This window comes from Balaenoptera borealis (assembly GCF_965194805.1).
Source record: "Balaenoptera borealis genome assembly, chromosome: 15".
Lineage (NCBI taxonomy): Eukaryota > Metazoa > Chordata > Mammalia > Artiodactyla > Balaenopteridae > Balaenoptera > Balaenoptera borealis.
Window position 1 is genome coordinate 10,096,890 of NC_138871.1, and position 136,438 is coordinate 10,233,327.

At 43.1% G+C, this 136,438-nt stretch overlaps 2 protein-coding genes across 9 annotated transcripts; both read right to left on the reverse strand.

Moving 5' to 3' along the window:
- Positions 1-4,957: 4,957 nt before the first annotated feature.
- On the reverse strand, positions 4,958-108,362 carry NPHP1 (nephrocystin 1). Of its 8 annotated transcripts, none has more exons than XM_082356205.1 (23): positions 104,686-108,362; positions 101,692-101,765; positions 94,046-94,106; positions 92,831-92,955; positions 85,521-85,692; positions 85,106-85,207; positions 81,495-81,595; positions 81,123-81,165; positions 80,065-80,152; positions 78,717-78,811; positions 76,644-76,772; positions 66,432-66,506; positions 63,994-64,104; positions 62,496-62,578; positions 60,573-60,649; positions 59,540-59,639; positions 51,048-51,160; positions 48,946-49,019; positions 46,989-47,033; positions 33,272-33,472; positions 10,939-11,106; positions 8,599-8,721; positions 4,958-6,579 (listed from the first exon to the last, which is right to left on the reverse strand). In XM_082356205.1, exons 1-23 carry the CDS (start codon positions 104,752-104,754, stop codon positions 6,517-6,519), a joined length of 2,292 nt encoding a protein of 763 aa, XP_082212331.1. In that variant the 5' UTR covers positions 104,755-108,362; the 3' UTR covers positions 4,958-6,516. The 8 variants fall into 8 exon arrangements, 7 of the variants coding, with proteins under 7 accessions (XP_082212331.1, XP_082212332.1, XP_082212333.1 ...); XM_082356206.1 differs by having other exon boundaries at positions 85,521-85,677; positions 104,686-104,827; XM_082356207.1 differs by lacking the exons at positions 4,958-6,579; positions 8,599-8,721; positions 10,939-11,106; positions 33,272-33,472 and adding exons at positions 44,188-45,500; positions 47,957-48,021 and having other exon boundaries at positions 48,945-49,019.
- A 125-nt stretch (positions 108,363-108,487) lies between these two features.
- MTLN (mitoregulin) lies at positions 108,488-109,561 on the reverse strand. Its single transcript, XM_082356251.1, has 2 exons — positions 109,201-109,561; positions 108,488-108,582 (listed from the first exon to the last, which is right to left on the reverse strand). Exon 1 carries the CDS (start codon positions 109,506-109,508, stop codon positions 109,338-109,340), a length of 171 nt encoding a protein of 56 aa, XP_082212377.1. The 5' UTR covers positions 109,509-109,561; the 3' UTR covers positions 108,488-108,582; positions 109,201-109,337.
- Between the last annotated feature and the right edge of the window lie 26,877 nt (positions 109,562-136,438).

A 136,438-nucleotide genomic window follows, 5' to 3' on the forward strand; every position in this document is an offset into this window, starting at 1 on the left:
CACAAGGCTGGAAAGAGGCAGAAGCAGCCTCCTCTGCACAGCCTTCCCTGCCCTCCACCATCCCCCCACTCCAGGCCTGGTGGAGTTGACCCCCAGAGAGATGGCCCCTGCATTTGCTTCTTCCTAAAGAGCTGCTCTCCAGGTAAAGAAACAAAGACATGAGGAAGGAGGCGCCCTAAAAAGAGCAGCCGCAGCCCGAAGCCAGGGTCCTCCTAGTGCAGAGAAGAGGACCTGGCTCCCAGTAGCACCTGAAGCTCCCAGTTGCCCCTCCCAGCTCCCAAATCCCCGTGCTTCTCACATCTGGCTCTGATGTTTTTGGAGGCATTGTCTTAACAGTTCCCTCGGAGGAGCCGCCTCATACCCGGGCCCCCGGAGCTCTAGGGCGCACTTAATGCCTTTTTATCCACCCTGCTGTGTGCTGGGCCCGGAACCAGTGTGGACTGGGAAGCAAGCCGGCCAGACGGGTAGCTCCGGCCGACTGCAGCAGGGCCACCAGCGCTGGACTGGGCCCTGGCGGTGACACACTGCGCTCTTCCTCATTGTGGCTGGGATTCTAGGGTGAAAGGAGCTGAACTGTCATGTGAAAGTCCAGGAAGAAAAGGGACAAGGCAGAGAACACCCGTTTGCCCCCGGGATGTCAGACCGTGGGCTGGAGGTGAGACCTGGGAGGGAGGGCTCCGGAGGCAGCTCTGCCATCAGTCCCTGCAGGCCGGCAATGGCCTTCGCAAGGCCGCATCTCTGTCATCAGTGCCGCCAAGCACTCAGAGCTGAGGATGGGGGGCCCTGGCAGGGGACGGTAGGGAAGCGCAAAGACAATAAAAACATCCAAGACCCAAACCCCTGCCCTTGAAACGTCCTGGCTGGGTGGGGGGACAGCACAGCATTTAGAGCAACGCAGTGGGACGGCAGCACACGCCCCAGGTACAGAAGCAGCCTGAGAAGGCAATGATTAACTCCAGGGGACAAGAAATCCGTCTTGCAAGATAAACAAGAGTTTTTTACGCACACAGGAAGGTCAGGGCCTTCGAGTTCCCAGGAAGAGGGAATGGAACGTCCACCACATGCACAGACACAGCGGCAGTGCTGAGCTGGACCATCAGAGCTGGGTGAGCCCGGGGTGGTGATGCAGCTGGACCTGGGACAGGGGTCAGACTTGCATTTAGAGCCTGTGCGGTCACTTTCCAAGGGGTTTGGACTTTATTCTGAGGGCAGTGAAGGATTTGGAGCCAGGGAGGGACAGAATCTTATCCATGACTGGCTCTGGGGACCTAGGTCCTGGGATTCCCAGTGATGAGGACCTGGGAGGTAGTACGGAGAAGACAAATTTCAGATTCATTCAGGACCTAGAGTGTCTGGGGATAGGGCTGAGGGGAGGCCAGGCTTTGGGGGTGGAGGGGAAGGCAGGAAAGAATACAAGTCTCAGGCAGCTGCGCATTCAGCCGCTGTATCGGCCAGCAGACCACGGTGGATTAAACAAACAGGGAGTCATCTTTCTCACATAATGAGACAAAAGTCTGAGGAAAGAGCTGGCTATGTTTGCCCAACAGTCATCCGTGTCTGGGCCGATGTCTTTGCCCTCTCCTTGACAGTAGCCCGGCCATGATGTTCTTGCTCACGGCAGGAAGGGGACATGGCCGAGCAGTGGGCGTGGCGGTGCCTGCCCAGCCCACCTCTTCACACGGGTGGACACGCCCCCCTCCCCTCTGGAAATGACCTGATACCAGTGACTGCCAATGAGGGCTGATGTGGGAGACGGAGGCGCTGCCCTCCGGACTCAGGCAGGGCATCCCTGCAGGGGGGCCAGCTCATCCACCAAGGCCTCGGCTGCAACCTCCCTGCAGGCCACCGCCTCCCTCTGCCCGGCCCTGCGTCCCCCACCTGTCCCAGGTGCATCTCCCAAGAGCCCTCCCCGGTGAAGCGGCACACACGCAGCCTCGGTCTCAGAGCCTGTCCCCGGGGAAACTCAATCTAAGACAACCAGTGATGTCTGACCCTTTTATCCAGAGAGCAAAAGGTTTCCCCAGTCCTGTACCCCACCCTCCCCTGGAGCAGACCTCTGCTTCCCTCTCAGTAGCCAGAATCGAGCCCCAGCTGCAAGGTAGCCCGGGTACGTTGCTGCTGTTAGCAATAGCTGGATCCTGCCGGCAAAGGGGGAGCCAGACGTGGGCGAGGGAACCCTGACTGTCACACGCGCTTAACTTAACAACTCGGCGCTAACGTGAAAGTGAGAAGAAAGTGTGATGCAGGGATGCACGACCTTCCTGGGATGACGTTCTGCATGTTTTGATAAACTGGGCCATATTTTTGTGTTTCCTGTGCTTTGAGGACATCTCCTTACAGCTAAGGGTCAAGACAAGGAAGAAAACTTGGAGAAACACTGGGGCTTTGAGCTATGGCTTGATGGTGCAGCGTTCTGGATGTGAGATCCAGATGTCTTCCTCTTCTGTAAGGTAAGGATGCACCGCCTCTGAGGGGCTGATACAGGGAGGGGGGCTGGTGCAGAGGCCTGGGGGGCGGGGCTGGGAGGGGAAGGATGGGCCAGAGATAACCCTCCTGGCTTGAACCCTGCAGGAGATGCAGCCAAAGGCCCTGGAGCAAGGGTGGAAGCGGGGGACTGGGGCCAACGGGACACTTTAAAGTGGGCAGAAACCAGTGTGCTTCCTGGACGCCCTGGTGGATAAGTTAGAATAAAAGAGGTGTCTAGGTGGGGTCTTGACTCACCCCATGTGCTTAATCACTACCTCTAACATTTCTTCTCTGATAAGACACACACACAGAAGAGATAGAGGGTCTTACATGCCCGTTCCAGATTTGTATGCAGAGATCAATCCCAACGCAGTCAGGCCGAGGTCCACTAGGTCGGTACAAGTTGCTGGGAGTAAAGCCTCTGTGCAGGGGAGGTCCAGCGTCACTATGGAGATGTCACCCAAAGCCTCCACCCCCCAGCCCACGAGTCGCTGAGAGGTGACGGGCCAGCTGCTGTGTAATGACCAGGCTAGGACAGAGGCAGGGACATGCGGCCTTGGAGATGGTTGACCGAGGGACAGCAGTGCTGGGAATAAGATTCGTCATCTTCTGGTGTCCCAGGAAGCACCGGGTCCCACCCGGGAGAATCTAGCAGCAGAACGTGGGGTGTGAGCTCTGCGGATGTCGGGGGACATCGGCACCGCTCCCCCACTGCCCATCATGTTGATCAAGGGCTGCCTGAGGTCCTCCATGGTCAACGTCCAGCTTTCACTGAGAAGTGTTCCCCGGCAAATCCCTAACGGGAAGGTCAGTGACAGATCTGGGGGCAGGAGGGGGCAGGAGGGTGAGGGTAACACCCTGTCAACTAGAGATTTTCCATTCCTGCTGAGGTAGACCCCAGAGCTAAGTATGTTGTTTAGTTTTCAAATTTTAATGGTCTTTTTTTTCTTATCTCATTTAAAGATCACAGCCCAGTTATTGGTCAAAGCAGAACTTCGGCTGTCTGGACAAAGCTGCCAATCAAACCTGCTACCGACTTGTTCAGCCAGGGCCATAGAACGCAGCTGGCAGGACCCTGCATCCCAGTGCCCGTGGCCCCAGTGCCCAGCATGGGCTTGAGGCTCAGGACAAGGTCGTGGGATTGAGGCAGGAGATAGATGGGCCCCAGGCTGAGCTCCAAAATAGCAGGAGTGAGAGAGGAGCTGAGCCCTGCCCAGATAAGAGATAGAGACCGCATATTCCTTGTTCTCGAGGTCAAGGAGACCTTCCCGACTATACGAGGCGTGCTCAGGAGGTCAAAAAGGGAGTGATGTCAACCTAGCTATATTCCTCTTTGCTAGAACCCATCTTGGCTAAGAGATGCATGCGCACACATGGGAGGACCCTGAGATAAACCAAATACGGACTCAGAACCAGGCAAAGCAAGATAATTGGCCAAAGGAAACCTGGAAGAAATGCCCCATGTAAGTGTTTCAAACTACCCTGAGGGCGCGGCTCTCTCTCTGGGTCCACCCCTGTGTCTATCCACACGTACTCTTTTTCTTCCTAATAAACACTTTACTTGTTTTGCTACTTTCTGTCTTTGTGGGAATTCACTTCTGCAAAGCCAAAGGGCCAGGGGCCTTGCCACAGGCCATCGTGGTCTAGAGGCTAGGATTCAGCGTTCTCACTGCCTTGGCCTGACTTCAATCTCTGGCTGGGGAACCGAAACCCTGCTTTAAGCCGCTGCAGGCTGAGGCCACCTGAGATCAGGATGTCTTAGTCTGAGCTCCCCTGAAGCCCACCCTGAGGCGAGGACTTGGGTGCAGGATCCAGGGAGCCCCGTGGGAAAGTGGGGGCTCCCTGGATCCTGCTGGGTGAGGGACACCCAGCAAAGCCCAGCCTCGCTCGGCCCAGGGGGGGCACCCCTCTGCTGGGGGCTCTGAGGAGCCTGGTAGGCTGCCTCGGGTCTTCCCCACAGAAGATGAGAGCTGGGGAGAGTCCTAGAGAGAGAGGACAGCCGTCCTGAAGGCAGGAAGGTGGCTGGGAGCTACAGCAGCTGCAGGTGAACTAGGGGGTGCCGGGGTTCAGGGCTGGGTCCACAGTGTCTGCCCAGTGGATGGGGGGCATTGCAATATGATGGGAGGACAGGACAGCACCCCATGAAGGAGAGCAGGGACATGAGGGCAGAGGGCTGGGTAAAGGTCTTCTCCTGCCCACCCAGGCCTCTGCACCTCCCAGGCCTGGCCAGGGCATCCCTGACTTTGCTTAAGCTGCATGAGTTTGGTTTCTGGAGCTTGCACCCAAACTATTCTTACTGAAGTGGAAATGACACCACAAACCGGAGCCCTGGAGACAGTCTCAGTGCCCCTGTGTAGCTGCCCTAGAAGCAAGGCCGGGTGGGCTGGGCCTTAAAACCCTCCACGATGTGCTTTCTGTGCAATTGCTGTCGGTACCTGTCACATGGTGGCCAGTTCCAGTGCTGACACCACGAAACCGACCAACTCCAGGCTTTTGACTGTACAAATGACTTTTATTTGGATGTGGCTACTCAGTAAATATTTAACAATGACCATCTCAGATAGCCACCAGGCAAGAACGTGAGAGATGAACGGTGGCTTTTCAAGCTATGGGAGCGATTAGAAAGTGAGTTGTCAGGGAATGAAGCCAGAGTTTTCTCTCCGGTGACTTCCCCTCCTGCCTCCCCCTCCCCTTCAGGAGCAGAAAAGAGTCAATACAAAACTGTAAGCCCTAGAATAGGCTAAGACAAGTCCCTTCCACATAATAATTTATTTCATTTCAAAACGGCATCGGGCCCATGCAGTTAAGGGGCTGAGCCCTGACTCAACGTTAGAGATTGAGGCCAAGCAGCTGGAACCCCAGCACAGGGACAGAAACGCCCGACGGCACAGCCTACTTTTGAAAAACATTTACTTGGGAATCCAGCACCTCGATTTTACATTTCTCTGTGCCTTTTCTTTGAGAATGGCCCCAAAGTGCAAATACATTTGCATGTCCTGGCCCCTGGGAGCCCTTCACTGCAGGAGGCTGGCTGGGTGGTTCCAGGCCCCTCCCAGCTGGACCACTCGGGGATGCATGGGAAACAGGAGGAACACTGGGATGGGTCCTTTCCGGCCTCATCGATGTCCCACATGTGACAGGAGCCCAGAGGAGAATCCTGGCGTGTAACATCCTGCCGGCTTCCTTGATGGTCTTTTCTGAGGGATAGGGTGACTCCCAGTCCTTAGGGGGTGGGGTCTGGAGGCCTGACCCAGGCGTCCTGCAGCCCTGCAGTTCTCTGAGCAGAGCGGCCTGACTTACAGTTACAGAGAAGCGGATTACACCCTTCCCTCCCCGACCCCTCCTCCCCTCCCCCAGGTCTTGCTGTGTAAAAATTTTGTAGAGCCAATCGCTTATTATCTACCCTCAAAGCTGATTTTACACAGATTTCCCTTGGCTCCCAAAGCTGGGGAGGAAAGGGGAGGGGATGTAAATGAGGGTCAGGCAGCGTGGGAGGGGGCAGCGGGTTTGGACCACCGCTGAGAAGCAGAGACAGGACCACGGGACAGGAACAAGGTCTGTGGGTCTTCAGATCTGAAGGCGTTGACAGCACCATTTCGATTTTAAGAAAATTGTGAAGGTTCCCATAGACCTGCTGTGGGGAATCTCGTTGCTGAGGCAGAATCCCCAAACAGGCCTGATGATGGTAGACCTGGAATATTCAGGAGTGAGGGCTTACAGATGTTAGTTTTCTAGAAGAGCGAGGTTCATTGTCAGATAATTCCAAGAGACAGTTACTTTCCCAGGCAAAACAAAACAAAACAAAACAAAAAACAACAAAGCCCTCCTCCCAGCTTTTTCATATTCATCACAATGAATTAAAATGTCCAAACAGATCTTGCCAGCATGTGATTTCATCACTCGTTCTGAAAAGATGGTCTGTTGATCCAGTGATGTCATCGCTGAGCTTCTGTTTATCAGCCAGATGGCAAACATTGAAACCCACTTTTGGGAGCTGATACTGCAGGCTTTAAAAGAGTGTTTCCCACGTCGGCCCAGCTCCCTGCTTCTTCAGTGGTAATAGATGCTGAAGGCATGGAGGATGTAGAGCAGGGAGGTGATGAAGGCAAAGAACTGGAAGAGCCGGGGAGTTACCTCCTTAGGGATGCTGGTGATCGCTCCCCGCTCCCAACCCACACAGGCTCTTTGCTGCTGGGAGGCCCTCGTTCTGACCCTGCTTCGTCCCCTCTCTGCCCAAGCCCTGCCTGGCTTAAGGGCGGCAGCCACTGGCCAGCCCCTCCATCCTCCTCGAGACGCTCCATCCCCGTGTTCCACTGTGACTTTGCAGCGTCCCTCTCACCTGCAAGACGTGTGCTCCTCTACCTGGCCATAAAGTGGGTCCATCTCCATCCCTGCCCTGGACCCTCTCCCCCTCTTCTCTCTCTCTCTGTGTCTCTCTCTCTTGCTGTCTGGTTCTGGGCACTCTCCCCCCACTCACCTTCAGCCACTGTCTGTGCTCTGATGACAAGTTTCACTCACTGGTCCAGAACTCAACTCTGCGCACCCATCTCTCGGCTCCTCAGTGCCTCAGAGGCCCCTCGAGCTCTCTATGGTCCAGACTGAACTCCTGAGACTTCCTCACTAGCTCAGTCAGCCCCAGGACCCTCATCTCATCCAGCTACCCAAGCCACAAACCTGTGACCCCTCCCTTCCCAGGGGTCCATCCCCAACCCGCCACGTCCAAAGCCATCCCCAGAGTCGCCCAACTGCGCTGCCTGACGATGTCCTGGCCCAGCAGACGACTCCAGCCTCACTTCAACCCTCTGTCCAATCACACTCTGTTCCATTCATTCATTCATCCAACAAATATCTTGTAAGCACCTGCTGTGCTTCAAGAGCAACTGTGGCTATAATGCTGAACAAAAATTCAAAAATTCCTATCCTCCTAGAGCTTACCTTTTAGTGGCAGAAGCAGAAAATAAGCAAGATAAACCAGTAGAGTAGTATGGAAGGTGGAGCTAAGCGCGCAGGAGAAAATAAAGCAGGAAGGGGACGGGGAGGGGAACGGTCTCACCCAGAAGGAGAAACGAGCAGGAGGGGACGGAGCTGCGGTGCTTGTCCTGGGGCCAAGGCCAAGGCCAAGGCGAGAGCGGCTCCAGGGGCAGCAAGGAGACTGACGTGGCTGGAGCAGGAGGGCAAGGGCGAGCAGCCGGGCTGGGGGGGCAGCGTGGTGCTGGGCCAGGAACGGGAGGGAGCAGACCGGCCGGAAAGGCAGCCAAAGCCCCCTGAGGCCTCCCTAGTGGGTCGCCTCGCTTGACCAGCATCCTTCTTCCAATGGGGTCAGCACCCTGCGCCACACCCCTTCCTCCTGCTGCCTGATCCCTGTGGGAGTGCCCGACTGACACAGGACCTTCCCGGTCACAGCGGCAGGTGGGGGAGGACTGGGACCCAGCCTGGGGATTAGACCTTCCTGGGAAGGTGTAAGGAAGGTTAGGCGGCGCCAGAGGTGAAATTCCCCAGCTGTGAGCCACCTGCCACGTGAGGGCGCCATCCCACCAAGAGAGGAAGGAGGCTGCCTCGCGGGGACTGGAAAGGCCGGGCCCTGCTGGCCTAGAGTCTCCGGTCCCAGTGGACCTAAAGGCCAGGGGTCCTGCGTGTCCCATGACTCGCCTGGACCACCTTGCCTCGGATTCCATCAGCCAATATGTTACCCTGTGCATGTCTGTCATTGAAATAAAAGGACACGGGAACTTGAGCCATGCTGAGGAATTCCAGCTCCATTCCAGCAGCAATGGGAGTCACTGAAGAGTTTTCAATAAGAGATGTGTATTTTGGAAAATTTACGTTTTGGAAAAACATATTCTGAGGGCAGCGTAGTGGGTGTAAGAGGGAGCAAGAAAACCCGAGACGAGAGATGACACCTGAACTTGGACTTGGTACCCTGTGAGCTTGGGCACACCTGATTGCGTGCGCATACGTGCGCGCGCGCGCACACACACACACACACACACACACACACACACACCCCTCCTCCTATCCTGCAAGGCTCCTTCAGCCTGAGGGCTCAGGAACATCTGTTCTGCAGGAGACAGAATTAAGCCTCATGCATTTCCCTCCATGGTGGCAGCTGTCATGTTCTTGCCCAGCACTCACCGAGGCTGCAGTGTTTATGTAGTAGTTTTTCAGGTCCGTCTTCTCAGACACGATCGTGGCATGTACTTGTAAGACGGCGGCACTCATGTACAGGATGCCAGTGGTCCCGTGGTACAGGCTGTCCTGGAAAGATGGAGCAGAGGCCATGGCCACAGTCACGCGGACATGCGAGCAGGTAACACTTTCCTCTTTGACTACGTAGCTGGGAAGAGGGGGCAAAAGAGACAAACCTGCTCCCGAAACTCCTGCTTTTTTCTTTTGCAGTGTTTCTAATGAAATTTCTATGTGGTGAACAATAGTGGATTAATATACGGCAATAATAATACCAATATGAACCAACATTTATTGAGTGCTTCTTCCCAGCCAAGCTCTAGGCTAAGCCTTTTCCCCATTTATCTCATTTAACCTTGTCAACTATGAGGTCGGTACTATTTATTGTTAGTGCCATTCTGAGGAAAGAGAAGTTCAACGTTAAAGTCAGTGAATAAAAGCTGAGCCAGGATTTGAGCCCAGGCCACATTAACACCAAGCCTGTGCTCCTAACCATTAGTGCTATGAAGACCTGCTGTGTGCTGGGTGCTGTCCTAATGGTATACACATGTATCATCTCATCTTCACAGCTAATTTCATAAGGCTGCTACTATTAACATCTCCACTTTACAGATGAGAAAACTGAGGCTTAGCTGACACATGGCAGAGTCAGGCTAATCTGACTCTAGATTTCAATTTTTGAACCTCTATGCTAAACTCTCAGCAGAGTTCTTCAATACCACAAGGATGTCATAGTTATCAATTCTGGGAGGAATATCATAATAGGCAAATCGGCATTTTGCAGCCCCTAAAGAATATTCATCAGTAGATGAAAGAAAGCATTAGAGAAAAAGTTGATGGGGTAAGGTTGTCACAGTGAAAGAGGGACCAACAGTCACTACGTGTGATGTGACTTGAAGCCACTTATGAAGCGTTCTTGCCAGAAAGGTTTAACCCATCTTCAGTTTAACCTTTAGATGCGAACTTCCAGCTTACAGAAAATTCAGGGACTAGACCAGCAAGTCAAATCACACCAGGAAGAAGCAAACAAACCCAAAATGTGGGACCTTCTACAGGACAGCTGACCACCCAGTTTCTTCAGCAAGTCCCCGTCAGGGAGAATCATTCTAGATTAAAGGCACCCAATAACCATCACTACCAAGTGCAAGTGGGCGTGGTGAGGACCCCGATTCAAATAGGCCAACTGCAAAAAGATGTTTCAGTTACAATGGGGGAAACCTGAATGTGACCTGCGTCTTTGATGATACCGGGGAATTATTGTTAACTTTATGTTAAGTGTGATAATGTAAGAAAGTGTGTGTATTTTTTGGAGGTATACTGACGTGTCTGGAATGGAATGACATGATGTTTGGGGTTTGCTTTAAAATTCTTCAGGGGGAAAAATAAAGGCTAGGTGAAGCAAGTGTGATAAAATCTTGAAAATTCTGGAATCTGGGTTATGGTTACATGAGGGTCCATAATATAATCCTCCCTACTTTTTGTATATGTTTTGACTTGTTCAATATAGAAGAATTTTCAGTGGTCATCAAGATGATGTGATGAAAAAAATTTAACGACATAATATTAAACGAAAGACTCTACATCCAAGATTATTGGTTCAGTGCGATTTATACATTTTGCATAAAATTTGCCAGGAATATGGAAGATTGAATGGTGATAGGTGATTGTGGTAGGATCTTGAGATTGGGGTGATTCTTTTTCGACTAGCCTTTCCTTCAATGCTGCTCCAATGATTTTACCATAAATTAAATCTAGAGGGAAAACGCTTCCAGATGCGCTTGCTGCAGGAGTAGCTGGGCCATGGATATTCCCTAATGAGGGAGGCAATAAGGGGGAATACAGTGAAGGATGGACTCTGGCAGAGGAAAGCTTTCATTCCGACCTAATAGTAAACACATTCAAACAAAAAGTCGGGGTTCCCTAGGGCAGGGGTTCCCAACCCCTGTTAGGAACCGGGCCTCACAGCAGGAGGTGAGGGGCAGGGGGGAGTGAGCAAAGATTCATCTGCCACTCCCCATTGCTCCCCATCACTCCCCATCTCTCCCATTACCGCCTGAACCATTGCTCGTATCACCGCCTGAAGCACCCACCCACCCTCACCCCGGTCCATGGAAAAATTGTCTTCCACAAAACCGGTCCCTGGTGCCAAAAATGTTGGGGACCGCTGCCCTAGGGGCCCAGGCCAGGGAAGGTCTCTGGTTCTCCTTCCCGCCCAGGAGGCCTGCTGTCCTCACCACACCCAGGACGTTGGCCTGGGAGGAGCCAAGTGTCGCTCTCACTTGTTCTTACCAGGATTTTCCAGGACTCGAATCTTTTGTAAAATCCGAACCCATAAGACAAGAGGAGCATCAGGGAGATGAGGAACGAGGTGAGCGAGACGTACATCACCCATCCTTGTAGCAGTGGGTTTGCTACCTGGGTGGCAGCCACCAGGATCCAGACCCAGCACCCAAATATCTGTAAGAGAAAACCACAGAAGAAGGGGCTTTATTGGCTGGTCTGGGGCACGTTTCCCTTTGCGGGTCACCTCTCTCCTCCTCTGGCTCTGGTTAAACGCTCTTCAGGTGGAGTTAGGTGGGATTCAAGAGGGAAATGGGGAAGGAAGGCTGGCCCCTGAGCCAGAGTAAATTTTGTTAGGAAATTCACGTGGTTAACACAGAGGTTTCCAATGGAAAGACTTGGCTAAATTCGGCCTGTGGATGTGTCTTCTTGGCCCAAACAGTGTTGGTATATAGAGTTTTTGAAACATTTCTGCATACGTTGCCAACATTTAAAAAGGGATATTTCACACGAAAAATTCAGATTTCAGACATTTTTTTGAGAAATCCGTAGTTCTGGCCACAGTGAACCCATTTCCCCAGCCAGAGTAGCCTGAAAGCAGTTGTGACTGGCTCTTTAAAAAGGACCTGGAGTTCTCAGTGGACCACATCCCCAACCTTCCCAATCCCTATGCCATTGTGTGGCACATTCCCGGTTGCTCACTTTCACTGTGGAATAGTATTCTCCTTCTGGCTCCCTTCATCCACTGACAGTGCCTGCCTAGCCCTGTGGATATTTGGTTTGGAGCCTCCTGGGTATAGTATCTGACGCCCTGGAGTCAGTTACCAGTTGGGCAATACAGTTCCATTTAAATCACCTCTCAACTCTGTCTAGCCACTTATTATCCCTTTGGCGGAAAAGCCAAAACTTATTCCTGTTGCCTCGGGCTCTGCACTTGTTTGCTTTGGGGCTGGGCTTGCAGCCATGTTGGTGAGCCCAGGGAGAAACTAAATGTCCACCGGACAGCACATTCAGTTAGAGGCCTGGAGGACAAGGGTTTACAGGCACATGAGCACCAAGGATTTTTGTTCTTGGTTTGTCTCCTCTCCTTCCCGGCCCTCCTTAGAATGTCCTGGCGAGTCTCCTGGGTTCCCCCTGTCTTCACTCCTGTTACATCTGTGCTTTTAAGCACCACATGGGCTGGTGATCCCAGGAACCCAGTGCAGGTCATTTCTCTCTCTGCAGCCTTCAGCCCTGCATGCCCGCTTGATGTCTCTACTTGGACATCTCTCTGCACTTGTATGACCCCTGAGAGCAAGTGCCTCATTACAATTTGCACCCTAGGCACCCCACTTGCCTCACCCCACTCCTGGCCCTGCCTCTCAAGCTTTTCAAGTCTAACAGGTACAAAACCTGAACTCATTGCCACTTCCCAATTCCTTCAAAACCCTCATCAGCACCTCCTGAGAATGATCCTTCTGAGGAAGAGAGTTATGGGATTGGGAACGAGTGTACAGTGGCCTCCAAAGATAATGATAATGTTCTATTTCTTTCACTTCATAGTAGGTACATGGGAGTGTATCTTTTATTAAGTAATACGATAATTCTGAAAAAGAAGAATTTGTTGGACTATGAGACCACTGGAGATTCGGAGTGATGGGAAACGGGGAGCCAAGGATGTCTCTTGGGTTTGTGGTTTGGAGGATTCACACTACTAGATTAAAAAAATTTTTTCTCTAAAGTTACAGCACTCAAAATAGTTGTCAGTGCAGGTGACTCACATTTCTGCCCATCTCAGGAGAAAGCTCATCCCCTTCCCTAGTTCTATTGCCTTTTCACACAAATTTTATTTTAATTTTTTTTTACTTAAAAAATTTTTTTTATTTTATTTTTTGGCTGTGTTGGGTCTTCTTTGCTGCTCACGGGCTTTCTCTAGTTGTGGCGAGTGGGGGCTACTCTTCGTTGCGGTGCACGGGCTTCTCTTTGCCGTGGCTTCTCTTGTTGCGGAGCATGAGCTCTAGGCGTGTGGGTTTCAGTAGTTGTGGCACACAGGCTCAGTAGTTGTGGCGTGTGGGCTTAGTTGCTCCATGGCATGTGGGATCTTCCTGGACCAGGGATAGAACCTGTGTCCCCTGCGTTGGCAGGTGGATTCTTAACCACTGCACCACCAGGGAAGTCCCTCAGATAAATTTTAGAATCAGGTTATCAATATCTACAATATATATCTGCTGGGATTTTGATTGTGTTAAATCTATAGAACAATTTGGGGAGACTTTACATCTTTACTATGATGAGTCTTCCAATCCATGAACATGGTATGCCTCTCCAATGATTAAGATGTTCTTTGACTTCTTTTATCAATGTTTTGTAGTTTTTAGCATACAGATACTGTACACATTTTCTTATAGATACGCATAAGTATTTTATTTTGGGGGAGCTATTGTAAATAGTATAATTTTTTTAAATTTCCATTTCCCAGTTGTTCCTTGCTAGCAGATAGAAACATGATTGACTTTTTGTTTGTCAATATTGTATCCTGCAACTTGCTAAACTCACGTATTACTTTAAGGAGGGTTTTGGTTTTTGAGGGGGGGGATGTTATTTGGTAGGTTCCTTGGGATTTTCTATGTGTCTCATTAGATTTTAATCTTTATGATTACTAATAAGATTGAGTCTATTTTCATATGTTTCATGTATTTCTTCTTCTGTGCAATTTTTTATTGTTGTTTTTTAATTGGTTACATATTTCTTACAGGTGTGTCTTTTTTTTATTGATTCATAGGAATTCTTCCTAGTAGTGTGGATCTCATTAACTGTTATAAATATGGCAGATATATTCTGCCAGCATATGTCTCTCACATTTTTTTCTGTTTTGTTATACTTGTTCATTTGTTTTATTTTTTAGATTCCACATATAAGTGAAATCATACAGTATTTGTCTTTCTCTGCTTTATTTCACTAAGGATAATACCCTCCAGGTCCACCCATGTTGTCACAAATGACAATATTTTATTCCTTTTTAATGGCTGAGTAATATTCTGTTGTGTGTATATACCACATCTTCTTTATCCATTCATCTGTTGATGGACACTCAGGTTGCTTCCATATCTTGGCTGTTATATAAATAGCACTGCTACGAACACTGAGGTGCATATATCTTCTTGATTAGTGTTTTTGCTTTCTTTGGATAAACACCCAGGAGTGGAATTGCTGGATCATATGGTAGTTCTATTTTTAATTATTTGAAGAACCTCCATATTGTTTTCCATAGTGGCTGCACCAATTTATGTCTCACATTTTATGATGTCTTTTGGTGAACTGAGTTCTTGATTTTAACGTAATTGAATATGTTAATCTTTTCTTTTATAGACTGTGCTTTTTCGGTCAAGTTTAAGATCTCCTTAAGAAATGAAGATTTTCTTGCATCTCAGATATTCTTCTGGGATCACTTTCTTTCTTCCTGCAATACAACTGTTAGTAGTTTCTTTAGGAAAGGTCATTTGGCAGCAGTCAGTTTGTCGGAAAACTGTCCTTATTTCCCCCCTGACAATTATTTCCTTTGAAGGTATTTTCTGTGTTCTACATCTTTCCATAGTATTCCATTTTGCTCCAGCTTCATTGCCGCTGTGGAATCTGTCTTAGGTATCTGGCTGCTTTTAGAGTCTTCCCGCTGTCTCTGGTGTTCTGCAGTTTGTGCAATAGTGGTACAGGGTGTTGAGGTGTTGTGCATCTTTTCATTAATTTTGCTTGGTATTTATTTTATATTCAATAGCTGATGATTCCATTGTCTTTGTCTTGGTAGCCTGATTCTGTAGTTTGTGGCTTCTGTTAACTTTCATTCCTGTTCACTTTTTCCCTCCTATGTTTATTGAAGTTTGATTGTGATCACGACTGTGGGTGTAGCTCAGTTCTGAATGATGCTCTTGGAGACTTCCTGGATAAACAACTCCACTTACTTCTGTCCAGCTCGGCTGAAAGATATGCAGCTTTCGGGTCCTGCTTTTCTGGGACTAGAGTTCTCATCTTACAAATAAACAATAAGGTTCCCACTGCCGTTGTCCTGGAGTGGAAAAGTACGTTTGAATTTATGGAGAATTCTCAGGTTCTTCTGAAGAGAAAGGCACCAGGAGGAGAAGCCAGAATAGACCAGAGAGTTGACAACAAGGCAGAGCTTCCTAGGCTCTTGTACGGCTGGGCAACACCCCCAGAAGCCTGGACGCCTCTGAAAGCACCAGCTCTGGGAGCACATCTCCCCAGACCTCAACAAACAATCTCCAAGTGAATTTTGGAAGTCCTAGGCTGGGCCTGGGACTGCCAGTGAGTGAGCCAGGGCTGCCCTGTCCTGAGGAGGGAGTGTTGCAGGATGACAGCCGCTGTCCCCAGGTTCTTGCCTGTTGATCCCAGTGACGGGGGCACTGATGCTGCAGGGAGGTGCCAGGGCTTGGCTTGTGGGTACCTGCCAAGCACCTTCCCCACCAAGCCATGGGAAGTGCATAAAGATGCTGGCCCACCGCCAGTACCCGAACAATGCTGGCTATTAGTGGGAATGGCATTTGGGAGTTAGTGACTGCACCAGAACCTGTAAAATTTTAGACTCACTTGAGACCTCCGAGGGCAGAGAATGGTCTGTGCCATTCACCATTGTATTCCTAGTTCCCAGCACAGGGCCTGGAACAAAGTAGGTGGGAAGGGTGTCAGAGAGCATTCTTTCAACTGACTCAGTGATAAGCCCACCATCGCCTCACATTCACTAGGGGCTTTACAGTTTATAAAATGCATTTCACTCAGACGGCCTCATTTCTGTACAGCAATTCTAACTCCCTTGGGCTTTCTAAGACCAGAGAGCTGCCACTTGATACCTGCCGCCACTTACTGCCAGCTCACCTGTGCCAGGTCCAGGGGAGCGGGCGAGTGTGCCTCAGCCCCACCCGGCCTGTCAGTGCTGGCAAAGGGGTCCCCGCCCAGCTCCTGCCATCAGAGGCCACACTGGGCAGACACTGCTGCATGCACGCAGTCTATATGTCCCCACTTCATTCTCACCACGGTCTGTGAGGTGCTGCTGACCTGGAGGGGACTGAGGTCTGAGGCCACGCAGGGCACAGGGTAGGGTACCTGTGCATCTCGCCTCACAACCAGATTTCACACCCCAAAGGTAGGACCTCTGAGCATTTGGGAATCTACTCAAATTGCACGGGAATCTTCTTGGCGTAAAGTTTGCATAATCCATAATCAACATTACACAGAGGAATGTTATTTACTTTTTATTTCCACACCCTCTACCTTCTGAACAGTTGAAAGGACCAGGGCCAAGGACAAACTCCAGGTGAACTGAGACCCAGTGGAGTTTGTTATCCTGTTTCTGCCTCAGGCAGCCTAGGTTGGATTCATTACAGGGAAGGCAATTTCGAGTATTTGTCTTGACTTTTTTTTTAAACTTATATTTAGCTTTCCAAATTTTCTTTGGCAACCTAAACTGCTGTCTCCTTTTAATCCTCATTTTGTATTTCTCAAGAGCAGGAGATATTTTTAGATGTTTGGGGCTGGCCTTCAACTTGGAAGAATATTTTATTAGAGGCAGACATTTTGAGCAAGTGTATTTCAAATACAATTTTGGCAATTTCTTAAGTCTGTTCCTTAAGAACAATCACGGATTACTCCTCTATGCATTTTCTAAAGGCTGAACCGAAACTGGAAAGGATCACTTAAGGGAGGACAGAGCTTAACAATAAGTTTATTAATTACTCATTCTTCTCTAGAACATGGAGAATAGCTCCCTCACGTTTAGAGAGCTGGTTAAAGAACTAGAGGATGAGAACTGGGGTAACAGCACCCAGATGGGAGCGATGGCTGATTCCAGGTCTAGGGTGGGAAGTTGGGCCTGATACCTCACCAGAGCAGATAGCAAAGGCTTCTGGGGTTAGGTCAGAAGGATTCAGAAGGCTCCTGCTGGCCAAAGATGGGACAATTTGACCTCTAAATAAATATAATAACTACTATGGGATTGGACTGTATCAACCAAGTCGCAAGTCATGAGTTGAAAATGATACTCTTTAAAAAGCCCTACTTTGGTCACTTTTGGAAGATGCTTATTATTTTGGAAGGCAGCTATGTTCACCACTATACCGCCAATAATTATTATTTTGAAAAATGCTTAATAAAGGAAAAGAATTAAGCCAAAAATATGGCATAAGGGTAAGGAGCTTCTAAAATACATGGATTCCTGAGTCTTAACCCTCAGAGCAGCACCCTGAGTCTTGCTACTCCTAGAACCATCCGGAGACTTTGAGGAAGCCCCAAGGTCTGGATCCTGCCCCAGAGATTCTGATGGAACTGGTGAGGGAGGCTGCGTTGTTAAAAGATCCCCAGGTCATGCAGCCAGGACTGAGAACCCCCAAAGCCCCTCTCTTTGCTTCCAGGCTCATCCACTTCAGTTCATGAGACAAGAAGCATTGATGTTCCCGGATTCAAATCCTACCTCTGCCTATTGGGCAGGTTATTTAACTCATCTATGTGTCCATGTCCTGGTCCATCAAACAGAGGAGGTGGGGATGGCTTCTCTCTCCTGGTTTCCGTGAAAATTAGACGAGTTTCTCTGGAACAGGGTGAGTGTTGAGTAACCATTTTTGGCCATGTTGTTAGCTATAAGGAGATTGGAGGGAATCTTCCCTGAGAAAGACCCAGAAGAGGGAAACTCCAAGGCCAGCCTTCCTGAGGGATGGGAAGTTCACTTCTGGAAGAGCTGGAAGACTAATCAGCGGGGTGAGTGAGAACATTCAGTGGGCACAGACCCCTTTAAGGAGTTGATGAAAGTTTTGGTCACCTAGAAAAATGTACCAATGTATGTGCACGATTTTTGTCTACAAATCTTGGGACTCACAGACCCTCAAAGTCCACCTGCAGCCCCCAGGTTGAAGTCAATTGCCATTGCCATTGCCAGGTTAAATAACGGTGCCGTCAGCCAATCTACTATTTTGACAATATTGATCAAGACATTAAATGCACATATTGTTCGACCCAGTAATTTCACTTTTTGGAATTTGTCCTATAAATAATGCACGTGCACAAAATGATGAATGTATAAGGTTGTTTATTAAATCCTTGCTGCAGAAATAGAGACACAGATGTAGAGAACAAACATATGGACACCAAGGGGGGGAAAGTGATGTCGGGGGTGGTGGTGGTGGGATGAATTGGGAGATTGGGATTGGCATGTATACACTAATATGTGTAAAATAGATAACTAATAAGAACCTGCTGTATAAATAAATAAATAAAATAAAATTTAAAAATTCAAACCCCCCCCCCAAAAAGCCTTGCTGGTTACAGAAAGATAAAGAAACATCCCAAATGTTCATTAAGAGGGGGCTAGTGAAAGCAATTATGTCTGCACAATGGAACACTCAGCAGCCTTCAAAAAGAATGAAAACTCTGTATACCAAAATGAAACAAACTCTAAGAATTGTACAAGGCAGAGACCAGCGTGCCCAGTGTGCTATGATTTATATAGAAAAAGAAGGAAATGTATGTGCGTGTGCTTGTGTATATGTGCATTTGTTTATAGATGCACAGAATGTTTCTGGAATGAGACTCAATAAACCAATCAGTGCCCTGGCCTCCTGGGAGGAAAATTTCTTGGCTCAGGGACAGGGTTGGGAAGGTTTAAACTAATCCAAATCACCAACATATACACTGAAAAAGAAAGAAGAAAGACGCTGTGCTGGATGATGGATGCTCGTTTCAAAAGTCAAAAGATTTTGTAGCAACATGGATGGACCTAGAGATTGTCATACTGAGTGAAGTAAGTCAGAGAAAGACAAATATCATATGATACCGCTTATATGTGGAATCTAAAAGAATGGTACAAATGAACTTAGTTACAAAACAGAAATAGAGTCAAAGATGCAGAAAACAAACGTATGGTTACCAGGGGTGAAAGGGAGGAGAGCGATAAACTGGGAGATTGGGAGTGACATACACACACTATTATATATAAAATAGATAACTAATAAGGACCTATCGTGTAGCACAGGGAACTCTACTCAATACTCTGTAATGACCTATATGGGAAAAGAATCTAAAAAAATTTTTTAAAAAGAGTGGATATAGATATATGTATAACTGATTCACTTTGCTGTACACCTGAAACTAACAATATTGTAAATCAACTATACTCCAATAAAAATTAAAATAAAAAAGATTTTGAATGGGAGAGACAAAAAGAGAATTGCCTTTCCTTTGATCTGTCCACCTGGACAGAGCAGCAGAGAGCTGAGGGGCCTCCGAAGGGCCCATGCAGGGGCTGGGCTGCCACAGGGCAGTGAACTTCACACCCTGAGAGCTTCTGAAGACAGTGCTGTCCTAGCGATGACCCCATGTGAAGGGGGGAGGAGGAGCCAGAAGACACCTGGCTCAGGTCTGCACCTGGGCTCCTGGCTGCACCTAGGAGGTGTGGTCCAGGTGGGGCGGACCAGGTGCTGAGAACCAGGAGGAGATGCTGGCGATACTACAGGTGATACTACAGGTGATACTACAGGTGGCAGGTTTTTCTGCATAGCTGGGCGGCATTTCAGCCTGGCTGGTCCAGTCACCACCAACACTGCATTCCTTTTCTTACCACTTGCCTTAATCTTCATGAAGCGTTCATGGCCCCTCCTTCCCTTTCCTGGTACTCGGGTGAACGCAGACTGTACCACGAAGCCTCAGAAACTGCAGGCTGGGAGGAAAAAGCCTGACTCAAGACGGGGAGGCCCAGGAGGTCAGCAGTGCCAAGTGAACCGGGGGCTCCCACCCCTTCTGATGGCCCGGGAGGAACGGGCTCCGCGAAGGACAAGTTCTGGCCTTGTCCACGGTGGGAACCAGAACTCCCTGAGGACTCCCTCTGATGCTGAGATGTCTCGAGACGAAGACAATGATTGTCCCTCACATTCAGGTGTCCATGGCCCACGTTGTGTAAGTCCAGGGTCTTTTGGCCATTGTTTACACCCCTCCCCTTTAAAAAAACTGTGGTAGGGCTTCCCTGGTGGCGCAGTGGTTGAGAATCTGCCTGCCAATGCAGGGGACACGGGTTCGAGCCCTGGTCTGGGAAGATCCCACATGCCGCGGAGCAACCAGGCCCGTGAGCCACAACTGCTGAGCCTGCGCGTCTGGAGCCTGTGCTCCACAACAAGAGAGGCCACGATGGTGAGAGGCCTGCGCACCGCGATGAAGAGTGGCCCCCGCTTGCCTCAACTAGAGAAAGCCCTCACACAGAAACGAAGACCCAACATAGCAATCAATCAATCAATCAATAAATCTTAAAAAAAAAAAAAAACTGTGGTAAAATACACTGAACAAAATTTACCATTTAAACCATTTTTAAGTGTACAGTTCAGTGGTATTAAGTGCATTCATGTCGTGTAACCATCTCCACCGTCCATCCATCTCCAGAATACTTTTCATCTGGCAAAACTGACACCCTGCACCCATTCAACAATAACTTACTATTTCCCCCCTCCCCCAGCCCCTGGCAACCATCCTTCTTTTGTCCCTATAAATGTGACTACTCTAAGTACCTCATATGTGTGGAATCATAGAGTATTTGTTCTTTTGTGTCTGGCTTATTTCACTCAGCATATTGTCCTCAAGGTTCATCCATGTTGTCAGAATTTCCTTCCTTTTTAAGGCTGAATAATATTCCATTATACCATGTACCTATTTTGTTTATCCATTCATCCGTCGATGGACACGTGGGCTGCTTCCACCTTTTGGCTATTGTGAGCAGTGCTGCTGTGAACATGAACGTACAACTACCTGTTCGATGCACCTCCTTCAAACGGGAAAAATAAGAGGAGATGCATCCAGGGGCTGCACTCTGGACCCCATCGGGCAGTTCTGGTGCAAATGCCCGAGAGACACAGCTCCTTTGAACAGAGCACCCCCTGTTCGTGCCACTGTGGTCAGAGCACCTGTCCCTCGGGAGTTTGGTACCGTCCACTCAAAATGCTTTAACTCTGGGGCGATTTTAATGGCTTAAACGGCATGCCAGGAATTAGATCTGTTATTATTTTTCAACCCTAATATTTTAAATTGATTGTAAAAATAATGTTAACAGCAAAGGAATTTTTTATTATGCTTCTTCCCAGGCCCAGTGCTGGTGTATACATATTCTTCATAAAGTTGTAAATCACAGTGAACATACATTTTGTATTCAACTTTCCATATTTTTCTATTTTGCTATGTGGCTCAATAATACAGTCGATTCTTGTCGTTCAAGGTAGTTCTGTAAAGTTGCCCTCAGCACTGGCAAATTTAGTTGTGAATCGTGAAGCATTGCTCCTGGGAAAATACAGAGCTAGGTTCCTGCGAGCTTGTGGTCACAATATTTTCATCAACTGATCAACACATAACTTTGTTTTATGTGTGTTTCTGTTTAAAGACACCTTATTTTAATATATACTGTTGATCCATTAACACTGAGCTCTCAGCCAACAGCTCTATAACTACAAGCTTATCTAACACGTATTTTCTACATAAGGCAAATCACTGCCTTGTCAAACTTAGGAACACTAGAAATAAGTTCAGCAGAGGACTTGGGGCTATTTTAAATAGCAAAATCACCAACAAAAAGCACAAAAATATGCATGACATGGCACTAAACAGACCTGGGAAAGGACCCTGTTTACAGTATGAGCTGTAAGAAGGCAGCTATCAACCTCAGGTTTACCGTGTGTGTCTCTAATTTGTGACTTAAATGTTTTTCCACTCTGCGCATGTCCTCGAATGACAGTGACAACACTGCAAGTATTGATTTGGGGGTTACACATAAATTTTAGTAAGTGAATTTGCAAATGCAGAATCCGTGAGTAATAAGGCCTGACTATACTTTCAATGCCACCATTACATTCCATCAAGTTGATAAAACTTCATTTACTCAATGAGGCCCCAGGGCAAGGAGGTTGGATGTTTCTAGCTTTTCCTGTTATAGATGATGCCACAGTAAATAACACTGCAGAGATAGTTGTCTTCTTCTAAATTCTTTCTATGGAGTAAATTGCCCAACTGGGCGTACTGGTGGGTGGCGTGGGGAGAGAGGGGATGTAGTGGGTGACTTTCCAACATGCGTTAGGTTCAACGCATCCCTTGGCTGGGACACATATGTGACTGTCCTGGCCAGTGAGATGCAAGCTTTCTGGGGACTCCTGGGAAGGGCTTCTTCCTGCCTCAGTGATGAGACAGTCCCACTCTTGCTCTGGCCATGGCTGTGTCTGGTATTAGGCCTGGAGCTATGATGAGGAAGAGGAGAGAGAGAAGGAAAGATGGATGGCACAACCAGCCCAGGCAGAGCCTGCCTAACTTCGGGCTTCCCGGGACATGAGATTGCCTACTTCCCTTCTGCTGGAGCCAGTCTGAGCCAGCGACAGCCCTTGTCATAGCCCTGCTGAGGATGTGGGATGCGAGTCTTCGCACATCACCCACACCCCTCACCGGCTCCCCGTGACCCCCAGGCCACACTCGGCCACCACCCAGCAGGCCCCGCCTGTGCCAGTCTCCCTGAGGCCTCTGCAGTGACCCCAGCATCGGGCCTTCCAAATGTGGGCTGAGATCTGTTAGTGGGTGTTGAAATCCATCTAGTCACCACCAGCATTAAGAGGTTAAGTAGACCAGCAGCAACATGGATGGACCTAGAGATGATCATACTAAGTGAAGTAAGTCAGACAGAGAAAGACAAATATCTTATGATATCACTTATATGTAGAATCTAAAAAACGATACAAATGAACTTACTACAAAACACAAGCAGACTCACAGACATAGAAAGCAAACCTATGGTTACTAAAGGGGAAGGGGTGGGGAGGGATAAATTAGGAGTTTGGGATTAACAGATACAACCTACTATATGTAAAATAGATAAACAACAAGGAGCTACTGTCTAGCACAGGAAACTATATTCAATACTTGTAATGACCTATAATGGAAAAGAATCTGAAATAAAATATATACATATAACTGAATCACTTCGCTGTATACCCGAGACTAACACAACGTTGTAAATCAACTATACTTCAATAAAAAGTAGCTTGTTTTGAAAAAAAGTTAAGTAGACTAGAAGAAAAAATACAGTGCATTGTCCATAGAAAAGGAAATACTGTTTCCTGAATCGTTTGTTTCAGTTACACACACACACACACACACACACACACACACACGAAGTTGCCATGAAAATACATTTCTTCAGTGCATCACGGTCAGCTGTGGAAACCCCAGCTCTAGCCTGCCTTCCTGCCTCTGGTCGAGGCCCTCTGTCCCTCTCCACAGTCCGTCCCTGCACTGTGCCAGCGGGCGGACACTCCCCCGACGTCAGCTCAAAGCCCTGGCAGCTGCTGCAGCCAGAGCCCCATCCTGGGTCCTGGGGGGCCACGCTGTGTGGGAAGCATGAGCCACTGAGAGGGAGGGAGAGGGGACGGCGGGTTGTCAGACACGCGGGGGAGTCCTGGAACGTCCCGTATCTGCGGTGATGGGACTTAGCATAAAGGCACGGGGGGGGGGGGCTTCCACAGCTGGGGGGTTGGGGCCCAGCCTCTTCCAGGCCGCACGCCGCCCCTCCGTGGGGTCAGGCACCCCTCAGCAGTCCTCCCCTGGCTGCGGGCCTCCCTGCGGGCAGCGCAGGGCCCCCAGTGCCCTCTTGGGTCCTCTTTAGCACCCACGAGGCCACTCCCATCTCCACATCTGGGGCCCGCAGCCTGTGAGGATCTCTGGGCTGGCAGGTCACCTCCTCTGACCGGGGGGGAGGAAACCGGTTCTGAGAGGTGGAGTGACTTCCCCGGGAGGGCGTGGCCGGCCCGGGCTGCCATCCCGGACCCCGAGGCCACCCAGGCCACTGGCATTGCGTGGAAGCGCTACGCTCCATAATTCAACCCAGGACCCTTCCATGCACCAGCCGCTCCGTCCTGACTCCCCGAGTGAGAATTTTCTCTCTGTGGCTTTAAGGTGAGCAGGAAATTGCCGGCCCAGGCCCCTTGGCCTCCGCGTGAGGACCCCTGTCTTATCCGGTCCACTCCAGGAACAATGGTGCGGGCCAGAGTTCCCACCCCCCCCGCCCCGCCAGCAGAAGAAATCATATACGAACCCCTGGTACCCACGAGGGCTCTCAAGACTGGGCTGGCCGCGCGCCAGGAAATCAGCCCCTGCCCTGGGGCGTGAGCCTGGGAGGGGCAGGATGCCGCCGGGAGGGGCTGGTGAGTCAGCGGCCGGGCCTCCTCTGCCTTCCTCCCCGCCCCCCCCACCCAATCGGCTTCCTCCCCCAGGACCGCGCCTGCCCATTCAGACACCCACCCCCACTGGCCCCGCTTCTCATGGACTCAACAGTCCAGATTTACGATGTAACATAAACTAAGATAATAAAAACCTTCTTATTCCTCCAAAGTCTAAAGGGCTTAAAAAAACAAAAAAACTAAGCATTTTAGGGGCAAGTTTGTTTCCTTTTTAAAAAAAGTCTGTGCGCCTTAGAAAAGTTAGAAAGTACAGAAAAGATGTAAAGAAGCAGGATAAACACATCCCACTCCCCACCGTGATCCCCATTTCCCAGGCCTCCCCCCTGGTCTCTCCCTCCTTGCCTCCCACTATGTTTATTAAACTTGGCTCCCTTCACATGTCCCCAGATGAGCCCTGGAATTGGGCTGGGGGAGGGCTCCACCTTCTCCTTCCCTCAGGAACCGCAGACATCCTGTGACACGTGGCCATGTTCCTGCCCTTCACCAGGCACCGAGGACCCACTCACTCTAGTTCCAGTTGACTTTTGCTCAGCTTGCACTTCCCCTGCTTGTCTAAGACCAGACCCTTGAGGGCAGGGACCAGACCAATTGTCACCTCCTCCAGGAAGCCTCTCCTGACTACTCCTCCCCAGTCCCTGAGCTCCTGGATGCAGGACTCTGACCTGTGATCTTTGCGTCCCTGATGTGGGGCACGGAGCCTGGCATGAAGCAGGTGTGCAGCACGTGCTATTGATCCACTCAAGAGGCAGGTGGCAGCTTGCTGGACTCTCCCCTCCTGGCAGCGCAGTCTCATCTTCCTGGGCCTGATTCCCACACAGGTGGCAGCACCTGACGCCTTCTGGGCCAGCCACTGGCCCAGCCACGGACTGGCATTTCTGCCAGGAGCCGGGACCACACGGGGACAAACACCCATCTGTTTCATCCTCACGCATTTCCTACTCCATCACCTCCCGGGCCCTAGAAATTCTCTAGGTCAGGAGCATCTCCCCTGGGAGAGCAGCTGGGCTTCCCTGGAAAGCTTTTCCAGCCCCCTTCCTCCTCCCCGGGCACGTAGGAAGGACTGGGCAAGAACGTGCTGTCGGAGAGGACGGTGTTCAAATAAACACACACACTCCCACTCGGACCCAGCATCACGTGGGCAGAGAGAGGGGCCAGGTGTCAGGGGGTGGAAACGTAAGCAGTAAGCAGTAAGCAGTGCAAAGCGCAGAGAATCCCTCCAAGGGAAGGGGCTGGGGGGCGACGTCCTTGAAATAGGTCAGAGGACTCTGGAGCCCCAAACCCGTGATGTCTGGCCCCCCGTGGGTGGGGAGTCCACGGAGGCCCCACTCTGGGGCCTACCTGGTACCTTCTGGGTCCAACCTGAGGCTGGAGGTTGGGGGGAACTGTGGGACATGGGCACCGGCCTACTCTGCTACAACAGGGCTGGGGCGAGATGGGGAAGGTCTGACCAGGTGGCGACAGCTGAGGGGCAGCCTGGGTGGCAGGTAGGGAAGGAAGCAGGGAAGGGCTGGGGAGAGGGGGGAGGGGTCAAGTCCAGGGAACCGGCGTGGGGCTCCTCCGCCCACCCTACTCTGGCCTGCTTCTCTACTCCGCCACTTGCCCACCTGGACGACACTCTAGGAGCCTCTCCTGCCTCCCACGGGGAAAGTTCCGCAGGTGGAGAGCCCCTGGAAGGGCACTGGCAGGGGTGGAGCCTTCTTATCAGTGAGGCTTCTTATCTGGGGCTCCCTCGGCCCAGCGGGACTCAGCGTGCTGGGCCCCTCCCTGGTTCCCTCTGCCCCGGGGGCCCGGTTATTTCCTTCAGGGCACCTGCCGGTTAAGAGAAGTCCTCCTGGTGGGCTGACCTTCCAAGCAGCAGCCTTGGTGGCCTGTCTTGTCTGAACTGAGAGAGGCCACCAGCTCAAGGAAGGTTGCTTATGGTTTGGCTGAACGGTCGGGGGAAGAACAGGACCAGACGTCCAGACACAGGCAGAGGGGAGTGTGCAGATGTGGGGATGTGGGCTGTTAGTTAGTTAGTTCTGAGGGTCTCAGCTCAAGCCCATCCTGCCGTGGTCTGCTCTGCCATGCGGCTGAAACCCTGCAAGCCACGTTTCCCGGTTCCCTTTGAAGCTGGATTCTTGCTAGGTTCTGGCACGGGGAGGACTTGGAGGGGACTGGAAAAGGAGACTTTCCCAGGTCCTGTCACCGTCACGCCAGCAACAGTTGGCTCCAACCCCAAGGTCCCTGTGCCCCTCCTCTGGGGCAACCACTGCCTCCCTGCAGCCCCACCGCGCCCCCGCCAAGGCTGGGCGGCCTCTAGAGGCTGGAGGATGCATGGTGCTTGCTTTGTGTACTCATCACTCTGGTGCTTCAGCGTCTCCTCGCTGCTCCTTCAGCCTTTCAACTGCAGGAGCAATTCCCTATGTCGAATGCCCTCTGTGGGCAGAACCCCCTGTGCTTTCCGTTCCCTCCTGCATTGAAAGGCACCACTTATTGGTCTCCTTGGCTAGTCTCCATCTGCCCCCATTAAGCATCAAACTCCCTAAGACGGGGCCATGTCTGTCTTCTTCCTCACTGTATTCCTGTGGTAGGCACAGGGTAGGGGCTCAATACATATTTGTTGAGTGAATACATGGGATTTAAGTGGGGCCGACTTCTTCTTTCCTTACAGCTTGATTTTATATATTTGTTAACCTCTCAGACCTAGGAAGTCTTAGTCTGAACAAGCAAATATCTAATCCCTAATCCATATTCTGTAAGAATGCCAAGCCCTCACCCTGAGGGACCTTGTCCTGACAACTTCTCTAGCTGCAGGAACCTTTGACAAGTGAGGCTGTGCACCCCTGCTTTTTACCCTGTTTCCTATCTTGGGATGGTCTTCAATGTTCATGCATCACTCCTTTAAGACAGGGTCCAGGATTTACCATATCCCTCTTATTATTACCTTTTTATTCTTGTATCCCCCAGAGAGCAAAGCATGGGGCTAGAGCAATAGTAGAATCTCAGTAAATATTTCTTGGTTTACAACTGGGATTTGCTCACAAGAGACCCATGCTTTCTAGTAAGAGGTCCAGACGACCACCAACAATAACATAGTATGGGCTCACATTTCTAGAACAGTTGTTACTGAAACCCCAGAGCGGTCTTAGGAGATCTTTGCTGCTGCTGCCCCATTGTTAAGGCTCAGAGTGGTTAAGTAACCTGCCCAGGGTCTCACAGCCATTAGGTGGCAGAGCCAGGCTTACCCTTCCCAACTGACTCTATTTTACTGAAACTGAACAGCACGGGGGGAGCGGGGGGGCTCCCAGGGTAAGGGCTGGGCCTGGGGCCGGGAAGCCAAAATGGATCCAGGCAACGGGGGAGGCTGACATCCGACTCCTTTCCACACGGCCCCTCCCATTCTTCTCAGGATGCTTGCTCTTCCCAGCCGCACACTTTAATTTTCCTTCTCTTTGCCCTGTTCTCCCTCCCTGTCGCAGCTTTCCTGGGGCCTCCTTGGGCATCACTGCGTTGGGTCTCAGTGGTTCCCTGGCCATGGAGGCTGTTGGCCCCTGGTCCTGCAGGGGCTGGGCAAGGTCAGGGGCGAGGCCGGGGACCCGGTGTGGAATGAAGGGAAGGACAGACGCCACAAAGATGAAGTAAAGCTGGGGCAAATTGAGTTTACTTTTACTGCTCCCCAGAAGTATGGAGAATTGAAAAGAGAGCAGAGGGAAACAAGAGAAAGGATTTTTCCTTTTGGAAAACTCAACTTCTAAAGAAGTGTTATAACAAAGGGGAGGTACCCGCCCTAAGCCAGGCTCAAGATGAGCCCTAATTCCCTTTCTCAGCCCCGCACAGTTGACTGACGGCTCTGGGGCTCAGTAAGCTCTCAAACAGGCTTTTACATATAAACAGAGTAGAAAAAGAAACAGGCTGAAATGAAGGGGAAGCTGGGGATCTGGATAAGATATAAAGGTGAGCTTCCCCAGCGGGAAGGTTCTGGAATGAGCTCCTAGGGTGGTCAGAGTATTTCCTTCTGACCACTGTGTGGGCAAATTAAAAAGCTGAAAGCATCAAACACCAGAGTGTCCAAATTGTCTCTCCTTTTAACTGGCTGACTTTCTAGAAACCTTCTTAGCTGTTTCTTTGTAATTAGTCAAGTATCTAATTAATAAGTTAACTAGTGAAAAGGCTGAAAGTTAAAAGACTTCCTTGGACTCTTATTTATAAAGCTGTCCCTCAGTTGTTGTCACCAGGGCCAGCTGTGTGTCCATCTTTCATCCTGTAAACAAGCTGATGAGCCAACTCACAGCAGGCAGGTAATAGTCACGTGATCCCTGCCCCAGGCCGGCCACCCACACGCTGTTTGCTCTGAAGAGCCAGGCAGTGGGGCTGTGAGTCACCTGGTCCCCAGCCCGCGGGGCGCTGGTTCCAGCAGGCTCCCACACTCACTGAGGAAAGGAGGGAATAAACAATGCCTGTTCACTGAATGAAGGAGAAAGGAAATAAACGACATCTGTTCTCACCTTAAAATGCACTGATTCAAAGGCTCCTCACGCTTGGAGCTTACGTTTTGAAATTAATATTGTTTTCAGATGAGAAATCTGAATTCAACTGTAAACCAAACAAAATACAAACTTTAATGTTAAAATCTCCAAAGTCTTGTCTGTTGCCGGTGGGAATGTAAAATGGCCCAGCCACTCTGGAAAACAGTTTGTCTGTTTCTTAATAAAAATGAAGCAGACACTTTATTATACAACCCAGCAATCACACTCACTCTGGCATTTCCCCAGAGAAGTGAAAATTACATCCACCCAATAACCTATATGAGAAAAGAATCTAAAAAAGAATGAATAAATTATATGTATAACTGAATCACTTTGCTGTACACCTGAAACTAACACAACATTGTAAATCAACTATATTCCAGTAAAATTAAAATATTAAAAAAAAGAGAAAATTACATCCACCCAAAAGCCTGTATGTGAATGCTTATAGCAGCTTTATTTAGAATAGCTAAAAACTGCAAACAACAAAAATGCTTCTCACTGGGTCAATGGTTAAACAAACTATAGTAAATCCACACTGTGGAATACTACGCAGAAATGAAAAGGGAGTCACTACTGATATACACAGGACTGGGATGGACCTTGAGGGCATTTTGCCGAGTGGAAGAAGCTAATCTCTAAAGACCACGTACTGTACGATTCCATTTATTTCTACAACTTTCTTGAAATAAGAAAATTATAGGGATGGGGGGCTTCCCTGGTGGCGCAGTGGTTAAGAATCCGCCTGCCAGTGCAGGGGACACAGGTTCGAGCCCTGGCCCGGGAAGATCCCACATGCTGCAGAGCAACTAAGCCCGTGTGCCAGAACTACTGAGCCTGCGCTCTAGAGCTTGCGTGCCACAACTACTGAGCCCACGTGCCATAACTACTGAAGCTGGCGCGCCTAGAGCCCATGCTCCGCAACAAGAGAAGCCACCGCAATAAGAAGCTCGCGCACCACAACGAAGAGTAGCCCCCGCTCACCGCAACCAGAGAAAGCCCGCGCACAGCAACAAAGACCCAATGCAGCCAAAAATAAAAATAAAAAATAAATAAGTTTATAGAAAAAAAATTATAGGGATGGAATTAATAGTCTCCAGGGGTGAGAGAGAGAGTGAAAGAAGACAAGATGGGGTGACTATAAAACAGAAGCAGGAGGGAGATCTTCATGGTGATGGAACGGTTCTGTGTCTTGGTGGTAGGGGTTACGTAAATCTACACGTGTGAGAAAATGGCATGGAAGTAGAGACATAGCTTACGAAGGTCGGCTCCCTGGTGTCATGTTGTAAGAGAGAGTTACTACAAAAGGTGTGGCTACAGGGAGAGGCTGGGGGAAGGGTGTGGGAGGCCTCTCTGAACTATCTTTGCAACTGCCTATCAATCATAACTATGACAAAGGTCTGAAAATGTGCATTTTAGTGTTAAAAACTCTAAAATAAAGCCACTTAGGCAAAGATCGTTAACAGCAGGCTGTGGGGAGCAGAGCTGGTAGGGAACACGCAGACCCCCTGGTGTCTGGGCCATCCTAGTCTGTCATCATCATTGATACAAAAGAGTTGGAGGCTGTTGGCAGCGGGGGCTGGCGTGAGCCCTCAGGGGAGCCCTTGTTGAATTCTGCTCTCCCTGTGCTTTTGGGCCCTCGTTTTATAAGAGGGCCCTCGCTGTCTTAGGAAACAGTGGCTGGAGGAAGGTGTGCCTGCAGTCACCCCCGATGTGCACCCTGGCCGCCCCCATCATGGACCACATGTGAATCCAGGTTATAGATTTTGCTTTCTCTGCCCCTTTTTGCTGGCCTGAGCTCCCAATTTGAGAATACACTCTCTGGACTCATGGCCTTAGAAAAGCATATGCCTGTCCCTGATGCCTTAAGCCCCCCAGACTGAGAATCTGGGACCCCCAAGGCCTGGGGCTCTGTGGTCAGCCCCGTGGGTGGCAGCAGCCAGCATATCCAGGCGGCCGGGGACAGAGGGGCTTCTGCTAGGCTGATCCTGCACTCTTCTCTCCAGCCCAGCACATCTCCTGCTCATGGGGATCAGAATTCCCTGGCGGTTCAGTGGTTAAGACTCCGCGCTTCCACTTAAGGGGGCACAGGTTCGATCCCTGGTTGGGGAACTAAGATCCCGCAGGCCGCGCGACGTGGTTAAAAAAAAAAAAAAGAATTAACCACCAACTGGACATTCTCCCATCCTCTCCTGTTTACCTTCCCATCCGCACCCCAGATATGATGCACACTTGGTCCTATATTCCATGCTAGGAACGCTCATTTAAGGAGAAAGCAGGTGCAGAAGAGCATGTACCGAATAAATCCATGAAATATATACTCATATGTGTATAAATACGAATATGTGCATATACATGGATTATAATTCTTTCTGTATTTTCTAAGTGTTCAGCAATGAACAAGGATTACTTATGAATTAAAACGAAAGTTGTAATGAGGAAACATCAGACAAGGCCAAATGGAAGGACTTTGTACAAAATAACTGATAAGTATTTTCAAAAGTCTCAAGACAAAGATGGAGGGAATCGGCCCAGATTAAAGCAGATGAAGGAGTTACGGCCACCAAATGACATGCAGAATTCTGAACTGGATCCTGAACCAGGAAAAGGACGTTTGTGGGGAATTCAGCACAATCTGAACAAGGTTCATTAGAACAGTGGATAGCATAGTATCAATGTTAATTCCCTGATTTTGGCAGTTGTACTATGTAAGATGTGGCCCTTAAGGGAAGATGAGTAGAGAGTATATGGGAACACTGATCTACTGTTACTAGCGTTGCTATAAATCTAAAATGATTTCAAAAGAAAAAGAAATGAACGATATGGAACCAGTGACATCATCCCACCCCCTGAGATACTCAAGGCCCCGGAGCCCAGCATAATCAAGCACTTTTCTTCCCCGCCGGGAATTCCGCTGCAGGAGCCCAGCGTCCTGGGGCTGCGGGCACCAGATGGCTCTTCTCGCGACTGCCGGGTACTTTCCTGACTCCTGAAGCCCCATCCCTCCAGGCTCCTGCCTGCCAGCCTCTCCTGGGGTCCAGGCCTTTCCCTCTCCTGCCCCCCAGCCTGGAAATCCAGCCTGTCCTTTGAGGTCCAACTGCAAAGTCGCCTCCTCAGTGACAGGCCCGGACCCCTCTCCGAGATGACAAGGTCGGATGGCCTCTCCTTGCTGGTGTCACAGCGCAGGACCTTCGCCCCCTCAAGCACCGTCTGACTGTAGCGAGGAAGTGCTCGCGGGCCTCCGTCCAGCAGACAGGGAACCTGGGAGGGCATGGGTCCTGTCGCCAGTGGCTGGTGTGACTGACACGGAGCATGTGCTCCATAAAAAGGGGAGGAGTTGACCCCACCCTGGCCATTCTTGTGGCTGTTCCGAGGCGAGGGGCACACCTGGTCTAGAGAACTCACAGGAGCGTTGATATGCCATCAGTCTGGCGGGACGCCCTGACTTGTATCCCCCTAGGGGCCAGGCCTGGCAGAAACCTGCTTCTTGGGTGGGGTTTCAGCTGGAGCCACCCAAACGCGGGGCCCACCCTGCCTGGCTTCCCTTTCTTTCTTTCTTTTTCTTTTTTTAAAGGCAGTGCCACACGGCATGCAGGATCTTAGTTCCCCGACCAGGGATCGAACCCGAGCCCCCTGCAGTGGAAGGACGGAGTCCTAACCACTGGACCGCCAGGGAATTCCCAGGCTTAGCTTTCTTGTTGCCATCAATGGGCTCCCTTTAGCCAGTTTGCCAAAAGATCACTCAATCAGGCCAGCCTTCCAGGCAGATGACAGGGTGAGAGGATCGTCAGTTCCAACTGGAAGTTGGAACCACTTTCTCTCTTTTCCTCCCTGCCCAGGGGCGGCACTGCCAAACTCAGAGTTGGTAAGAAAATATCACCCACAAATTAGAAATTTCAGAAGGTGTTCGAAAACCAAGAGAAACTTCTCTGCCCTAAATTGTTCACCAGACTTGTGATCCACGTCGGTGAAAAGGACACGGTGACAGCTGGCTCAGAGTGGACTCGAGTTCTGTTGAACACTCTGGACCCAGCAGGGATTGGGGCCCCGTTTCAGCTGCAGGGACCCGGAGAGGAAGGCAGTGACAGGTCATTGAGAGCACCCTGGGCATCTCACACGACTGTTCTATGGCAGATGTTATCATAAGCAACTTCCCACACAACTCCAAGTTCAACGTTAGCTGACGTGACAATTAATACTGGAAGAGCTGCTCTCAGAAGGAAAGACAGAGTGCCCCCGTTGTGAACTTTAGAAAAGCACAAACAACAAGTAGTTGGAGAAAAGAAACCACATAATAAAAGTCCGTTCCCAACATCTTCCTGAGGACCCAGGATACTTTAGCAGTTTGCCCACAACTCCGATCACCAGGTCGCCTGCCCAGTTACCCCGGTGGGTTTCATTTTGGGAGGAGGTGACCCACCCATACTGCAGAAGCCCAGAGGCGCTCAGGGAAGGGTTAGGGGACACCCAGCCTGGAGCCCCGTGGGGGAGACTGGAGGCCACGGCAGCTCTGGCCTTGGAGCCCCTTCCCCCGGGAGCTGCTTCCAGCTCCAGGCCGGCATCTCCCAGCCCCTGCTTTAGGCAGGTGGCCCCCACGGCCGCACTCACCAGCTCAGGCAAGAAGAAGGCGTAGGGGATGGTGAGGAACAGCGCGACCACCGAGGGCACTTCGGGCTGGGCGTAGATGGTGGGAGGTGGGTCGCGGGAGGCCATGCTCTCACCCACTGCCTGGCGCCCTGGCTCAACAGCCCGTGCCCGCAGCCCTTCAAATATCACCTCCTGCTCGACACACCCATCAGAGGACGTTGCCTGGAAGGAAAAAAAAAAAAAAAAAAAAACCGTTCCAGCTCAGCAGGTCCTTCCACTGGCTCCAGCCAAGAGAATCCTCGGTGAAATGCGGTTTGTGCATCAGACAGACAGGTTTTCGCCCCGGGCTGGGGCAGAGTCGCTAAGGAAGGAGAGCCGGAGCCTCTTCCTAGACTTTTCCTCCTAAGGAAGTTTTGAATCCCAGGCGTACTACTCCAGGGGAAGCCAGCTATAGTCACCACCCCAACCGGGTGCCCAGAATGCAGGCTGAGCCGCTTGAATGTCAAGGACCGTTTATTGAGGAGCTACTAGGCGCCAAGAAATCTGCAGTCAACTCTGGTGCTCCCCACAGACCGGCACGTGGCTGGTTTGCCCCTTTTCCAAGTGAGGAGACCAAGAATCTGCCAGGTCAAGTCAAGGTCACAGCATGCCCTGCTCCGGCCTTCTCCATCCTTGGGGGCCTCAAGCCAGAGGGAGAGGAGCAGCCCTCGCTTCCAGCTCCTGCCCCATCCTGGGGACGTGGCACTTCCTTCTCTCTCTGCACCCTTGTGTCACCGTCCTCCTCTCCTATTTTTCTCTCCCAGCGGAGGAGGCCTCCCTCTCTGGGGAGAATCCGCCCCAGTGGGCACCCGAGCCCTCCTCCCCTCCCTGCCCCAGCGCCCCAGCCGGTGCTTCCAGGAGCCAGGCTTGGGGCCAAGCGGTTCCTTCCTGCCTTCCGCCTGCCGGCTGGCCGAGCTGCAGGGCTGTGACCCAGCGACCAAGTGGCTCCTTTCCCTCTAAAGAAAGGGCCTGGAGATGTGGGCCCTTTGCCTGTCAATCTGAGAATCTGCCACCTTGCAGGAAGGCCTGGTGCCCCAAAGTCTGCTGGGGATGCTCGGGGTTTGGAGGTCCATTCTCCCTGCCCTCCGTGGCCTCAGCCCTGGAGCGGAGGGGATGTGGGAGGACTGCCCTGTGTGCTGGGGTCAGGAGATGTCCACCACAAGAGGCCAGTTCCTGAACAACCAGGGCCGGCCCTCCCGGGCCCAGGTCTTGAGTGGTTGGGAGAGAGCTGGGTGAGAGTCAGGGGACAGGAGAGTTTAGACAAATGAGCCCAAAGCAAAGTCACTGCAAAGAGAGGCAAAGGGCACATGGAGTGAACGTCAAGCCAGCCCGGTCGTGCCCTCCTTCAGGCCTGTGGGGATCTAGCGGGGAAGTGAGGCCCTGATCCCACCTGCCTTCCAGCCCCACCTCATTTGCAGGATGAACCCAGCACAGCAGGCGCTGCCCCAGGAATCCCACCTCTTGCCCCCTCTCCGGACTGCTGTAAATCAGCCGTGGCCACTCTCTTGGTCTGTAGGATACCTTGGACTCAGCCACCGACAACATGGCACAGAGTCTATGGGAACAGCTCAGGGAAAACAAGAAGGAAAATAACCTTTCTCAGGCTTATTTCTCATCTATGAAGTAGAGTTAATACCAGAACCTGGACAGGGCCTGAGCCACTTCTACCTTCTGAGACAATTCATATGTTTAGGAGGGAAGATGCGACAAAACAAGGCTGTAAAAAATTTGGCATATTTTAAACATTTTACATTCAGCCAAGTCATGTTTTATTATATGCGATGAAGTATAGCACGCTCTACTGAGGCTCTTCATAAGAAAGCTGTGGGATTCATAATGCACCACAGGCAATGGGATGCCGGGACGGACAGAAGTTTAGAGCTGTGAGAACATCTTCGCCTTCCAGTCTAGTTGATGCCTCGCTGGGGCTGTAGGTGTGAATGCGCTGTGAGACAAGGTCAGAGCCTGGTGTGAGGCTGCGGGTCACATTTTCTCCTTTGTGTGTTGGGGCGAGTTAAATGAGATATAGTCTATTTGAAAACTTCCAGGACAGTTCTGGCTAATGGCAGACGCTTTATAAGTAGTCGTTCATCTAATTCTCATCCTGAAATCACTTCTCTTTGCTTCTCCTTTCCATAGTAAGACCAGCACCTCCTCTGTTAATATTTCCATCCTGATTTTTTTTTTTAAATTTTATTTATTTTTGGCTGCGTTGGGTCTTCATTGCTGCGTGCGGGCTTTCTCTAGTTGCGGCCAGCGGGGGATACTCTTCGTTGCGGTGTGCGGGCTTCTCACTGCGGTGGCTTCTCTTGTTGCAGAGCATGGGCTCTAGGCGTGTGGGCTTCAGTAGTTGCAGCACTCGGGCTCAGTAGTTGTGGCTCGCAGGCTTCAGAGCGCAGGCTCAGTAGTTGTGGCGCAAGGGCTTAGCTGCTCCGCGGCATGTGGGATCTCCCCAGACCAGGGATCGAACCTGTGCCCCCTGCATTCGCAGTTGGATTCTTGACCACCGTGCCACCAGGAAAGTCCCTCCATTCTGATTTTTTAAAATCATTTCAAAATTGTTTTTATTGATGTATAATATGCTTACAGAAAAAATGCACAAAACATACAGACCATGAAACCACCACCCAGAGCAAGAAATAGAATGTTGTCAGACTCCACCCAATCATTTTGCCCTCCCTTCTCCCCAGATGTCTGCTCCCATGATGTCTAACCCTATCACTCAGTTCTGCTTGTTTTTGAATGAATTTCTGTGCGTCTGGCTTCTTTCGCCTAACATTATGCCTGGGAAATTCATCCACGTTGTTGTGTGCTGCTGTAGTTCACTCACTGCTGCACAGTATTCCACTGTATAAATATTCTACACTTTATCCATTCTATTGTTTATGAACATTTGGGTTATTTCAGTTTGGGGTCTTAATTAGTAACACTGCTATGAAAATTCTAGAACATATCTTTTAGGGCATCTAGGTATGCATTTCTACTGGGAATATCTCAGGAATGGAATTGTGCGTCATGTGGTGTGCATTTTTAGATAATGTCAAGCTATTTTTCAAAGTGGTTAAACCATTTATACTCCCACCAACAATGTATGCAAATACTGTTGCTTATAATTGATGTTTGCATGTTTATTATAATACACTTGGTGTTTGCGTGATATATATGTTCCTACTCTTTTACTTCTAACTTACCTATATCACTATATTTATAATGGTTTGTGTGTGTGGTTATGACAGAGTTGGGCCTTTGTTTTTAATCCGTTCTGCAATTTGCTGCTTTTTTTTTTTTTTTTTGGCCGTGCCACACAGCTTGTGGGATCTTAGTTCCCAGACCAGGGATTGAACCCACGGCCATGGCAGTGAAAGTGCTGTGTCCTGACCACTGGACCTCTAGGGAACTCCCAACAATTTGCTGCCTTTAATTGTATTTTTAGACTATTTACATTTAATGTAATTATTGATATATTTGGATTTTGGTCTACCATTTCAGTTTTTGTTTTTTATTTGTTTGCTCTGTGTTTCATTTCTTTGTTTCATCTTTTGGGCCTTCTTTTGGATTTTAAAAACATTTTTGGGATTCCATCTTAATTCATCTATTGAGTTTTTTACCATGTCTCTTTGTATTATTTGTTTAGAAGTTGCTCTAGGATTTACAGTATACATACTTAACTTTCCAGTCGACTCAAGAGTATTTTGCCACTTCGGATGGAGTGAAGAACGCATAGGTCCCTTTACCCTTTTCTTTTTAGTTGTAGTTGTCATTCATGTTATAAATGGATACATTGAGAACCCCATCAGACAATGTTATGTTTTTTGCTTTCAACCATCATACATATTTTAAAGAGCTTAAGAGAAAAAATTAATCTGTTTACCCAGATATTTACCATTTCTGTTGCTGTTCCTTCATTCTTGATGTTCCAAGCTTTCCTTTGGTATCATTTCCCTTCTGCCTGAAGAACTTCATTTAGCATTTCTTTCAGAGCAAGTCTGTTGACAATAGATTCCCTTAGTTTTCCTTCATCTGAGAATGTCTTAATTCCACCTTTGTTCCTATAGGGTATTGTTGCAGAATATAGAATTCTGAGTTGCCAGTTTTGTTTTTTCTTTCAGCACTTAAGAAATGTTTTGGCCTCTGGTTTTGATGAGAAATTCTCAGTAATTCAAACTCTTGTTCCCTATATTGAATGCATTGTTTTCCTTTGGTTGCTTTCAAGACTTTTTTTCTTTGTGTTTAGTTTTATAGTTTGATTCTGATGTGGCTGGGCATGGCTTTCCCTGAGTTTATCCTTTTTGTTGTTCACTAAGCTTCTTGAATCTGTAACTTTAAGTCTTTCATCAAATTTTAAAAGTTTTCAGCCATTATTTCTTCAAAAAAACTTTTTTTTCTGTACTACACTATCTCTCCCCTCCTACTGAGACTCTGGTGACAAGAATGTTAGACCTTTTGGCATTGTCCCATGGGTTCTTAAGGATTTGTTTATTTTTTTCAATCTATTTCCTTTCTATTGTTCAACTGGACAATTTGTATTGATCTATCTATATTGATTTATGTTGACCTATTGAACTATCTTTAAATTTACTGACTTTTCTATCATCTGCATTCTGTTATTGAGTTCATCCAATTAATCTTTTTCATTTTGGTTATTGTATTTTTTATTTCTAAAACTTCAATTTGGTTCTTTTTATATCATCTGTTTCTCTGATGAGACTATTCATTTCGAGGGGATTTGCCCTTACTTCTTAGAGCACGATTATAACAGCTGCTTTAATGTCTCAATTCCAAAAACCGTGTCATCTCAGACTTGTTGTCTCTTATTGTCTTTTCATCTTTCCCCTTTGAGAAATGTTGAGATTTTCCTGGGTCTTCAAATATCAAGTAATTGTGGATTTTATCTTGGACATTTTGAATATTATGTTATAGGATTATGGGTCTTCTTTAAATCCTATAGAAAATGTTGACTTTTGCTTGCTTTAGCAGGTGACCAGCCTGGTTAGATACAGGCTGCAAGTTCCTGTCTACCTTCTCTGGTCTGAAACCACCTGAACAACGTCAGTTCAGTTTTTAAGGCTTTGCAGTGCTATTGAGACCTGTTTGGTGTGTGTGCTACTCTTGGACCTAGGATCAGTCTGGGACCTTGCTGCTCAGTCCTAAAATCTTTTGGCATGCTGTTTAGGGGCAGCTAAGACATTCACACACTACTTTATGGGATCACTTTCTTTAGCTCCCTCCTCCGCATGATCCCCCCACACTTTCCAGTTCCCAGGTGATCCTGACCCCTCCACCCTCACCTTGGTCCTCTGGCTAAAAAGCCAGGGTTTTACTTTCCCTGCTCTACTGTGACAAAAAGCAACAAGATATATTTACACAGAGAAAGAGACAGAAAGAAGGATTTCCCCCCATGCTCTTAGGACTACAGTTCCTTTGGTCAGAGAGAAGGGTGCCCCTCCTTAGAGTTTAGTCACCTGTCTGGCTGCCACTGCCATTGTCACCCCTACTGTCACTAGATTGCCTGGGGGCAGGAAAGAATGGAAAAAACCCCACAAATAAACAGGGGTTTTCTACACTCTCTCTGACCTATATGGGCTCTCTTTCCCATTCCTAAGCCCAGAAATGGAGGGCTTTTTCGGAAACGTTTTTGGTCTGTATCCTGGACACAGTTCTAGGTTTCATGTTGTCTGAGCCCAGGCCTGAAGAATCTGGAGGGAAAAACTGGGAAACTCACCACCACTTTGGTAGTATTTTCAATTCTGGTTTCCTTCCCAAATAGTCCCACTTCTACTTATTTTTCAGAGACCTCAGAAAGCTGTTCCATGAATCCTGTCCAGGGCTTTAGTTGCATTCAGTGGGGAGGAAAGGGTAGAATATCCATCTCTATTTGACCGGAACCAAAACTCTACCAGCCTGTTTTGATTCTCTGTATAGCACTTATCACTACCTCGTATTTTTGTTTATTGATTCATTTCCATATTGCATATTGTTTGTCTCCCGTCCCTGCCCTCCCTAGGATGTTGGCTTCAGGAGAGCAGTGACTTTGTTTGTTTTGAATATTGCCTGGCACACAGTAAGTACTCAATAAATGTTTTCGAATGATTGAATCTACCCTCTCCGTCAGAAAGACTTTGGAGACAACTGCTTCTCTCTTTTTTTTTGTCTCTTCTTCCTCAAACTCTCTCACCACCAATAAATCGCCTTATACATTTTTCATAAAAGATTTATTGGTTGCCTGACAGATAAGAGGCAGGCCAGGAGAAAGCCAGAGATGCTTGGGGAAGGGACAGTGTATCCATTCTTCCCACTGCACGTGTTAGAAGAACCCACCCCAACTGGCTCTAACAACCAAGGGAATTTATTACCTCAGGTAAGTGAGAAGTTGGGGGAATGTTGGCTTCAGGTCAGGCTTGATCCAGGGACTCAAACAATGTTACCAAGGACCTAAGATCCCCTGTTTGCCAGCCCTGCTTGCCTGTTGCTGTCACTACCGTTGGCTTTATTCTTAACCTCACTCAGTGCTAACCCCATGTACACACAGCTCTAGGCTTTCACTTCCCAGTAGTAAAATTGCTGCAATACACACTGGCTCCAGATCTCACATCTCCTGCTACACTGGGCAGGGAAGGAGAGGGCTCTGGAGTAAATCTTCTGGGGTTTGCTCTCTATTGGCCCATTCTTAATCCAATCACTGTGACCAGGGGAGTGGCGTATCCTGATCTTCTTAAGCTAATCATAGCCCTTCCTGGAGCTGTGATGAAAGGGATGAAAAGGTGTGGTGTAGTGGGGCGGGGGGCTCCTCCAGAAGGAGAAGGGGGGTGAAGCTACCAGAAGTCTATGGATATTGGACAGCAAATGCACCAGATGTCCATGCACTTGCTTCCCCCTGTAGAAGGAGGAGCCCAGCCCTCCCCCTTCACTCTGCAGAGACATTCATGTCTCACTGGCTCTGGCCTGCTCATTCAGACACAGCTGGGTTGCAGCTACTATCTCTACAAATCAATCTGACTCCCAAATGGGGGAGTTAGAATGCACACACCCACAGGACCAGGCTTGGGAGGAGGCTGCGGGTAATGCTGTTTGTGGCCATCAGGAAGAACTGAGTCTGGTTCCCAGTGTCCTTGGGGTCTGGGCAGGCACAGAATGCTTCAGGGTCAAAGGACAGCTGGCAGGAAAAAGGACGGGCTCATGGGATAATGATTGGGTTATCCAGAGAGACCTCCCTGGAGAATGGCTCAGAAAGCCTGGAGCCTTTTTTGTTATCTCCCCAAGTGGCCTCTTCGAAAGGGCAAAGTTCGGCAAGGTTAATCTTTGTTGGCAAAGTCAAATACAAATGAGCAGGTTAAGGTCCAGTCTGTCTCCAGAGCATGAGAAATGGACTACCCAATGGCCATATTACCAAAGTCCCGAGTTCAAGCTGTTTTCCATCCATGATTTCTGATTTCCATTTTATACTCTGCCCGCACGCCTGCACACCCTCATTCAGTGTCAGTCACTGAGACATAAATTCCGAGGCCTCCGTTTTCCTACCCATCATGGCCCAGCCCTTCACTCACCATTCATTTATCACTCCTCCCATCCCTCCCCGTCCAAATCTATGTGATTACTCGATTACTACCTTCAAATATCAGAATTTCCGCTAGCAAGTCTGGCTCTTGAGGGATCCACATGTTCTTAAATCCACATATTCCTGAGTTTCAGACAGCGAACGGTGGGAGTTCAGAGAGTGAGGGATTCATCCACTTCCAAAAACTGAGTGGAAGCCAGCTGGTCCCCAGCGTGGAATGGTGGTGTCTGGGGAGAGACAGCGCGATAAGAAGGACCACCTGTGCTGATCTCTTACTCGGTGCCCCCTGCAGGGCTCTTAACCCCGTAGACATGGGATGGCTGGAATTTAAATATCACAGCAACAACGGAAAGACACAGCGAGAGGCCCTTCCAGCAGTCTGTGCCCTTCTTAATGGTTCTCACGTGTGATTACGTCCACATCGTGCATTGTAAGTCAGGACAGGGATCTCATTAGGGCTGCTCCACCAGGTCCTCCAAGCCGAATGCTGTGCCTGGAGCATAGTAGGTGCTCAGCAAATACATAATGAATGAATGAATGAATGAACGAACAAATGGGCAATTATAAACCTCAGATGTATGGTGCCTTGAGTCAGTAGGGTTCTGTCTCAGATTCTCTGTTTTGAGGAAGCAGAACACAAAGCAGCTAGGTTACAGCTAGCTCTGGTCACCTCCACGCCCAGAGAAAACCTCCCAACTTGGAATGCTTCACACCAGAGGAAGTGAGCAAGTCCACAGCAAAGGACGTCCTGTAACACTGTAAACTGACAAAGCCCTGGGCTGGCAGATGACACTTCCAGCGCCCTCCCTGGTCCCTGGGGGTTTCCTAGATGCTACTGGGTTGGCAAGTCAAACCTGCTCCGTTTGTATGTGGTATCATGCATTTCAACCACTCCCTTGTGAGTTGTTCTGGCCTCAACCTTAGACCATAAAACTACTGGCGACTGAGGCGGTACCTGCTCTGTAGTACACGCCCCCCGGCCCTTGCCATCCGGACCAGGCCCCCAGGCCAGGGAATTGCAACATTTTCCACCTCCAGCAGACCTGACGGATGTGATGTTCAATCCGGTGTATGAGGCTGGAGGTGGAGGGAGCGGGCCAATCCCCCCGTCCTCCACAATGGTTCCTTTTTTTTTTTTTAAGATTTTTTTTTTTTTTTTTTTTTTGATGTGGACCATTTTTAAAGTCTCTATTGAATTTGTTACAATATTGCTTCTGTTTTATGCTTTGGTTTTTTGGCCGGGAGGCATGTGGGATCTTGGCTCCCCGAGCAGGGATCGAACCCGCACCCCCTCCACTGGAAGGCGAAGTCTTAACCACTGGACCGCCAGGGAAGGTCCCCCTGCCCCGACCCGTGATTCTGATGTGGGGACCCCCCCCTCACAGGGAGGCACCCCGTACTTGCCCTCTTGCTGCAGTTCACGGTTAAGTTGGTGCATTGTCAAGTCTTGCTCCTTGACACGGGGACCCCCAAGGACTCATTTCCAGGATGTTTCTGGCTCCGTGACAACCTCTTCCTGTTTTGGAAGCTAAAAGGTGGCATTAAAAAGCCAGAGAGGTTTCATTGTTTTTTAAAAAAAAAAGCCTCCACTGACCGAGGAGGGAACTTCAGCCTCTGGACGGCGGAGCCGCACTCACCCCTGCGGCCCAGCCTGCTCCGTGCGGCCCAGCTGCCTCCGCGCCTTCCTTTTGGGCCCGAGCATGACTGAAACTGTTTTCTCTCCTGTCTCCGTGTTTGGCTTCTGTGTCAGAAACCCTGAAGTTGGCCGCCTTCGTCAAGCACGACACATTTCAAATGAACACAGAAGACAGTCTGTGAAAACAACTTCTAAGGAAAGCTCCCTCGCTCCACACCGTACATTCATTGAAAGGAATTCACCAGCAATATTTTCTTTCGCTCAGAATGCCCCACCTCAGGCTTGATGCTAAGAATAAGCTAAATGATTAGAAAAAGTAAAAGGTGGCAGCTAGGAATTAAAGACCTTCGCAGTGGGGAGCGACATGGTCTCATGTTCTGTCAAACGAGACAGCAGGGACCTAAGATGACACAACTCTGACAGAGCGAGGAAATCTCTGTACACACGCGCACCACATCCATTTACACAGGCTGGAACCCCTCTCCTGTAGCAGGAGCCGTGGAGGGCCATGGTCCCAGAGGGAGAGAGGCACCACCTTGGGAAGGGGACAGGCAGCTCGTCATGATGGCTTCCCACACGTCACTGAGGGCATGGGGTGGGGTCTGGGGGGGGGGCGGTGGAGACATAGTGAAATCTCTTCTCCAAGGCCATGTTCTCTCATGACATTTGTGGCTGGGAGCCCTTTCATACCATGTTAAGTTCTGAGATGAAGGCCCAAGTTGAGTTTTGGTTAAGGGTTTAGCGGAAGCTGACTAAGATGTAGCCCAGGAGTTTCATAATACAATGGATCTCTAAAAGTAAATGCCGGGCTTCCCCGGTGGTGCAGTGGTTCAGAATCTGCCTGCCAATGCAGGGGACACGGGTTCGAGCCCTGGTCTGGGAAGATCCCACATGCCGCGGAGCAACTAGGCCCGTGAGCCACAACTACTGAGCCTGCGCGTCTGGAGCCTGTGCTCCGCAACAAGAGAGGCCGCGACAGTGAGAGGCCGGCGCACCACGATGAAGAGTGGCCCCCGCTCACCACAACTGGAGAAAGCCCTCGCACAGAAACTAAGACCCAACACAGCCATAAATAAATAAATAAATAAAATTTAAAAAACAAAACAAAACCAAATAGAAGCAAAAGTAACTTTAAAAAAACAAAAAAGTAAATGCCTCCTTTAAGGCAGCACGCTGTCAAAAAAATTCCTCGGCTGGTACTCTGATAATTTAGGTTAAACTCTAATTTGATCGTCTTTTCCTTCCAATAGCCTTCTCATGTTTTATTTTCACATGCAATTCTTAAATGTTCGCACTGATGAGGGGAATGTCTTAGGTTGTAGATTATACATGGTGTCTCTACGAGATACATTAGCTGTGCCACTTACTAGTTCTGACTTCAGGAAAATTATCGAATCTGCCTGGGCTGTTTCTTCAGCAGTAGTAATACAGGAAAAAACCAGTGCTGGCCTCCTATAGTAGCTGTGAGCGCTAACCTAGTAAATGAGAATATACGCAGCAGGCACTCAACAAATGCCAGCTGTACTGTTATCATTAACGGTGAGGGCTTGGGACAATTTACTGGCAGTCACAGGTTTATTTGAAATGCAACAAAATCTTTGTTCTTTGACACAGGGGTGGGTTAACTTAGTCCCCAAAGCCTGGAGGTGTTTTTTTGTTTTGTTTTATTTTCTTTTTAAGAGCACCAATTATATGGACTTGAAAAGGTAAAACTAGATTCTGTTTTTATATCTAATTAGAATCAACCACATTCAAATATTAGACTGAATTCAGTGATTAATAACACAACTTTCTCAAATAGATTACTCTGATTTCCCCTACATTTCACAACATAAAGTTTATTAGCAAAAATCATATATTTAATATATTCTGGGTCCTAGACTCTTAACAGATATATCATTTGCAAATATCTTCTCCTATTCTGTGGATTATATTTTCACTTTCTTGAATAGTCATAAATTTAGCTTTTGATAAAATCTTGCTTTCATACAAATCTATAGATACAGTTAACTTAAATTTGTTACTTGGTATTACATACAGAATGGACGGACAACAAGGTCCTACTGCATAGCATAGGGAACTATATCCAATATCCTATGATAAGCCATAATGGAAAAGAATATAAAAAAGAGTGTATATATATGTATAACTGAGTCACTTTGCTGTACAGAAGAAATTAACACAACACTGTAAATCAACTATACTTCAATAAAAAAAAAAGAAACAGACTCACAGATATAGAGAACAAACTATTGGTTACCAGTGGGGAGAGGCAAGATAGGGGTAGGGGATTAAGAGGCACAACTATTAAGTATAAAATAAATAAGCTACAAGGATATATTATACAGCACAGGGAATATAGGCAGTATTAATAACTTTAAATGGAGTATAATCTTTAAAAATTGTTAGTCACTATATTGTACACCTGAAACTTTCATAATATGGTAAATCAACTATACTCAATAAAAAAGAAAAAGAAAAACAAAACAAAAATTTGTTAGTTGGTTTTTGAAAAAAAATTCTCTTTAAATTTAGATATAATAGTATTCCTTATAAAAATTTACTTCATTGTATTAACACATATTCAAATGATCAGATAAATATTTCTTATAGAATGTGGCCTCAACAAAAAAGAACAAAGCCTAAGTTATGATGGGACAGTTACTTCCGGTTTTGTCACACGATGCAGGTTGCCATGGAGGGTCTATCAGATTCAGCGGGAAGTGGAAGGTCAAGGGGCACCGCTGTCAGGCTGCGTTCTTTCTTATTTCACCCAAGAAGTCATAGGTCTGCTCTGAAATGTCAAAAGGTTCATGGAGCCCCGCTGGCGACAGCAGAGCCTGGAGGGCGCCCTCGTTTTCTCGGTTTTGCTTGAGGAAGTCGGCGATGACCTTCCATCGGGCGGCCTCGGTCTCCTCCTCTGCCCACCTGAACGGGGGCAGGAGCGCGGAGTGGAGGAGGGGGAGCACGCAGTCGTGGTAAACCAGGAGGAACACGGCCTTCAGGAGCTCCTTGTCTCTCTGGGAAAACACCGGCACCACCAGTGGCTGTGAGTGGACCCAGGTCATTCCTCCTCAAGTGTTACATTGTATGAACTCTGTTAACTAGAAGCTGTCTAGGGGGTGGGATGGAGGTGCCATCAGTGTCTGGCAGGTAGTCGGCTCTGAACCGGCTGCTCAGTCAGGACGTGGACACAACAGGAGTCACCGCGGAGAGAGACAAGTGGCTCTCTCTGAGGGTCTGCAAGGGGCTCCTTGAGGCCAGGGTGCCCCCTGAGTGCCACGGAGTGTCTCGGACATTCCATCAAGCGGACTGGGGTGCCAGAATCTAATTCCGGGGACAAGGGTGCAGTTCCAGGTAAATGGAACTAAGACACAACGTGAAGTCAGCTGTACTGCCGAATGAGGTCAAGGTGATACAGGGGAAGGGTAGCAAGGGCTCTGCGTGAAATCCAGAGAAAGGAGCCCCAAGCAGTAAGAATGTGTTGTCAACCCCGCTTCCCCATAACAAGAGCTGGGCAATATCCACACGGGCAGGCGGCCCGGCTCCGGCAGCTGGGGTGGGAATCACAGCCGGGGTGGCGGTCTACACTGCGATGTGGCCCCCGCAGGCTACCGTGTGTGGAGAGGCAGCTTCTACAGGCCCGAGGCCCAGCACATGTCCACTGCCGAGCTAGAAGGGCATTAATCCTGCCAGTTTTAGTCAAACAAAAACTCAAATAAGGATACATATATACACTTTTTTTTTTCAATTTTTAGTGTCTTTGTTTGTTCTCCCATGATTCCTTGAGGATAATGAAAAGTTCAGATTAGAAGTCCGAAAACCATGGACCATGGGCCCAATGCAGCCCACTGCCATCTCTTTTTAGAAATAGTTTTACAGAAAACAGCCCTGCCCAGGTGTTTACACATTGCCTGAAGCTGCCTTGCTTTACTGTGGCAGAGCCGGGTATTTGAGACAGAGCACATGTGGCCAGCAAAGCCAAAAATATTTACTCTCTGGCCCTTTACCAGAAAAGTTTGTCAATCCCAGACTAGAGCAGTCAAGCCACTACTCACTGATCACTGCAAGTTCTGTTTGGTAATGACCACGCTCTCCGGCCATGTAAGCACAGCCATGCGTGCTTTCAATGTGTGCTACAGCTTATGCCAATTTTCTTCTTCCCTCTCCTTACCTGATACGGACTTTGAGAGCTAGGGGAATTTTTTTTTTTTTTTTTAATGAGAGAAATCTGATAGCCAACTGGGACACTTTGGCTTAGAAACTTCCCCTCAGTTCAATAAACTCAGTGATCTGAAATGACTGTCTCGATCAAGTGTTTCTTTTTACACTTGGAATCCATCACCCATACCCTTCTTGGAAGGTGTCTTTGCAACCGCAATAACACCGTTTAACTGTCAAGAGGGATTAGGACCACGGTTACTTCAGCTAAAAAAGAGGCATGATTAGGATGTGCATCAGACACTGAGCACAGAACACGTGAAGCTCAGGGTGCACAATCACCTTACCTTGTCTGACCTTTTTAATGCACTCTCTTTCTCAGCCCAGGAACTCTAAAAAGCAAATAGAAATATTATGTTAATCCGAGTATTCACAAGTCTTTGCCACACCTCTGCAACTTCACTCTGTAATTAAACTTACGGACAGGATTACAAACTCTGTACAGATCCTGCACATGTAAGGAGTGAATCTCTAATTAGGCATCAAGTGCTAATGACCCAGAACCAGACTGACGAGGCGGGATGTATCAGTGAACGATTCCTCAGAAGCCCATGATTCTTTCTTACAAGTCAAAACTAATTTAAGAACAGAATCAGTGCAATGCTAACACATCCATGCAAACTGCACCAACGCAGCACCTAAACAATAAAATACCATTAAGCTTTTAAGGTAAGACAGTCATGAACATAGAAAATTCTGCCAAATACCATACTCCTCGACAATTCTGTTCGCCGAGATGAGGACAATGGTCAGGGAGAGATAGAATGAAGTACAGCTTTGCAAGTAACTATTTCTAACCTGTGCACAAAGTTTCACAAAAGCTTCTTTAAAGAAATAAAAAACCCAGAGTTCAATTAACCCCACAGAAGTATGCATCAAAGACCTTCCAGGGCCCAGCATGGTGCCTTAGCCATAGTGGGCTCTCGTGAAATATTTGTTGAATGAATCAACTTATGTACCTTTTGTATAACGAGTAAATATTAATATACTAATGCTTTGTAGGGGAAGAAAGAGAAATTCTGCGTTATCTAACTATAGTGCCGGATGAGCTTGTCTGAAATTACAGAAAAGCAAATGCCAAGAACATTTTCTTACATCTTTTTCTAAAACCTCACCATTACTGTTGACACCCCCTCCCCAGCCAAACCAGCACGTGAAATCAGTTGCAAAGTCTAATAAACACCTCCGTAGATGATGCTTCGTCCTTCCAACTCAACCGGGCCGTACGACCTCCCTCCTTATCGAGAGGACTCACCTCCCAGCACAGCTCCCCTCCCTCCTGCGCATGTGCTTCTCCACGTCTCTGTGCTGTCCGGGGTTCCGAAAGCAAAACCCTTCATGGATTGCCCACCGCCTACCACACTCTTCACCCACAGGATGAGACTCAGATCGACCCTGACCGTCTACAGACGACATCCAACACGCCAGACTGGGTCATCTGCTCTCCTCAAGAACACGCCCTATTCCTTCCTGCCTCAAAATGTTCACTCATGCTGATTCTCCCACCTGTGATGTCTTCTTCTCCTGTCTCGGCACGTCGAAGCCCAACGTGGCCCCCAGGCTTTTATGAGGTGCATCTCACGGAGGACCTCTTCCATGAAACGGGCTCCTGATCCTCATATGCTGCCTTCTTTACATCTGCAAGGACCTGGGTTACACATCCCCTACGGCACTTATGTTATCTGAGTATTTGCCTCACAGGCCTAATATTTGTTGATTCTGATATTTAAGTTGAACTTTATGAAACTGCCGCTTTTGAAGGCCAATAAATGGCTAAAAATTAAAGAGATTTCATATGGTTCAACCTAATATCCAGCTGCTTTTTCATACAACAGATAACATACTTCAAATTAAAATAAAAATGATATGCGTGCCCTGATTCTCCCCTGAAAACTCAGTCAATTTATCTAACAAACCATTTTGGATTTTTGCTCTTAGGACACAATCGGTGGCCATCTTAAGTCAAGGAACAAACAATAGGGAGGAGATGGCAATGGGGTATACGGCAGGCACTCCATCTGCTTATTGGGTCAGGGAAGGCAGCCCTGGGGAAGTAACATCCATAGTAAGAAAGGACAGATGAGACAAAGTTAGCTAGACAATAGACAGGGATCGGGAGACATCATCCAAATAGGGAAGAAACAAATCCCACAAAGACCTAGAGTCGGTGTCAGAACTCATTATGCAGTATGTCTAACCGCTTTTAGAACCCGCCAGGTTTCCATCATGATGCATACTACCCACCCTGAGTGCATCCATTATGTCAGGCTGCTCCAAGAGCTTGGGGAAGGTGGCCAGCACTGGATTACTAATTAAATCTGAAATACAAAAGAATAAAAAGGATTTTATGTAAACTTCAGCCAATGTATTTTATAGCAACAGACATAAAAACATTCGCTCAGATTGAAATTACTGTGCCACATGATTTGTTGATAACACATTCTACCCACTTTAACCTCTCGGAGGGCTGGAAGCTGCCCCCTCAGCCTCCATCTGCCCCTATATCCACACCCCGGGGAAGTCTGAAATGAGTCTGGTACCAAGTAGATAAAGCTTTTAGGTGGGAGTAAAGTGGCTCTGAACAGAATAAGACTAGAACATTTTGTTCTTTCTATGTTTTTTTTTCAACCTCTCTTTCCTCCTCATGACTGAAGTGTGGTGTGGTAAGAGAAATCTTCCAATTAGGAGGCACCCACACTCTCAGGAGGCTGAGTGGGAACCAGGAGGCACCAAGGGAAAGGAGGTGGAGGGCGGGCAGCTCCTGCCCAGCCTGGGGCCAACGGATGGTCGTGGATGACATCGGAAGGAATCAGGAGGTGGGGATTCTGACCACATGCCTAAATACTGAGCAGGAGAATACTGATATTTCACAATCAATAACGGCACGTGGAAGGCTGTGCAAAGAGGCCCACCAGGAAGGACACTTCAGAAACGGCAAGGGCAATGACTTCTATAATCTTGTGTCCTCAGTAGAGAAAAATCCTCTCTCTAGGTCTTGCTAAGTTTATTCTGATGTGCAGGTTCAAACGAAGCCAACAATTCTGAGTAGCCTTCTCCCTACCTATAGGAAAATGAATAAGCCTTATCCTCTCTAAGGAGTCAGGTCGTTCGTGAAGTTTTTCTAGAGCCATTGAAACAAATTCAGAGGCAAGTGATGACTAGAAGCCTTAAACTGTCCTTCCTTTAGAATTACAATTATTCCTTGAGAAATGCTGGTGCTTCTCTGACTCTAGGTAGTTCCATTTCTATCTACCTATCCAGGTGGTGTGTCCCTGGGAGGGGACTCGTGTCTAACCGTGAACTCCACTTGCCCATGAGAGCCAAGTTGTCATGGGGCTCTCTCTCCCTCTCCCTTTAGTCCAGCCACACTGGCCTGCCTGCAATTTCAATCCCTCCGGTGCACTCAGGTTTTCTTGCCTTGGGTCTTCAGACATGCTGGTCCCTCTATCCAGAAAGGATCCGCCCCCACCCATCTCCCCTGTATGTCTAACCCCTCTCTCAGGTCTTATCTTAAATATTCCTTGCCCAGGGAAGCCTTCCCTCATCCTATGAATTAATTCAGGTCTTCCTAGGGTGCGCTCTTGTTGTGTATTTCCCTTCAGAACACTTGAGGTTGAAAAGGATTATTCATATAATTTTGTGTTTGAAGTCTGTTGCTCCACGAGAGTAGGGATGATGGTGCCTGTCTCATTCATCAGTGGGTCCTGGCACAATGCCTGGCATATACTAGGCACTCAATAAAGAATATCCAATAAAATTAAACTTTCTTTGGAGGTAATTCTTACAACACATGCATATCTCTGTGCAAGTTCAATCATGTGTGACAGTTCACTGATTTTTTAAAATTACTTTTTAACATTTTACTTGGAAAAAGCTTCTAGCTGACAAAAAAGTTGCAAGAATAAAAACAGAACTCCTGAACACCTCTTACCTGGATTCACCAATTTTATTGATTTTTAAACTTCTTGCATTAAGAACCAGTTATTTTGGGTAATTTTGGTCTCTTTCCAAAAAGATGATAATACATATCAAACACGTAGTAAAAACATTATTAAAGACATTAAGGGAAAACATGATTACATCTGAAATTTAGGATCTCAAGTCCCCAGAATCTGAATGGTAAAAAGCGTATATTGTAAAGAACGTAACAGTACGGAGCTCACACAGGATGCACACTGAGCACAATGCTTTGCGTCTGAAGAAAGTGACTGACACTGATGCTATTCTAAATACTTTATTCCAAATGTCACCTTCAGAAGCAGAAGATAAAGGCTGGCTGGCAGAGGTTACATTTACTCAAAGCGTGATGCACTGCTATATGTAAGGAAACTGCGAAGACTTCTCACCAGCACTGTGCATGCTCATCCTGTCTTTCAGCAGCACGTCTCCAAGAATCTGGCGATAAAATATCAACAGATGAACGGAGCACATACTTCCAATTAATGTTTCCGGCAGTAGACTATTAAAGAAGAAAAAAAAAATGTATTCATTAAACAATCCCCTACAATCCAACCTACAGTGTTTTTAAAATGTATACTTATTATTCGAATGAAGAGTTTCAAGTTTTGCTTCATTATTGAAAAAAATTTTTAATAATTTTAAGGAAAACTTCCACTATAAGTTGACCACGTTAAACTTCAGAAAACTTTTATTTTTACGTGTATATTTTCAAGTTGCAACTCTGGGTTCCCATTCCTGTGTTTCCATGTTCGCATATACACCCATGTTAAATGTCGAATAAAAAATAAAAGTCATCAATTATGTGTTTTAGAAAGAACGGGACTAGTCAGCTACAAGTTTTAACAAAGCCATGTTGCCACCCCACCTGATGTGACGAATGCAGAGGAAACGAGTTCAGACGGTTCCGGTGCTGGGTGGAACACAGGAGGGTGTGGCAGATCAGACTGAATTCTCACTTTGCTGTGCTACCTCCTAGCTATGTGATTTGGGGTTAATTATTTATTCTCCTTGTGTTTTGGTTTCTTCATTTGTAGAACACAGATAGTCAGAGCTGCATCTCAGGTTACTAAAAGGATTAAAATGAGGTAAATGTAGAATGCTTAATGCAATGCCTGGTACATACTGTAGTAAGGTCTCAAGGACAAGAAAATTTCAATATTGAAGTTACATTGATATCAGCTTAAAATAGACTGTAAGAACTTTAGGATGTTGTACGTAATCCTCATGGTAACCACAGACACACAAAAAAGTATAGAATATACACAAAAGAAAATCAAAATGTATCATTACAAAAAAAATCAATTAAATAGAAAGGAAGGCAGTAAGGGAGGAAAGGAGGGACAAAAAAACCCCTTAAAACATATAGAGAACAAATAACAAAATGGCAGTTAAGTCTTTCCCTATTAGTAATTATTTTAAATGTAAATGGATTAAACTCCCCAACCCAAAGACATAGATTGGCAGAATGGATTAAAAAAACAGGATCCAACTATATTGTGTCTACAAGAGACGCACTCTAGATCTAAGGACATTCATAGGCTGAAAATGAAAGGATAGTTAAAGATATTCCATGCAAATAGTAAACAAAAGAGAGCAGGGATAGCTATACTAACATCAGACAAAACAGACCTTAAGCCAAAAAGCTGCTACAATGAAAGATATTATATAATGATAAAAGGGTCAATTCATCATATAAAAGGGTCAACTGAAGATATAACAATTATAAACATATACAACAGACGTCAGAGCTCCTAAATATATGAAGTAAACAGTGACAAAAGTGAAGAGAGAAATAGATCTACAATCATAGTAGGGGACTTCATTACCCCACTTTCAATAAGGGACAGAACAACCAGACAGAAAGTCAATAAGGAAAGAGAACTTGAACAACACTGCAGACCAACTGTAACTGACCGACATATACAGAACACTCTGCCCAACAGCAGAATATGCATTTTTCTCAAGTGCACATGGGACATTCTCCAGGACATTCTCCTAACGTATGTGGTCATATATTAGGCCACAAAACAAGTCTTAACAATTTAAAAGACAAATTATACAAAGTATATTTTCTTTTTTCCAAAGTATATTTTCTGATCACAATGGAATGAAACTAGGAATCAATAGCAGAAGGAAAACTGGAAAATTCACAAATATGTGGATATCAAACAACATATTTTTAAGCAACCAATGGCTCAAAGAAGAAGTCACACGGGAAATCAGAAAATATCTTGAGACAAATAAAATGAAAATACAACACACCAAAACTTATGGGATGCAGTGACAGCAGTGTTAAGAGGGAAATTTTATAGCTACAAATACTTACATTAAAAAAGAAGAAAGATTTCAAATCACCAACCTAACTTTACACCTTAAGGAACTTGAAAAGAAAAACAAATGAAACCCAAAGGTAGCAGAAGAAAGGAAATAATAAAGATTAGAGCAGAAATGAACAAAATAGAGAATAGAAAACAACAGAAAAAAATAAATGAAAGCAGAGCTGGTTCTTTGAAAAGACAAATAAAACTGACAAACCTTTAGCTAGATTGACTAAGAAAAAAAGAGAGAAGACTCAAGTTACTAAAATCAGAAGTGAAAGGAGACATTATTCCTGATTTTACAAAAATTACAAAGGATTATAAAAGAGTACTATGAATAACTGTATGCCAACAAATTCGATAATCTACATAAAACAGACATACTCCTAGAAACACACAACCTACCAAGACTAAATAATGAAAAAATACAAAATCTGAACAGACGTATAACTAGAAAGGAGATTGAATAGTAATAAAAAACCTCCCAACAAAGAAAACCCCAGGACCAGACGGCTTCACTGGTGAATTCTACCAAACATTTAAAGAAGAATTAATACCAATCCCTCTCAAACTCTTCTGAAAAACTGAAATGAAAGGAATACTTCCAAACTCATTCTGTGAAGCCAGCATTATCCTGATACCAAAGCCAGACAAAGACACAACAAAAAAACTACTGACCAATATCCCTGATGAATACTGATGCAAAAAATCCTCAACAAAATACTAGCAAACATAATTCAACAGCACTTTAAGTTTTACACACTATGACCAAGTAGGATTTATTCCTAGAAGGCGAGGATGGTTCAAAATAAGAAAATCAATCGATGTAATACACTAGATTAACAGAATCAAGGCAAAAAAAACCAGGTGATTTTCTTAGCTGATGTTGAAAGCATTTGACAAAATGCAACATATTTTCATAATAAAAACACCCAACAAACTAGGAATAGAAGGAAACTATCTCAACATAATAATGGCCATATGTGAAAATCCCATAGCTAGCCTCATACTCAATGGAGAAAGACTGGAGGCTTTCCCTCCAAGATCAAGATCAAGATCAAGATCAAGACAAGGATGCTCGTTTTCACCACTTTTATTCAACATATTACTGGAAGCCCTAGCCAGAGCAGTCAGGCAAGAAAAATGAATAAAAAGCATCTAAGTTAGAAAAAAAAGAAGTAAAATTATCTCTGTTCACACACAACGTGATTTCATATGTAGAAGACCCTAAAGATTACACACACACACACAAAACTGTTAGAACTAATAAACAAATGCAGCAAAGTTGCAGGATATAAAATCAACATACACAAATCAGTCATATTTCTATATACTAACAATGAACAATTTGAAAAGGAAATTAAAACGTTAATTTCCTTTAATAGCATATCTAATAGCATTGAAAGAAAGAAAATACTTGGGAATAAAAAAACAGAAATAAAATTTCAATATTGAGATTTCAAAATATAATCTGGAAATACAACAAGTGAGTGCTTTCAAACCTGACACCTGGTGCACACTAAATACTGGGAATATTGAGCACCAGAGTTAACCTTAGCAGATACTCAAGAAAATGTCTTGAATCATTCTAAACACACATTTTCTGTGTTATTTTTAGAAATACATGAACTCTGTCACTAAGCATGAAGAATGACCGTATAGGAAATCTTGAAAACCTTGCAAACAATGTCCTCTATCAAGAGGAAGATGTGTTTGGGCTAAGGGAAACCACCTAAAGTTAAAAGAGACTTTAACTTCAGAAAACAATCCTTCATTCTAACTTCCAGGATGAGAACTTTAGAAGGGAAAATCAATCACAGAGGTAATGTCCAGGCTTCCCGCCTGCTGAAAGAGAACAGAATGAACGTGACCCCGGGGGATGGTGTAGGAGTAATGGGTCCCTATGACTAGTTTCACGGAATTTAGATACATATCCTTGACCACTCCCTGACCCTTGCATTTCTAGAAATGCCCCAAAACACAAGACAGATTCTCTTACCACACTTATATTCATATAGAGCATTTCATACACAGAGCCAGAAGTCATCTTTTTCCAACCCTGCTAAAATTCTGATCTTGTATGTACCTAACCTAGATTTCAGGTTGGCTGCAGGGGGGACGTTTAAGCTGCCTTGATGCCACCACATGCCTTCTCGGTGCTGATGCTGTGATTCCCAAGGGTGGTTCTACACCCCGCCCTCTGGTCTATGGCTCACGTGGGCAGTGTTTCAGCAGCAAGCCCGAACTCATGTCTCATGCGGAAAAACAGACATTAATTTTACGAGGGGAAGGGGTGGAACCTTCCTTCCATTCTCTCCTCCCCTTCTCTCCCAGACCGGCCTGCTCTGTCTGGCAGGCATTGCGGCCAGCCTGCAGCGGAGGCCTTCAGCGCCCCCAGTGCAGGCACTCCTTTCCTTCTGGCACCTCCCCATAACACGAAGCAACGCTGCCGGCTCTTTATCAGAGCTTCCTTTAGGGAAATCCTTTGATTTTCCCAAATCCAAGGTGACCAGGAAGCTCTGAGCTGAAGAAGTAAAGATATACTTCTTTCTGACCTCACAGACTGACCAACAGAAGGGCAATGAACGTGATACTGGGCCCCGGGCAAGCAACACTATTACTTCATTTATTTTTAGCAATAATACAATGGAAGTAAAAGAGAAAAAAAGATGGCATACATCAAAAAGGCAAAGGAAAATAAACAAATTTATAGCATATTTATATACAGGCATGTACCCTACTGCCACAGACCGGTATTTCTCGGTATTCAGAACCCGTGCTCTGGGAGTCTGGGTCTAAATTCAGGGCTTTCCCTCATCAGAGGCTTAAAAGCATGCATTTGGCCAAATCACACCAAGTTAAACCCCGTCAAAAAACAGCTCCAAAATCAGAAAGGCAAGTCTTGGTGAAACAGGAGGATCTATTTGCTCCCTCTTCCATCTCAGCTGAGGGTCAACATGATCGGAGTTGTCTCCATAAAAGGAGACCCAGGGACAGGATTCTGGTGCTGTTTCTTTGGTCAAGGAGACGAGTCCACGTTGATTCATCGGATTTTCACAGGGCTCCTGACAGCCAAAGGAGACACACACGGAAGACTGCTGGCTGGTGAGAGGGCAGGATGAAGCTGGCCAGCAAGGATACTGGGCAAACTGGGCACTAATGCAGATTATAACTGGGCTTCCCACCCTTGGCCCTGCCCGCATTTTTGTAGGTCCCTTGGCATAACAAAAAGAGCCCCTGTCCTTTCTCCTTCAAGCAGAGGCTAAACAAAGATGAAGGTTTTTGTTTGTTTGTTTGTTTCGTTTTTTCTTTTGCGGCACGTAGGATCCTAGTTCCCCAACGAGGGATCGAACTCGCGCCCCTTGCAGTTGAAGCGTCGAGTCTTAACCACTGGACCGCCAGGGAAATCCCAAAAGATGAAGTTCTTAAGCAAGGGAGCGTGGGGACAGAGGCGGGACGGGCTTTGGAGAGAAGGAGGAGGGCTGTTGGTAGCATCAGCTGCCTTCTTCCCCCACTCACTGCAGGTGGCAGGTCAGGGACAGGAGATTGGGAAGGGTCAGCCCCGCCTCAGGCTCCACCTCCAGGGTGCACAGGCCTGAGCCCAGCCTCTCATCCTGGACCCACAGCACAGCCCTCGCACCCCAGCCCATGGCCCGGCAGTAGGGCCCAAGGCCTCTGGCTTCACCGTGCCCACGGCCTGCCTCTGGGAGAGCCTGCCTGAGGCCGGCGGGCCCTGCGGCCCATGCTTGACACTACCAGGAGAGCAGAGCGCATTTCTGAACCAGGCAAAGTGGAGCGGCAATTTCAAGACGGTGCTCAGGTCTCTCTCGGGGCTCTGGGAGGAGACAGGAGCGCCCACCAACACGAGGTGGGGGAGGCCAGGGACCGCAGAAGGCAGAGCAGAGCTCCCAACCACTTTTACACCAGCAGGAAGAGCTCTACTTAGAAATTATTTCACAAACATTTTTCGGGTGCCTACTGTATGCGGTAACCAACAAGGGCTCAGTTCCTGAGGTCAGGGGATGAGGACCTGGGACCCTTCTTAGAGAACCCAGCATACAGAAGAACGTTCATTGCTTTGGGAGAATGGGCCCGCCCATCTGACCGCCGCACACCCAAGTCAGATTTGATCTCTAGATTGTAAAGCGTATCTGCAAACTGATATTTGGGGCCAAAGAAACACTACTAAGAGCTGTACTTGACAGAAACGCTTGGGAGTGCTTCGGACTGTCGAAAGCTTATCAACAAGAGGGGTAGCGGGAGGCTGAAGAAGTAGGAAGGATGAGGCCAAACAGGATTCTAGCTTTTCTTCTACAAAGACCGCTACTGTGCTTCTTTTTTTAATCTTGAAAAATAAAAACTGTCCAAGGAAAGATTGGCCAAAAAAAGGGAATTTATAGGCTCTATGAACATCCAGGAAAAAAAAAAGGCCAAGAGAATGAATACTGCCCATGAACACATAAATTAATGGTTATTGAAAGATTTAACTGTTAACACTATAATTATAATACACATTTCGGTACTAGAGATAAGAACAAGGGATATTTGAACTGGGAGCATGATCTAGAATGAGAAAAGCAACCATTCACAGAGGTGGGCCAAGGTTCCCTGCTTCCTGATAATCCGCGAGCAGAGAGAGCAGGTCACTGTGGGGCCAGTCAACTGCATCAGCCTCTGTTCCCGAGCCACGCTCTTCCCTCTGCCCCTTCTGTCCACTGTGTGCTCTCCACATCGCCACATCATCAAGTGGCACCTCTTCCAAACCTTCAAAGCTTATTTTGAATCCCCCTGATCTTACCAGCTACATAGCACATCCTCATCTGAACAAATTTGATGACAGTGCCAGCCACCTGCCATTATATTTACATTTACCTAGACATATGATAATAATAATAATAATAATTATAGCTGGTACTTATTGTGTGTTACTGTGTGCCATGTACTATAAATACTAACTGTTTTATATATTTTCTTTTCCTTAAACCTCTTCAGAGCTTGATGGGGTTAATATTATTATTATGTCCATTTTAAAGACGTAGACCTTGAGACCCTGAGAAAGATGGTAAATGACTTGTCCAAGAGGTTACTGAGTTAGAAATGGATTGACCTGGGATTCTACCAGTGCAAAATCTCCCTGAAGAAAATGCAAATTAGAGCCACCAACAGCTACCACTAATCATTTATTAAAACGGGCAAGGACTTCCCTGGTGGCACAGTAGTTAAGAATCTGCCTGCCAATGCAGGGGACACAGGTTTGATCCCTGGTATGGGAAGATTCCACATGCCGTGAAGCAACTAAGCCCGTGCACCACAACTACTGAGCCTGTGCTCTAGAGCCCGCGAGCCACAACTACTGAAGCCCGTGTGCCACAACTACTGAGCCCAAGTGCTACAACTACTGAAGCCCGCATGCCTAGAGCCCGTGCTCCGCAACAAGAGAAGCCACCGCAAGGAGAAGCCCGTGCACCACAACGAAGAGTAGCCCCCACTCGCCGCAACTAGAGAAAGCCCGCGTGCAGCAACGAAGACCCAATGCAGCCAAAAATAAATAAAGAAAATGGGCAAAACAGAAAAAAATTGATCATATCAAATGTTGTCAAGAATACAGAGTAATTGGAACTCTCATATGTTGCTGGAGAGAGTATAAAATGGCCTAGTCATATTGGAAAACAGTTTGGCAGTTTCTTATAAAGTCAAACAAACACCAGATGATCCAGTAATCCCACTCCTAGGTATTTATACCCACGAGAAAGGAAGACATGCCCACACACACAAAAAAACTCTTACGCAAATATATAGAGCAGTTTTATTCATAATTGCCCAAACCAAGAAACAACCCAAGTATCTGTCAACTAGTGGATAAATAAACACATTATGGTATATCCACCAAATGGAATACTAGTTAGAACAAAAAGGAAAAAACCACTAGCACATGCAACAGCATGGGTGTATCTCAACTGCGTTACGCTAGATGAAAGAAGCCAGACTCAAAAGGCTATGTATTGTGTGAGTCCATTTGTAGGACATTCTGGAAAAGGCAAAACTGTTGGGAAAGAAAACAGAGGAGCGGTTGCCCGAGACCAGAGCTGGAGAGCTGATTACAAAGGGATATCAGTTCACTGTTTATAGTGATGGAAATATTCTCTATCTTGACTGTGTGGTAGTTATATGACTGTATATACTTGTCAAAATGCAAAGAACTTAAACTAAAAAGAGCAAATTTAACTGCGTGTAAATTATACCTCAACAAACTTGACATTAAAAAAAGTTCCCCGAAGTTGCCTAAGGGTAGGACTGTGGATGGTAAGTCCCGTTGACTCAAAAGTTTCTATACTATTTCTGACTGCATCTATCATTTGTGCTAACTGGTAAACAGAAGAATAAGCTCATCTGAAATGTATTATTATTCCATTTCCCTACTGATCCTTGGCAGAAGAATTAGTGAGGAAAAAAAATAACTAACAAAAGGTGACCAAGCATGTGGAGAAGCCAGAAGCAGAGATGGTCCACAAACGCTGAATGGGCCCAAGTTCACCAGACAGGTAACAGCAGGTACCAACCTTAGCATGTTCCTTGATCTTCTGTTCAAAGATCTCAGTTTTACCAGAAGTTGAGGCTGCCTTCTCACTGTCATCATCTGATGGAAAACACTACCATGTGCTTTAAAAAAATAAAAAATACATCTCAAAACTTTAAGTGCTTAGGCAGTGAATATAATAAAATAGAGTATTTTATATAATTTTTTATATATAAAAATAAGACAGTTTTTTTCAGCACCAGTGGGGCTGAATTGTATGAGAGGCAGGAGTTGCCCATATGCCCTAAATGAACTGATAAAGTATGATGTGCTCTAAGGACCTTCAGAACATACCCAACCGGCCCACCCCTGGAGCTGTCACTACATCAGACACCGTGACAGCATCACTGCTGCCAGATGACAAAGAAAACAGGAGTTTAAAAAGCACGTCTGACTCCAAGTAGAACCAGCTGCATCCCAGATCCCAGCTCCTTCCTGTTCCAAGAAGGTGGGACTGGCATTGCCGGGGCGGCAGCAGTGCTGTGTGTCCTAAATCACGAAGCAAGGAGGGGGATGTCTGAGGAGCAAGAGGGGAGTTTCAAACCCAACAGGCTCTGAGCTCCAAGAGGCAAGGGCCCTATCTGCCTTACTCTCCATTTTCCCTTTACCTAGCACAGTTCCTGGTCAATGAACACATTAAAAGATGCTCAGTATTTCTGGAGGGCAACCTGGCATGTATACCACAATTTCAAATGTCTACACCCTTTGACCTAGCAATAGGCAATCACTGAATTGGCCTATTCTATTAATTCTGTGGCCCCGTGTTCAGTGAAAAGGAACCAATACAGGGTCCTCATGCATCCTAATTTCCTACGTTAGAGTCTCAAATATGCTACCAAGAAAATAAGCACTTAGATACAAATGACTAAGATTTTAATATCAAATGACATATTTTAAAAAATGTGAATTCAGGTGAAAAGTGTTATGCTTATTAGACTATAGGTATCTTCTCCGATGCATCTTCTGCTTGTTTAACCTTTAAGGAAAGGAAAGAAAGCAACACAGAAGAGTGGTACCTCTTCTGGATACTGAAGGGTCCACTTCAACACCTTTTTCATAAGGGGTGCCTCCATTCAAGAAGAGTTCATAAGTTCTACAAAAGAAAAATATACCATGATGGATACATGTTATGGACATTGTGAAACAGTAGAGTCAGTAGTGGAACATTTTTTAGCACAGACGCATTCACAGACATTTTATTTATGCCTCATTGGTAAACGAGAATGAAGGTTGTTGATACCTCCATGGGGTTACCATCTCAGTAAATAAAGTCTCTTTCTTAACTATGAACCATAGAAAATACATTTTTCTACATAAAAATGAGAAAGATTAATTGATGTCATTAAGGTCTTTTGACTTTAATGACTCGTGTTATTTAAATGCATTTTTCAAATGTTTCAAATCATCATTGGAAATAAAGCTATTATGAATTCATACTATTTTTAAAATATAAAAGTAACATGTAGATTGTTGTATAAAGTTCAAATGGCATAGAAATGATAAACAAAAAATGAAAAATCCCTCCCCCCTTCTTTCCCCCCTAGTTTGGTAGCCCCTTGTCCTATTTGTTTCCTATACACATGGAAACAAACACATACATTTAAACAGTAAATCTTAAACTGACACACGTTTAAAGTTGCGTACTCTGTAAGTGTGGAAGCAGAAGGTAAGTAAGAGGCCTCCTTAATCCTGTGGCACCACCTCCCCAGTTCTGCTCCCCAGAGACAACCTCCGGGACGGTTTACACACACGCACACAAACACAGCTCTTTGTGAACAGAAGTGGAGTCAGCACACACACGATTCTGCAACTTGCTGTTTTCACATAATAATACACATTGGAGATGTTTCTGTATCAATACATAGGCCTCCACCTCATTTAAAAAAATAGCTATGACTTCACTTTAAGAAGGATTGGATAAACACACTTTTCCCTCCCACTAAGCACAGCGAAAAACCCTGAACAGTATTAAAGACAAAAAAATAAAAGCACAAAAACAAAAAAAACCCCACAAGAAGCCTGGGCTTCTACATCTACAGGCCCCTCCCCCTCCCACTGGGGTAACATCAGGGGAGGGCTTTTACCTCTGTCCTGCAGTAAGGAGGTCACGCCCGCCCCTGCGGTATCAGCAAAGATGGAAGAGGGGAGCATTATCTGAATTAAACCTTTGGGCTTGGGAACTATTATGATCCCATTTTAAAGATGGGGGAACTTGAGGCTTGCAGACAACCTGCTTACAGCTACACGGACAGAGCCCAGGCTACAGCCCTGAATTTTACCATTCCAAATCTGGGATCTCAATCATCATCCTAGTGACGGCCCATCTGTATCTCTTCTGTGGGTTTCTTATCTTCTAGACTTAGATTTGTGTGTGTGTGTGCCCATTTTCAAATTTGGATTGTCCTCTTCTTAATTTTTGAAAGCTCTTTTTTTATTAGGGATAATAATCTTGTGACTGTTATGTATATATTGCAAATGCATTACAAATATTTGTTTTTGGTCTTAAATTTTAAATTTGTTTACAGTGGCTGCCGCTACAATTTCCATGTACCACCTACGGAAGAAAGGCGGAGTCACGGAGGACCTGGGGACCCCAGACTCAGCTTTCTCACTCTTTGGCGAGAATGAGGCTCTATTTCAGCACTGTGAAATGTACTAATACCACAGGAAATCACTGAAAGAATATTCTCGGCAGACAACCGGTGCAAATATCTTTTAAAATACCTTTGCTACATGTGTCATTCTTCCCTGCTAGGATGAGATCATGTGTGCTGTTTTCATATACTACCTAAAAGAACATTAAAATCAACATTAAAAGCCCTCTCCACACAAGATACTGAAACGTTAATAATACACTCTGGAAACCTGAGGTATCTAGATTCTAAAAAATGAATTTCCACAAGATTACCCATTTGGAAGGAATATATAAGCCAACTTACTTTGCTGGAATAGGAATTCCACTGGCATCAAAAAGTTTAAGAAACACCCAGCCACAACTTAATTCTCCTCTCTCACCAGTTGACTAGAAAATAAAAAAGTGTATAAAACTTAATGTCTGAATCAGTCAAATCTATAAGCACATACCAAGTTCTTCTAAAAGGAATAAAACTAGTATTTGCCTTTAGAACTAAAAAGTTCTTCACAAGAAAACAAAGTGAAACCCAGTGGAGTCCCATTTGACTTGCAGGCCAGATGGTAAAGGCAGGATGTAAAGTGAAAATCTTCTCTCGTTAAATTGCTCCTGAAAAACCCCTAAAGCTGATGATACGACAACTGTTACTATCGTTTCTTTTTTTTTTTAGACTGTAGCAGTTTTTTTTTGTTTTTATTTATTTATTTATTTAATTTATAGCTGCGTTGGGTCTTTGTTTCTGTGTGAGGGCTTTCTCTAGTTGCGGCAAGTGGGGGCCACTCTTCATCGCGGTGCGCGGGCCTCTCATTATCGCGGCCTCTCTTGTTGCGGAGCACAGGCTCCAGACGCGCAGGCTCAGTAGTTGTGGCTCACGGGCCTAGCTGCTCCACGGCATGTGGGATCTTCCCAGACCAGGGCTTGAACCCGTGTCCCCTGCATTGGCAGGCAGATTCTCAACCACTGCGCCACCAGGGAAGCCCACTATTGCTTCTTGAGTGACATAAATATGCTGTGGGATGATTCCAGATCACCTCAATACTACATGAGAGTAGGAGGCTCTGTCTCAGTAAGAAATGGAATGAGCCGCTTAAAGCATTCAAGGGTCCGTCTGCTCAGAACTTAACCCCACTGTCAATTGTCAGAGGCGTCTGGGGTTCACCTGGGGGACCTGCTCCTGTCCTACCCACCCACAGCAGACGGATGAATTTGCCTTAAAGAAATGAAAGGACGGTATTACACCATTAACGTAATAAGAATTGGCTCTCTGGGTTATCACGAGCCCAAGCACACATACTACACCTATCAAGCTATTACTGGAATATATGGAAATATATAATTATTACCACAGACCCACACCCACTGATTCAACAGTCTATATGATGTAAATGAATCCAAGTTTCTGGTGCTCCCTTTATAAAAATTACCACCCTGCCAGGTCCCTTCATTAGAACCCTCATTTACGAGGTTAGGGGCGCTCTGACCCTCCAGGACAGAGCTAAAGCCCTGCGCTGCAAAGCCGCTGAGCATCTTTTATCACTTTCTGCAAGGTCTCATGTTTTTCCAACCTTCATTCTTTAAAAGCACGGGAGTTCGCTCAAGCTATAAATGTAAACAAGTACACTTATTTTAAACACTCCTGGAAAAGCAGCATCATAAAAAATTTAGAATCACTGTCACTCTCATTCCTCAAGAGATTAAAATTCTATTACACATAAAAACCTCAATTATTTTACTAAAGACAGACATAAGGGAAAACTTTCCCTTTAACGGACACCTTAGAAAGCTTTATCTTTCAACTGACATACATTGCGAATATAAGAAATTCCAAGTTCAAATAATATTCCAAGATCTGGAGAAGAAGAATTGGACCTGATGAAACAGTCACCATCAAGCAAGCAGGGCAAGATGCCAGTAACCTGAAATGATACCAAAAACGAAAATTACTAATAAACATGAAAAATGGTTGGAGGATAAACAATGAGGTCCTACTGTATAGCACAGGGAACTATATTCAATATCCTGTCATAAACCATAATGGAAAAGGATATGAAAAAGAATGTATATATACGTGTAACTGAATCACTTTGCTGTACAGCAGATGTTAATACAACATTGTAAATCAACTACACTTCAATAAAATAAATTTTTTAAAAATGGAGGGAAGGTTCAGCTCTATTCATCTATAAATAGTTTATGCTGCTGCATCATAATAAAGGTCTTTTAAAGGAAACAAAAAGCAGATGGATTGGACTCATCTATACCAATGATTTGAAATTTTAAAATGTAATTTTTGTGTTGAAGAAAACTACCTTTACGTTCACTTACTCTATGCTTAGAGCAGAGGCTAATGTGAAACAAGCACTGTACCAAGGTCTTCAGAGGTATCACAAAAATAGTTTGATATATGATAAGATTTTTTTGGCGGGGGGCTGTGCCACGCGGCATGCGGGATCCTAGTTCCCCCACCAGGGATCGAACCCATGCCCCTTGCAGTGGAGGTGCAGAGTCCTAACCACCGGACCACCAGGAAATTCCCTGATAAGATATTTATATTTATATTAACCGCTGTCCTTTGGAAACAGAACTAAAATTGTAGACTGCACACATACTTGCTCAACTTTCCTCAGGCATGCCTTGGAAATTTTCCTTTCCTTCCCTTCTGCCCTTGCCATTCGCCCTCCCTGGACAACTACATCCCTCTTCCTTGCCTATAAAATCCTACCCATCCTTCAAAGTTTAGTTTCTCGTCTATAAAACCTTCCCTGAGCCTAAGGACTAGAATTAATTTCACCCTCCTCTGTGCTTCCACAGCACTTGGATCCCCAAGTGCTGCCTGTGTGACATGACATTCTGCCCATGTGACGGTTATCAACAGCACCCACTCCTTAGAGCGACTCTAAGGATTAAATGAGAAAATGCACGTAACGGCCCACTTCAGTGCCTGGCACGTGGTCAGAGCTCCATAAATAGAGGATATTGGTGTTATATGTGTTTATGTGTCTTCTCTACTAACGTGTAAGCTCCCACAGTACCTAGGAAGAATGCCTCACACCTAAGGACGCTTAATTTCATTCAACAAAGCAACATATACATATTATTTATCCCTCCAAACAGTTCATCTTTATATCCAGGAGAACCTTGGAAAATTCTACCCTAACCACTTCACATGCACAGAGACGCACTACCAGAACTGTGAAGTTCTGTGTCAAAATGGAAGCAGTAGGGGGACTTCCCTGGCGGTCCAGTGGTTAAGACTCTGCCCTTCCCCTGCAGAGGGCACGGGTTCGATCCCTGGTCGGGGAACTAAGATCCCGCACTCCGCGCGGGGTGGCCAAAACATAAAAAAAATAAAATAAAAGGAAATTTTTTTTAAAAAGAGTAGAACAATTATATTGTTATAATTTTTAAAAAATGTAAGCAGTAGGATGCTTAGGAGATCAAACTGGACTTGTAGGAGTCGTGTGGTAGACAAGTGTGGACACACACAGCCCACAGGCGAGGTGGCCGGGCCTCCTCCACATGCTGTGTCCTCTCAGTGAACCTCTATCTTGCTGTAAGATCTTCTGATGCAATAGGGGAAGGTTAATGAAGGGTTCTCAGGGGCAGTGACATAAGGGAGTTAGCTGTGGGAGGGAAGTAATGAAACTCTGGAGGTAGAAAAAAAGTAAAGTAAATAGAACTATAGAAAATTAACATTATTAAAAGAACATAAAGATATCTTTGTCTCCACTGGCATCTATGTGGCACTGACTCGGTGGTTTCAAGCCACTTAACCTCATTCCAGCCTTTGTTTGTCCCAGCCTTGACAGTCCCTGGGTGTAATGACCAGTTCCCTAGGCGTCACCCTTGATTTTATCTGAAGAAAGCACAACTCTCATGAGCACAGTTGGAGATTGCATTTTTGAAAAACATTTCCTAAGTTTTCTCTTTCTGTTTTCATTTTTCATCAGAGGGAATTTTCTAGAATTAAACCCTGTGATCCATTGAATGAGATGATTCATAGGCATTATAACTTTGGTGAGTCAGAAACATGAGTAATTGTTATCAAAGTCCTCAAAGAACATTAATCTGAAGATTCGAATCTGGCCCCATATATTCTGTGTTAAATACAAATACATTATTTCAGGAATACACTTTGACAATCTTGCCTTAGAAATTAATCATATAATACTTATCAGGTAAAAAAAGTTCATGTTTCATTCCATTCTGCTTACTTCCATTCACAAGTAAGCAGATTACTTACCTGGGGAGAAAAGGTCCATGTTTTGGGTTTCTTAGGTTGCCATGTGGCCCTGACTGTATGAATGTTGCTCAGAGCCTGAAATGAGATTTTCCCATTTGAAATCATATTGTAGAAAGCTCTTTGAAACGTTACCACTTCCAAGTCTCAAACAGTTAACAGTTGGGCAGAGGGAGAGAGGGATATTTTATTTCTTACTTTGTGTAATTCTGTAATTCTTTTTTCTTTTTACATCAAGTATTATACATACATAACATTTAAAATGATTAACAAAAAAACAAGTGTTACAGCACTTATAACACAACGAAAGAACTGATAAATGAATTCAGACTCAGATCTTTGCACTAGTGATCAATTGTATTAAGTGAAATACTTAATATATGAGATAGATTAACCAGAAAATTCAGAGAAATTTTAGGTATGAACGACCTTTTAAGAAATATGACCCACAAGAGCATTTTATGTGCAATCCATTACCCTGCCATCAAGACAGACACTGCTACCAGCTCAGATACACGGTTACAGTTTTCTTCAAGATCCCTAGGCCCATAAAGTATATTTTTCCTGGAATTTAATCTCTTATAAAATGCTATTGCAAGAAGTTAGTCCTATAATATACACAAATCAATAGAATACAAAAGGAGCAAAAACTGTAAAAAAAAAAGAAAAAAAAGAGTTCAAATTCTATAAAGTTATGGCCAAAACTGACATTTTCCAGAAGCATAGATAATATACAATTTTTATTTTAGATAAAAATATTTTAGTATAGCATTTCTAAAACTAAGCTTTAAAAATAATCAGAAATCATCCTGAACGTGTCCTATGAGGTCAAATTCAATTCACTGCCCTCTGTGTCGCTATTGGTAGGCAACTAGGAGGATCTTATGGGCAGCTAAGTTGTTTTCCACAGAGAAAGTCTCCATTCATTTCCTTCCACAACTAATATAAATGAATTTATTTAAACCCTTTCTAAAATGATATATATTCTCAGACTGGGCTCTTGGAGTACAAACTCCTTTTGATTACTATCTGGTGTCTAATCTAAGACTGCATTTTATTTATTCTAAGGTCCTTCTTGGTTTTTCAAGAAGTGTTCCCCACTTCTAATATCTAAGAATTCCTTTGCAATCATTGAAATTGAGATCTCATACGATCTCTGCTTTTATCTTCTCAACTTGGAGAATGCTGATTTTGATTGAGGAATAACTTCTTCTGCTTGATAATTTTACATCTTTCTTGAGTTACTGACTCTGAGAGCTAAAAAGGACTTAGTCCAAACATCTCATTATACATTTGAGAAAACTGCCTCGAGAGAGGGTGAATGACTGGCTCAGAGCATAAGGATGGAATAATCAAGGATTCAAAATTTTAGAGATTTTTCCACTTAGCAAATTGCATCAAGAATGCATAAGGGGGACTTCCCAGGTGGTCCAGCAGTTAAGACTCCGCGCTCCCAGTGCAGTGGGCCCGGGTTCGGTCCCTTGTCAGGGAACTAGATCCCGCATGCCACAACTAAATATTCCGCATGCTGCAACTAAAACATCCCGCGTGCCGCAACTAAAAGATCCCGCGTGCCGCAACGAAGATCCCGTGTGCCGCAACTAAGACCCGGCGCAGCCAAATAAATAAATAAATATTTTAAAAACAAACAAACAAAAGAATGCATAAGGGCTTCTGCTCAAGATGAATTTATGCCTCAACACAGCTGCTCTGCTCCAAACATAAAGCAGTGACACTTAAAAAGACAGAGGAGGACTCAAAAGTGAGATGAATATTTCAATGGCCCATAAACAGAAGAGAAAAACAAAGAATAGGGTGAGACTAAAACTGGGGGTCTCCTGGGCTCTGAGTCTAGAGCGGGATGTGGTGACAAGGAGCCGGATTTGTATGTTACAGAGGCTAATGGTACTCAACACGTGATAGAGGAACAGAGACAGCCTTATTGCTTGAAGCCGGTAGGGTGGAAGAAAGGTGGTGGCCAACCTGCCTCCTCACAGGAAGTAAAGAGCCTAAGCAGGCAGGAGGACAAAGATGGAGCCATGACGCCAGGATCAGAGCCAAGTAAACAAGTGAACCTTTTAATGAATCGGTGATGTCCCTGACATCACCTTAGATCAAGAACGCTCAACTCCACTGTAAGATCTGGTTCTGGACTGGAGTTTGGAGGTGGGGGTAGTATTGCTGGTAGCAACCGCAACACCATTAGATTGGTGGGGGCTTGGCTGGGGGGGGGGAAGGGTAAACTATCTTCTGCATAAAATGTGCTTCTAAGGACACACGAAGAAATCAAATACTAACAATACAAGAAACAACCCTGAGCATAGATATTAACAAAGTATGTCACTATACGTAATTACATATTTATTGTTTTTAAAAAAACGATTTGTTTGCATTAAAAAAAAACCCAAAAAACTTCTAGGCAACGATGACAAGATGGGGCAGGAGGTAGCTAAAGCATGTTAGTATCTTTGGTGTGTTAGGAGAAAGAAATACAGAGTGATTATAGATTTATGAGAATAATCTACAGCTAAGTAGGTAGGCTAAACATTTACATATTGCAAACTGAGAGGCTTCAATAGAACTATGTGACAAGGCCATGGGTAGCTGTTATGTTTTTTTCTGCATGTTTCTATGTATTTGAAATAGTTACTAATTTAACAAATATTGCTAATTCCAGTAAAAGTCAGATTGTGGTATAAAATACATGTAAAAGAAAAGAATAAACAAATTGGAAGATTGTAACGTTCTAAGATAAGAGTCTAAATGTGAGATTTACACTTGTTTTCTATTTCTTTTATTATTGGCAAAACCAATACAATTAGTTGATGTATTATTTCTTACTGAGTTCTTAAGGGTTTTCAATCAATTTTTAAGGATGAAACATACAATGGTGGTTAATTATGAAATGTGTCAAATGCACCAGACAAGTTAAAAGAAACTTATAGTGAACACCCATAAGCTTATCACCTAGATTCTGCCATCAATATTTTACTATACTTGCTTTATCACATATATCTTCTGTCCATCCATCAATTCACCTAATTTTTTGATACACTGCAAACTTGCAGACATAAGTAAACTTTTCTCTAAATACATTAGCATGCATATCATTAGCTAGAGTTCATCATTTGTTCACAGTTCTTTTTTTGATGGAAAATTTAACACAATGAAATTCAGAAACCGTATTTTTTATCATCTTGTAATGTCCAGAATGGAGACAGGAAAGTGGGCTGACTAGAGGTCATAGGTCCTGAGGAATGACACAGTGAGTGCTGTCTCTGGAGGCCTAGAGAGGAGCCTGAACTTCCACTAGGGTCCAAAAGTAAGGAGGCATACCTACCCCCAGGGGTGTGGGCAGAGGCCAAGTGGGGAATCTGGACTTCCATTCTCACCTGGCAGTAATGGTGTCAGAGGCCTGCTAAAATAGAAGTTAAACTTACTAAGATCCAGAGACTCCCAACACTCAAAATGTCCAGGATACAATAAAAAAAAGAAAAAAATCATTCATTATAGAAAGTATCAGGAAAATCTCAACTTGAATGAGATTGGTATCAAAAGATACCAATATGAGATGACACAGATATTGGAATTATTTGACAAGCATTTTAAAGAAGCCATCTAAAAATGTTTCAATAAACAACTATGGAGATGCTTAAAAGAAATTTAAAACATAGAAAGAAATACAAAGCCTCAAGAAAGAAATAAGGAAATCTCAACAAAAAAATGAAAGATAAAGGAGACCCTAATGGAAATTCTAGAACTGAAAAATACAATAACCAAGATTAAAAACAGACACACACACATACCTACACAAGTCACTGAATAGACTCAACCACAGAATAGAAGAGAAAAGAATCAGTGAACTTGAAGATAGGAAAACAGAAACTATGCAGTCTGAACAACTGAGATAGAAGAGATGGGAAAAAATGATCAGAGCCTCAGGAACCTGTGGGATTATAACAAAAGATCTAACTAACATTCATGTCATCGGAGTCCCAGAGGAGAGGGGAGTTTGGAGCTGGAAAAGTATTTGAGAAAATAATGGCTGAAAAATCCCCACATTTGGCAAAAGACATAAACCTACAGTTTAAAAAGCTGAGAAAATCCTAAACAGGTTAAACCCAAGAAATCCATGACAAAGTACATAAACTTCTAAAAACTAAACACAATTATCTTGAAAGCAATGAGAGAAAAACACCACCTAGATTCACTCATAGGAAAAACCCAATTCTCATCAGACAGAGGCCAGAAGGAAATGGAACAATATTTTTTGAGTGCTTAAAGAAAAGAATTGCCAAGCTAGAATTGTATAGCTAGTGAAAATATCTTTCAGGAATAAAGGGGAAACAGGCATTCTCAGATAAAGAAAAACTAAGAGAATTTGTAGCCTGCAGACCTACCCTTAAAGAATGGTTAAAGGAAGTTCTCTAAATAGAAAAAAACATGATAAAAGAAGAAATCTCTGAATATCAGGAAGGAAGGAAGAACAATGGAAAGAGTAAAAACAAGGGTAAATATGAGAGGTTTCTCTTAAGTTTTCTAAATTATGCTTGACGGTTGAAGGAAAATTATAACACTGTGTGATGTGGTTCTCAATGTATGTAGAGGAGATATTTAAGACAATTAGAAAGCAGGGAGGGTAAAGAGGTTTAAAGGGAGGTAAGGTTTCTACATGTCACTTCAACTGGAATGTTGACACTAGCCAACTACGGGAAGTTATGTAGGTATAAAGTCACACCAAAAGCTATACAAAGAGATCCACTCAACAACACGGCAGACAATTCAGAATGGAGTTCTAAAAAATGTTCCAGTAACACATAGGAAGACAGAAAAAAATAAAACAGAGGAATGAAAAAAGAGGGAACAAAGAGAAAAAATAAAACAGCAGACTCAAGAGTTAAAGATGCCCCTCCAGGACCTGCCTGCTTTGGGATGCTTTTCAGAGCCCTGAGGGAGTTGCTTTGCAGATATTACCCAGAATTTACAGTTCTCATCACTGGGCAAGTTATTCGGAGAGGAGCTTACTCAGTCATTATTGGAAGTAGTGTCTCATTAACTAGTTTTAGTAATAATGTTTTTTATTTGTAACTTGGCTTAGGCTTATTAAAGAAGTATTCTTAAGTAAATAGCATGAGTGTGTAACTACTAAATATGTTCTCTAACTCCTCGATTTGGAAAATTTGGCATAAATTTGTTTCATAAACTAACTTCTATTATTTTTATATAAAATAACTTCTGCTATTTTGATATATTATTCAAAATAAAATTCTAATCTTTGTTTTATGTTGTCACGTATGAGAATAGCGAGAGGTACAGCAAAAAGTGTGGAACCAGATCTGGGAAAAAAGAAGGCAATTCATCTTTTCTTGGTCACGGGCGACACCTACTGGCTCGTTTTTAGCAGTGATCTTGCGCAGAGCATGCAGAAGGAAGGAAAGACCCTTACAGTAACACAAGTTCATTCATTTACCCCCAGTTCAGATGAAAGAAAGGTACCTTCCTCATGCTGCGAGTTAGAAGTACACTCAGCAGAAGGAAAGATATCTATCAGTGTTCTCTACCTCACTGCACGTCACCACCATCCACCCCGATGTGGAAGTCAAAGACCTCGTGTCATGCTTGGCGTCCCACTCTCCCTCACCTGCCACATCCAACCCACCACCAACCAAACTGTTTTGGGTTTTGCCTCCTAAATATCCCTCCGGCCACAGCTCTCATCTCCACTTCCCTAATCTAAGTTACCATCGTCATCTCTCATCTGGTCAACTTATGATGTTCCATGTATTGGTCCAAGTGCTTTACTTTCATTAACTCATTTAGTCCTCACATCGACCCTAAGGGATGCCACATGAGACAGAGAGCAAGGTCGAGTCATTTGGTCAGCGTCCCACATCCAGCTGGCGGAGCCAGGGTTAATTCCAGGAAAAATGGCTCCAGATTTCGTTTTCTTGAGGCGACACTTGCTGCCCTTTGACCACCACACTGTGACATAGCCCCCAAGTGGTCTACTCAGATCCCTCTGACCCCCGCCCCACCTTCAATCCATCTCCAGAGAGGAGCCAGAAATCATCCCCAAACATACGTCTAAGTCATGTCCTACCTCCAATGACTTTCCCCGCTTTTAGGGTAAAGACAAAATTCCCTACATCATGGCTTACAACGTCTTACGCTGTATCTCCTCCTTCATCCCGCCCTACACTTCCTCTTGCTCCCCCCACTCAGCCCCCTGGCTCCCCTTCCCAAGTGCTTTCCTGCCAAGGCCCTGGCCCGTGCTGCTCCTTCAGCCAGGTACACACTCCCCTTGTCCCCTTTTCTCTTCACCTCCTTACGGCCTGTTCACCCCTCAGATCTCAAGGCAAGCATCAGCCCCTCAGGAGGTGGACTATGGAATTGAGAATTCTTTTCTGGTGCTACAAATCTCCCTCTAAGCAATGCTTTCGCTAACATCCCACAAATACTATGCTGCATTTTCATATTTTTGCTCAGTTCAAAATATTTCCTAATTTCCCTTGAAATTTTCTTTTAACCCATTGATTCTTGAGAAATCTGTTGTTTAATTTCCAAGTATTTAAGGATTTTTCCAGTTATCTTTCTGTTTCTGATTTCTAATTCAATCACATGTGATCAAAGACCGTACATTGTATGATTTCAATTCTTCTAAATCTGCTCAGGACCATCTATTTTGCTGAATGTTCCATATGCACTAAAAAGAATGCGTACTTTCCTCTTTGGGGGTGAACTGTTGTACAAATGTTAATTAGATCCAGTTTGTTCATGGTGTTATTCTGTTCTCTTATATTCTTACTAATTTTCTGTCTACTTGTTCTACAGTACTGTAGAGAGAAGTATTAAAGTCTCCAATTATGATTGTGGCTTTGCCCATTTCTCCTTTCAGTTCTATCCATTTTTACTGCATGTATTTTGAAGCTCTGATGTTAGGTGTATACACATTTAGGATTGTGACATCTTCTTGGTGAATTGTCCATTTTATCATGTAATGTACCACTTTATTCCCAGTAATTTTCCTTCTTCTGAAGTATACTTTGTCTGATATTAATATGTTTTGAATGGTGTATCTTTTTCCACCCTTCTACTTCTAACCTGCCTATATTATTATGTTTAAGGTGGTTTCTTAAGCATAGCCTATGGTTGGCTCTCTCTCATTCTGGTTTTAATTTGCATTTCCTGGATGACTTATTATATGTTGTGTATCTTTTTATAGGCCCATTGGTTTGTCATATTTTCTTTCTTTTTTTTTTTTTAAACATTTGTACTATACTTTTTAAAATAATTAATTAATTAATTTTTGGCTGCACTGGGTCTTTGTTGCTGTGCGCGGGCTTTCTCTAGTTACGCCGAGTGGGAGCTACTCTTCGTTGCGGTGTGCGGGCTTCTCATTGCGGTGGCTTCTCTTGTTGCAGAGCACGGGCTCTAGGCATGCGGGCTTCAGTAGTTGTGGCGTGCAGGCTCAGTAGTTGTGGCACACGGGCTTAGTTGCTCCGAGGCATGTGGGATCTTCCTGGACCAGGGCTCGAACCTGTGTCCCCTGCATTGGCAGGCAGATTCTTAAACACTGCGCCACCAGGGGAGTCCCCATATTTTCTTTCTTTAAGTGCCTGTTCAAGTCTTTTGTCAATTAAAAAAACCTGAGTTATCTTTTTATTTCTTGGATATCCTTGAATCGTTCCTGACTGTAGGGGAAAAGTGTGCAATATTTCACATTAAGTATGATGATGCTAGTAGCTTTGCTTTAGTTTTCTCTTGTTGCCCTTTACCAATTTGAAGTTCCCTTCTGTTCTTAGTTTGGTGAGAACTTTTTTAAAATCATAAATGGGTGTTAAAATTTGTCAACTGCTTTTTCCGCATCTATTGAGATGATCAGGTGATTTTTCTTCTTTAGTTCTGTTAATATAGAAAATTACAATAATCTACTTTCAAATGTTAAATATTGGTTACACAGGTGTGTACATTTGAATTCCTGGAATAAATGCCAATTAGTCATGATATATTGTCCTTTTTTATACATGGCTGGATTCAATTTGCTAATATTTTGTTTAGGATTTTAGTTTATATATTCATGAGGAATACTGGTCTTGTAATTTTTCTTTTTTGTAATGTCTCGTCATATTTTGGTATCATGTTTTTCCTGGCCTCATGAAATGAGATGGGAAGCATTTCCTCTTTATCTATTCTTTGGAAGTTTGTGTACTATTGGTATTATTTCTTCCTTAAATGTTTGGAGGAATCCACCAGTGAAACCATCTGGGTCTGGAGTTTTCTTTATTGCAAGGTTTTTAATTACTGTTTCACTTTCTTTAACAGGGGTCATTCAAATTGTTCTATTTCTTCTTGTGTCAGTTTCATTAAGTTATGGTTTTCAAAGAATTTACCTGTTTATTGATGTTATCAAATTTACTGCCATAAAGTTGTTCACAATATCCCCTGCTTATCCCTTTAATGTGTGCAGGATCTGTGCTGAGGTCTCCATTTTCATGTCAGATGGTGATCATGTAACCAAGCAGGACCCTACAAGGCCTTCCCAGAAAAGACCCCACCCCTGTCCTCCGACTGCCTTTTGTCTGTAGAAAAACTTTAGTCAAAGAATAAATTTAATCAGAGAAGTGAAAAAATGCAGAAAGAAAGGAAAACAGTCAAGCAAGACAAAATAATAATACTTTAGCCATTAAACAAAGTCAAGGACCTTTAGTTCTTCCTCAAGGGCTGTAGATAATATTCTGAGTCGTGTCCTGTGAGCTGGTTTGCAGATACTGAAACCCCCTCCAGGTGGGAGAACTTAACTGTGTGCTGCCCACAGGCACGCAGACCCCAGACTGGTTGGAACCAGAAGGTTGATGATGCTGGCTCCCATTTACCTTACCACCAGCCAGTCAGAAGAATGTCCATGAGCCGATCGTGCTCTGCTCCTTGAGCACTATGACACTCTTCGCTACCCGCTCCAGGGTGGAACACACAGTTTTGAGGGCATTAGCCTACTGTGGCCCCCTTTGCCTGGCAAAGCAATAAAAGCTACTCTTTCTACTTCACCCAAAATTCTGTTTCCGTGTTTCTATTTGGCACCGGTGAACAGAGGCAGTTTTGGCAACAATCATTTGTTTTCTTTCTTTCTCTCTTTAAAAATTTCTTGGGGCTTCCCTGGTGGTGCAGTGGTTGAGAATCTGCCTGCCAATGCAGGGGACACTGGTTCGAGCCCTGGTCTGGGAGGATCCCACATGCCGTGGAGCAACTAGGCCTGTGACCCACAACTACTGAGCCTGCGCGTCTGGAGCCTGTGCTCCGCAACGAGAGAGGCCTGTGCACCGCGATGAAGAGTGGCCCCCACTCGCCGCAACTGGAGAAAGCCCTCACACAGAAACGAAGACCCAACACAGCCAAAAATAAATAAATTAATTAATTAATTAAAAAAAAATTTCTTGATCAGTCTTATTAGGCATCTCTCAATTTTATTAATCTTTTCAAAGAATAAACTTTGCCTTTTCTGATTTTCTCTTGTTTTCTATTTCATTAATTTCTACTCTTTATTATTTCCTCCATTCTACTTCCTTTGGGATTGACTCACTCGTCCTTTTCTAGGCTCTTGAGTTCGAGCTTAGATCACTGATTTAAAAATCTTTCTTCTTGTCTAGTGTATGCAATTAAAGTCATAAAGTTCCATCTATGCACTGTTTCATCTGTATCTCATAAATCAATTAATTAAGAGTTATTCAAATTTTTTGGTACTGGGTAGAAAACATTCTCTTAGGAATCAGGGAGGAACAGAATGGAAAAGGACACAAGGCAACTTTGTCAGGTGATGGTAATGCTCCATATGTTGACTGGGATGTTGGTTACACAGGTGTGTACACCTGTCAAAAATGCAATACTCTAAACTTCAAACCTGAACTGTATACAATACTAGAAGATAGGTATCAGTACCTTTTTGTAAGTGAAAAATCTAAGGCTCAGAGGCGTTAACTGTGATGTATAAATATCACACACTTAGCAACTGAAAGAGCCAGGAGTTAAGTCTGTGTCGTCAGAACACATGTAGTTTGCACTCTACCACACGTTATTTTATACAGATACTTATACACACACGCACGGAGAGAGAGAGAGAGGTTGAGAGGGAGAAAGAGATAGACAGACACTGTGCAGTACGTGGTGAATATGTGGCATTAACGTATGGTGGGAACCGGTTTAACTCCTCAGCAAGCTCACCTTATTGCCGTCAAACAGACAGAAGCGCACGTGTCTGCTCAGAACCTGGATGCTCGCTCCTGGAAGAGGAATCATCTTACAGCTCCAGAGGGTCAGAATCAAGGAAACACGACTTGGTCTTGACCTAATCTGAGAGAAAAATTAGTTATGAGGAAGGTTTACTTTTATGACTTATAAGACAAATTCATTTTCAAAGCATCTTTTGTAAATGCTTAAGAAAATGCATATAGAATAAAAAAAGAACAAAAGAATAAATTTTGCACACAACATACACACACAAGAAAAGTTTCAATAGTCTGTTTAATTTAACCCAAAACTTCAGCTAAAATTTTCATAAATATTTATATTTAAAATATTTGCTTTTGGGACTTCCCTGGTGGTCCAGTGGTAACGAATCCGCCTTACAATGCAGGGGACGTGGGTTTGATCCCGGTCAGGGAACTAAGATCCCACATGCCACAGGGCAACTAAGCCTGTGCGCCACAACTACTGAGCTTGCGCGCCTCAACAAGAGAGCCCGCAGGCCACAAACTACAGAGCCCACGCGCTCTGGAGCCCGCATGCCACAACTAGAGAAGAGAAAACCCGCACACCACAACAAGAGAGAGGCCCGAGTGCCGCAACGAACCTCTCGCGTGCCGCAACTAAGACCTGACACAGCCAAAAATAAATAAATAATAAATAAATCTTTTCTAAAATTTTGCATTTTTTTGTTAAATACACAAAAATTGTGATGAAAAGAGTAGTCAGTACAATCAGGGAAAAAGAATGACCTGACCATGGAATCAACTGTATTCCGGGTTCATTCTTACAGCTCCTTCTTACACAAGGCAGGTCCGCGTAGAAGGTCACCACAGCGTAGTGACCCGTGACACCTGGCGTTAATATTATCCAGCTAGCTCCTCCTTGTTTCAATTCCAAGCATTTATCTACATTGTTCCCTGGTTTCTTATATAGAGAACGCACTGACCATTGGATGTAGTTATTCAGTTCTACTTCACAAGATAATTCAGAATGTCAATTAAAAAAACTGGCATTCTAGTGTTTTTTTATTTAAGAACATCTTCAATTCTTAACATTCTGCTTTATGGTCCTGGACCTTTCCATTTAAATAACATCACTGAAAAAAAATCAGACAATGTTTAACAGTTTGTCACCTTTTCAATTTAAGAAATGAGAGCTGACAATTGAGCTCTCTGGGTACAGGTTCACAAAATTAAATGCTATTTATTCAGTACTAGTATACTACACACACCAAATATAACATATTTGTAAACTTGCAATAGGAGATATTTAATGCTAAAAAGATTCCAGGTACTGCTCTGGTTGAGAAGAAAAACAGCACAAAAATTCTGCACCACCCCTCCCCACAACACCTGACCACACTGGGTTCTCTTATTCTTCCCTGAGGCTCTGGGGGAGCAAGGGAGAAAAAGCAGAAGGTAAACAGGAAGGGGAGTGAGGGGCTCAAATGCAGTTTATATCTTCTAAGGAGGAGAAGAGGAGAATTAAATGTCAAGAGCAGCATTTCCTACTTCAAATAAGGGGGAGACCAGTAATCCTTCACTCCAAGCTCCCCACAAAATATCATCAGAAAGTACTGCCAAGTTCCTCATTCCTATTTAATTAAAATAATATTACTACTACCACTAATAATAATGATACTGGCTAACATTTACTAAGTTATCATCATGTGTCAGGCACTGTTCTAAGCCCTTCACACATTCAATGCAATTCTCATAATAAGCCTATGTTGGAAGTATTATTACTATTTTTCCCTTTTTACAGATGAAAAAATTGAGGCAAAAAATGATTAAGATTGATACCTAGTATTATTTCCTTGGTAACAACGGGAGAAGAGAGCAATGGAGAAGAGAAACTAGATAAAGTCAAGGTAACAGACCCAAGTTTTGTCTCAGCTATGAAACTGTCACTAAGTGTTTCAAAATTACAATACAGAGACAATTTTTTTTGTTTTTTTATAATGCATTAATCAATTTACGTTACCTGTATATTTGCAACCATGACAAAACCTGGAAAATTTATAATTTTACTGACAGTAACCATACTTACAGAGCCCGTTTTAGCATCCCACATTAGATCTCTGAAGGCCAGTTGTGAAGTAGTGAGCGCTGGTTGCAAGAAGTAACTTGCTCGAAATTGATTCCCTGCAAAAATAATTGCTCCTTTATTTTCTTACAAAGAACGAATGAAATTCAAAACCCCAAATTCATGATGTTATGGTACAAACTTAGGAAACAGACATCAAAAATGCCAAGCTGTTTACTAGAAACTTGCTTCCTAAGACAGACGTACCAACAGAGATAAGAACAACAGCAGGAAACGTAAGGATAGAAGCACATGAGAGCTGATCTTAAAGTGGCTTTAGGAAAGATCTTAAAGACTTTTAGGCCAGTAACATGCCCCATGATGAAGATGATCCATTCAAATATTTTTGTAAAATGCAGAAAATCTGTGAACACTTTTTAGATATTTTAGAAAAAGTATATAATCATTAATTTTACTTCTTAACACAAAAGCATTTTAAGGGTGCTCAAGTGAATGGGAGTAGGAGGGCCTACATGGAAGGTGTCTCTGGGAATGTACCCTGAGACCCAAAGCATGAGAAGCGGGGAATTCCCTGGCGGTCCAGTGGTTAGGACTCCACGAGGGCCCGGGTTTGATCCCTGGTCGGGGAACTAAGATCCCGCAAGCTGCGCAGCACAGCCCAAAATAATAATAATAATAAATAGATAAATAAATAAGTAAAAAGAGATTTATAATAATTAAAAAAAACAAAAAAACAAAGCATGAGAAGGAGCTGGGTGTTCAGGGAGGGCTGAGAAGAGCTTCCCGAGAGAGAAGCCCCAAAGCAGCCCCTCCGCGGACGACTGAGCAGCTCAGGGTATACAGGCGAGCCTCCCCACATTATTCCTCTTTAAAATGAGCTTATGAACAAATGTTGCCAAGTACAGGGCAATCCAAGAATGAATAAGGAAACGGAAACAGCGAATAGGGAAAACTCTTTGGAAAAGTCTCACTGTGAGGAAAAGCAGAGAAAGGGAGGCTTCATCCAGAATGGGACAGGGTTGGGGGGAGCTGGTCTGTAAAGGTGGGAGGTTTTAGGTTTGCTAGGACTACTGATGAGGGAATCAGCCAGTGGGGCAGGGGAGAGCAGGCTGAAGATACAGGAAAGGGTTGATCAAAGAGTCGTGTTTTTGAAATAAAGGAAGGGGGCTTGGCCTCTGATAGGATCAGGGCTCCTTCCTCCTTCAAAGGCAAGATGAAGGAAAAGATGAGTGTCTGAGAGATATGAGATGTTACATCTTTTTCAATGACTTGCTTTGGCTGTGCCAGAAAAATTAGATGTAAACGTGACTGCTTAACTAAAAGTCTGTGGTGGCTGATGGACACCTGTTACCTTCCTCCAGAAGCTGGAAGAGGGTGGAAGGCCTGAACCCGGCAGGAATAGCTCCCATTGTGGTCAATACGTCGACGGTGTTTATCTGCTGAAGAGAGTAAAACAAAAATTTGCTTGGTTTCATTCATGTTTCCTCACCTCTAGGATACTCTCTCTTTATCACTATAGCAACTACAACCCCCGAAAGAAAAATACAAACATACAGACTTCAGTGGAAGAATACAGCAATTTAACCCCCAATTCCCGAGAAGACGCCATTGCTGAATCCTGGCCTTTCCTGAGGACCTAAGCCCCGTGCAGTGCCCAGGGGGCTGAGCTCCGTGCTCCAGATCTGCTGCTTCCTGCACAGCCCCCATCAAAATGGCCTGTCCTGCTCCACAAAGTACTGCTGTGTCACAGATGAGTTGATATCGTAAACTGATATGCACTGAAGAATTAATGGCTTTTTTGTACACTATATGTACATACACACACTCACACACACACACGCATGCGCACACGTGCATGTCCATGTAAGTGATAAGTAGGGTAAAAAAGACAAAAAGAATGTATTTACTAAATGGTTAGTGATGATTACTTATGGAAGGAGTGGATTTTCATTTTGTTATGCAACTTTCTAAATGATAGGATTATTGATAGTTTCTTACTTTTTTTTTGGTTGCGCCCCGTGGCATGTCTTAGTTCCCCGACCAGGGATCAAACCCACGCCCCCTACACTGGAAGTGCGGAGTCTCAACCACTAGACCACCAGGGAAGTCCCAAGTTTCTTACTTTTTTGAGCTTTTTGGAATTTTTTAATATTAACAAAATTTAACAACTGTCTTTACCCAAATGATAGAAAACTCAAGCAGAATCAATGAGAGACATTTCCAAGCCCTCATAGGCATAGGCTTACTAAACCAGAAATATGTTTTAATGCTCTGTGCATTCCATGCTCTGTATCCTGCTTAAGATCCAATGCTTTCATTTAAAGTTTCCATCCTGTTTTGAATCTGAACTCTTATCAGAGCTATTAGGTAACAAAACGAGACATCATTAATAAGACAGGAGATACCAACCTCTGAGATGGCTTTTCGGACAGCACTCCAATGAGAATCGGTTCTAGGGAGAAAGGGTAGCTAGGTGAGTGCACAGAAAGGTTATGCCTATTCACTCAATTAGGGAATTTCATTAATCAAAGAACAAAGTATATAATTGTAACTTCTGAAAACCTAAAAGAGTCTACCTGAAACTAAGCATAATATCATGTGCTAAAAATAATCACCAAGTTAAAGTTGTAATGATCTTAAGCAAACAGTAATATGAAAAGCCCTGCTCCCAAACTATAAGCTGTTTCCATTTCAAGAAATTCTTGAATTACTTATAATAGCAAAAATAAACAAATAAAACGTTTCCTAAACCTACTTTGATGTCCCCTCACACCTTTTTACCTTTGTTTAACTTCTGCTCCTTCTGCCGTTTCATCCCCTACCTCTACATCTTCTTCACTGCCTTCTTCACTAGACTCCTCGCCTTCTTCTTTATTATAGGGCTGAAAAATTATTGAAATATGAAGTACTTTTTACCTAATGCAAAAATCAACCAATAAACGTACTTTCAGAAAGGCTCAAGTGTAGATAGGGATTTAGTATATGATGGGCATATAAAAAATCAGTGGAAAAATTTCAATACATGGTTGATAATGTCACTATATGAAAAAATTACAATGACAGAGGTAGAGAACAAGTTTAATAAAAATAAATGCCAGATGGGAATTATTCAAATGAAAAAAAAAAGAAGAAAAGACAAAAAAGCAAAAAGAACTATACAAGTGTTAGAAGGAAATAATCTTTTTTTTTTTCTTTTTTTTGGCCACACCACATGGCACGTGGATCTTAGTTCCCAAACCAGGGATCAAACCTGCGCGCCCTGAAGTGGAAGTGCGGAGTCTTAACCACTGGACCTCCAGGGAAGTCCCCGAAGAAAATAATCTTGAGATTCGAAAGCCCTTTCCAGTCATGATATCAAAACCATGGAACATTGATTTAACTACATAAAAAATAAAACATGGCTGAAAGTCAACAAAGAAGATATCTGCCACAAATCTCTAAGGGCTGATAACCTTATTATCAAGATATTACAAAAACTCTTATAAATCAATACAATTTTCAAAAATCCCTTAGAAAAATGAACTGAAAAGGCAATTTACAAAGAAGAAATAGAAATGGTCATAAAGCAAATGAAATCATGCTCAACCTCACTAGCAGTGCAATAAATGCAAATAAAAAACAATAATGAGCCTTTTGTTTTTTTTGGTCTATCACACTGGCAAAAAGATTGATGACAACCATCACTGGCAAATGTGTAGACAAACAAGCACTCTCGGCTGCTGGAGATGGGAGTCCAAATAGGCGTAACTTTCCTAAAAGGAAAAATGGCAAATTCAATCAAAATACAAAGGTGGAAACCCTTTGCACCAGCAATGAGCATTTAGGAATTTATTTAAGGGGAACAACCAGACAGTTTACAAGGTATATGTGCAGACTGATCACAACACAGGGTCTTCTTTTCTAACAGAATCCCTGATTATAGCAACGAATCAGCTAGAAGACTACATTTTCCAAGCCCTCCTTGCAGCTAGGTGTTGTCAAGAAACTAAATTCTGGCCAAGGAGATATAACTGGAAGTTTTTTGTGTAACTTCCAAGAAACCTTTAAAAGACTGCAACTCATGCCTTTTGACTTCTTTTTCCCCTTTCCTCTTTCACTGCTTGGAATTGTTAATAACGAAAGATCTAGCAGCCAACCTAAGCTAAAGAGATAACTACCCTAGGAAGAGCTGCTCGCACCTACCCACAGGGTAAAATATTAAATAGGGCCTTACCATTCCTTGATTGCCCATCTCCACACTTCCTCCACACACAAGAGAAATATGCTTCTACCTTATTTAGGCCACTATTTTGGAGCTCTTCTGTAACTCACAGCAGAAGCTAATCTTACCTTCTTTGCAATGTCATTTATAGTTATTATAGGTTGGAAACAACCTAAATGTCCATCTAAATGAGACTGGAATACTATGCTACCATTGAAACAGATGACCCAGAGCTGAGCTGGGCTACAGGGCAGGCACTCACCACCTGTGCCTACTGACACTTGAAATGTGACCAGTCTAAACTGAGATGTGCTATTTAAGTATAAAATACACACTAGAATTTGAAGATTTAGCATTAAAAAAAAAGAAAGGATTTTAAAATATTGATTATATGTTGAAATGAGATAATATATTTGATATATTGGATAAAATAAATTATTAAAAATAATGTCACCAGGCTTCCCTGGTGGTGCAGCGGTTAAGAATCTGCCTGCCAATGCAGGGGACACGGGTTCGAGCCCTGGTCCGGGAAGATCCCACATGCCGCGGAGCAACTAAGCCCGTGCGCCACAACTACTGAGGCTGCGCTCTAGAGCCCGCAAGCCACAACTACTGAGCCCGTGTGCCACAACTACTGAAGCCTGCACACCTAGAGCCCATGTTCCGCAACAAGAGAAGCCACCGCAATGAGAAGCCTGCGCACCGCAATGAAGAGTAGCCCCCGCTCAACGCAACTAGAGAAAGCCCATGCGCAGCAATGAAGACCCAACGCAGCCAAAAATAAACAAATTAATTAAAAAAAAATTAATAATGTCACCTGTTTCCCTTTACTTTTTAAAAATGTGTGTGGTATAATAAAAATACACATTTGGTCTTTACACCCAGTTCTTGGCACAGAGTTCCTAAAACTCTTAGAATTTCCTGAGTGTCAGGAGTGTCTTTTGTTATTCATAACAAGCCCCTTTCAAACATACTTGAGTTTATGCTCATGAGGTCATGGCTTGGGGAGGGGTGGGTGCTGGTGGCCAGAGGAACCAGTGATTAGAAGGTGGCAACTTTTAGTTCCCCCCACCCCCTCACCTTCAGGGAGGGAAAAGGAGCTAGAGACTGAATTTAATCACTGACGGCCAATGATTCCATCAATCGTGTCTATGTAATGCAACCTCCAAAAACCCCCTAAAGGACAGAGTTTAGGGAGCTTCTGGGTTGGCCCTCACTTGACGTGCTGGCAGGGTGGCTCCAGGAGCCCGTGGAAGAACCAGGTCCCACTCCCTCCCTCTCCCAGTACCTTGCCCTGTGCACCTCTTCCATTTGGCTATTCCGGAACTATATCCTTTATAATGAACTGGGAAGCAAAAGTGAGGTGTTTCCTGAGATCTGTGGGTCCCTCTAGCAAATTACTGAACCTGAGGAAAGGTGTGGGAACTTCCAAATTCAGAGCCGGTCACTCAGAAGTACAGCTAGCCCCTGGGACTTGTGACTGGCATCTGAAGTGGCGCAGTCTTGCGGGACTGAGCCTTTACCTTGTGGAGGTCTGTGCTAACTCCAGGAGCTAGTGTCAGAATTGAACTGAATTGATGGATATCTGGTTGGTTTCAAAGAATCAGTGTGGAAAAACAACATGTGTTTGGTGTCAGAAAAAAAACACACAGTTGGTGTGGTGTGAAGAAAAAACAAGACAGTTCAGTGTAGTTACTAGAAAATTTTAAATCACATTTGCGGTTTACATTATATTTCTATTGGACAGCACTGATCTATATATGTTGGCACAGAAAATGACCATGCTATATTATGAAATGTGAAAGAAACAGGCCATAAACATGCATATATTGTATGTCCACATCTTAGTAAAGGATCATATATTTGTGGAAGTTAACACAAAGTTAACTGTGGTTTTGTTTCACAACAAATAATAAATGCCTATTAATTTTTATGATCAACATTAATCCACAGAATTAATCTTCATTGTGGGATAATATTCTAGGGCTCAGCTACATAAGAGCACTTCACAGGTCCCCAGAACTATTATACACAGTATTTTTCCCATGCTCTGTCCCTCTAAAATTGAGGCAAATTCTATATCTTAAGTAATTCACTAGTCAATTGATCAAAGACTGCATCTTAGTGTTTTATTATAAATGAAAAAATGTCCTGAAGAAGAAAAAGGAAAGAATAAACAAAAAAGACTAACCTCCAAGTAGGTTCTGGGAATAAGACCTTTGTTTCCTTTGGCGTTCTTAGCCATCCACCAACCATCAGGGTTTTTTTCAATGATAAGGAGAATTTCCCCTTTCTTAAAGAAAATAAAAGTAAAAATTTTTTAATTAAAATTTACCCCTAAATTCAGAATTATCAACATGAAAACTATTTTCAAAAACAGAAGAGCATCTACTCTTTTTACCATTTTACTACCAGGTAACTTTGATAACAGAATTTCGCCTGACTACCGCTTGTAAATCTTAATTATCACTTATTTTATTTAAACAGACTGAGTCTTTAAAAAGTTAATATCAGGAATATCTAATCCAGGAGAACAGGTAGAGTTTTCTTACTATGTTAGGTATGAAAATTTATCCTTCGGTTAGCTTTCAGTCTGTTTCTACTACCTTAAATGTAAGGTCTCCGACTTGCTGAGCCGTAAAATCTCCAACAGCAATGTATTCTCCACTTGTGGCCTCTTCATCTTCTTCTTCTTCTTCTTCTTCTTCTTCATCTTCTTCAGCAGAATTGTCATCGTCCTCTCCTTCAGTAAGCGCCCCAGTTCTGCAAAAAATAATTCTTTGACAAGGGTCGCCTGAAATAACGTATAAGAACAGATCCAGATTGAGTACGAGTATAACGTCTACATATAGAACTGGCCTATATTTGGAAGTGGCAAATAAAGGGAATAAAGTGAAAGTGCAACTAACAGCTTCTACCATCTAGCAAAGAATATGTGACCGAGGAACTGAGAGTGATGAGGAGTTAATATATCTGAGGAACGTATGTGACCTGGTGAAGCATGTGCTGGACTTGAGGCCAAGAGACTTGCACTGAAATCTTGGATTCATCCATTCAGCAGATGCTGCTTGAGCATTATTGCACAGTGATTAGAGCACGGGCTCTGAGTTTTAAGTTCTGGTTCTATCTCCTTCTCATTGAGTGACCTTGGATAGGTTTCTTTTAATCTCTCCATTTCTCACTGGTAAAGTGGAGATAATAATAGAACCTGCCTCATAAGGTCATCATGAAGATGAGAGGAGTTACAAACTTGCAAAGTGTTTACAACAGTGTCTGCAGGCTTTCAATAAAAGTTGGTGATGATGATGATGATGATGATATATGTCAGGTTCCATGTCAGACACAGTAGGTACAGAGATAAATGAGACACAATTCCCTGTCCTCAAGGAGGACAATGAAACAATCTATCAGAGGGATAAGTACTATATAGTTCAACAGATACTGCAGTAGAGGTAAACACAGGATACTAAGGAAGCACACAAGAGGGACACCTAACCTCGACTGCATGGGTGGAGATGAGGAAAGGCTTAGAATTAGGTCTTGAGGGATGAGTTGGAATTAATCAGGTAAAAGGGGAGTAGAAAGGTAAGGAAGGGAGTGGAGAAAGGAGGCTCAAGATCAGGGAACCTCAAGTAGCTCACGAGTGGTAGGACGAGGCTTGGGAGAAATAAGCAAGAGATGAGATTGAAAAGAGGTGAGCAGAACGCAGCCCATGTGAGCTTTATCTCTAAAGGTACTCCCTAAAAATGAAGGAAGGGAAAGGCATGATCTGATCTGCACCTCAGGAAGATGATTAGGCTGCCACGTGGGGAAGAGATTGGAAGAAGGGCTAAAGGCAAAGATGGCTGTTAAAAGTGAGACATGAAACAGTTTAAACTAAGAATTAGGTATGAAGAGAAAGGTGTTTGGGAAAGATACTGAGGAGGGAAGAGAGGGGAGCTAAAATACTAGCTTGGATAAGTTGTTAAGTCTCCCTGAGCTTTATTTATTCATTCAACTTTCAGCATTTACTGGGCACCTACTGTGTGACAGACACTATGTGCTAGGGGTGTAACAATGAACAAAACAGAGGTCTTTGCTCTCCTAACGTTTACATTAGAGAAGCTTATCTTTAAAATGGGATAACAGGGGCTTCCCTGGTGGCGCAGTGATTAAGAATCTTCCTGCCAATGCAGGGGACACGGGTTCGAGCCCTGGTCCGGGAAGATCCCACATGCCATGGAGCAACTAAGCCTGTGCGCCACAACTACTGAGCCTGTGCTCTAGAGCCTGTGAGCCACAACTACTGAAGCCCGTGCACCTAGAGCCTGTGCTCTGCAACAAGAGAAGCCACCGCAATGAGAAGGCCGCTCACCACAACTAGAGAAAGCCCGCACGCAGCAACGAAGACCCAACGCAGCCAAATAAATAAATGAAATAAATTTTAAAAAATAAAAAAATAAAATGGGATAACAATACTTTGATGCAAATGGACATTGCTAATCATAAACTAGCCAAATAGACCCAAATGGCTCTTCTTTATTATGCTAATACAGCAAATTTCAATTACTGATTTTTCAATGTTAAATTAACCTTGCATTCTAGAATAAAACCCACTTAGTCATGATGTACTGTCATTTTTATATGCCCTGGATTCTATTTGCTAACATTTTATATTGAGTTTGTACATTCATTCATGAAGGCCTTGTATTTTTCTTATAATACTCTTATCAGATTTTGATATTGAAGTTATCTAGCACTCAAAAAATGATTTGGGAAATGTTTTTCTATTCGCTAGAAAGATTTTATAATACTGGTATTATTTCTTACTTAAATGCAGAAATTTATCAGTGAAGCAACCTGAGGGTTTATTCTGTGGAAAGGTTTTAATTATATATTCAACTTCTTTAGTAGACATTTTTATTAAGATTTTCTATTCATCTTGTGTAAATTGAGTACATTTTATTTTCCAAGGAACTTATTTTATCTAAATTTTCAAATTTATTGGCATAAAGATGTTCATAGTATCTTCATAGTATCTTTTTAATTTCTGTAGACTCTGTAGTGATTAGTTTTCTTCCCTGTTTTATTGTTGTTGTTTTCCTTCTCTTTCTCTTTTCTTAATCAGTCTTGCTTGGAATTTACCCATTTAATTAACTTTTCCAAAGAACCAACTTTTGGTTTATTGATTTTATCTACTGTATGTCTGTTTATTATTCACTGTCTTCTGCTCTTTATTATTTCCTTACTTCTATTTTTCTTGGGTTTAATTTGTTATTCTTCTTCTGGCTTCTTAGGTTGGAAACTTCAGTAATTAATTTTCAACTTTTCTAAACTATGCATTTAAAGTCATAAATTTCCCTCTAAACACTGCTTTAGCTGCAGCCCACAGTTGTATTTTATTATCATTCAAAATATTTTAAGATTTCCATTGTAATATTCTCTTTGACCCTTAGGTTACACAGAAGTATGTGACTTAATTTGCAAACATTTGGAGATTTTTAGTTACTCTTCTGTCATTTGAGTTTTTTAAAAAATTGATATATAATTGACATATACCATTGTATTAGTTTTAGATTGTCACTGAGTTTTAATGTAATTCCAAGTCATCAGACTATACACTGCATGATTTCAATCCTTTGACATTTGTTGACAATTGCTTTATGGTCCATTATGATTCATTTTGGTTAACATTATACGTGCACTTGGAAGAGAGGTGTATTATCTAGTTGGACACAGCATTCTACAGATATATTTTTAATTGGGTAAAGGTGGTTAAGGTTTGTGGATTATATAGCTCTCCTTCAGTGCTAACAATTTTTACTTTATACGTTGTAAAGCTATGTTATTAGGTGTCTACACATTAGGGATAATTTTTTTCTATTGAATTGATCCTTTTATTATCATAAGATGTATTTATCTATTAAATTACTTTTGACCTTAAAGTCTTCTCCGCCTGACACTACTATAGCTGCATCACCTTTGTTCTGGTCAGGGTTAACATGGAATACCTTTTTCCAATCTTTTACTTGCAACCTACCTATGCTGTTTTAAATGGCCCCCATACTGCTGAAATGCTGTGTAGTGTTCCCAAGCACAAGAAGGCTGTGATGTGCCCTAATGGAGAAAATAAGTGTGTCAGATTTCTTCAGGCATGAATTATAGGGCTGTTGGCTGTGAGTTCAATGTTAATGAATCAGTAACATACATTAAATAAGGTATCTTTAAACAGAAACACACATGAAACAAGGACATGTATTACTCAGGTTTCAAAAACAGTTGTGACCAGAGCCTCACAGGAACCTAGCTGTGTATTTTCCCTAGAAGCCATGGTTTATTATTCACCTATTCAGTATTTGCAGCAACTTTATGGAACATAACCACTGCAAATAATGAGAATTGACTTTATATTATAAATTCTTAAATATATATTTTGCTTTACACAATCAAGTGTTCTCTAAACATTTAGAAAAGAAGAAATAGGCTTTTCTATTTACCCACATACTGGTGCTCTTCATTCCTTCTTGCAAATCCAGGTTTCCTGTGGGATCATTTCCTTCTTGCCTAAAGGACTTCCTTTAGCAAATTTCTCAGCATTTGTTTGACAAATTTTCTCAGCTTTTGTTTGTCGGAAAATGTCTTTATTCTACTTTAGTTTCTGAAAGATGCTTTTGCTGTACACAGAATTCTGGGTTGATAGATTTTTTTTTTCTTTCAACTCTTTTATGATGTCACTGCATTATCTTCTGACCTGTATTTTTTCTAACAAGATGTCAACTTTAACTTGAATTGTTGTTTGCCTGTACATATGTTTCTTTATTTCCTTTATTTTTAGTTTTCAGCAGTTTAACTCTGATGCACCTATGTGTAGGTTTCCTTATATTTATTGTTTGGGGTTGCCTGAGGTTCTAGGACCAGTGAATTGATAACTTTTTTAGATCTCAATTTAAAAACGTATTGAAATATTTCTTGTGCTCCACTCTCTCTCCTCTCCTTCTGGGACTTCAATTACACATATGCTATAACCTATGACCATGTCCCAAATCTTTCTTACATTTTGTTCTGTTCTTTTCATTCTTTTTTTCTTTTTGTGCATGAGTTTGAAAGTTTTTCATTGCTCAGTCTTTGGGTTCACTGATCTCTTCCTCTATTGTATACAGTCTTGTGTTAAACCATCCAATTTTTTTTTTCTTTTCATATATTGTGTTTTTTAGTTTCAGAATTTCCATTTTGGTTGGTATTAGTTTCCATTTCTCTGCTTAAGATTCCTCTCTAGTCAAGCAATCTGCCCATCTCTCTAAAATATTGAAAATTGTTGTTTTATAGCTCTGGTTTGCTAATTCTCACATCTGGGTCATCTAGATTTCCAATGATTATTTTTTCTCTTTATTATAAGACATTTTCACCTTTTTGAAGCTATATATTGAACCAGATTTAGAAAGTCCTCAGCCATTATTCCATCAGATATTATAATTTGCAGTTGTAGAATGTTCATTTGGTTATTTTCTATATTTTAATTCTCTTAAAATATGCCATGTTTTTTCCATTTCATCCATCTTTTCTTCTATTTTCTTCAACATATTAATCATATTATTCAGAAATCCTTGTCAGCTTACTCTACTATCTGGCTCAGATTTGGCTCTGCTTTTATTGACTTTCACTGCTTAATTATTATTTATTTTCCCTTACTTTTTTTTTGCATTTCTAGTCATTTTTTTAAAATTACTAGACATTGTGGATAATACCTTTAGAGACTTTGGATTATGTGGTCATCCTTTAAAGAGTGTTGAATTTTGTTCTGTTATACAGTTAAATGATCTTGTTCCCGTTAAGGTCTGATTTTAGGCTTTGTTGGAAAAGATTTACTTCAGTTTTGTCTGTATTCCAAGATCACAGTTCTTAATATTAGGGTGTTTTCCTTACTCCTAGGGCATGGGCCTTATGTGATCTCCAACTAAATGCCTGAAGCATTCACCAAGGTCTCTTTACTCCAGCTAGGTACAAACTCGAATATTTTTCCAGGATTCTGTGGCCTCCAGAATCTTTGAAGTTCTCAGTCTCCCAGCAGGCACTTTCTGCCGGGCCTTCTGGCATCATGCTCTGTGTAGCCCAGGAGTCCATTCGGATTTCTGGAGCTGTCTCTCTGCAACTCTCTTCTCTCTCTCCACTCTCTGCACAAGCGCCAGCAGCCTTAGCAAAAGTCCAGAACGTGACCTCTGCCTCCTCAGCCCGGCGAGGCTGCTGCTCCCTGTCTGGGATTCCGGCACCACCGCCCATAAACTAACTCTCAGGAAGAGGGTCTGGGTAAACGCAGGACTCAGCTCGTGCCTCCCTGTATTAACGATATCAGCCCTGCTTGGCTGATGTTCAATGAGTTCAAACAGCCATTTTGTATATTTTGTCCAGATTTTATGGTGTTTATGGTAGGAAGGGTAAGTCCAATACCAGCCACTTTTGTCATTCTCAGTACTGGAAATCAATGGAAATTCTAGAATCCTTGCATCTATATTCTTTAGCATTTTTTCCCCAGGATACAGTGTAAAAGTATGGGAACAGCATTTGAAGAGTCTAAATAGTTGATTTTTTTCCTTTTTTCTTCCTATGAACTGGGTTTGTTTATACTATCAAGTTTTCTTTCCATTTTACAAAGGCTATTATTAACATCCACTCCAGCAGGAAAAGAATGCATGTTTCTGCCTCCAATTTTTAAAGAATATTCATAAAAGGAGTAAATAAATATGCAAATAGACAATCCAAATAATTTTCTTTTTACACATCAACACTGACATTAAAGGCATGATCCTTATTTTCTTTTTTAAATTTTTTAATAAATTTATTTATTTATTTATTTTTGGCTACGTTGGGTCTTTGTTGCTGCACGTGGGCTTTCTCTAGTTGTGGCAAGCGGGGGCTACTCTTCGTTTCGGTGCACGGGCTTCTCATTGCAGTGGCTTCTCTTGTTGCGGAGCACGGGCTCTAGGCGTGCAGACTCAGTAGCTGTGGCTTGCGGGCTCTAGAGCACAGGCTCAGTAGTTGTGGCACGCGGGGGCTACTCTTCGTTTCGGTGCACGGGCTTCTCATTGCAGTGGCTTCTCTTGTTGCGGAGCACGGGCTCTAGGCGTGCAGACTCAGTAGCTGTGGCTTGCGGGCTCTAGAGCACAGGCTCAGTAGTTGTGGCACACGGGCTCAGTTGCTCCGCAGCATGTGCGATCTTCCCAGACCAGGGCTCAAACCCTTGTCCCCTGCGTTGGCAGGCATATTCTTAACCACTGTGTCACCAGGGAAGCCCATGATCCTTATTTTCTTTTTAAATTTATTTATTTAGTTTGTTTATTTTTGGCTGCACTGTGTCTTCGTGGCTGTGCGTGGGCTTTTTCTAGTTGTGGCGAGCGGGGGCTACTCTTGGTTGCAGTGTGTGGGCTTCTCATTGTGGTGGTTTCTCTTGTTGCGGAGCATGGGCTCTAGGCATGCGGGCTTCAGTAGTTGTGGCACGCGGGCTCAGTAGTTGTGGCTCGCGGGCTCTACAGCACAGGCTCAGTAGTTGTGGCGCACGGGCTCAGTTGCTCCGCGGCATGTGGGATCTTCCCGGATCAGGGCTCGAACCCGTGTCCCCTGCACTGGCAGGCGGATTCTTAACCACTGCACCACCAGGGAAGCCCGATCCTTATTTTCTAACATCTGTTTATTTAGCTTTTCCAATCTCTGTTTTGTTTCCCCAACTAGCTTATAAATTACCTGAGAGCAGAGATGATGGCTTCTACTTCTTTACATCTCTCATGGGATCTCACACTTTCTACTATACACAGTAAATAAATGTTGACTGATTGTACTGTTACTGCCATTTGTTTTTATCTATATATGACTTTATTCTGAGTCAAACATTAAAACTGTTGGTGACATAATATCTGAAAGAAAGAAAGGAAGGAAGGGAGCATACTCAGTGACATTTTCTCTACTTATGGACACAGCAAGTTCCTGCAGTTGGTGGGTGAGCTTATCCAAAAGATTGTGTTCCTCCTCTTTCTTCTGATCGTAACTCCCAACAGGGGCAGGTTCATCAGCCTATGAGAGAATACAAGTCTATTTCACTAAAAAAATAAAAATAAAAATTTCAGTTTCCGATTACATTTATTTTAAAAGTAAAAAACTCCAGTAAGTGCTATAAGACAAAGCAAATATTGATATGAGACTATGCCTACCTTAGAGAAGTAAGTTTAAAAGAAATGTAGATTATTATGTTGGAATGCAAACCAAATGACAAAATAAAAGTATACCTCCTGTTTTTTTGTTTTGTTTTCTTGCTTGGTATTGCAGTCCCTCTATAGTCAGTAAGGGACAGGTTCCAGACAGAGGACTGGCTTTGGAGTCAAAAACACAAGTGCCAAGTCCAAGTTCTGCCACTTACTGGCAGTGAGACACTGGGAAAGCTGCTTCACCTTTGGAAGCCTCAGTTTCCTCATTTGTGAAACAGGAATGGTTAGGTTTTCAAATTTAGGGTCAGTCTGCCTCCGGAATTACAGTTTTGTGTCACTGGAGAAATGCAGAAGAGACACTCAGTGACCACTTGTCTCAGACGCAGTAGAGAAGATTCACATGCAGGCAGGCAGATGACTTTCAAATGCCTTCCACCCTAAATGCTCTGTGAGTCTCTAGCCCAGACACCTAGCTGAAGCTCAGGCTCATATTAAAAGAGGAAATCCTGATGGGAACTGCCCAGAGTAAATTCTAGTTTGCCCTGTTTCTGCAGAGTCACCAATATCAGGGCTGCCATGTGATATAAGAAGTTTCTCTACCACTTACCCTCAGGGCCAGATTATGTACTCTCCCCACAAGGTAATTAAAATGAAAACAATTCTAAACTGTAAAACATAAAACTTACGCAATGCAAAAATAAAAATAGCTCCTTCCGGGTTTTTCCGAGTCCTCAATGCTGGGTGAGTTCATTAAAGCTGAACTTCTACCAGGATTTGGAGCCCTGGCTTTTCTGCTCCCAAGCACATTCAGTAAGCCCATCGGGCAGGTCAGCACTGACCACAGTTACACTTCATAACTTATGTGAACCCAGGAACTTACCCCCTCTAACGAGCTTCCACTTAACAAAATATTTGGGTAAAAATGGAATTTTTTTAACATGATTAACCATAATACTTACTTTGCTTAATTTTTGAAGAGCATTTTTATTTTCATCTATTGCCTGTTTTAATTGGATACATCTAAATTTTAAAAAAGAAAGAAACAAAATATTGATTTTTTTAATTGTCAGAACGAAAAGCTATTTTATAAAATCATACATAAGTCTTTAAGCAGGTAAGGCAAGTTCTATTGCATGAATGATGTTTAAAAATTCACATGTAAATGCCTTTCCATCCATTAGCTTGGGTGATCCACAGAGTCAAGATCTCAGGTACGAGGTATGATAACCGGAACTCAGAAAACTTCAGCGACTCTGGGCTTCAGTTTCCTATCTCTAAAATAAGGAAAGCACTGGACTTTAAAAATGCTTCTCCAGCTCTAAAATTCCACAAACCTAGGATGCAACCAAGACGACAAAACTAATAATGATAATAACAGCTAAAATTTATTTTTTGCGCCACAAATACTGCTAAGCAGTTTACAAGCATCACCTCATTGGAGTCTCATAACAACCCTCACTCCAGTTGAAGAAAGTGAGGTTCTGAAAAGTGACCAGAGCTAGTCAGAGGGAGAGTAACCATGTGAAGGCAGAGTTTAGGATTCTACAGCTGGCCCCTCCCCCAACAGCACACTCCCCTTGTGAACATGGCCCACCCATATGGGTACCGTGTTTTAGATAGTTCATGGACAGCTCATATAATTTGGCTTAAGTCTTAAGACACCCAAATTAGAAGCATAAAAACGACCAAGTTTGGGGTTAGTGCAGGCAAACTATTACATATAGAATGGATAAACAACAAGGTCCTACAGCATAGCACAGGGAACTATATTCAGTATCCGGAGATAAACCATAAAGGAAAAGGATATAAAGAAGAATGTATATATAGGTATAACTGACTCACTTTGCTGTACAGCAGAAATTAACACAACACTGTAACTCAACTATACTTCAATTTAAAAAAAAGAGAGAGAAAAAAATGCCTGAAAATGGGCTACAGCTAGTTATGAGTTTTCAAAAATCAAATGTTTTCTCCACCAATAACCTGAAAAAGTCATTATTTTTTATGCTGAGCTATTTTTTTTTCTTCCAGAGACTCATAAAATGAAATAAGCAGGGAAAAGGGGGACAAAAATCCTTTGTGAAAGAGGCAGAAAAGAGAAGTAGAAACATCAACCTGCAGCTGACCCTGCTAGTTGTCTGCCCCACAGCCCTTCTGCCACCCTCCTCCACGCTGGCGTGCTTGGCCTCCCACTGACACGCAAGTGTTCAGCCTCCACTGCAGGTAGGGTGCGTGTATGGCCCAGCGCTGGCCAATGATACACAAAAGAAATGTGTTGGGCAGCTCCTCCCATTTTATTCTCCCTGATGGAGCAGGTAAAGAACCATCATCCTTTCTGCTTTTAGGTAATGATGACTGGGGACTTTGTAATGGTATGCAGGGCTGTCACCGACAAGCTGAAGATGACAGAGCAAAATGACAGGAAGGGCTGGTCCTTGAGACCTATACACACAACAGTAGAAGAACCCATGGCAACTCTCTAGAATAATCAACTTAGTCCCTCATTCTTAAAAAAAATAATCAACTTAGTCCCTCATTCTTGAAAGATAATCCAAGGACCATTGGGCATAATGAAGAAAACTAGCAACATGGAAGATAAAATTTAAGACTAACCAAAAGTAAACAAATTAAAAAAATCTGAGCCCCGAGGAACCAAAGACAACTCAGAGAACAGAAAAGAACTTAAAAAAAAAAAACAACAACTCCCAATCATGGAAGTATTAATGAGATAACCTAAAAACAGGAACACAATGCTAGAAAAAAGAAAAATTAAAGAACAAGGAAGAACACTTGTAAATTAACAATACAGCTGCTGAAATAAAACATCCACGGAAAACTTAAAAGAAAAAGTTGGCTGCTCTCGCCTTCTGAGATGGCCCACACTCTGTGGAGCGTGTTTCTCTCTAACTAAATCCACTCCTTACCCATCACTTTGTCTCTCACCGAATTCTTTCTGCGATGAGACATCAAGAACCTGAGCTTCATTAAGTCCTGAGACCAGGTGTGTGATCTGTTAAAAGACCGTGGGTTCAAGTCCCAATCTGGGTTTTGGCTGGGTCTGAGACCCGGCCCATGGGTTCAAATCCCAATCTGAGTTGCACGGTTTCAGAAGGTTTGAGGAAAAGGAACACTGAGAAAGGCTTGTGCAAGGTCAGGATTGGCTAAGATAAGACTGAATTTAGGGACTTCCCTGGTGGTCCAGTGGTTAGAACGCCACGCTTCTACTGCAGGGGGCACAGGTTCGATCCCTGGTCAGGGAATTAAGATCCCGCAAGCCAAAAAAAAAGTGTCAAGAGAACCTCTCAGGCATAAACAAAAAAACAAAGAAACAAAAACTAGTGGGGAGAGACCGAGAGACAAGAGTTTTCAAACTGAAAAGACCCCTTGAGTGTTGAGAAGAATTAAAACAACACCTAAATACACGGTGATGAAATTTCAAAACACCAAGGCTGAGGAGAAAAGCCTCAAACAGAGATCAATTACAAAGGAATGACCATGAAACTTGTCAGCATCACTGGGTGTAAAGGAACCAGACAATGTCTTCAAAGGTTTAAGTAGAAAAATTTTTTACTCCATATCTACCCAATTATTAATCAAACATAAGGGCTGAATGTTGTTTTCAGACATGCAAGTATCAATGTGTATTTTAAAATGATTGTGAGGGGATCTTTTTTTTTTTTTTATTAATTAACTTATTTATTTATTTTATTTATGGCTGTGTTGGGTCTTCGTTTCTGTGCGAGGGCTTTCTCTAGTTGTGGCAAGCGGGGGCCACTCTTCATCGCGGTGCACGGGCCTCTCACTTTCGTGGCCTCTCCCGCTACGGAGCACAGGCTCAAGACGTGCAGGCTCAGTAATTGTGGCTCACGGGCCCAGCTGCTCCGCGGCATGTGGGATCTTCCCAGACCAGAGCTCGAACCCGTGTCCCCTGCATTAGCAGGCCGATTCTCAACCACTGCACCACCAGGGAAGCCCTGAGGGGATCTTTTTATACACAGAGAAGACTATTACTTGGGTTTAAAAATAATTATTAGCTTATTAAAATAAAATTTAAAAATCTAGTTTTCCCTGGGACTTCAATTCAGCATATAACTCTTATTCTATTTTAAAATCTAGTAAAGCAAGTACAATAACCTTCCCTTTTTCTTTCATTATTGTTTGATTAATTCAACTTGAGCTAAATTCCTCAAATAATCAATCCTACTAATGAAGGTAGTTAATTAAATTCCCACATCTTAAAATTTTATTTTGCTTTTAAGCACTCTGAATGCCTGACTTAAGTAAAATTTTTTCAAATGTTCTAATGAATCATTTAAACTAGTAGCACAAATCTCACATGCAATTGAATGTTATAAATTCTTTAAATACCCAAAATATACAGATTATTTTAATGATGTCCTAAACTTAATACAAAAGTAATAATAGTCTAATTTGATTTAGTTCATCATGTCTATGTAATTTTAAACTCTAGTTAATTTTAAACTCTCCCAAGGATTAAAAAGAAAATTCAAAACAAAACAAAAAACAATCATCCATCATGAGAACAGTTTTCCCATCTCAAGTGAGCTAAGGTCACCACCCCAAACAAGGCAGAATTGCTAATAGACAGAGACTTCTGACAGGTCACAGGATCTGGGGCTACATAGGCCAAGGACTTACCATAATTTGGCCTAAGCCACTGATGTTCACTCTTGAGCTGTTTTTATAGTTGCTGTCACAACAGCAAGTCCATAACCTTCAGGCTTAGGTTGGTTGCTCTTAGATCCAAGTTATACCATGACATAATTCTTGCATTTGACTCAAATGGACCAAAGGCTGCAACTCCACTGAGATTGTAGTGAAGTTCCTTCTCTTGCTTAACTAAATTCTGCATTTCTTGGACAAGTAAGTTTCTAGAAACATACAGCCCACCAAAACTGAATCAAAAAGAGCTAGATAATTTGAACAGACCAATCACTAGAAGTGAAATAGAATCTATAATTTTAAAAACTCCCTGCAAACAAAAGTCCAGGACCAAATGGCTTCACTGGGGAGTTCTACCAAGCATACAAAAAAAGAACTATACTGGGGCTTCCCTGGTGGCTCAGTGGTTGAGAATCTGCCTGCCAATGCAGGGGACACGGGTTCGAGCCCTGGTCTGGGAAAATCCCACATGCCGCGGAGCAACAAGGCCCGTGAGCCACAACTACTGAGCCTGCGCGTCTGGAGCCTGTGCTCCGCAACAAGAGAGGCCGCGATAGTGAGAGGCCCGCACACCGCGATGAAGAGTGGCCCCCGCTCGCCGCAACTGGAGAAAGCCCTCGCACAGAAACGAAGACCCAACACAGCCAAAAATAAATAAAATAAAATAAATTAATTAAAAAAAATACCTAGCTCCATCATTAAAAAAAAAAAAAAAAAGAACTATACTGATCCTTCTCAAACTCTTCCAAAAGATTGAAAAGGAGGGAACACTCCCAAAGTCATTCTATGAAACCACCATCACCCTGATACCAAAATGAGACAAAGACAACACCAAAAAAGAAAATTACTGGCCAATATCTTTGATGAATATAGATACAAAAGTTCTTAACAAAATATTAGCAAACTGAATCCAACAACACATAAAGAAGATCATACACCACGATCAAGTTGTCAGGGTCACACAGATGGTTCAACATATGCAAATCAATGTGATACACCACAACAACAAAAGAAAAGACAAAAACCACATGATCATCTCAATCGATGCAGAAAAAGCATTTGATAAAATTCAACATTCATTCATGATAAAAACTCTTACCAAGGAACTTCCCTGGCGGTACAGTGGTTAAGAATCTGCCTGCCAATGCAGGGGACATGGGTTCGATCCCTGGTCTAGGAAGATCCCACATGCCGTGGAGCAACTAAGCCCGTGCGCCACAACTACTGAGCCTGCACTCTAGAGCCCGTGAGCCACAACTACTGAGCCCACGTGCCACAACTACTGAAGCCCATGCACCTAGAGCCCAAGCTCTGCAACAAGAGAAGCTACTGTGATGAGAAGCCTGCGCATCGCAACAAAGAGTAGCCCCCGCTCACCACAACTAGAGAAAGCCCACGCGCACCAACGAAGACCCAACAACGAAGACCCAATGCAGCCAAAAATAAATAAATAAATTTATTTTTTTAAAAAATCACATCAAAAAAATAATAAAATACTTAGGAATAAACCTGAGTAAGGAGGTGAAAGACTTATGCTGAGAACTATAAAACACTGATAAAGGAAACTGAAGATGATTCAAAGCAATAGAAAGAATTAATATTATTAATTGGACTGGAAGAATTAATATTGGATTAATTGGATTGGAAGAATACTATTAAAATGACCATACTACCCAAAGCAATCTACAGATTTAATGAAATTCCTATGAAATTACCCATGACGTTGTTCACAGAACTAGAACAAGTAATCCTAAAATGTATATGGAACCATAAAAGACCCAGAATTGCCAAAGCAATCCTGAGGAAAAAGAACAAAGCAGGAAGCTTAACCCTCCCAGACTTCAGACTACAAAGCTACAGTAATCAAAACAGCATGGTACTGGCACAAAAACAGACATATGGGTCAATGGAACAGAATAGAGAGCCCAGAAATAAACCCACACACCTACGGTCAATTAATCTTCAACGAAGGAGGCAAGAATATACAATGGAGAAAAGACAGTCTCTTCAGCAAGTGGTATTGGGAAAGCTGGACAGCTGCATGTAAATCAATGAAGTTAGAACATACACTCACAATGTACACAAAAATAAACTCAAAATGGCTTAAAGACTTAAATATAAGACATAGAACCACAAAACTCCTGGAAGAGAACATAGGCAAAACATTCTCTGACATAAATTGTAGCAATGTTTTCTTAAGTCAGTCTCCCAAGGCAATAGAAATAAAAGCAAAAATAAACAAATGGGACCTAATCAAACTTACAAGCTTTTCCACAGAAAAGGAAACCATAAACAAAACAAAAAGACAACCTATGGACTGGGAGAAAATATTTGCAAATGATGCAACCAACAAGGGCTTAATTTCCAAAATACACATACAGCTCATACAACTCAGTAACAAAAAAACAAACAACCCAATCAAAAAATGGGCAGAAGACCTAAATAGACATTTTTCCAAAGAAGATATACAGATGGCCAATAGGCACATGAACAGATGTTCAAAATCACTAATTATTAGAGAAATGCAAATCAAAACTACAATGAGGTACCACCTTACACTGGTCAGAATGGCCACTATTAAAAAGTCTACAAAAAAACAAATGCTGGAGAGGGTATGGAGAAAAGGGAACCCTCTTACACTGTTGGTGGGAATGTAAATTGGTGCAGCCACTATGGAAAACAGTATGGACGTTCCTCAAAAAAATAAAAATAAAGCTGCCCTATGATCCAGTAATCCCACTCCTGGGCAGATATCCAGACAAAACGCTAATTCGAAAAGATACGATGTGCATCCCTCTGTTCACAGCAGCACTATTTACAATAGCCAAGACATGGAAGCAACCTAAATGTCCATCAACAGATGAATGGATACAGAAGACGTTTTATATATATATATGTATATACACACACATGAACACACACACACACAGTGGAACACTACTCAGCCACAAAAAAGAATGAAATACTGCCATTTGCAGCAACAAGGATGAACCTAGAGATTATCATATTAAGTAAGTCAGAAAGAGAAAGACAAATACCATATGATAACACTTATATGTGGAATCTAAAATATGACACAAATGAACTTATCAATGAAACAGAAACTGACTCACAGACATAGAGAACAGACTTGTGGTTGCCAAGGGAGGGGTGGGGTGTGGGGAAGGGAAGGATTGGGAGTTTAGGTTTAGCAGATGTAAACTATTATATATAGAATGGATAAACAACAAGGTCCTACTGCATAGCACAGGGAACTATATTCAATATCCTGTGATAAACCATGATGGAAAGAATGTGAAAAAGAACATATATATATATACACACATATACATATATATGTATAACTGAACCACTTTGCTGTACACCAGAAACTAACACAACATTGTAAGTCAACTATACTTGAATTTAATTAATTAATTAAATATATCTATAAATTCTGCATTTATCTCAAAACATTTTTATTGCCTTCCCACTTTAATGTCTTATAGCTAAGTAATGTTAGACATATTAACTAACCACTGTGAACCTTAATTTTCTCATCTATATTAATGAGTATCTCACAATGTTATTGTAAAAATTAATTAAGAAAAAGTTTTTAGAGCGTGGACCACACTGCTTGGTACATACAGAGTACAAAATAAATGTAAGCTGCCCCTTTTTAACATTTGTAATTCTCTATTTAATCTTATCATTCCAACATTTAGACTAGGCAGACATAGATAATTGTAAGAAATATTGTAAAATACATTTTGGAAAATTTCATTCATTGTTACCTCAATATTATTTCCCATTATTATTTTGTCTTTTTAGAAATGTTATTAATTAAAAAAAGAAATAATGCCTCAATTTCTATGCTGTAAATACTGCTCACTGAAATGTAAGTACAGTCCCTACAAAGCTAACATAATTTCATATGCTTTACCTTTGGTAAATATCTCGCCTTTTACTGGCTTCTAGAGCTCCTTTCAATCGACTCTCAGAAAGCAAATCATCAACCTACAATAAATGGAGACTGTTTAAAATATCATATTGTTAAGTACCATATAACCTTAGGAAATAAAATTTTAATTCTTTTTTCCCAATATTTTATAATGAATACTTTTAAATATACAATAAAGTTGAAAGAACTTTATGGTGAACATCCAAATACCCACCACCTAGATTCTACCATTAACATTTTACTATACTTTTATGACCCATCTATTCATCAATTCATCTTATTTTTTATGTATTTCAAAGTAAACTACAATCATCAATATATTTCCCCTTAATACACCATGGGTATCATTAACTAGAGTTCAATATTTGGTGTAAAATTTACATACAAATGAAATGCACAAATCTTAAGTATACATTTACTGAGTTTTGGCAAATGCATACATCCATGTAATCCAAACCCCTATCAACGTACAGAAAATTACCATTACTCCAGAAAGTATGTACTCGTTTGTGTAATCATTTCACAAGAATGTTTTTGAGATACTTCCATATTGTTGTGTGTATCACTAGTTTATTCCTTCTTATTGCTGAGTAGTATTCATTATATGAATAAACCACAAATTTTTTAATCCTCATTCTTATATCTTACATTGTGACTTAGTCATTTCCAAACACTACATGTAACTTTGCCAACATACCCACAAAAGAGGCACATACATCTTTTGCATTCTATAGATGTGGAGAAGATAAAGTGGATGAAAAAAGAGAAATAAAAATTCTCTACTCTTGCCATTTTGCATCTGTCTGTTATTCACAAAATTCACACACATGGTGACAGAGTTGGTCATCACAGGCATGACCCAGATGGGCTCTTGATCACTTGTCCCATGGATACCAAGTTGGAAATCTGTTCCATTTTTTGCTTCAGGTGTCTTCTGTGAGGCCAGGGAAGAATGAGCTCACACTACCTACAGAGTCCTTCACAGACATGCAGGGTATCAAAAGGCTCCGGAGCCAATTTGTCTCCAACTTGAATAATCCTGGCAATAGTCTGCTTTGTTATATCTTTGTAATAATAATAATTTTTTTAGTTTACTTCTACAACATTTCCTGGTTCTCTCAATGTCCCACTAAATTTAAAGTTAAATACAAAACCATATTAAGCATCTGGCCAAAGCTTAGCTTAAGTCAATGTCTCATCAAGTTTTATTTTTATTTCTACCAGAAGAGTATTCTGTTTTGTTGTACCACTATAATTCCAATAGAGTCCATTAAGAAACATTTATCCATCCCGTCTTTTGTACTTTTTAAGTGAAAGTCCAAAAGTGGATAAAATATGAGCATTCAGTACATCTCTTACCTGCTAAAGTTTATAAAATAATTCTATTTAGTGGAAACAATATTTGGTAATAGATCAAATGAAAAATAAAAAGTAAAATTAGCAAAATGAAATAGGAATTTCAGAAAATAAATTAACAACCCATTAATTACTACTTACTTTTTTCTTAAAATAATTTTTTTTCTTGGCCATGCCACGCGGCCTGTGGGATCCTAGTTCCCCGACCAGGGATTGAACCAGGACCCTCAGCAGTGAAAGTGTGGCATCCCAACCACTGGACCACCAAGGAATTCCCTTTCTTAATTTTTTTTTTAAAGATTTTTTTTAAACTGTGGTCCATTTTTAAAGTCTCTATTGAATTTGTTACAATATTGCTTCTGTTTTATGTTCTGTTTTTTTGGCCCCCAAGCATGTGGGATCTTAGCTCCCCGACCAGGGGTTGAACCCACACCCCCTGCACCGGAAGGCGAAGTCTTAACCAATGGACCGCCAGGGAAGTCTCCCCGCCCCAACCCAAAATTATGAAAATATCAAACAGTATGAAGCGAAACATAATAGTCATTAGCATTCTGCCACATAGAGTTACCATGCTGGCATGTTTCCTTCCATCTTTTTTTCTATGTATATTACATATAAAATTTTTAAATTGAAATACTGTATATTCAATTTTATATTCTTTTTATAACTTGACATTTTATCACAGATATTTTCCCTAACATGTTAAAATGTCCTTAAAATTTTAATCTCAGTATTATATCCCAACATAAGTTATTTATCCATTCCCCTACTACTGATCATTTAAGTTGCATCCAGCCTTTTGTATTATAAGTAATACTATGATGAATACCTCCATACCTCAACCTGTGTCTCAATTTTTTATTATTATGTACGGTAAATTCCTGGAAATGTAATTCCCAGCTTAGGAGCATGAATACTTGCTACATCTTGTCAAACCGCTTTCCAGAAATGCTGTGCCTTATACCCTGCAGCAGTGTAAGTGCCTGTTTCATCACAGCCTCCCCAATACCGGGTATTGTGATATTTTAAGTGTTTGTGATCTCTTACTTCCTTTGCAATTACTTGATTATCTTTTAAGTTAACTTTTCTCATATTTGTGTGTTACTAGTATTTCTCCTTTAGTTCAAGTCCTTTGCTCATTTGTCAGGTCTTATTTTTCTTATATATTAGGACTATTCCTTGACACCTATTTCGCTTGGATTCATGTGAAGCAACAACACTCAATAGCTCCACTGGATGAGGGATAAAGGAAAGGGGGCATGGAGAGTGGAGGAGAGTGATGTTGGGCGCAGAGGTGGTTGGAATAATTATTGTTACAAGTTTAGATTTGGAGGTGAGATGGGTTAAGGGAGTTGTTAGGTTGGAGATGCAGACGTTAGGGTGAGGTGCGGGGGAGGGCAGCACTTAGTCGATGGTCCCGATTTTCTAGCCTCCCCGGGGTTGGGCTGGGAGTGTGAAGGATTAGAATCAGTTTGGTGCTGGGATCAGTTTGATGCTGGGGGTGGGGCAGGTTACAACTTGGAAAGGGAAGTGGGTTGGGTAGGCTCCCAGGGTTAGGGTGCGCCCCAGAGCTCGCCCGCCGCCAGATCCCAGGTTCCCCACTGGACAGCCAGATGATACCTGCTGCTTCAGCTCCTGATTGCGACGCTGCAGGGACTGGAGGGGATCGCGCTGTCGCCTCGCCAGCATCTCCTTCGCCTCGGCGCGGAGCTCACGCCGGTCGCCAGGGAAACCAAGACGGCGGCACCGGAAGGTGACGCCATCACCGCGCGCCCGCCTCCCAGCCCGACTGGCTGGTGCGGGAAGAGTGTGGGGATGATTCTCCCTCGAGGATGCCGCTCCGCCAGCCCGCAGGTCCTGAGCTCACTGCCCAGCTACTCACCCTTTTCTCGCCAGTCCCAAAGGATTGGGGTGGAGATGAGGGAGAATGCCCCGCGGCGTCCGAAACTACAAGTCCCATAATACTCAGTACTACCACGACGTTCCTCCTGGGGCACTTGGTGTTTTGGCACTTGTTTTCTGACACCAGTTTTTCTAAACTAATCTTAAGATACAATTTAAGCATCTCAATGTCTTAAATTAACTGCAAGGATAGCTTTCCTATATGGCCTTAATGGGATACGTGGTTCTGGCGCATACTCTCACTTCAAAAAGGCAGTTCTTAATTCTTTGCCGCTTGGGATACTGCTGAAGTATCACTTCATTGTACTTTTGCACATTGTCCATCCTGAGTTCTGGGAGGTTGGTGACTCTGTTCCACAGCAATTTCGTGAGCACCTAATTATGAGCTCCACTCTACATCTCTCAGGGAGGTTGTAATAACATTTCCCCAAGTGGGACTCAGTCCTATAAATCCAATTCCCAAACTCTTTCCACTACACCGAATAAGAATGACGACCTGAGCTCACTTTTCAAGAGATGAACCACACTGATGTGTTCTTCAGTACAACACACAAGGTAATTCCACAGGCCCAACTGCCATGCTATTTGCGATACTTTTTTCTTCAATAGAGAGAAGTGACAAGCGCCCATCGCACTGAATTTTCACGCTGAACACACCCCCATGTAACATAACCCAGATTTGGATACAGAATGTGACCAGCACCCTAGTAGTCTTCCCCTCCTCTAGTCCCTGCCCACCTCCACCCCCTACACCAAAAGTAAACACTATCCCAATCTCTAACTGTAAAAATCTGTCTTGCCTCTTTTTGAACTGAATAATGGAATCACGCCGTGTACTGGCATCTTGTCAGGCTTCTTTCATTCAACCTGTTTGTGCAATGAATCTATATCATCGTGTGGGTTGTAGTTTGTTCATTCTCATTGCTCTCTGACGTTTCATTGTATGACATACTCTAATATACTCATCCATTCTACTCTTTTTTGTATCTCATGTCTTTACTTTGAATTAATTTCTCCATCATGGCTCATGATACTTAAAAGTTCACTTAAACAGCCATAGTTTTTCCATTGAAAATCTAACAACAAATGAGTAAGTAGTAAGTGCTATAAAGTATTTTTAGATGGATTAATAAATCGGTACTTCTAAGTGATCTTGTTAGAGGTAAGCAAAAAGAAAAAAACTGCACTAAAGACAACCCGTCATTTATGGAATTCTTATTTATTTTACATATGTCTATAAAAAAATTTTTTTAAAATCTACCTGCTTTATAGGGATTTCCATATTTTAAATGGAAAAGTTACAGGGTCATGAAGATGGTACAATTCTATGTTGGTAAAAATAAACAAAATAAACCCCCTACACGTGTATGTATGTATGAGGAAGGGTGCAAAAAAGGTTTACTACTCTTGTTCATCTCGGGTGGAAAGATGCTTTGATTTTATACATTTCTGTACACTATTCAGTGTGAGCAGCATTTATTCCTTATGATTCCCACATCAGTATCATCAATATCACCTGGGTGACTGTTAGAAATGCACATTCTCAGGCCTCACCATAGACCTACAGGATCAGAATCTAAACTTTAACAATACCCCAGTGTTTCATGTGCACATTCAAGTTTGAGAAATACCACTTAGGTATTCACGATGCTGTAAGGAACGAGATTACTCAGCTAGCTGCCTTCTTTTTCGTTAACTTACATTTCTTTTGACTTGTAATGCTCAGTATAGTCACTTTAGCACTAGTCACTGCTTCTGTCGTCATCCCTTGATGCCATTACGAAAATCAGAGTAACCTACAAGACCGTTTTGAAGTGAGGTAGCCGAAACCAAAGCAAACCATGGCCATTGTTTCTCCCGAGAACAAGTTATTTCATAAAACTCGTTATGATTTTCTTCCATCAGTGTGTTACAATGTATATCAACTTTGTACTGCTGTCTCACAGGAGATACTGAAAAAGAATTTAACAGCTTCGTAGAGACTCATAGTGTAGAACTAGTGGTTAACATGGAAAATGCAACATCTCCATGTAAGGCAATAGTTTCAGCGAAAAAACCAAACACATTTAAGTAGGGCAAGGGGTAGACAGCTAGAGGAGAAACAGTGAGAGGCAATGTCATCTGGGGGAACTGTCCACCACAGGGCTGGGGACACATGGGCACAGTGTAAAGAGGCAGTAGGCAGAAAATGAGGGGCAGACTGAGTGGTGTAGGGTGGCTGAAAACCGCATCAGGACTAGACAGGCCTCGGGGGTGAACAGCACAGGCCCAGAGGGGCAGGATGACAGAACACTGGGGTGAGACAGGAGAGGGAGACGAGTGTGTCCGGGTGCTGCACGTAAGTAATGGGAAAGGAGTCACACTGGAAAGACCAGGTCCACCAGGAACGTGGCACAAGAACAGGCGCATACAGGCAGAACTGGTCATCACCTAGACGCTTAACCAGGCACATACCAACAGTCTGCAGGCACCATGGATGTGCCATAAGAAAACTACCTTGTCTCAAAGAGCCTCAACTCTTTGACCCTCAGTGATGAATGGTGACTCAGATACTTCAGCCACCTGCATCCCAGATGGAATGCAGCTCTAAGAACCAACATTTCAGTCCTTAAGTACTGCATTCACAGAATGAAAATAAAGTTGGAAGTAATAAAGCATAATGGCCCTACTAAAATGGAAAAAAAAAAAAAGCTTTCTGTGGAAACAACTTTCCTGAATATTCTTGTGTTAATACAGAGCTGATCCTAAGTTTACTGAGAAACAAAATTAATCTTTATAGGAATGAGCAAGGGCAGTGTTCTAGAAAAAACCTCTTGAAAATCAAAAATAACCTGGGACTTGGTCACTCACTCTCAATTTTCAGACACAGTTATCCCTTGGTATCATCGGAGGATATCATCCTGGAACCCCAGAGGCTGCCACGGATACCAAAATCCAAGGATGCTCAAGTGCCATAGTTGGCCCTTCCTATCCATGTTTCCGCATGCGCAGACTCAACCAGCCACGGATAGTAAGTGGACAGTGGTCCACTTACCTATAGATTTATTGAAAAAAATCTACATGTAAGTGAACCTGTGCAATTCAAACCCATGTTGTTCAAGGGTCAACTGTAGTTGGGATTTATCACTAAGCTCTATTCAATGAGGTTTCTCCTTCACATGTATACTCCATAATGACACAAATGAAGTTTTTGTCAATAAAAACTTATACTTTGTGCTTGGAGTATGTTGTCAGCCTCAGATGTGTAAAGGTCTTACATACATTACCCTTACCTCAGTTATTTTTACATAGCCGTTTGCTTTCCAGAATAGGTCCAGCAAAACTGCTAACCAAAGGGAATCATAATGGTTCCTAGACCAACGCTGCTTTGCAATTGTACCAAGGAACTAGCATAGGTTCTTTAGAAAACAAGATATCTGACCAAAAACAGTAATTATAAGTTTTGAGGATCCAAATCTCTTAATGCAGTAAGCTGCATGGGAGGCAAGATACTCCTTTTCCTTTTAATAAAAGGTTCAAATATGTTTAATTCTTTTTATTTTAAAAATAAAATTGATTCATAAAGTGCAAGGAGAAATTATTTCTGTCCAGTTCTCTATATCCATCTTCAACAAGCTGTTGGAAACAGAAAAGAGAAATAAAAATTAGAAATGCATAATGGTTAACTTCAAATTATTCTATTGTTTAGTTAAACCATGAACAACAAGATCTGGTGTTACAGATAAGAAAACTGAGACCCTGTAAATTTGCAGAGCTCTGATGAAAAAGCCAGGACTAGACTCAAGGCTCCTGACTTTCAAGCCATTGCCAGCCTGCCAAGGACCTAAGAATTTAGACTGGAGATGACAAAACATGAATGCAAAGATGTACTATGGTGCTACCAAGGATATTTTTAAAAATACATTGATGTGCGGAGGGGGGAAGGGTGTGGTAGGAACACCTCCACGCTCCTTTTTTTCATTTTCTATTTTTTCCAGTATTTTCCATTTCGAAGTTGAATGTTGCCAAGGTGCAACGACTTTGCACGTGGTTAAGACAGTCCCGTTAAACACACGCAATGAACTGAACTACGACACCAAAATGTGAGTTATTAGGGAAAACAGAACTTCCTCCTCTTTCTGGTGCCTGGGGGGACAAGTCACCTCCTGTGGGCTCTCCAAAGACCCTCCTGTCCCAAGATATCCGTCCGTCCCCGAAGTCTCCCCTTAGAGCGGCGCTGTAAGTACTGCTCACCGACTCCGGCAAGAGCCCGGCACTGCGGGCGGAGAGAGTGAGGAGAGCCTGGCTTCGGCTGGAGCCCCGCGCCGGAGAGGCGAGGTGGCCTCAAGGTGGCCGCGCGGTGGCCGGCGGGGACCGACAGCGCGGGGATCTCAGGCCAGGTCCAGCTTCTTCTGCGTCGCCGCCAGCTTATCTTGCAGCCTCTTCTTTCTCCAGTCCAGGTAGCGCCGCCGCAGCCGGTGTGCCTGCCAGCCCACGAGCACTCCGGAGGCGAAGGCCACCAGCACGGACAGCTGCAACGTCCTCTCGGACACGTTCGCCATCGCGGCTCCCAGGCTTGCAGCGCGGCCTACGGCGCGGCGGCCGGGTCAAAAGGCGCAGCGCGTTTCGGGGCGGGGCGCGGGCCGTGCGTGCCCGGTGCGTCCTGCCGCGCAGCTCTTGCAATTTACAGACTCGTCGATCTCGCCTGCTGCTGAAGACTTGCCCCGCCCTTGGATGACCCCACAGTTCCCTCCTCTGAACCCCTGCCATACTTATTGTTTGGCATTCATCAGACGTTGCCTTGATTTATTATTATTAGCTAACTACGGTGGTGCGCCTTTCCAACCTCATGGTCAGCTCAGCCTCTTTATATTTTCTCTCAGCAGTAGAATGCGACCCAAATATGTGACTTTAAATTTTATGGGAACCCATTAAAAAAAATGCAAACAGTTGAAATTATTGTTAATAACGTATTTTACTTAGACTAATATACATAAAGGATGTTATCTTTTCAACATGTAATCAGAAAAGCTATTAATGAGATCTTTTATTCTTTTTTTATACTAAGACTTTGAAATCTGGTGTAGATGTTATAAACAGCACATCTCAATTTGAACACTACATTTTCGGTGGAGATACTTGATCAGTTTCTAGAATTCACAAAAGTTAGTCGAAAAATTAGATTCATATACCCACGTTGTTTCAAACACATGTAAGCATTTCCCCAATATCTGAGTTGAGTATCTTTTTTAAAATAAATTTATTTATTTATTTATTTTTGGCTGCTTTGGGTCTTCGTTGCTGCGCGCAGGCTTTCTCAAGTGAGCAGGGGCTACTCTTTGTTGCGGTGTGCGGGCTTCTCATTTCAGTGGCTTCTCTTGTTGGGGAGCACGGGCTCTAGGCACGCGGGCTTCAGTAGTTGTGGCATGCGGGCTCTAGAGCGCAGGCTTAGTAGTTGTGGCACACGGGCTTAGTTGCTCTGCGGCATGTGGGATCTTCCCGGACCAGGGATCGAACCTGTGTCCCCTCCATTGGCAGGCGGATTCATAACCACTGTGTCACCAGGGAAGTCCGAGTATTGGTTTTTAAACTAAATTTTATGAAGTTGTTTTTAAAACTTCAGAAATCAGTTCTTCAGTCACACTAGTCACATAAGGGGCTAGTGGCTACCATATTGGACAGCAAGGTCTAGAGAGCCATTCTATTCCACAACTAACACTAGGTCAGAGTTGTGGGGATAGAGGGAAAACAGATTCTAATGATGAAATTCATTCTAGTGGACAGACCCTAAGGTAACCTCCAACAATTTCCACTCCTGAAGTTCATGTCTTAAGTCCTTCCCCTAGAGTATGGGCTGATCTGTGATTTGCTGGGAGGTCACTCCTGTGTTTACCTTATGTGATATAAAACTTCTTAACAGACTGAAGACTCCCGTTGTGGGCTTGATGAAGTAAGCAAACATGTTGGAGAAGCTTATATAGCAAAGAACTATGGGTAGCCTCTAGGAACAGCAGCATGCCTCCAGCCAACAGCCAGCAAAAAGCTAGAGCCCCCAGTCCTACAACCACAAGGAAATTAACTTTGCCTGTAACATGAATAGGCTTGGAAGCAGATTCTTCCCCAGTGCAGCCTCCAGATGAGATTACAGCTTGGCTGATGCTTTGATTGTAGCCTTGTGAGACCCTAACAGAGGACCCATGTGCCTGGACCCCTAACCCATGGAAAGCTGAGATTATAAATGTGTGTTGTGGTAATTTGTTACACAGCAATAGAAAACAGACACAGTCACGAAAGGGAGACCAGCACGTGGAGTCTGAACTCTTTTAGAGCACGGGCCTGACCTAGCCTCTCTATAGATATCAGCAAATGGACTTTCATACTTGAGATGAAACCTATCTTATTAGGGTGATGATAAAGACAGTATTGGGTCCAATGTGAATTCAAGTCTGCCATGCTTAATGATCATTTACTTAGCAAATATTTCTTGAATGTTGCAGTAGGTATTGGGAATGTAGAGGTGAATATGGCACAACAGCTGCCCTCAGACAGCTCAGTGCAGAGTGAAAGAGATGGAAAGAAATAATTATGACACACTCTGATGAACTGGAATATACAGTTAAGTATGTAGCTTAGCCTTTAAAAAAGAAAAAAACCCTCAGAAACCTTCTCCTTCTTTCATATTCCGTTCAATCTATTAGTCAATCCTGTAGGTTCTAGTGGAAGAAATCTTCACATATTGAGGTACAGGGAAGTCATTCTGGCTTATACGTGATGTGCCTTGAACTTTATGCTAACTAAAACAGCCTGTCTTATGGCCTGTCAAACATACATTATACACCTGCATTAACCATTAAAGAAATTGCCCATCATCTAGTACTACAAAGGGATAAGTAGCAACCCACTACAGTTGCCCACCTAGAGTACCCCCTGAGGGAAATTCAGGGAAAAAAAAAATGGATGGGTCATTCTGTGATTTGAATAGATGGTCCCTAGGTAGTTAAGATGCATACCTCAGAAAGAATTTCAATGACCCCAGATTTTTGCATCTTCTCTTACATAGAAAGGCACTAAAATCATTAAGTTGTGATATGTGTTCTTTGTGATTGGCAGTAATCTTTTATCAAGATGTATGCTTGACTACGTGTATTTCCTAGCCAAAAAAAATCATGTATATATATTCCTCCCCTACCCCTTCAGAGCAGTCCCTCAGAGCTACTGAGAGGCTGTTTCCCAGGCTATAGTCCTCAGTTTGGCTCAAATAAAACTCTCTTCTATTCTTATTATAGATTGTTTATTGATTATTTGCATCAACATTTCTACTTTCAAAATATGACCAGAATTAAACTTCTTCTCACCTTACTGCTACCACCGCACCCAAGCTACCATCATCTCTTACCTGAGATACTGCAATAGCCCCTATCAGGTTTCTGTGCTTCCATATCTGTCCACGACATTCTATTCTCAATGCAGCAGCCAGAGTGAGCCTTTGAAATCAGAAGGTGGACCATGCAAGGCCTCTGCTCAAACTCTGCAGTGCCCAAAGCCCCTGCATGGTCAGCTCTCCTCTACCTCTTACATCTCACTGGCCTGCTCACTGTTTCATTTGTTTTTCTGCTCATTCTTTTTTCTTTTTTTTTAAGATTTTTTTTTTCGATGTGGACCATTTTTAAAGTCTTTATTGAATTTGTTACAATATTGCTTCTGTTTTATGTTTTTGGTTTTTTGGCCGCGAGGCTTTTGGGATCTTAGCTCCCCTCCCTGACCAGAGATCGAACTGGCATCCCCTGCATTGGAAGGTGAAGTCTCAACCACTGGACTGCCAGGGAAGTCCCTGCTCATTGTTTCTTGAGCTCACAAGGTTCCGTGCTACCTAAGAACATTTGCATGTTCAGTTCCCCTGCCTGGCATACTCTTCCCCCAGATACCTGAGTGACTAACTCCTTCACCTCCTTTTTTTTTTTTTTTTTTTGGCCATGTTACTTGGCATGTGGGATCTTAGTTCCTTGACCAGGGATCAACCTGTGCCCCCTGCACTGGAAGTGCAGAATCTTAACCACTCCCTCACCTCCTTTAGGTTTTTGTCAACTGTCACCTTCTCAATGAGACCTGACTATTTAAAAGTCATAAGCCCAACCAATCCCTACTCTCTGGCACTCCGGATCTCTGTTTTCCTGCTTTGTTTTCCTACTGCATAGTACTTACTGCCTTCCACTTGCTGTAGGATTTACTTATTACACTAATGGTTTATCTCCAGCTCTCCCACTATAATGTAAACTACTTGAGGGCAGGGGTTTTTGTCTCAGTTGTATGCTGATGAATCCCAAGTACCTACAACAGGGGCTGGCACATAACAGACCCTCAATAAATATTTGGTGTTGATGACAGGCAGGGAGTGGTCAGAGGAGGCTTCTTTGTGGGTGGCTGAACTGAATCTTGAAAGATAAGTAGGATAATCAGAAGAAAAAACTAAATTTCCCTGAACCTTTGTTTTCTCAGTTGTAAAATGAGGAGCTTGGTATGGTTCAATAGCTACAAGGCATTTTTAAAAGCCAGTTTTGGCAGCCTGACCTTGTGTACTTGGGCCACTGGTGTTATTGCAAATTTGAGCTTCACTTGGAATCCGTGCCTCACCCCTAAGTGGCCTTTGTGTTAAAAATAAGCCAGATGGGAATTCCCCGGGGGTCCAGTGGTTAGGACTCCACCCTTTTGCTGCCGAGGGCCCAGGTTCGATTCCTGGTCAGGGAACTAAGATCCCACAAGCCACGAGGCACAGCCAAAAATAAACCCAGATCATGTACATTGGAGCCTTAAATATGGGAAAACCTTAGACACATAGACCTGGCAGAGACCGTAGAAATGCCCTTGTTTTAGCAGAAGGGAACTCTGGCCAGACGGAAGAATGGAACTTCTGGAGAGGAGACAGCTGTGTAAGATTTAAATCCCTCTTAAAAAGCCAGTGTGTCCCTGGCTTGAGACTTTGTATTTTTCCCCTGGGTACATTGTTTCAACGGAACATTTTAGTAGACTTGATAATGGTCAACCAACTTTGAGGTGATGATTACTGTGGATTTACAGGCCGAATAGTCAAGTGTAATGAGTTAACTGATTACAAGAGTGTCTTTTGAATAATACATTAACTGCCACTATTGAGTTTGCTGTTTGAAGTGCTTGCCAGGGGAAAAGATTCTACCATTTACAGTATTAGACTTTTATTCGTTGTAAGTTCATTTAAAGTGTATATGTATTGCAACTAGAGATTATCATACTAAGTGAAGTAAGTCAGAAGGAGGAAGACAAATACCATATGATATCACTTAGATGTGGAATCTAAAATATGGCACAAACGAACCTATCTACAAAACAGAAATAGGCTCACAGACATAGAGATCAGACTCGTGGTTGCCAAGGGGGAGGGAGGGGTGTGGAGGGGGAGAGAGAGAGGGATGGAATGGGAGTTTGGGGTTGGTAGATGCAAACCATTACATTTAGAACGGATAAACAACAAGGTCCTACTGTGTAGCACAGGGAACTATATCCAGTCTCCTGGGATAAACCATAATGGAAAAGAATATTCATAAAAAAAGAATATTAAGAAATATATATATGTAAATGGAATTGGTTTCCTCTACAACTCCAGGGCCATAAGCAACGCAGCAGGCATTTTACACCCTAAAAGGTATAGCTTTGCCGTGATTAAAATGGAACATTCAACTCAGTAGGTCCTTGAGTTCTGGCCCTGAAGAACTCTTGCTGGGCCAGTTGTCCCCAGGCCACAAGCCCACACCCTGAGTCTCTGAGTTTAACTGCCGGAGCCTTTGTTTCCCATTCTTGTCCCCTGAACTGTTGGGGTGGGAAGAGAAATCCCTGCATGGTTGGGGGTCGTGCTGAACGAACTCACCTGCCCCCGCCAGTAAGTACACACTCTAAGAGTCTGGGACTGAGGGGAGGTGGGCAAGCAATATCAACTAAATATACCTGGTTGTGTGATTTCTAAGTGTGAATCATTTCCTTCCAGTACAGAATCAAAAATGCAAGGGGTGCTACGGGGAAAGCTGATTCTTCTCTTTGGCAGAAACCATAAAGCATTTCTTCACGTCTGCCTCTCTGTTCTATAATTCTGGAGACATGCACAGTAGAGTGGTCTCCTATAATCCTTCAGAGAGAACAGAAAAATCCTTCTGAGTAAGACCCCAAACCAGTCTCCTCATAATTCCGAGGTAAGTGGTCACCTATAATTCACTAATTATCACCAGTATTTCCTGAGTGCATACTCTGTGCCAGATATTCAGTGCAACGTAATCCATGCTGAGCCAGTCTCCAGGATCTACTGGCTAAGAGAAAAAAATGACAACAACCAAATCCTCACACAAATAAATACAGCATTACAAACACTAATCAGTGTGTAGATGGAAAAGTACCATGTACCATGTCTGAGGGAACCCAAAGGAGGGTAATCAAGGTTGGGAGGGTGGGAGTGGTCAAGGGAAGCCTCCTATGGACTTTACATTGAAAATCTGAAGGCAGACTTAGGAGTAGGAATAGCAGGGAAGGGCCTTCTCTTGGCTGAGGGAATACATCTGTGAACATTGTGAGGCTGCAAAAGGCTGACTTAGTGAGAACTTGAGTGGCAGGAGAGGAAGGGAGGTAGGAAATGTGGACAGGACTTTCAGGCCACTCTGATTTTTTTTTTAATTTATATTTTTAATTTTATATTGGAGTAGAGTTGATTAATAATGTTGTGCTAGTTTCAGGTGTACAGCAAAGTGATTCAGTTATACATATACATGTATCTATTCTTTTTCAAATTCTTTTCCCATTTAGGTTATTACAGAGTATTGAGCAGAGTTCCCAAAGTCCCAATCTGTCCCTTCCCCCAACCCCAGGCCACTCTGATTTTATTCACAGTGAAATAGGCAGGCTTTTTTTATTTTTTTAATAGCAGGGGAGCTGCATGATCCTGTTTGCATATTATTAAAATTAACCTGATTTTAGTGATTTAACAGAAAGGAAACCAAACCTATCCTTTCATGTACATACACACACACAAAAAGGTTTATGCTAATCTGGAAGATCCAGTTTCGCTGACTGTAGAAAGATGTTATGAGATCTCAGAAAGCTTTTTCCTTTTCTGCATTCCATGGAAGACATTCTAAGATATTCGACTTAGTCAAATTGTATAGAGTCCTTGCTATTTCAGAAAAGTTTGGTACCCATTGTACCCAATATCCAATTAAACCCAGAAATCCTTCTGACTGTCTTTCCATGGTTGATCTTGGATAATTTTGATTAGTTTGTAATCGCTTCTTAGATACTCTCCTTCCTTCAGCCAATATGTCTTGGCCAGGTCAGTGAGCAGATGTTTACAGTAAGTCATAGAATCATCCAGATCAGAGGAACCTAAGAAGAGGACATTTCCATATGGGATCAAAGGGATCGCCTATGAGAATAGCATATCCTTAGAGTTTTGGTTTAAGACTTGGGAGAACTATGATGAGGTCTCAATGAATTCCTGGGTCAAGTAATATTGACCATCTTTCTTAACTGGGACACTAAAGAAAGTCAAGCATAAAACTATTGCAGTGAGGAGAAGATGGTGTTTAGGTTAGGCACTGCAAGGAAGTGAGGTATAACTATTTTGCTCATTCCTCACAGATCTCAAATCTGTATTCTCAGCCATTAGGTATTTTAACAATAAAGCAGATGTATTACATCAACTGGTACAAGGAAGAATTGGTTAGTTACAGTAATGCCCACCACTGGCTGGTCTTAGGCCTAACTAGACAATCAAACTCAATGACTATAATAGGCCACACTTGGATAGGACAGAGGTTAGGAAACAGTATTCTGACCTGGCAGTGTCAAGTGTGTTGCTCAGCAATAGTTTCATAGCAGCACACAGAGCAGTCCAAGTGGAGAGTTACATGTGAGAGAATGAGGTCACAGAGGTGGGTGTGAGAGCCAAGTTCAAGTCCCAAATAGGAATCAGCATCCTGCATAATCATCCCATAGGCAGAGCTTCCAGGCCACAAGTCCCAGTTACAAGTCACCACACTAAGGGAAGCCCAGAGCTATGGCTTTCCACTGGCGTTTAGACTCCACTCATGGTCCTTGTAATCTAGATGCATTTTACCAATCAGGGCTCATTTTTACCATAAGCAATATAGACGTTCCAGCTCTGTCAGGTTTCTAGGGAAAAGGGGCTGGAAAGATAATCCAAGGTCACTTTTTTTCAGTGGAGGATGATTGTTGTTAATCCTTTGCTCACAGGTACAATTGGTCTAAGATCTTCCTTTGCTTCAACATTAAGAAGACATTAACATAGAACAGAATAAATTCCAGAAATAGACCCACAAAAATATGGTCAATTGATTTCTGACAAAGATATGAGGGCAGTTTGGTAGGTATAGGATAGTATTTAACAAATGGTGCTGGAATAATTGGACACCCATAAGTAAAATAAGAACTTTGACCCTCAACTCATACTATATATAAAAATTAATTCAAAATGGATTGTAGATCTAAATGTAAAACAAAAAGCTATAAACTTTTAGAAGAAAAGAGAATCTTTATGAACTTGGATTCATAGGCAAAGAACTCTTATTATGATACCAAAAGTACAATCCATACATTGAACTTTATCAAAATTACACAAGTTTACTCTGCTAAGGACACTGTTAAGAAAACAAAAAGACAAGCCAAAGACTGGGGAAAATATTTGAAAATCACATATCCAACAAACACAGTGTGCAGAATACATAAAGAACTCTAAAATCTCAGTGCAAGAAAACAAACGGCTTTATAAAAATGGGGAAAGATTTTATCAGACACTTTACCAGAGAAAATATACAGAAGGTAGGCACATGAAATAATGTTCAACATCATCAGTTATTAAGAACATGCAAATTAACACTATGATGAGATACCACTACACACCTATTAGAAGAGCGAAAACATTTTTCAAATAACAATACCAAGTATGTTGGCAAGGATTCTGAGAAACTAGAACTCTCATACATCTCTAGTTGCAGGTGCAAAATGGTGTCATCACTCTGAAAACAGTTGATCAATCTCTTATGAAGTTAAGCACACACTGACTAGTTGATTCAGCAATTCCATTCCTAGGTATTTGTCCTAGAGAAATGAAACTTCATGTTTACCTTCAAATTTGTACATGAATTTTTTTAGCAGCTTTATTCATAATAGCCAAAAATTGGAGAAGACCTACATGTCCTTTCATGGGTGAATGAATGAATAAACTATGTTATATCTATACAGTGCAACAGCACTCAGCACTAAAAAGGGATTATTCTTGATGAACATGGCAACAGGGAAGAATCTCTAAAGCATTTTGCTACATGAAAGAAACTAGACTTCAAACTATATGATTCTATTTATATGACATTCTGGAAAAGGCAAAACTATAGGTTAGACAACAGATCAGTGGTAGTCAAGGGTTAGGGCAGGGGAGGGATTTGACTACAAAGGGGTAGCACAAAGGAATTTTTTAGGGTGATGGAACTGTTCTGTATCCCAATTGTGGTGGTGGTTACACAAATATATATGTGTGTTAAAATTTATAGAATTGTACATTTTTAAAAAGTTAACCTTACATATTAATTTAAAAAATAATAAAAGGTAAACCCAACTGATTTGGAACTATGTCCACATAAAACTTGCACATGAATGTTTATAGCCTCTTTCTTCATAATGGCCAAGAGTTGCGAGCAACCAAGGTGTTCTTCAATAGGTAAAAGGGTAAACAAACAGTGCTACATCCATACAATGGAATATTATTTACAAATAAGAAATGAGCCATCAAGCCATGAAAAGACATGGATTAATCTTAAATGCATATTGCTAAATGAAAGAAGCTAGTCTGAAAGGCTACTTACTGCATGATTCCAATTACATAGCATTCTGGAAAAGGCAAGACTATAGACATAGTAAAATATCAGTGGTTACCGTGGGTTTGGGGGAGGGGGAAGGGTTGCACCGTGTAAAAATGCACTGTGGATTTTTTAGGGTGATGAACTACTCTGTATGATATGGTAATGGTGGATACGTGACATTATGTATTTGCCAAAAACCCATATGACTTTACCACACAAAGATTAAACTGTAATGGATGCAATCTGGGGAGAAGTTCTTTACTGTAGTAAAAATACATAATGTTATATTTACCATTTTAACCATTTTTAAGTGCAGCTATCACAACTATCCATTTCCAGAACTTTTTCATCATCCCAAACAGAAACTCTGTCCCCACTAAATAGTAACTTACCCTACCTCCTTCTCTCCAGCCTCCTAGTAGTCTCTATTCTACTTTCTGTCTCTATGAATTTACCTTTTTTAGGTACCTCATATAAGTGAAATCATACAATATTTGTCCTTTTGTGTCTGCCTTATTTCATTTAACATAACGTTTTCAAGGTTCATCCTTGTTGTAGCGTGTATCAGAATTTTATTTCTTTTTATGACTGAATAATATTCCATTTATATGAAAAGACCACATTTTGTTTGCTCATTCATCTGTTGATGGACACAAGTTGTTTCCACCTTTTGGATATTGTGAATAATATTGCTATGAACATTGTTATCCAAGTATCTGCTTTCCATTCTTTTGGGTATATACCTAGAAGTGGATTTGCTGGATCATATGATAATTCTATGTTTAACTTTTTATGGAACCTGCATTGTGTTTTCCATAGAGGTTGCCCCATTTTACATTCCCATTAGCAATGCACCAGGGTTCTAATTTCTTCCCATTCTTACCTTTTAAAAAAAATAACAGCGATCCTAATGGTTGAGGTGGTATTTCTTTGTGGTTTTGATTTGCATTTCCCTAATGGTTAGTGATGTTGAGGTTCTTTTCATGTGCTATCTGTATATCTTCTTTGGAGAAATGCCTGTTTAAGTTCTTTGCCCGTTTTTGTTTTAGATTGTTTTTGTTGTTGTTGTTGATTTTAGTAGCTTTTTATTTATTTTGTATATTAATCCCTTTTTAGATGTATGCTTTGCAAATATGTTCTCCCATTCTGTGGGTTGTCTTTTTACTATCTTGATAATTTCCTTTGAAGCACAGAAGTTTTACATTTTGATCAAGTCCAATTAACCACTTTTTCTTGTTGCCTGTGCTTTTGGTGTCATACCCAAGAAATCATTGCAAATCCTATGTCATGAAGATGTTCTCCTGTGTTTTCCTCTAAGAATTTTATAGTTTTAGCTCTTAAATTTAGGTCTTTGATTTATTTTGAGTTAATTTTTGTATATAGTATAAGGTAAGGGTCCAACCTCATTCTTTTGCATGTGCATATCCAATTGTCCCAACATCATCTGTTGAAGAGACTGTCCTTTCCCCATTGAATGGTCTTGGCATCCTGGCTGAAAATCAGTTGACCATGTATGTGAGGGTTTATTTCTAGACTCTATTCTATTCCATTGGTCTATGTGTCTGTCCTTATGCCAGTACCACACTGTTTGATTACTGTAGCTTTGTAGTAAGTTTAGTAATCAGGAAGTGTGAGTCCTCCAACTTTGTTTTTTCAACTTTTTTTTTATCATGAACATTCTCCTGGATGTGAAGTGGTATGTCATTATGATTTTGACTTGCATTTTCCTAATGACAAGTGATGTTCAGTATCTTTTCATGTGATTATTGGCCATTTGTGTATCTTCTTTAGAGAAATGCCTTTCCCCCACTTTAAAAAACCGGGTTGTTTTGTGCCCTTGTTGTTATTTAAATTCTGTATATATATTTTAACACCACAGACCATTATTATTATTGTTTTACAACCAATATTCATTAGGATTCACCCACATATTTAACCTTTTCATTGCTCTTCATACCTCCTTGTATCTCTGTGCTTCCATTAGAATTATTTTCCTTCTGCCTAAAAACTCCAGTTAGTATATTCTGTGGTGCAAATCAGCTGCTAAAGAAATCTCTCAGCTGTGATTTGCTTAATTATCTTTATTTCACTTTTATTTTGAAAGGATAATTTTCAGGGCATAGAATTCTAGGATGGCAGTTATTGTCCTTTAGTGTTTTGAAGATATCATTACCTTTTCTTCAGGCTTCTATTGCTTCTGTTGAGAAGCCAGCCATCAGTTCTATTTTTGTGTCTTTCATGGTAACAAAGTTTTACCTTTCTTCTGGCTAATTTTAGGATTTTCTCCTTTACTTTAATTTTTAGTAATTTTATATGCTATTCTTAAGTGAGTTTTTATCTGTATTGATCCATCTTGGGCTCACAGAGTTTCTTGGATCTGTGACTTGATATGTTTTTATCAGTTTTGGAAAATTCTTGGCTACTACATTTTAAAATATTGCTTTTGCCCATTATTTTTTTCTTCTACTTTTGAGATCACTATGTGTTAAACATTTTCACTCTGTTTTATATGTACTTTATGCTAATTTCAGACTTTTCTACCTTTTTGTTTCTTTGTGTTTTAGTCTCAATATTTTATTCTGATCTATCTTCTTTCACTGATTCCCTCTGTAGCTGTGTCCACTCTGTTGTGAAATGCATCCATTGACTTTTTTTTTTTTATAATTTATTTATTTTGGTGGGTTTCTCATTGCGGTGGCTTCTCTTGTCGTGGAGCATGGGCTCTAGAGCGCAGGCTCAGTAGTTGTGGTGCACGGGCTTAGTTGCTCTGCGGCATGTAGGATCTTCCTGGACCAGGGCTTGAACCTGTGTCCCCTGAATTGGCAGGCAGATTCTTAACCACTGTGCCACCAGGGAAGTCCCCATCCACTGAACTCTTAAACTCAGTTCTTTTATTTTAAATTTCTAGAATTTCTGTGTGATTCTTTTCTATGATTTTTGGTTCTCGGTCAGGAGTCTCCATCTTGTCATTTAATTTATTATGCATATTAATCATAATTATCTTAAGGTTTCTGTTTAATAACTCCAAATGTCTGTATTTCCTATGGGTCTCTTTTTATTATCTATTTCAGTCTTTGTCTTTCTAAGAAAAATTCTTTTTTGGCTATGCGGCTTGCAGGATCTTAGCTCCCCAACCAGGGACTGAACGCAGGCCCTCGGCAGTGAAAGCATGGAGTCCTAACCACTGGACCGACAGGGAATTCCCCCAAAAAATTCTTCATAATTTGAATCTGTGGACAATATCTTAATCCAGAGAGGATTTATCTTGCTTCTGAGGTGGAACTTATTATTCTCTTTTCCCTCTCTATTAGTTTATTAATTATATATTCTTTTACTTTTGATGTTTTCCCTAGAGGTTACAACATTCATCTTTGACTTATTAAAGACTAACATAAATGTGTCCTGTTAGGGACTGAGTGAAAAAGGTAGGCTTCAGTCCTTGTAAAGGTGGATCTATTTCTACTTCATCCTTCCTTATAGACTATAGATAGCCCTTTAGGGTCTCTCCTGAAAGTCCAAGGTATTTAACAGGGCTCTATCTCTGGCAGGTCCTGAACTTGAGTGTTTGTTCTCCCAGCACTGACACATCACCAGCTCTACTCCAGCATCTCAGCATCTCACCTGCTGTGTTTGGCTCAGCCTCTCAGTCCCCACCTGCCAATTGGCAAATGCCTTGAAGAGAGAAGCCGAGTCAAGTGTGAGGTCACTCTCTGGGTTCCCTCTTTCCAGGATGTTGGCTCCCTGCAGCTCCTTGCTGCCTCAGATTTTAAAAAAAAAATGTTTTGTTAGGATTTTCTAGTTATTCTCACTGGGAAGTTTGCCTGAAACAAGCCACTGCCAGAAGCAAAGTGACATTAAAATTTGACATATTAAAATCAAATTATCTTCCTCAGGGAAAATGGACTAACGGTATCTCCTCATTACAGAAACACATTTAGGATAATTCATGTTATATATTGGATCTTCCACTTTATTTTCTGTTATTATTATTATTATTATTAAGTATGCATTAAAACAAAGAGTATGATTGCCTCCAAATCTGTACATTTTAATAAAAACCTAGCCTTCCTGAGTAATCAATGACACTTTTTGGAAATCTAACAGTTAGAATTCATTCATTAATATTATTGTTCCCTATAGAGGTTCCTTTTCAAAAGACTTAATCTCAACTAATCTGGATTTAATCTGGGTAATTATTAGTTTGAATAATGACATATGAAACAACTGTTATTTATAAATAAAATTTAAGAAATATAAAAAAAAATCAAATTGTCATACCAGTCTTTAAGAGGGATTCATTGGAATTCAAATACTACCCTCTATCATCCATTTAAAAGCTACATGAACAAGCCCTTTGTTAAGAGTGTCTTTCCAAACTTTATCCTATTTCAATATGTATTTTTATGCTTGTGAGTAATTTGTTCCTATGTACCGCATATGTAGGGGGAAAGAATGTATATGTATACATATGTATGTTTATATTTAAAACTTTTTCTTGTGACAAATTGTCTTCTGGATTAATTTATTATTATAAGTATCAGTAGAATACAATTAATCTAAACATAAATATTACAACTTCGATAAATATTAAACATAAAAAATAAACTATTATTGGAAGTGCATGACCCATTGACGTGGACCAGGCTGATTTTTTTTTCCTATTCATGTATCCATGAATGAATATTACTTATTGCTAGCATTCAGCAATAATTTTATTCCTTTTTATAAAATAAGGTAGTCGCTGAAGGTTTTTTGCATAAATAAATATATAAAAATGAAAGAAGTTTTGTTAAATAAATGTCATTAAGTTCTTTGAACTCTTTCTGATTTATTTTCCTAAATAATTCCATGGTATTCTGTTATCAAAAATTATTTCTAGTGAGTCATCATCTGACATCTCTTTTGGTTTTCTTTTAATTTTGTGGAATTCAAAGAATTGGAAACCATTTGACTTGCAAAACAGTTTTTTACCCGATCACTGAAGTTTCATTTCACTTTCTCAATACTTATACCAATATTCCAAACTATTCTTTTGTTTAGAACAAGGAGAGATTGCACATTATGGTAGGATTTAGAAGAGGTACATTTCTTATACGATTTTTTTTTTTTGGGTAAAGTCATTGTATATGAGAACAATTTCAGAGAAAGTTTATTTGAATTAGTGCAAATTAGTTCTCTTCAAATGATTCCCCTATGAAAGTCCTAATGTAGATACATTACTGTACAGATGTACAGATACTGGCAGCCCAGGCTGAAGACTTTAGAGAGAGAAGAGCCCTCCCACAGCAGCAGGTGGCAATAAAAATAGAAGCTAATGAGATGCTCTGTCTCTCTCTCCGCTTGGCTTGTGGAAGCCATCTGAACCCCTTTGGACCACACAGGCACTGCTACTCTTGGAAGAATTATGGAAACAAAAAGTCTTCGAGAGGAAGCTGATTGATTTCCTGCTAATAAGACAGTGGGATCAGAGACTGAATAAAAATTGAAAGAAAAGTGACCACATGTGTGTCACCTGGGCACGTGGAAAGTGTACATCAGTTACACACACCCACGTGGGTGCAGTGCATACACAGACACACACCCCTTCATTTTATCCCGCTCAACCCCACTCTGCAAGCTACTGTCCAGTGTCTTTCCATCATTACCAAAAATGTTCAAAGAGTATTTTACATTGGTTTTCTGCGTGTTCTTGCTTCTCATTCCCTTCTCAACCCACTGTTGTCCCCTTCACTCCACTGCAACGACTCTTGCTAAGGTCACGGGTGACTTTCTTGTTAAGAACTTGAGTGACGGGCTTCCCTGGTGGCGCAGTGGTTGAGAATCTGCCTGCCAATGCAGGGGACACGGGTTCGAGCCCTGGTCTGGGAAGATCCCACATGCCACGGAGCAACTGGGCCCGTGAGCCACAACTACTGAGCCTGCGCATCTGGAGCCTGTGCTCCGCAACAAGAGAGGCCGCGATGGTGAGAGGCCCGCGCACCGCGATGAAGAGTGGCCCCCACTTGCCACAACTAGAGAAAGCCCTCGCACAGAAACTAAGACCCAACACAGTCATAAATAAATAAATAAATAAATAAAAGAACGTGAATTTCTTAAAAAAAAAAAAAAAGAAATTGTTTAAAAAAAAAAAAAAAAGAACTTGAGTGACCATTTTCGATCTTCTTTCTGCTCAAACTCATGATGGTACTTGATCCTCCATCTTGGAAACTCTCCTCTGTAGCAAAGGAAATATTCTCACATTAAGAAATGAATCAGCCACAGGTATTTATTATAGTGGAGCCTGAAGGGAGAAAGCCAGACAATGAATCTTAATGTTTTCTGTTTAAGAAGTGAATTTCAGATGCTTATATTCCTGTGGCATCACAGAACACAGAGGGTGAATTAGTGGATTGAGAGACAGATGCCCTAGTATCAATAGGTACATTACTTCCTTCTGACTCAAAGACTGGGCAAGGACCAGCAGCACCAGCTTGCTGGAAATGCAGAATCTTGCTCCCTCTCCCCACTATCCCAGACCTACTGTCTTATCATGTGCATTTTAACAAGACCCCAGTGATTCATGGGTACATTAGCATTTAGGAAGTACTCCGCTACATGATGGGTGAATAAATTTAATTTCCTATAAGAAACATATTCTAACAAATATAATTTCTAAAACAGATATAGAAGGAGTAAATAAAACTCCCCATAACGAACAAGATTAAAGATTATTTTCCAAAGGCAAGCTCAGTAAGCTAAAGTCAAGATGTCTCGAGGAACTTCTAGATAACAAACAAGATAACAAGACTAAAAATAAGTATTTATTTGTCAGGAAGGAAATTTCACCTCAATCTGGGTTAAAGCTCATATTTTTAGTACCCTCAAGGTAAATGTTTTTTAGCGTAGCTACCAAAATAATGGTATTTTATTTAATAGTGCCGAGGATCAGTCATCATTGAGTACATAGTGCGTTAGAAAAATTTTAATTGCACTGGATTAGTAATGAAGAGCTATGAGAAAAAAAATAGACTTAAAATTTGCAGAGCTGAATTTCACCATGATACTAGAGAAACACAATTATAGGAGAAACACATTTCTTCGTTTATTATTTTTTAACCGAACTGTATTTGTTTCCTAGGGCTGTGGTAATAAATTACTACAAAGTTGGTGACCTAAAACAACAGAAATTTATTCTCTCCCAGTTCTGGAGGCTAGAAGTCTGAAGTCAAGGTCTTACAGGCTCGCACTCTCTCAGAAGGCCCTAGGGGAGAACCCTCCCTGCCTCTTCCGAGGTTCCGGTGGCTCCAGATGCTCCTGGGCTTGTGGTCACATCACTCTAGTCGCTGCCTTTTCTTCACATGGGCTTCTCCTCTGTGTGTGTGTGTTTTCTCCTCTTCTGTCTCTGGTAAGACACTTGTCATTGGATTTAGGGACCGCCCAGATAATCCAGGATGACCTAATCACAAGATCCTTAATTTAATTACATCTACGGAGACCCTTTTCCCAAATAAGGTCACGTTCAGAGTTTTGACGTGGCTATTTTTGGGGGGGACCATTTTTTGCCTACCACACAAACTAAAAAAGTTTCTCCTTTTACAGCACCTTTTACCATCGAAGATGAATGTTTTACCATCATTTTCTAGCTTTTACTTTCGTCTACATGGCCAGCTCACGGTCTTGGTTTTTCAAAGTTCCTGTGTCAAGAATCTCCTATTTTGTCTCCTAATTTTTTTTTTGCAAACTGCTAAACTTTTCATTTCTGCATGCAGTTTGATTTTTTTGTCAGGGCTGAATTAAAGAACAGAAGGCCCAAACTTTTCAGTTTCCATATTTGGTTTCCCAGACATATCTTTACCCAATCTTCTACCTCTCACCAACTCCTATTTTGCCCATCCCTATGTTTTGGTGTTTTTCCAGGTGCCTATTTCTTCTTACTTTACGTATTCCATCTAGAATATTCTATTCTATTTATCCAAATCTATATTTCCCCAACTTCTCTTTTAAGTACTATGTCCAAATTTCCAGCCAACTACTAGATATTTGTTTGTGAATATCCCACAGGCACTTCAAGTTCAATATGTCCAAAACTTACCCCTAATGTTCTCCAACCTCTATCCATTCCATTTCTGCCTCAGGAGGCTGACGTACTTGACCATATCAGTGGGCTCCCTTGCCCTCTGGCTTCTGGTTGGTTTTTGTTTTTTTTTTTAATTTTTATTTTATTTACTTATTTATTTTTGGCTGTGTTGGATCTTTGTTGCTGCGCGTGGGCTTTCTTTGATTGCGGTGAGCGGGGCTACTCTTTGTTGCAGTGCACGGGCTTCTCCTTGCTGTGGCTTCTCTTGTTGTGGAGCATGGGCTCTAGGTGCGTGGGCTTCAGTAGTTGTGGCTCGCGGGCTCTAGAGCACAGGCTCAGTAGTTGTGGTGCACAGGCTTAGTTGCTCTGCAGCATGTGGGATCTTCCCGGACCGGGGCTCGAACCCATGTCCCTTACACTGGCAGACGGATTCTCAACCACTGCGTCACCAGGGAAGCCTCTTCTGGTTGGTTTTATATGAGGGGAGCTCCTGAAGGCTATTAGGAGAAAGAAGAGTGAATTTAAAATATCCCTCCCCGCCCACAGTGTAGGTCATTCCCTTCAGGGGTGCTTGCTCTTGGCTATGCCCTTTGACTGACAGTTGCTACTCTTTTAAGGCAACCTTCTCTACATGACTCTCTCCTTCTGGGTTCTAGTAATTGCTCCCCCGTCCCCACCATTCCTTTGGGCCTGGGAGTGTAACAGTTCCACTGTTTCTAGGCTGCTCAGTGGATTTGTATTTCCTGATCTCAAAGGGAATAATTGGACCCTGGCATGATAGAGGCCAAGGGGTTATGCTTAGCTGAAATCACAATAACACATGGGAGGTTATCAGAGTGTTTTGATTAGCAAGCATCTGTGGCAATGGTTCAATCAATCATGAAGTCCCTAGAAGTGAACTAGTTGCGAAATCTTCTAAGTTGCTTAACATATAGGCAGAAAAATTCTAGTCTGTTAGGCAGAAATCTAACTCCATTTGCCACAGTGGAGGTTCACGGCCTGTGATCCAGCCCCAGACTAAGCCAGGTTTTAGATCCAGAGACTCTTTTTAAATTTTTTTTTCTTTTTTCTGTTCTGCATCTTGCAGGATCTTAGTTCCCTGACCAGGGATCGAACCCATGCCCCTGCATTGGAAGCACAGCGTCTTAACCACTGGACCACCAGGGAGGTCCCAATCCAGAGGCTCTTCATTGGGGTACAGGCTGGATCCCTTTGAGTAAAGGTCTGGCCACAGAGGTACACTGAATCTTCCTCCACGCCTTTCCCAGGGAGGCCTGCAGCCATCTGCCAAGATGACTGTGCACTGGAGAACGGGAAATACCCAGGCCTCCCAAAGGTTGTAGGAGACTAGCTCTGAACTTAGGGAGTCCTTTGCAGCCACAAGTGCCACAATGGTCCACTAGTCAGAGTACAAGCTTATGGAGGTCAGGTTATGGTTGAAGGTTATGGTCTGAGTCCAAGAATCAAAGACCCTTCCCATGGGGTTTTTACCCCATTCCCAGAATAGACACTGGAAATAGATTTAGTTGGAAACTAGCAGAATCTGCACATTGGCTCCATGACAATTAATGTTGACTATTATGGTAACAAAGGCCAAGTGGAAGCCCCTGGAACTTCCCCTCCATTCCTCACTGCTAAGTTAGTAAACTAAAAGCAGTGCTATCTCTCTCTCAGGAATTCAAAGATTAGTATTGTCATCAATCACTCACAAGATGTAGGATGTGGGTCCTGGAACATCCTGATTTAATTTGCCTGTTTAAGTGGGAGGGGAGGGGAGACCTACCTGAGGAAGAAAAGAAAAAGTTTATATTTCAGTACCTTTAATGTCATTTTTCTCCGCCTTTTGAGCAAAGGTGCTCACATTTTCATTTTGCACTGGCCGCCTCTGAAGGCAGCCCTGTCTCTGTACTCTCTCCTCTGCCCTCCAGAAAGAGTCCCTTCCCCTCATCTCTTTGGCCTGGGTGGGCGCTGGTTGCCAGCTCTGCCTTACTAAGCCTAGGGACTGCACATCCCTTACATCCCACCTACACCTTTGTAAGTAGTCCTTTTATTAAACCCTCCTCAAATTTTCCAAATTTGAGTGTCTCATCTCTTTCCCACTGGGACTCAGAGTGATACATCTCCCACCTCCGCCCCCAAAGGCCTGCTCTTTCTCCTGTATTTCATACCAAATCAGCTGTACAATTTAGAGCTATGTGTCTGTTCATCTGACATGCTTTTCCTGAGCACCTGGGACATACCCAAGAGACTGACTTGAAAATAAATCGTTGGCAAAGAGTAAGACTGAGAGGTGTGGCTTGTGCTGGGTGCTGCGTATGAAGTGTGTAAGAGATAAAACAACAGTAAACCCTACAGGGCAACAAAGTAATCAGGATGGATGTTCCCCAACTCCCATGCACTGACTGGGGTGGGAAACAAAACACACTGTGGTGAAAAAGACTCCTGGGTAAGCAGAGAAATTTATGTAAATTCTCACTGTTGCATAAAAGTCCAAAATGGGATGTCCTTGTCTTTGGCCATCACATTGAAATGACCACAGCTCTTTCAGAAGTGGCCTGCTTGGGACAAGTCCACCCACCTAGTTACCATAGGAACAAATCTGGGTCTGTAAAACACCATCCATTCTCATTTGTGGATTCCATGTTTACAAATTCACCTATTCCTTAAAATCTATTTGTAATATACAAGTCAACACTTGTGACGGTTTGCAGTCTTTCATGGACATGCGCAAAGCAGTGACAGTTTTGAGTTGTCTGATGTGCACATTCCCAGCTGAGGTCGAAAAAGGTTCTGCCTTTTTTTCCAGCTCTTGTACTGTAAACGTGTCCTTTCCCATTTGTTTAGTGCCATATGTTTTTGGCATTTTTCTGTTTTCTGTTGGTGATTTTGCAGTTCAGTATAGCTCCCAAATATACTGTCAATGTGCTGTGTAGTATGCTGAGCTCAAGAAATCTGTGCTGTGCCTTATGGAGAAAAGAAGTGTGTTAGATACAATTTGATCAGGCACGAGCCCCGGTGTATTGGCAATGGGTTCAATGTTAATGAATCAACAGTATGTATCAAATAAGGTGTCATTTAGACAGAAACACACATAAACAAGGTTATGTTGACTGGTTAAGGAAACATTGTGATCACAGGCTCCCGGGAACCTAACCTTGTATTTCCCCTAGAAGCAATGGTTCAGTTTTCACTAATTCAGTGTTCATGGTGACTTTATGATGAGAGCAATGAGAATCAACTTTTTGAGTTTCAGCACTTCTAAAAATCTAAATTCCATGCCAAGAGGCTTTTTATTCCCTCTTCCTTCCTCCCTTCCTTCTTCCCTCCCTCTTTGTTTTCTTCATTCCTTTCTTCCTATCTTTCTCTCTAATACCAGGAGTTTGAAAACTCCAACTATTAGTTCCCAGAAACACTGGTGAATTGTTCGTAATTGGCAGTGTAGCTCAGTGGTTCCCCAACCCCATCAGGCATCGAAATCACCTGTGGACTTGTTACAAAATACAGTGCAGAGGGCCCAACGCCAGACCTACTAAGGCAGCATTGCTAGGGACAGCCCTTGGGCATCTATATATATATATATATTTTTTTTTTTTTTTAATTAATTAATTTTATTTTTGGCTGTGTTGGGTCTTCGTTTCTGTGCGAGGGCTTTCTCTAGTTGAGGCAAGCGGGGTCCACTCTTCATCGCGGTGCGCGGGCCTCTCACTATCGCGGCCTCTCTTGCTGCGGAGCACAGGCTCCAGACGCGCAGGCTCAGTAGTTGTGGCACACAGGCTTAGTTGCTCTGCAGCATGTGGGATCTTCCCGGACCAGGGCTCGAACCCGTGTCCCCTGCATTGGCAGGCAGATTCTCAACCACTGTGCCAGCAGGGAAGCCCGGGCATCTATATTTTTAACAAGTGCCGCAAATGATTCTGTTGAGCAGCAGGATTTGGGAAGCACTGATGTAGCTGGATGTGGAAAACATATTATGTATCCACATGTTGTGGATTTCTTTTGCTCTTCTTTTCTGTGTTGGCCTGGCAGCTCTATTGTGTAACTGGCTCACTGTATGTTTCCTATTATTTGACCCTGTCTCCAATTCCTAGATTATTTCTCCACAAACCCTGATGACTCAGGGTGAACCAAGGAGGTCGCGACTATATACAGATTTGCCTCCAAATAGGTGGGTGATTAGTGATGCAGGTTAGACTTTCTTCACCATATTTTAGGAACAGGAGCATGTCTGTCTTTGATACCTGGTGTGCACCAACGGAAATTCCAAGTGACAGAAAGAGGACATTTTAAGGAGATATCATAAAGTAACTCTCAACATTAAGGCTCCTAAGTTTGAGCAGTCAAATCAGAAAGAGTTGTAATTTCAAATGTATACAAAAGTAAAAAGGATAATATAATGAACTCCCCTGTCCACATTACGTGGGGACTTCCACATTTATCAACCCATGGACAGCGTTGTTCTAGCTTAGGCCTACTCACCTCTCCTCATTAGTTTAACACAAATCTCAGACCTCTTGTTATTTTACCCATCAACATTTTTGATATTTATCTTTAAAAGATAAGGACTCAAAAACATAATCACAACACCATTATTACATCTAAAAATTTAATAATGCCTTAATATTATTAAATATCCAGTCAGTTCAAATTTCTCTGATTGTCTCATCGTTTTCTTTTTCAATTTGTTGGTTGAGGAAATCAGGTGATTTGTCTTATAGAAATTTCCACAATCAGAATTTTATTAATTGCATCCCTTTGGTATCATTTAACACATTCATTGGTTCGTTGTACAGACATACCTTGTTTTATTGCACTTCACTTTATTGTGCTTTGCAGAAATTGCATTTTTTTACAAGTTGAAGGTTTGTGGCAACCCTGCATTGTCAGATGATGGTTAGCATTTTTTAGCAATATCATATTTTAAAATTAAGGTATGTACGTTTTTTTGAAGAAGTAATGCTATTGCACACTTAATAGATTACAGTATAAACATAACTTTTATATGCACTGAGAAACCAAAAAATTCATGTGACTACTTTATTGTGATATTCACTTTATTGAGGGGTCTGGAACCAAACCTGCAATGTCTCTGAGCTATGCCTGTATTCCTCAAAACTGATAGTTTGATTTAGAGATGATCATATTCAGGTTCTAGTTTGGGGCAAGACTATGCTGTAGGCAGTGGTATGTTCTCCTGTAAGGAGGCAAAAGACATTCTCTCTCTCTCTGTTAGCAGTCATGGATAATCATTGCCCATATCCATGAACTCATCAGGGATTGCAAGTGGTCATATTTTAATTCTTCAATTCTCAGCTGGAATACTTCAATAAGAGAAACTTCCCATCATCCACTCTTAGTTACCTTGAATATCATTTGACTAAGAAAGGTGGGACAGGCGCTTGAATCTTCCCCTCTGTTTACCAGTTTTCTAAATAACGAGTTGGTTTCCTAGCATTCTCTAGCTGTATTTTCAAAGTATCATTAGAAACTCACAGTTTTTTGTTTTTTGTTTTTTTAACACACATAGTATGTTTCCATTTATTCCCATTGTATTCCTTATTGGTGTTGAAATCATTCCATCGTTGGCCAGTGGAAACTCTGCAGGTTGCTTCCAAAGTCCTTTTGACTTTGTTTTAGTAGACCCAGATAGCCTCCTTCTTTCTGGTGTGACAAGATGTTCCAGGATCATTTGTATATTTCCTTCCCTGGTCCTGGAATCAGCCACTTCTCCAAGGAGCTCTGATTCCTTTGAGTGGAATAGGCTATCTAGAGACCACACTCTGAGTGTTGAGGTGTCCCTATTCCCTCATTCCCCCAAAGATAGTCTTTAAAAAGGGTTCTAGTATACCCTTCCTTTGGTTTTTAATATGAGCAAATGCGTTTATATATTCATAACCCCCTCTTAGATAAATGGCAGTATTTCCTACCCACTTTTCTCCACCTTACTTTTTTCACTTAGCATATCCTGGCCATCACTTCATGTTATGTAGAGATATCCTCTTTCCTTTTAACTGTTCAACAGTACTCCATGGTGTGAAGGTACCACAGTTTATTCCAGCAGTCCTCTCTTAGTGGACATTTGGGTCATTTGCATTCTTTTCTGTGCAAATAATAAAAGCAGTGAATTTTCAAGAAGAAAAGAAATGTATGTACAAGTATGTAATGAAGAGTTTATCTTATCCAAAGAGAGGTCTAGGCTTTGCCCTCAGCTCCTGGGAGGTGATTTCTAGGTCCCTGGAATGTCCTGCCTGATAGGAGTGTCTTTGTTTGCCTGGGGACGCTGAGCACATTGTTAGTTCTGACTCCTGGAGGGATTGAAGACCAAACGTATTAGCTAAACATCTAGGAGAGGCTAGAGATGAAAGGCCAGCTACGTGGGCAGTAGGTAACTGAGCCCCAATAAAAACTCTGGACGTCAAAGCTTCCTTGGTTGGCGGTCATCTGTGCTCGTTGCCACACATCATGGCCAGGAGGAGGTACCACTGTCCAGGACTCCACCCGATCAGATGACTGGAAGCTCTGAGTTTGGACCCCTCTTGCACTCTATGGACCTTGTCTTATGCACTTCTGCCCTTGGCTGATTTTCCTCTGTATCCTTCTTTGTAATAAACTATAACCATGAGCATAACAGCTTTCAATGAGTTCTATGAGTCTTTATAGCAAATTATTGAACCTGACGGTGGTCTTGGGAACTTCCCAAATTTGTGAGCAGTGTTGGAAGTGAGGGAAGTCTCGTGGGGACTGTTTACTCAGACTTTGCAATTTGGCTAATTTCTCATAACAAAAAATGAAGGTATTTTGAGACAACTGCTTTTTTCAAAAGCGCAGACTTCACAAAAGAAAGAAATGACTCAAACAAAATAGAACTATAAACAGCTTGTTATGTGGAATAATCCATGATAATTTTTTATTTTATCTATCGTTATAATAATGGGCCTCAATTTTGTTTATAAAATTCTCAACTTGTAACAGATCAGCATTTTAGGCTGAAAACTTTGTTTTTGGTATCTTACATGGCTTCAAAGGATACGTACCTAGGTCAAACTGGAATTCTGGCAATAGCCCTTCTGCCTGTGGGGGTGGGGTGGGGTGGGGACAAGTGATCATCTCCCCATGAGGGCACAGGGGAGGGGACCAGGGAGCCCTGAGAAAACTGTGTCCTCTGGGAACCGAAAGCACAGAACAGCCTCCTACATCCTTTTTTCTGTGGTTAATTACAAGGTATTGATGGAAACCATTCCACACCACTTCCAGAAATTTCCATTCAACAAATACTTATTGAAACCTTTTATTTTCCAGACACTGTATCAGATGCTTGGGAGATATCTGTGGATAAGATAAAGATGTCTACCCTTGTGGAGATTACATTCTATACAGCATAGATAGACAATAAATAATAAACATGAGAGATTAAAAATTACGTAGTATGGTGGAAGGTGATAAGGGCAATGCAAGAAAGTAAAAGATCAGAAAGAGGGGTCAGAAGGACAGGAGTGGATAGAAGAATTAAGTGGGATGGTCAGGGTCCGTCTCCCTGAGAAGGTGGGATCTGAGCAAACACTTGAAGGGGTGGGGAGCCGGGCAGGTGGGTGCTGGGGAATGAGCCAACTGGGCTGAGGGAATGGTTGGAGCAAAGACCCTGAGGAATGTTTGAGAAAAAGTGTGGAAGCCAGTGAGACTGGAGCAGAGCATGTGAGGGGAAGGAGAAGGAGATGGGGCAAAGACTGAGCAGGGATGGCAGTTGGGCTGCCAGAGAAATATATTTGAGAAGGTTTGCCCCCTACTGTCAACCATGACTGTTGTCTTTACCCACACGTCCTGATTTGCTGCCTTGCAATGTTCAAAACACTCCCACAAAAGCTCATGGGATTCTAGGGGATAACTGGCTGATTCTTTGGTTAGGCAGAATTAGGCAGATTTCTTTGGTGAAATATGAACTTTCTTCATGTTATCAATTGAAACTCCCCAGTAGCTATTTCTGGACAGAGCATAGTGGAGTGGAAATTCCACTGTGCCAATAGGTCTGGATTTGTGATCCCACTGCCACACTTTCAAGCTGTGTGACCTAGGACAGGTTGATTCTCCTCTCCGAGCTTCTGTTTCCTTAACTCTGAAGTGGGGATGGTAACCGATACCTGTTATGGGCCTAATCATGTCCCCCCCATCCCAAATTCACGTGCTGAAGTCCTAACACCCCAGCACCTCAAAATGTGGCCCTATGTGGAGTTACTGTTTTTACAAAGGTAATTAAGTTAAAATGAGGTCATTTGGGTGGATATTTGCCAAGCATCTGATACAGTGTCTGGAAAATAAAAGGCTTTCAATAAGTATTTGTTGAATGGAAATTTCTGGAAGTGGTGTGGAAAGGTTTCCATCAATACCTTGCAAGTAAGCACTGGTGTCCTTATAAGAAAGGGAAGCTTGGACATGGACATGCACAGAGAGAAATGTACGTGGAGACACACAGAGGAGAAGACATCCATCTACAAGCCAAAGGGAGAGGCCTCCGAAGAAACCAACATGCCAACACCTTGATCTTGAACTTCTAGCCTCCAGGACTGTGAGAAAACAGATTTCTGTTGTTTAAGTCCCTCAGTCTGTGGCACTTTGTTACAGCCACCCTAGCAAACCAACACAGTACCTCAGAGGGTTGTAATAGGGTGTGCTTTGTGTTAACTGGCCTCTAAATGTTGTGCTTTCTAAATTGGATTCCTTCTCACCCTGCGGAGGTGTGCTGTCCCCACCAGCAGAGATGCTACCTGGAACAGGCGTTTTCAGACATAAGGACCAGAGTTGTAATTTTTTCCATTACAGAAAATATTTTTTTCATGAAACAGACAAAATTGCTGATTAAATTCCATCCCACCTCCCTGTTGTTCTTACCATGTGTGAACACATAAAAGTAATATAGAAATACAGTGAAAAATGAAACCTTATAGAAAAGTATAAAATAAGAGGAAAAAGTCCCTCTTCCTTCATGTTTCTACCCCTTGTTGTTTCAGCTGTGTGCTCGAAGGTAAACACTGATTAGTTTCCTGATGTATCCTTCCAGGAAAATATTTTATTCATTTATCAGAAAATATAGGTATGTGCATCCTTTAAAAAATGTATACAAAAGATATCAAACTCCATGCAGGGTACTACCACCATGTACTATGTTGCAGATTTTTTCCTGTCAGCCATACAGATCTACCACATTCTGTCTCCTGAGTCCTATAATATGGCTCACATAATTCTCAGTGCAAAGGTTAGACAGTTCTAAGGATGGAAGTACCAAAAAGCAGCCTCTTGCCAAGGCCCTCAGAGACCTGGATGCTTGCATCTCTCTGCTCTGACGTCCACAGAATCATCCTTACCCAAGGCTGGCTGCAAGATCGTTGCCCACTGGCCATTAGGAATCCGTGTTTTTTGGGTTTTTAAAATTTTACATTTATAGGAGAAGGGGAGGGGAGAGAGAAAAAGAAACCTTTCTTCTTAAGCCCATCGCTTCTTTTTAGTCAGGTTGAGCTACCTTAAGTCGCATACTCTCCTTGGCAACTGTTGCCAGGAA

Bases quoted from the DNA above. Each gene is read 5' to 3' on its own strand.
- NPHP1 (XM_082356205.1), bottom strand. From the start codon at position 104,754: ATGCTGGCGAGGCGACAGCGCGATCCCCTCCAGTCCCTGCAGCGTCGC. The intron at 81,596-85,105 runs GTTAGTCTTTTT...ATAATTTTTCAG, and splicing joins TTCCCAGAACCTACTTGGAG to CCCTATAATAAAGAAGAAGG. The intron at 64,105-66,431 runs GTAAGTAATCTG...GTATCATTTCAG, and splicing joins CATGGACCTTTTCTCCCCAG to GTTACTGGCATCTTGCCCTG.
- MTLN (XM_082356251.1), bottom strand. From the start codon at position 109,508: ATGGCGAACGTGTCCGAGAGGACGTTGCAGCTGTCCGTGCTGGTGGCC.